Here is a 144,179-nt window from a genome sequence, read left to right on the forward strand (position 1 = left end):
ATCTTGGTCTCATCAGACCAGAGAATCTTATTTCTCACCATCTTGGAGTCCTTCAGGTGTATTTTAGCAAACTCCATGCGGGCTTTCATGTGTCTTGCACTGAGGAGAGGCTTCCGTCGGGCCACTCTGCAATAAAGCCCCGACTGGTGGAGGGCTGCAGTGATGGTTGAATTTCTACAACTTTCTCCCATCTCCCGACTGCATCTCTGGAGCTCAGCCACAGTGATCTTTGGGTTCTTCTTTACCTCTCTCACCAAGGCTCTTCTCCCCCGATAGCTCAGTTTGGCCACACGGCCAGCTCTAGGAAGGGTTCTGGTCATCCCAAACGTCTTCCATTTAAGGATTATGGAGGCCACTGTGCTCTTAGGAACCTTAAGTGCAGCAGAAATTTTTTTGTAACCTTGGCCAGATCTGTGCCTTGCCACAATTCTGTCTCTGAGCTCTTCAGGCAGTTCCTTTGACCTCATGATTCTCATTTGCTCTGACATGCACTGTGAGCTGTAAGGTCTTATATAGACAGGTGTGTGGCTTTCCTAATCAAGTACAATTAGTATAATCAAACACAGCGGGACTCAAATGAAGGTGTAGAACCATCTCAAGGATGATCAGAAGAAATGGACAGCACCTGAGTTAAATATATGAGTGTCACAGCAAAGGGTCTGAATACTTAGGACCATGTGATATTTCAGTTTTTCTTTTTTAATAAATCTGCAAAAATGTCAACAATTCTGTGTTTTTCTGTCAATATGGGGTGATGTGTGCACATTAATGAGGAAAAAAAATGAACTTAAATGATTTTAGCAAATGGCTGCAATATAACAAAGAGTACAAAATTTAAGGGGGTCTAAATACTTTCCGTACCCACTGTATACTATACTTAGACAATGATTGCTTGATTGATTAATTGATTTTTGTTCATTACTGCAGCTTATAAGCAAATAATAAGCAAAATAAATGTTCATAATCAGGGTACCAAATAGAGCTTAAAACTTAGTTTTCCTTAGGCTTAGAATAGGTTATGTGTCTAAGGTACATTCAACCCCTTTTGGGGCACAAGTTATAACTCTGTCTGCTCTTCTTGCCTTCCTTAGTAACTAACACAATATTCAGTCCCGTTATCTCAGGGAACCAGGGTTACACTAGTAACCAGTATAGTTTTCTTTTACTTGTTTTTTATTTATTTATTTATTTTTAGCAAATTAAAGGTTGTTTGAGAAACATTCATACTGATTGCAAACATCACAAGGTCTGAATAAATATTATCTGAGAAGTATCATTTTTATATTTGGATATATCTGGTTCACATTTTTTGCAACCTTATTTTTAAACTTAAAAAAAAGGATAGTTAATCTAGCATTTAATAATAATAAATTCTCACTACGAAACCTGTGTCTGTAATGTTTTTAAAACAGTAATTGCATCAGTATATTTATACTTTCTACTGTTATCTCAACTTTCACATGTGCTTTTCCTTTCACATTTTTTTTTTCTTTTAAGATTTTCTGAATACATTTTACTAAACTTTTTAACTTTTAATTTTAGACCTAATAGAAAAGAACAAGGAGATTAAGGAACTGATTGAAGAGGGGGAGAACAATCATGTCAAAACTGAAGAAACATCCTGGAGAAGAGACAAAATCTGGCCTCAGTGTGAAAAGAGTGTCTCATGCAAGCAAAATCTTGATATTCATAAAATGTCATCTTAAAGGGAAGCTGTACACATGTGATCACTGTGAAAAGACTTTCACAAGTAAAGGAAACCTTACAAAACACATGAATATCCACACTGGGGAGAAGCCATACACATGTAATCAGTGCGGGAAGAGCTTCAGACTAAAAGGAATCCTCAAAAGACACATGAATATCCACGGTGGGGAGAAGCCCTACACATGCAGTCAGTGTGGAAAGAGTTTCAGACAAAAAAATACCCTTAAGAAACACGCAAGGATCCACACTGGAGAGAAGCCGTACACATGTGATCAGTGTGGGAAGAGATTCAGTAGAAAAGAATACCGCGATGCACACTTAAAAACCCACACTGGAGAGAAGCTGTGCACATGTGATCAGTGTGGGAAGAGTTTCACACATAAAGGAGCCCTTAATAGACACATGAAGATCCACACTGGAGGGAAGCCGCACACATGTAATCAGTGTGGGAAGAGTTTCAGACTTCAGCAATATCTTAACGAACACATGATGATCCACACTGGAGATAAGCCATACACATGTAATCAGTGTGGGAAGATTTTCAGACATGAGCAATCTCTTATACAACACATGATGAGCCACACTGCAGAGAAGCCATACACATGCAATCAGTGTGGGAAGAGTTTCAGACTAAAAGTAGTACTTGAAAGACACATGAAAATCCATACCGGGGAGAAGCCGTACACTTGTGGTCAGTGCGGGAAGAGCTTCAGACTAAAAACAATACTTGAAAATCACATGAATATTCACACTGGGGAGAAGCTGTACGCATGTGGTCAATGTGGAAAGAGCTTCAGACAAAAATCTACCCTTAACAAACACACAACGATCCACACTGGAGAGAAGCCGTTCACATGTGATCAGTGTGGAAAGAGTTTCAGACGAAAAGAAAACCGTGATTCACACCTAAAAATCCACACTGGAGAGAAGCCATACATATGTGATCAGTGTGGGAAGAGTTTCACACAAAAAGGAGCCCTTAATGGACACATGAGGATCCACACTGGAGAAATGCCCTACACATGTGATCAGTGTGGGAAGAGTTTCAGACGAAAAGAAAACCTTAATGCACACCTAAAAATCCACACTGGAGAGAAGCCATTCACATGTGATCAGTGTGGGAAGAGTTTCACACAAAAAGGAGGCCTTAACAAACACATGAGGATCCACACTGGAGAGAAGCCGTACACATGTGATCAGTGTGGGAAGAGTTTCACACAAAAAGGAGCTCTTAACAAACACATGAGGACCCACACTGGAAAGAAGCCACACACATGTAATCAGTGTGGAATGAGTTTCAAAAAATATGGTGGTTTTAAAAAACATCTGCTTACTCATTCTAGAGAAAAACCTGAAAGCCAAAGCAGTAGAAAACCTGGAAAGAGTTTTAGTCGGATGGTTGCATTAAAGATGCACCAGAAAAGACACAGCGGTGTGAAGGATCATGCTTGCTCTAAATGTGGCAAGACTTTTTTACATATGGTGCACTGAAAGTGCACCAGACAGTTCACACTACAGAAACACCTTACAAGTGTTCACACTGTGACAAGAGATTCAAAATGTCAACACATCTACAATTACATGAGAGGATCCACACTGGAAAGCAGCCATATCACTGCCATTCATGTGGGAAGACATTCTCTCAATTATCTTCTTTAATCTCTCATAAATTACATGTGTGCATGTCTGAAATTACAGTAAGTAGTTCAGGTTCTGATCCTGTACTTCCATGTGTCATGGTTAATACTGATTAATCAGAGATTATTAGAATGATTATGAATGATTTGAATATTTTGCAGCTTATTCAGTTGCTTTCATTGATTATTGAGTTTTTGTGGTTTGTTGAAATGCTGAGTTTCACCCATTCTAACTGATAAATAAAACAAGGAAATCACTTCAGTTTTTGAAAATGCCTTTTTGATCAACTTTGAGTAAACTGAATTATTATCCTCTTCATGTATACTATCATCCTCAGAAGTTACCAATACACCAACATTACTTAGAAGTGAAACACAAAAAAACAAAAGTGTATTTCACAACACGCAGGAGGCTAAAATATTAATCTACAAACTATCATTATACCCCTTGTAAGTGCTGTGGCTGGCAGTCTTGAGAACACTGAGGTAATGTAAATGCTCTTTGCTCATTTTCTGTATCTGATTTTTGAATTACTGAGGAAATATAAGCATTATAATTAGTAACTTACAATGTTTCTATTAAAGTGATATCATGTTAAATACAAATTCAGTCATATTAAAAACATTAGGCTGCTTTTAGCCTTAGCACAATAATCTAAAAGCGATTTCACAGGCTGACGATAGAATGATATGTAAATTGAGCATATCTTATATCATATTTTGTTGAATACCAGAAGCTAATTAACAAAAAATGTTCTGACAAAGTAGATAATCCACTTGGAAAAATGAAGGAAAATTTTAATTTAAATAAACATTGACAAACAGTGGCAAAAAAAGTACAGGAAGTGATAGTTAGAACAGTTAGTCCTAATAGTAGAAATAGAAAGGAGGAAATCATATATACGATATATAAGACTATGGTTAGGGCATACAAGATTTAACAATTACTTCTTATGAATAAAGTAAATGGACAAATGTGAGGTTTGTAATTGCAAAGAAAATGTAGAGCACATATTAATTAAATGCAGGAAATTCAAAGAAGAAAGAGAAAAATTTGGAAGTCGGAAGGGAACATTAGAGGTGTCTTAGGAAATTTATCAGACTTAAGTTACCAGGGCAATAATAAACTTATTGCAAGAAAGTGGTTTAATTAATTTAAATCACAATTAAGTCATTGAGTTACACACTCCAGTATAGTAGGTGGCGGTATTCACCTTAACATTGGCCTGTAACCGCTAGAAAACTTAAAGAAGAAGAAGAAGAAGTTGTTACTAGTGGCGTCATAACACAACACAGTCTTCTGAGGTGAGATACTTTGTATATTTATACAGTTATAAAAATGCGGTTTGTTAAAACCACTTTTTACAGGGTTATTTTGTTTTAATGTGGTACAGCTCTATTTGTGCGTTTTTTTGTGGTGTCTGCTAACTGAAATAAACATTTAGCCTAGCAGTGGGGTTGCCAACCATTCCGAATTATCACGGAATTGTCCTGTATTTAAGACATATTTTTGTCCCGTATACGCAGGCATACGCCGTATGACCACCCAAACAATACGAATAAAAACTCTAAATTGAAAATAATTTATTTTTGGACAAATCATTGTTTGGTTTGCGAATGTTTGCTGAAGGCGTTAAGACCCAGCAGAATCATCAGCCGGCTGGTCGCTCCCGCGTCACAGCCAGAGGTTGATGAGATTTATTGTGAGATTTATTATTATTGGTGTCTATGTTGTGATAAATTCACAAACCCATCTCCCAAGTTGTTACTACACGACTGGTGAAGAATTAATTATTTTTGGAGTTAAAAAATTGTACCAAAGACTTTGATTGTGCATTAGGCTAAGCTGTACAGTAGAAGATATTGTTGTTGAATTCATTATAAGACCTGGGTGACCTTGTTGTTAGTTTGTTTGTATGATTGACAACATGGGTTTTCCTGGTTCCAAATGAGGTGGAGGCAGTAAAATCTTGCTCATGTGCACATATGCAAGGGGACCACATTTCAAATGGCTTAAGAAAACACATTTTACAAGCACGCATTTTAGGTATTTTAATAATGAGATAAGATAATAACAAGATAACTTTTTTTTTTTTGAGAACAATGTCATATACCGTTTTTGATTTTTTGTTTTTGTTTTTCCAAAGGAGTTATTGTGAGATTGTGATGGGTGGACCTCAGTACCTCTAGTTGGGGTCAAAGAAAACTTTTCCCAGTGGAAGAATTTTTTGTCAGCTAGTCAGCAAGTTAGTGCCTGATTAAAAAAAAAAAAAAAAAAAAAGATTAAGCTTTAGAAAAAAAAATCATTATGTTGGTAAACTGTTAGATAACTTTTTGTATATTTTGAGTTATTAAGCAATATCTCATGAAGGGTGAGTTCCTTTGTGTTTTATATAATGGCCACTAGGAGGTGCTCTAGATGCATGTTTTCCTGAAGGGTTGTCTGAAACATGAGAATGCTTTATATTCATAAGAACTTCAAATAAAAAAGCAGAAGCATTTACTCACGTCTTGCTCTGTTGTACTTTGATATAATTTGCATTTTGTGGTTATATACTAATGTCAAATGTTTCATCAGCATATAACTTGCATTTTTAGTTATGATACTTAAAAAAAAAAAAAAAAATTTTTAAAACAAATTAAATAACTTTACATTTCAATAGATAGATAAACATAAACAACATGATTAAGTGTGTGAATTAAAAAAGCAATTAATGTTTAACAACTGAACAAACTTAACTTAAGTTTAAACAATTGATTTTTTTTTTTCCAACAACAGCACAGGAATTCACCAACAGTTCAGCTCCTCCTACAACAGTTTATGAAAGAAAGCCAAAAACATGACTGATCCAGATCCCTGCAGAATAAAACAGGAAGATACTGAACAACAAATAGGTTAGTGTATATTCTTAATTCTTCACTAAGTTTATAAAACTACATTCATGAAAGCTCTGGAATAGCAGTTAAAGCTGCAGTACAGAAAAGACATGAAGTTACAAGTTACAGCGGTTCATTGTTTTGATGATTACATTGAGTTAAGGCTCAGCTATTCAGCATGGATGAATATGATGGATTGTGGTGTACTGGCACTTGTGGTTAAAGGCATTAACAGTGCATAAGTCACGAATGCTATCAAAACTTGTCCCTCCAAAGAGAAAAGACATACTGTAAAAAAATGAAAAGAATAATATGAGCCTGTATTTTCTTCAACTGTTGTTTTGAAAAGAGTTGTTTTAAAATAAATAACATCACGAAAGTTAGGCAATGCAATCCTCTACGCACACCGTGCTAATAGAATCACCATTGGCTAGTACATTCTTTTGTGTACTCACCATAAAACCACAAACATGTTGTGATGCTGTGACAGCACTGTCTAAGACTAAAATAGAATATTTTTGTCAGTGTTGCTTCAAAATGCTGCGCACAAGTGTGCCACATACTGGGCTTTCTTGGAAAATTAATGTACTCAATTCAAATGAATGCATTAAAATGTTTATACTTATTTTCTTTTCCTTTCACATTCATTTTTCTTTCAAGATTTTCTGAAAACCTGTTTTACTCTAATTTTAGGCCTGATAGAAGAAAACAAGGAGATTAAAAAACAATTGAAGAGGGGGAGAACCATCATGTAAAAATTGAAGAAACATCCTCGTTGAAACAAAAAGACAAAATATGGTCTCAGTGTGAAAAGAGTCTCTTATGCAAGCAAAATCTTGATGTTCACATAAAATGTCATCTTGAAGAGAAGCTGTACACATGTGATCAGTGTGAAAAGACTTTCACAACAAAAGGAAACCTCAGAAAACACATGAATATCCACACTGGGGAGAAGCCATTCACATGTGGTCAGTGTGGGAAGAGCTTCAGACTAAAAGTAATCCTTAAAAAACACATGAGTATCCACGCTGGGGAGAAGCCCTACACATGTGGTCAGTGTGGGAAGAGCTTCAGACTAAAAGCTACCCTTGACAAACACACAAGGATCCACACTGGAGAGAAGCCATACACATGTGATCGATGTGGAAAGAGATTCACACGAAAAGAATACTGTGATGCACACCTAAAAACTCACACTGGAGAGAAGCCCTACACATGTGATCAGTGTGGGAAGAGTTTCGCACAAAAAGGAGCCCTTAATGTACACATGAGGATCCACACTGGAGAGAAGCCCCACACATGTAATCAGTGTGGAAAGAGTTTCAGACTTAAGCAACCTCTTATTGAACACATGAGGATCCACACTGGAGAGAAGCCCTTCACATGTGATCAGTGTGGGAAGAGTTTCAGGAAATATGGTGGTTTTAAAAAACATCTGCTTACTCATTCTAGAGAAAGACAAGAAAACTGTCACCAAAGCAGTAGAAAAGTTTTTAGGGCAGATTTCCGGAGGGACCACCTGAAAGTTCATACGAAGGAGAAGCCTTACATATGTTATTTATGTGGAAAGAGTTTTAGTCAGATGATTGCATTAAAGATACACCAGAAAAGACACAGCGGTGTGAAGGATAATGCTTGCTCTCAGTGTGGGAAGACTTTTTTTACATATGGTGCAATGAAAGTACACCAAATAGTTCACACTACAGAAACACCTTACAAGTGTTCACACTGTGACAAGAGATTCAAACGGGCAATATATCTAAAAATACATGAGAGGATCCACACTGGAGAGAAGCCATATACATGTGATCAGTGTGGGAAAAGCTTCAGACTAAAAGAAATGCTTAATCAACACATGATTATCCACAATGGAGAGAAGCAACACACATGTGTTTACTGTGGGAAAAATTTTGGACAAAAAGGAAACCTTAACAAACACATGAAAATCCACACTGGAGAGAAGCTGCACACATGTGATCAGTGTGGGAAGGGTTTCATAGAAAAAGGAAACCTTAAAGAACACATGAACGTCCATACTGGAGAAAAGCCACACACATGTGATCAATGTGGAAAGAATTTCACACAAAAAGGAAGCCTCCTCAAACACATGAAAAGCCACACTGGGGAGAAGCCACACACATGTGATCAGTGTGGGAAGAGTTTTGCTTTAAAAGCAACCCTTAACGAACACATGGGAATCCACACTACAGAAACACCTTACAAGTGTTCACACTGTGACAAGAGATTCAAACGGTTAAAATATATGAAAAAACATGAGAGAATCCACAATGGAGAGAAGCCACATACATGTGATCAGTGTGGGAAGAGCTTTGCACAAAAAGGAAACCTTAACAAACACATTAAAAGGCACAGTGGTGAAAAGCCTCACACATGTGATCAGTGTGGGAAGAGTTTTACAAAATCAAGTGTTTTCAAAGTTCATCTGCGTACCCATTCTAACCATCACCAGAAAAGACATAGCAGCGTTAGGGATCATATTTGCTCTGAGTGTGGGAAGACTTTTTTGACTGATAGTGAAGTGAAACAGCATCAGACAGTTCACACTACAGAAACACCTTACAAGTGCTCGCACTGTGACAAGACATTCAAACGGTCAACACATCTACAAATGCATGAAAGGATACACATTAGAGAGAAGCCGTATCAATGCCATTCTTGTGGGAAGAAATTCACTCAATTATCTTCTCTTATCTCTCATAAATTACATGTGTGCATGTCTGAAATTATAGTAAGTAGTTGAAGTCCTGATCTGTATATCACTTAATTTTTTTTAAAATGTCTTTTTAATAAACTTTGAGTAAACTAAATTATCCTCTTCAGGTTCTCTGTCCTCCTCAGAAGTCATCAATGCACCAACTTTGCTTAGAACTAAAAGACAAAAACATAATCAATCAATCAATCACGATTATAGCGCTTTTTTAACAAAACAGGTTGTTTCAAAGCAACTTATTAAATAGGACAACAGTGTGTCAATAATGCAAAAGTTCCACGTTGCAGCAAAGTCAGATTGCAGAGGACTCATCTGGTTCCTGTGGTCTTGCGCCGACGGCCGCCTAGGTAATAAATTCCTCATTGATGGTCCGTCTTTGGGGCTCATCTAGTTGACATGGTCCCGCTGACATTCACGGATGTAAAAGTCGTCTCTAGGTGCTGATCCACCATCTGTACTGGGTACGGACTGGATCCGGGGGACTGCAGTGACCCTCTGATCTGGATACAGACTGGATCTGACAGAGTGTGTTTGACTCCCAAACAATTTTAAGTAGATTGTTCCAGAGTTTTTAGAATGCAGTGGACGTGAGGCACTATAATGTGATAAGAGCTTGCACAAGTACTGAGGAGCTAAACCATTTAGGGCTTTATAAGTAATTAGCAAGATTTTACAATCTATAAGATGTTTAATAGGGAGCCAGTGCAGTGTTGAATGAACTGGTCTAATGTGGTCATACTTTCTGGTTCTAGTAAGAACTCTAGCTGCTGCATTTTGGACCAGCTGTAGTTAGGGTTACACTTTATTTTGATAGTTCACTTTAGACATTCTGCTAACTATAAGTAACTTTGCAACTACATGTCAACTAAATCTCATTAATTTGCAACTACATGTCTACTAACTTTCAGAGCAGACTGTTAGGTTAGGTTTAGGGTTAGTAGAATAAGTTGACATGTTTAGAAAAGTGTTAGAAGATATTAAACAGACAGTCTGCTAATACTCTAATGACTAGTTGACATGCAGTTGCAAAGTTACTTACTGTTAGTAGAATGTCTAAAGTGGACTATCAAAATAAAGTGTTACCGTAGTTTGTTTATTAAGCGAGGAGAACAACCACCCAATAAAGCATTACAATAATCTAACCTTGAGGTCATAAACGCATTAATTAATGGCATTCCACAACACATAGGAGGCTAAAATATTAATCTACAAAATACAATACCATGTTTTTTCATCTCTTCCAGCGTTAGTTGCCATTTCTACTTGTAATTCTTTGAGGTTGATCATGGTTTTTAAAAAATGTTCCTTCTGGTGTTGTATTGTTAGGGATATACGTACAACATAGTTCTCCAAATAAGACACACATACCTCCTTTGTCTGCTAAAATCCAGTTAAGAGCTAGTCTATTTTGCCATGTCATTTTACTGGTTGCATCTAATTGTTCTCCTACACAAATTAAAGCTTTGTTGGTATAATTAATGAGTCTTTGTTGGTTGTAATATATATAATCTATCTGTATTTTTATTTTAAGAAATCCAAATGAATATTCATTCAAAACCTGATTTAACTTCATCTCTTGCTTTGGAGTGATGCAGTATACCTCTGCGTTGACCTACTGAATCTATACATGAAGAGTTCAGATGCAACACCAGCTAAAAGCCATCTCGGGCCAAAAATGAGATAATAATACTGAGTGAATGCTCCTGACACATAGTATACGTCCATCAAATACCTTTACTCGCTAAATTCCAGCCTCAGCCCAATCAGAAGTACCAGTACTTACATAGAAATCTATACAAAGTAACCAGAAAGAAATGCTAATTTTAAGAAATACATCAGAGGCTTAGAGGCTTTTGCATCTGAACTCTTCATATACTTTAGGATCTGGTATATAACTTCTCTTAACTTTGTGCTGTTTCCCATAAAACATCTAGTTTGGCGTCACCTTCATACATGCCGTAATTCTCCTCGACTTTCCTACGTTGTTTTCCATACAGTCCCGGTTCAATTGTATTTGAGATGAAAATGCAATTGTATAAATTGTTATTGGGTTTCATTGAGGCCTGAAAAGTTAATGCTAGGGAAGTGTGGCTGAGAATCTGAGTTATGGGGTCTACTTTCCTCTGCCACTGGAGTGCTGACAAATGCAGAAAAAGGATCAATTACCGTAAAGTATTTGTCATAAGAGAGTAAAATCTGTGATTCAGGGATCTGTGCTTCAGTGAATTTACCCCATTTATTAATTGTCTGTCTCACATCATTCTCTATCTGTCCTAACTGGTACATATTTGGTTTTGGCTCAGAGATCATCATTTGGGTTCCCTTCATGTCTACATACACTCCCTCTGTAGAACACAACTTTGTAAACCCAATTTATACAATGCATCTGTTCCTAACATATTAATAGGAGTCTGATTTGATATCAGGATAGGCATGGTAACACTTTTGTTTTTTTGTTTGCAGGCAGATTGGAGCAGTCATAGGAATCAGCTGTATCTGTCTCGAGAATCTTACAGTCTCTACAAACTTTCCAGACATGGGGAGGTATGAGGCATAATTTTACTTTTTACATGTGTAAACTGCTCCAAATTGTCTATCACCAATTTGTTAAAATTGGAAGCTGACTCACCCCTATAGGATTCTCCAGGCATCCCTAGTATTCTTGATTTGGGCCTCCCCAGGGGTTCACAGGACCATGAAAAGGTACCTGCCAACCCATCTCCCTTCCAGCCCCAAGTGCCTGTTGCCATGGATTGCTAGGGCAGTCTCCTTTGTTATGTCCTGGCTGTCCACATCCCCAGCACACTCCTGGAGGAAAATTAATAGCTCTGCCTCTTCCTCTCTGTTCCCGTGGTTGTGGTTTTCTTTTCCACTCCTGAGGCCTCTGCTGCTGAGCATAAACATTGACATTGGGGGCAGGGGTCTGGTTTGAATTTGGAGGGATTGCTGAAGGCAGTTGTTTGGACAGCTGGTTGTGAAGCATTTACAGAAGCCATCACAGTCATTTGGTTAGATTCTTCTTTCTTTACAACTGCTTGAATCACTTTCTTATGTTTGGCTGTTAGTTCTTAAAGTTGTAATTAAGTTAGCTTTCTCTGTAGTTCTTTTTCTTAATTTTTGAGTTTTTGTTATTTATTTTTTTCAGAACAGATTCACTGCATTAGACACATGGTCGCAAAACTCCTTATGTGTTTTGGGGTTTAGACCAACTACATCCTCTAGCTTGCTCTTAACAGCTTGTGGCATGGCTTTTATTACAGCATTCCTGAACAGTGTAGCTATTAAAGGGTCTCCTTGTAGATTCTCATCAGTGTCTTGCTTCCATCTTTTCAATTGTTTCTGAACATATGTGACTAGGTTTTCAGTTACCCCCAGCTGCTCACCCTTCAATGCTTTAGGCTCGACTCTGGTTGGATATTCAGCACACATGTAATGTGAGTCCACAGCTCTCTCTAAGCCAGATCCTAGAAGGATTTCTTCCGTCTTTGCTCCTCCTATAATTTTGCCAGGAGTGCTTTGATGTTTTTCTATAGGTAGAAGCCCCCTTGTGCATGTCAGGGAGATGAGTGACTTTCCCGTCTAGGTCCTGTGAAGCCCAAGAGAATGCACAGTGAGGAAAAACCTTTCAAGTGTTCAAAATGTGACAAGAGATTAAGTCAGTCACAATATCTGAAAGTGCATAAGAGAAATTCAAATCGTCCGATTATCTAAAAAGACATGAGAGGATGCAGAATGGATCCACACCGTATAACTGTATTCCATGTGGGAAGAGTTTCATTCAGTCATCTTCTTTACTCGCTCATACAAAAAAACATGTCCGAATTATGAAATCTTGCCATGTTGAAGGAGAAGTCCACTTTCAGAACAACAATTTACAAATAATGTACTCACCCCCTTAATTGTCATCCAAGATCTTCATGTCTTTGTTTCTTCAGTCGTAAAGAAATTATGTTTTTTGAGAAAAACATTTCAGGGTTCTTCTCCATATAATGGACTGATATGGTGTCCCAATTTTGAACTTCCAAAATGCAGTTTAATGTCAAACGCTCCTCTTGTCTTACTCTCCCTGAACTCTGTGTATTCTAGCTCAAGACAGTTAGGGTATGTTTAAAAACTCTGACCGTATTTTCTCCCTCAACTTCAAAATTGTCCTATATCACTGTTTTACCCTTTTTGTTAAGGGTGTTTGATCTTCTTTGCATTTTGCATGTTCACTTTGCAAAGACTGGGTCGGAACTTCTGCAGCGATTGCCCCTTTAATTAAAATAGGGAGTTGTTTTGCCAACTGTCTAAGCCGCCCTTTTTCTTTTTCCCATGACCACCTTCCTTCATCAGACGAGGGCTCCTTTTCACCTTGTTCCACTCTACTTTCTAATGATCCAGTGCTGCTTCTTCAATTTCCTTTTTTATCCTTCCTGTCTGTTCAGCTGGTTTCTGTTGGTTTCAACACTACCTAAATATATACGCAAAGACTGCTTACCTTTGGCCGATTTGTTGTGTTGTTCTTTTTCATCCTGTTCATGATGCCAGTTGTTGTGGTTCCCCTTTTTCCCGGTTGAAGAAACAATTGCTGATACAATCGAGTTTTCTATAGAGAACTGTTTCTACCTGGTCGGGGAAAGGCCTTCATAGGAGTCCTCTCATGCACACATGTCAACCTGAGTTATTGGGAGGTCTGTGGAGTTACCATTATAATTTGAAACAGATGTTCTTCCTCTCCATGGCCTCGCTAGTGGGCCCCTAACAATAACAAGGGACGTGCTTGCACAGTTAAATGTAGAATAGAACTATAATGGTAAAATAATTTGTACATGATTCCTTTATATTTTGGTTAGTAAAATCTTCCTCAAGGACTACCTGAAAGTTCATACAAAGGAGAAGCCTTACCTGAACTCTGTGTATTCTAGCTCAAGACAGTTAGGGTATGTTTAAAAACTCATCTTAAAAGACCCAACAGTGTCAAAATTGTCCTATATCACTGTTGTACCCTTTTTGTTAAGGGTGTTTGATCTTCTTTGCATTTTGCATGTTCACTTTGGAAAAACTGGGTTGTTCAAAATGTGACATGAGATGTAGGATGATTTTGAAATGATTTTTGAAGATGAGGGAGAAAAACTGTTTTTCGTGTTCCCACTGTCTTGACAAGAGATTCAAATCGTTCAGGAAGAGTAAGACAAGACGAGTGTTTGAGATTAAAACAGTATTTAAATTGTATTTTTTAAATGAAAATATCCAATCCAAGTTCAAACCAAGGGGCACCATATCAGTCATTATATGAAGAAAAATCCTGAAATATTTTCCTCAAAAAACACAATTTCTTTACGACTGAAGAAAGAAAGACATGAACATCTTGGATGACAAGGGGGTGAGTACATTATCTGTAAATTGTTGTTCTGGAAAGGGACTTCTCCTTTAAGTCAGATTCAGATAAACTCAAGTTGGAATTTCTCCCAAATCAACATTATCCACTAAGTTTTATTTTTGTATGAGTTTACTTCGATATTTGTTTGTAAAACATTAAATTATGACTGGCTTCTGATATAATCAATATAATTTAATTATATAATTATTTAATTATGTAATTTATTCGGCGCGACCTTCATTTTCTCTAACCATCTGGTGTTCATCGATTGTATATTACTTATTACGGTGAATTATTAGTTTGAATGGGTTCACTGGATAACATCCATTATGGTTTCAGGTACCACATATGGCTCTGCCCATCACATGCATTTGCCTCACAATGATGACGTCACAGCCTGCGCGTTCTCGCACTCAGTCCAGCAAGTCTTCTGAGGTGAGCTGTTCACATAGCTTTATATCTTTACATTATCATGGTAAAAAGCTATCATAAGCAACATTTATAGAGCTCATTTCTGTCTTTGTTTCACTGGACTTCTGTGCTATTTGTGCATCTTTTTTGGCGTCTGTCGACTCAGTAAGAAGCTTGGCGATTTTTTTTTTATGTTCGTTTGTTTTGACGTTTGAAAGTTATTCTTACATGGTCTTTAAGTCAGCTGTCACTGTGTAAATGTGAAGGAATTTACTAAAACGAAGCTTTAGTACTATAGTGCTTTCTTATAATCTTCGAAATATATTATGTCTGACTCTTACTAGCTGATATTGTTTTAAACGATATTCTTTATTTCATGTCAAGCTCCCATTTTCACTTTATAGTAGATATCTTGTAATAATGCTAATTTTATTGGTGTAAGCAAACTACATGATCAAAACGTTTGAGGTCTTAAAGATACAATTAACTTTCATTCATTTTGTGTAATGTTTTATGTGGAAAAACTTTTTCAGATGAATGAATAACAATGAACAAAAATACTTCTAAGTAAAAACTAAATGAAGTTGAATATAACTTTTCCATTTTGATTGTTGGACAGTTAAACGTAACATATAATGTGTTTATTTGTTCTTTTTTATTTTTTTGCAGATCTTCTCCTGTTCTACACAGGAATTCACCAATGCTGGATTATTTTCATCACCTTACAAGTAAAGATTAGAGAACAGTGACAACATGAATGATCCACAACCCTGTAGAATAAATCACAAAGATACTGAAAAGCCAAAAGGTTGGTGTTTATTCTTGATTCTTTATTAATAACTGCTGAATTGCTCTCGCGATTGTTGATGATTGGCTTTTGAACTTTTAGATTTACTTGGGCAATGTGCTTTTGGACTGTCCTGCTTTGATGCATGTAGAAAATATTTTAATGAAGTAAGCTCGCTTAAGGACTTGTGTGGAGAACGCTGCTGATAAAACTTCAACTTTCACTCCTGGTCTCCTAAAAACCAAGCTCCCCAAGAAAATTAAATACAGCAAAGATCGCTCACTGTGAGTGTGCATAATAATCTGTCCATAAGAACAGTGTACTAAAACCTAAGTAAATTCTGCAAAAAACAGGCAAGGCCTAAAATGTAAACAATCAACTTTAATGGCACCATTATTTTTGAAGCTATGAGAATACTTTTTGTGCGCAAAGAAAACAAAAATAATGACTTTGTTCAACATTTCTTCTGTTCCGCATCACCATCCTCCGCTATTATCGAAAGTACAATGACGCAAGCGCATGCTGCTGCTGACTTTTATTTTCTTTTAGACCTGATGGAAGACACTGAGGAGAGTGAAGAACTGAGTGAGGCAGAGGAGAAGCATCATCATGTCAAAACTAGTAAGAAATCTTTGAGTCGCTCACAGACTAAAAGTAATTTATTGAAAAGAAGAGTCAAAAAGCCTTTCACCTGCTCTCAGTGTGGGAAGAGTTACAAAGTAAAAGGAAGCCTGACAATACACATGAGAATCCACACTGGAGAGAATCTGCACACGTGTGATCAATGCGGAAAGAGTTTTCCGATAAAAGCAAACCTTAAGGATCACATGAGAATCCACACTGGAGAGAAGCCATACTCATGTGATCGGTGCGGGAAGAGTTTTATAATGAAAGGAAGCCTTAAGGAACACATGAGAGTTCACACTGGAGAGAAGCCGTTCTCATGTGATCAGTGCGGGAAGAGTTTCCCATACATTCAGAGTCTCAATATTCACATGAGAGTTCATAGTACGGAGAAGCCGCATACATGTGATCAATGTGGGAAGAGTTTCAAGCATAAAGGATCTCTTAATGAACACATGACAATCCACAGTGGAGTGAAGCCACACACATGTGATCAATGAGGGATGAGTTTCAGAAAAAAAGGAGTCCTTAGGGAACACATGACAATCCACACTGGAGTGAAACCGTTTGCATGCGATCAGTGTGGAAAGAGTTTCAGAAAGTCATGCACTTTTAAAACACACCTGCGTCGTCATTCTGGAGAAAGACCATTTACCTGTGATCAGTGCGGTAAAAAATTCTTTAGGTCAGATGCGCTGAAGGACCACCTGAAAGTTCATACAAAGGAAAAGCCTTACATGTGTTCTTTGTGTGGAAAGAGTTTCAGTCAGTCTGGTACTTTAAAATTACATCTGAAAAGACACAACAGTGTGAAGGAGCATATGTGCTTTGATTGTGGGAAGACTTTTGTTAGAGATGCTGAACTGAAACTGCACCAGAGAATGCACAGCGAGGAAAAACCTTTCAAGTGTTCAAAATGTGACATGAGATTCAGTCGGGCACATTATCTGAAATCGCATGAGAAGATCCACACTGGAGAAAAACCTTACAAGTGTTCACACTGTGACAAGAGTTTCAAATGGTCAACATATCTGAAAACACATGAGAGGATCCACACTGGAGAGAAGCCGTATTACTGCATTCCATGTGGGAAGAGTTTCACTCAGTCATCTTCTTTACTCAGTCATACAAATATCTGCCCTAAAAACTGACAACAACAAAATCCTGAAACTCTGAAGCTGTTACAGTCAGATTCAGATCAACTCAAAGATGGAGTTTCTCCCAAATCAACAATATCTACAAACTTTTATTCATGATGTAAATCAAATCATGATGCTTTATTATTTTTGTATTTTGTTCGTTTTGATCAATATGATATTTTATAGATGTTTTGCTGTTGTTAACAATATTTCATATTTGTTTTAAAAGTTCACTGTTGATTTCGCCTCCCAAGAGAGCAATTATCCATTTGTGTTGTGTTTTACTTTTTTTAACCACTTTTTTATGTTTTTTTTTTTTTTTTTTTTTTTTTTACTAATTTTAACCATTTATATACTCATTTTATTGATTCATTAATTAGTTTTTTATATATTATTATTGTTTTACAGTAATTTGACCGTTTTTATGGAAACTCAAGGTTTATAAGATGTTGTTTTGAATCAGTTTGGTAGAACGGTACTCTTTGGATTTGTGACAAAGTCTGAGCATTAAAACATTTGATTAAAACATTAAAGATTATTAAAAAAAAATTATCATTACTTCATCTCCTGCTTATGCTCTTCACAGTTTTTTATTTTATTTTTATTTTTTCCTTTTTTAGTCAACAACTTGGCTGATAGAAGACTGTTAAACAATAATTTAGGGTATTTTGAGTACCAGACAAGACTTGCTGTTAACAGGTTTTGAGTGCTAGACTGATACCAGGCAAAATGCATATTTTCTGATAGGATCTGGCATGGAGGCCGGATCTTACAGTGTGCTTTATATATATATATATATATATATAATTGCAATTAATAGGTCCTTTTTATTGCCATTAAAGTTAAATAACTGAATATAAACGTATAAACAGGAACCTGAAAAAAATGCTAATTTTAGACAGCACTTAGAGGCTTTGGGATAAATTTTATGTCATTATGTAGATATTAATGAAGATATTTTAATGAAATCTGTAAGATTTCTGTCTCCTCCATTGACAGTCTATACAACTACCACTTTGACACTTCAAATTCATAAAGTGATTGCAGAATTAATTCACATGAATTGAGTGGTTTAGGCACAATTTTCTGAATCACTTTGATTAAACTAAACTAAACATTCATCAGTGCACATATTAGTTATGTTAAACAGAATGACGTGTGAGAACCAGTGAGGTTCATTCTTGTGTTTCAGCTTTTGCAAGAAACAATGAGTTTTGTTCTGTGTCAATGTGTCAACTACAGTAACTATAATAATAGGAAGTTATGCCCACTAGGGACGTTTTACCCCACAGACTAGGTTTGGGGAAAAAAAAAAAAAAAAAAATTTCTGTCAAGAAGTCAATCTGAAGATATAATTATACTTTCCTTAACACATACATACATGTTTTGTGATATTCTACAAAACAAGCTTTAAAACACTTTTTATTCTTACTCCCATAATTTAGGTCACCTACTGTGAAATCTATGTATGAAGAGTTCAGATGTAAAAGCCTCTAAATCCATCTGATGGTTTTCTTTAAAATGAGCATTTCTTTCTGGCTACTTTGTATAGGTTTCTATGTAAGTACTGGTACTTCTGATTGGGCTGAGGCTGGAATTTAGCGAGTTTGAAGTAAAAGTATTTGATGGACGTATAATATGTGTCGAGAGCATTCGCTCAGTATCATTATCTCATTTTTGACCAAGATGGCTTTTAGCTGGTTTTGCAACTCTTCATATATGTATGTATATATTCATATAATAATCCGAGTGTTAGTTTGTAAAAAAGATTCAGTGGTGCATTATGAGATTGAATGGGTGCACTGGTAATGTCCATTATGGTTTCGGGTACCACATGGCTCTTCCTACCTCTTGCGTGTGCCTCGCAGTGATGACGTCACAGCCAGCACGTTCTCACACTCGGTCCAGTCTTCTGAGGTGAGCTGCTCACATAGCTTTATATGTTTACACAATCATGAAAAAATAAACGACATTTAAAGCATTCATTTCTGTCTTGTTTTCATATGATTCTGTGCTATTTGTGCGTCTTTTTTGGCGTCTGTCGGCTCAGTTGAAGGAGCTTGGCAATTTTTTTTGTTTATGTTTGTTTGTTTCAACGTTTGAAAGTTATTCTTACATGGTCTTAAAGTCAAGTCACTGTGTAAATGTGAAGGAAGTTACTAAAACGAATCTTAAAGGGTAGGATACATTTTTAATGTTTTTCTTCTCAGATTGAGAAATAATAGTTCTGTTATAGTGCAGTTTTATCATAATTTTCAGAATATCTCATGTCTGACTCATCTGATTATTGATCGGTCTTATTTAATGTCAACAGCTCTCCCTTTCACCTTTTCACCTGCTATTTTCATTGGTGAAAATTTCAGCTACATGATCAACACTTTTGAGGTCTTAAAGATACATCTTAACTTCATTAATTTGTTTTATGTGGAAAACAAATATAAGTATATGTAACATATAATGTATTACTCAATAATTGATTCATTTTTTTAATTTTTGCAGGTCTTCTGTTCTATACAGTAATTCACCAGTGCTGGATTATCATTTTACAAGTGAGGATTAGAGAACAGTGACAACATGAATCATCCAGAACCCTGCAGTATAAATCTGAAAAAACCCTGCAGAATAATACTGAAAAGCAAAAAGGTTGGTTGTTATTCTTGATTCTTTATTAATGTTGCTGAATTGCTTTCATGACTGTTGATGTCAAACACTGGCTGTTTTAATGCAGTGTGAGATTTACTTAGGCAGGTTGAGAAACATAGTTTATTGGACTGTCCTGCTTTTAGTGCAGGTAGAAAATATTTTAGCTCGCTTAAGAACTTGTGTGGAGAACTCTGTCTTTAGGAAACTCTCTGTCAGTGGATTAAACTTCAACTTTAACTTCTGGGGCTCCAGCATACACTCAAGTGGTTTTTGCTATTTTCAGCCTGACACAGTTATTGTCTTTACATCCAGCACCACACTGTTTAAACAGAGCATGCATTTACACCCATTTGTGCACCCATGGGCGTGCTGGTCTGAAAACCATTCCATGTGTGAAGAGTTTCGCTCATTTATCTTCTTTTTTCAGTCATACAGAAAACAAATGTCTGAAATCATGAACTCACGTCTGAATTTATTTTTGGATCCAGAACAATTAAATGTGACGCAGTGACCTCGCCAAACATGACCCAATAAAACAAACAATAGAATCTCTTTTATATAAATATGCCCTAACCAGCAGAAACAAAACATCACCTGAAGCTGTTACAGTGAGATTCAAATCAACTCAAAGTTGGAGTTTCTCACAAATCATCAATATCTAAAAATGTACCACCCTTCCCTTCGCTGCTTTTGAATCCATGTTTAATCACTGTTTGTTAATCAGCATTATCTTTTATGCAGTGATTAAAATAAAAGTAGAATAGTGTGTTAGCATCATTTAAAGAGTTTTTGATGCTCTTGTTCCTATGAGAAATGTTGTACACAGTATGCATCTTTCTTAATTCATTTACTGTCTTTCATGAAGTAAAGTAAAGCATATTTTTGTATGTTCATTTCGATTGTGTTCGCATCAGCACGATTCAACAGAAAAAGACCAGCTGGAATACAGACATAGCAGTTTGACTTGGCATAATACCCAAAACTACTTAACAGTAAGTCTTGTCTGGTACCCAAAATACGCTAAACTAGTGTTTAACAGTCTTCTATCAGCCAAAAAGTTGACTGAGTAAAACAAGTGAAGAGCAGAAGCAAGAGACTAAGTGATGATGCTAAAAAGAAGCAGAATTTATTTAAAAATCTTAGTTGTGTGTATTTCAATGCTCAGACTCCTGATGATTCAAAACAACATACCATAAACCTTGAGTTTCCATAAACATTCCATCGTATCTCTTATTCATGAAGACAAACAGCCCTTGAAACACACAGTCAGAAGACTAAACAACAATGGAAAAGGAGGCACTGGGTTTACATGGATTATTTTAATGATGTTTTTCCTATCTTTATGTACTTCGAACATGGGTCGTTCCTGGGATTCTGTAATATTTCAGTCCCCCGGAGTTTCTAAAGGGGTGGTCCACCAAAATAAATTGTTCAAAGCTTTTAAAAATACTTTGGTTTGCCTATTATAATGGATAAAAATAATTAATTAATTTCATTTTAATATTTTTTAGCATAAAATAATGTCTTATGTCTATCTTAAACCAAGCATTTTGTCATGTTTCTGAGGCACTTCACTGAGTTCGTACTTAGAAAATTCTTAACATATGTATAGTGTCTGTCATTTTTGGCAATAATGTAAGCTTTTATTTGTGTTCCTTTTTTGTGAAGAATAATTTTCTAAAAAAAAAACAAAAAAAAAAAGATATTTTCTAAAAAACAAACTTTAAAGTTATGTTCCTCAGTCTAAACTCAACCCCATCACACTAACCAATCTACGCCCATAATAATTTAGACCCTGCTCATGTGACATTATTTACCAGAAATGACATCATTCAGGTCTCTTTAATAGTGGTGCAGAAAATGTTTAGTAGAATCATATTTTTTATTCATATTTTTAAGGCATATAGTCAGGGAGGGACTGTCAAGCTTGACAACTCAACTCATAAAAATATAATTACTCATGTAAAATTATTATTTTGCAACATTTTTTATCCAAAAGTATATACAATGTATTTATTTTATTTGTGCCATATGTGGTCTACACCCTTAACTACATGTAGAGCAGTGGCCATTTGAAGTGAAAAACCTTAACCCTGTCACACTCAACCCTGACACAAATAAATGTATTTCTCATTGTTACAGGGTTGTAAACGTGTGGCAGGGTTGAGTTATTTACTTTGAATTATTAATAATGAAATGGAAAAAAAAGTAAAATAGACATGGTTTCAATATATACTTACCGAAGTCATGACAACTTATATTTTTGTTATAAATACAATTTTTGATGTAATATGTCCACTCAAACTTTGACAAGCATCCTCCATCAGAAATTGCAGCCACATTTTCAGCCGAAAGACAATATTGGGCATGCAGATATCCTGACCCCCCCCCACACACACACATATATATATATAATATAAAAAAAAAGACTTTTGTTTAAGCAGGTCACAACAGATGGATAGACAAAACCAAAACAAACACACTCAAAAACAACCCAAAAATGTAAATCAAATGTGTGGGAAAGCCTGGCGTCAACTGAAGAGTTAAAATAGACATGTATTTAATGTCTTTTTGGTAGATTTGAAAATATCGCCCCCTGGTGTCTCTATGTCTTGTCTTACTGAACTTACCCAGATGTGATGCTATAACTGTAACTACTGCAGCAAAAGCAGCCACGCCCACCAGAGCAGAAATGACCAATCAGATCACAGATTCAGACAACAGTCTGAGGGAAATAGAAGAACACAAAAACATGTGTGTGGAATTTAACTCTTGCTACTTTTTGTGCCTGAACATGTCTGACAGAGATAATTGATGTTTTTAAAAGGTTTAGCCCCTCATACAGTAAAATTTATAAATTATAGAAATCAATATAAAAGGAAAATAATTAAGGTGCTTTCAAATACTTTAGACCATGTCATGATGTTCTCTTTAAATATAAACATAGCTTAATGCAATTACTAATAAAATAAACTGTACTATTCAGGACCAAGCAAACAGACAAAGATGAGAGAAACTTCAGAAAATCACATTAGAACATCTGAACTGCATTCTGATTGTTCACACACTTATCACACAGAATTTCTCTTGTACGTTTACCCCAGAAAAATAAACCACATGCTTTGACCTCAGACCCCATAATTTAGGCTAATGACCTCAATAACATGTCAACATTTTCCACCAGGCATTTCACCTAGCACTTCTTAAAAAACAGACATAACAATTCATTAAATAACATCTTTAATTTTTTAATGAAATGTCGAACTGAAATAAGATCCATCCATACATGAAGAGATTTTTCAACCAGTTCATGTAAATAAAAATGTATGGGCTATATATTTATTCAAGTTAAGACTTTACTAATATTTATAATTTTGACAAAAATGTGTTGGATTGTCTCAGCTCTTGTCATTGCATCAACTGCTGATAGTTCACAGCTTTCAATATTTAATGTTCATGTCCTGCTGTCTTTTCATTGTGTCAAACAGATAGCTCAAAATAATTATATATATTAATAATACCACAAAAATTATCAAGCAAACAAAACCAGATTTAAATGAAATTCTCTTATTCTCTATCTAAAAATGGGGAAGTAGGTGAAAACAAAGTGTACAGTCATCATGAATGTGCACTAAAATCTCTCATATTGAATGAAGAGTGATGACCTGTGACAGATCTCTCATTTGAAGACGGTAGATGACCTGTGTGTATTCTGACATGCTTTTCTCATCTACAAACATAAAAACAAGTTGATTTAGTGTGGTTTGGCATTTTTGAATCATTGTGTTAGATGAGATGAAGGACAGACTGACCCTTTCGTCCTGATTTGTTTTTGTTGCACAAAAGAAAAATCACAGCACAAATCACCAGAATCACAGCTGATAGAGAAATCAGCACAAACAGAAGAAAAGATATTGACCGAGAGCCTGAAGTAATAAGAAAACATTATGATAAACTCAATACATCAGTCTAGAAATATTCAATGTTTTAAACTCACTTAATAATGTTTATGGTAATTAAAGCTCAAAAGACTGCACAATGTGAACTTTATGATAAAATGTTTGACATACCTGAACATATGTGACAGAGTTGACTGATGTTGAGATGTTTGGTCTGGTTGCTGATGGGATTGTTGATCACACAGCTGTAGGTGTTTTTATCCTGATATTCCACCTCCAGAGGTAGAGAGAGACTGATGCTGAGATCAGACACACTGATGCTGGACAATAAACTGTTTCCTTTGTACCAGGAGAGAGTCACATCACTCACATTCAACACTGAACACAGCAGTGAACATTTAGACACTGATCTTTCAGATGATGAAGAACAGATTAAAAAGTCACTGGTGATGACAGGAACAGGTAGAGGAGCTGGAAAAACATGAATAATAGATTTATTACATTTAGATTACTGATGAAATATCTGTGAAATTTTATTAACTGCAGATAAACAAATGGAAAAAATATGCACAGATATGTGCACAAATATTCAATTTTTCAGAAATATACTTGAACAAGATGGAATTATTTTATTGTGTTTGTAAAGTTTGATGAATGTTACTAACTACAGGAAAAATCAAAACATAACACGAAAAACAAGTTTCCTAGAGATTCTTTCTGTTTTAAAACAGTGTCAAAATAAATCAATTAAAATATTTTTTTATAAAAATATTTAAAATCATTAGATTTGCATGTGATGATGTGGTCATATTTTACTGCATTTGCCACACAATAAACACATACATCAAGGAGGGAAAATAAGCAGTTTCATTTAGTTAACTCACCATAAACAGTAACATTGAATCTCTTGTAGGAGGTGGTTTTGCTGATGATCTGTAGTTTGTAAACTCCAGAGTCTTCAGTTTTTATGTTTCTGATGGTCAGAGATCCAGTTTGAGTGTCCATCTTCAGTCTGTCTCCAAATGTCTCATTACTGTCATACATATCAATGTTCAGCTTATGGATTTCAGCTATACGAGTCTCTTGAGATCCAAACATCCACAGTATCTGATCAGTTTTCTGTAGTTCAGTAACATCAGTGTTTAGAGTGACAGAATCTCCCTCAGTCACTGACTTCATTATTACTGTCTCAGCACCAAACACACCTGAAATCAATTATTATTATTAATATGATTATTATCAGACAGAGACTTAATAGAATTTCCCTGGAGCGTAGTCACACACGTAAGGTAAACATTTGTTTATTTTTATTGTGGAAATGCATTTGTGTTTATATAAATCCTACATTTACTGATTAAAAGCATAGAGTTTCTCACCGCACAGAACAAACAGGATGAGAGCACACAGATGAGAGGACATCATGGTAAAAACGTCTAGCTGAGAGTCACTTCAGACAGAGCAGAGCGACTTCCTGAACAAAAAGTTCAGCTATTTCCTATTATTTTTTTTTAACTGCTAAATGAAAAGAGAACTGGTTTTAGTGGTCTTTGTTTCATGTTGCCTCATTCAAGTTATTCTTTATTCGTCCTCTTTAATTGCATTAACACATTTTCCATCGCAACATCATTCTGAATTGCTCTTCATCAGAAACTCTCATTTCAAGTTATTTCTATGTCTAGCAGGCTTTCAGAAGGTTAATTTGTGGTTGTAAGAATAAACCACACATCTCATACTCTCATGAACATGAAGACACACAAACACGCATTGTCTATTTGTTATGCATTACCCAACGATCCACACAGCACATTAAACCACGTTTTCAGGTCTGTGCTGCATTTACTGACCTCAATAACAAGATCTGACTCCAAAACATCTCATGAATATGTGCTGCTTCACACACACACACCATAACCACAAAGCTTTTTGTTTTCACTATATATCCTATATATAAGCCCTGTTCCACTCTGTGAGAGTTAAATAAGTGCATGCCCAGATCTCCGATTCATCTGACCAAGTTTCAACCTATATCCGACGTTATGATTTCAATCAAATGCGTCGGCTGTTTCGGTTGATAAGCCTACATGATTTCGGCGTTGAATCGATATTTTATTTTCGGCATAATAATGTTCTGATGTACCGACCAAATAATGAACATTGATTCAACATGGAAATTTGATTGACGACCGACACTGACCTTTACAACCAAAAATCAACGTTGAATCAACGTATGCTTGCTATCTGGGAAGCTATTACAGCACTTATTAATCTAGGTCAATAATGAGTTTTAAATGAACTAATACGTGTTTATTATGTTAACATCACTTAATAAATTGTTTTCAATTCACTTATCTTTTAAGGCTCGTTATTTGATACCTATAGATTTAGTATCGATACCGAGGTATCACATTCTGGTATCGTACCAAAGCCAAAATTATGGTACCAAGCCATCCCTAGTCCCAAAGCTTGCCTACTATTCTGCTACATACTCAAAAGTATGTACTATTTATTCACAAAAAGAGTACATACTTTTAGGGCATAGTATAAGTAGGCGAACTGGGATGAGGTCAAAAACTATTGAAAATGAAGGCATGACTCTCCACAGTGAATTCGCTCTGCCTATCCTTGATGACAGTGTAAACAATAACATCATGCTCATTATGCATGGTCATGTGACTTGCATTTTAGTTTGTGTAATGTGGACGGAGATAGTTTCTGAAACACAGTAAAAATGCCAGTGTAGACGAGGATCATTCTTAAATGCCATTTTAAAACAAAAACGAATTAGTGTAAACAGGGCCTGAGAGAGAACTCATTAAATTAATATTGTTAACCCTTTGAGCGGTAACATATGGGATTTAGAACGTTCTGTGACGTCACGCAACTGCCAAATTCAAACTGCGTTTTCGTGCATTGGCTGAAATGAAAAAGCAAGTCGTTGATTAGTAAAGTCAGCGCGTCACTGCAGCTGCCGTTAGAAGTCCCAATGGACTACTTGCACTGAGCCTCATGACGCACTTCCATTTTGAAATCATACGGCTCAGTTATTTCCGGTTATGTACATTTTCAATGCACTGTAATCATCTAGTTGACTTAAACGCCTAATAAAATGAGATTTTGCGGGATGATTTTAAATTTGCAAATTTTCGGAGACAGGAGAAGACATATTCTGATGATTACTGAGTAAAGAATTTTCCAAACTCAATGGAACATTTTAATCCTACATAAACTGATCTGAGAAATCGGTGGCTGGTAATCATATGTGATTGTTCACCACAGGGTGTCAGTGCTCTGTAGTGGCCTAATCGCGAAGCTGCAGTTTGTGATGTCTTTTGAATAAGATCATAATGAACCTTTATTTTTGTGTATTAAATATGTTAGTCACTATGCTGTGTCATATTCTGTCATCATTTCACTGTATGCCAAAATATGAGTATACAATAGTCAGCGTGTTACTGTTAAAAATTATTTAAATGTTCAGTAAAGTTAAGGCAGTTACCGCACATTCATTTAGCCATTTTAAACAATGGAAAAAGGCAGTATGGGCTCAGAATAAGAGCGCCAATGCAGACAAACAAATTAGCCATGGTTTTACTACAAGCAAAAATTGCAATTGAAGTTAAATCATATAACGACAAATTCATCAGGTATGAATTGGGTCATTCCAGCTGGAATCATCAAATTTTGGAAAAGTTCCCCACCTGACCTCCTCAGATTTGTCTGAAAAAAATCCATGTGATGGGTAATATGCCCAATAGATCATATACAAAATTTCAGATCTCAACTGTGTGTACATTTTTCACAAAAAATCTGTAAAAAAGTTTGTTTTTTACCCCGTTTTGGCATCACTGTCTGAGTGACCATGTTCAGACTGAAATATCTCCAGAACTATTTGTGCCAGGTCCATGAAATTTCTGGGCTAAGAGTCCTAGTCCAGAACTGCATGAATTACAACTCAGCATTGTTACTGAATTTACACCTGAATGCTGGCCCTCTACTTTTTTTGAAACTATTACTTTGAAACTATTACTATATCAAACTTGGTAAATGGTCTGATATGTACCATGTCTTTCACATCCTTTGATATCAGACAATAGAGTCTTATGGATGTTGAGATATTAAGGTCCAAAAATGGGAAAAAAAACTCATTTACACCAATGTCCAGAGCAATATTTCCCATGAATGACACCAGGTGTGAACATAAAACTTGTTTTTTTTTTGAAAGAGCATATTGTTATTGATAAAATATAAAAAAAAATTAGGATGGGGTTTTGCCTCATTTTTCTGTAATGATTTTTTTAAAACTCAGAGTTTCGTCACTGATCCTATTGTTCACTTTTGGTATTCAACTTGGTATGGGCATTTCAACAGAATTTATTAATGTTCCACTTATACAAAAAATACAAAATACAAAAAACGTACTTCCAGACATAAGTCATTTTAATAATGTATACCACCAACACAAATAAATGTGTGACATAACAGTTACTGAAAGTTGTTCATGAAAGTGTCTGAATCCACAGTTTCATTTTCTTTTATGACATAGCATCGTCCAGTGGAAGTAACTGGCACATCAATTTTCATTATGATGTGCTGGAGAGGCACCCAACAGACATCTTCCGGTAGTCGGTGAATCAGAGTTAGTTCTCCCAATGTCCGTCGTAAATGCGTTCCATTGTAACAGTTGGCAAAAATATGGATGCCTATGGATAATTCCAACCGACTCGGTCTGCACTGAACTGGCCCGAGTGTGTGTTTCGGACCCCCAACTTAGGTGGCCATTCCATTGCACTTTCCCGAGGTGGAGGTCGGATTTCCCCCGAGTCCAGAGCACAATGGAATGCTGCATTATAGCATTAATTTAGGCATATGAGTTCAAAATAGCTGGTACTACAGTAGTTGTGAATGTCACACAACAATGATTTTTTTTTTTTAATTATTACAGAACAATGAGGCAAAACCCCATCCCAATTTTTTTTTATATTTTATCAATAAGAACATGCTCTTTCAAAAAAAAAAAAAAAAAAAAAAAAAAGTTTCATGTTCACACCTGTAAACCGTCTGTATGTAGGTGCGCTGAACTAACAAGTAGAATGCGGAAGTAGTTGTGCAAGTAGTCCATTTCTATAGAAAGAGTCTGCATTCTGAGACGCGCGCTCAGTACTGCGCATGCACAATGGCTGATCTAGCCTGAAAAATAAGCTTTTTTTAACGCTATTGTAGCATAAGGAACAATATTTATGAGGCAGTTCTTGTCAGGTTTCATTGGTGATTTCAAATATGAAATATAATAGTAAATTTGGTGAACAAAGAATTTGATGTTTCCCCATTCAAAGAAATAAGAGCAGCACTTGCCTGCCCTAGAGGCCTTTTCAAAGATGGCAAAAATTGGTTACACTAATAAGTGAAGGTGGTGAAGTCATTTATTCATTCTTTACTGAGATCTTGAGAGATTAAGGCCTGGTCCACACGTACACAGGTATTTTTATAAACAGAGCTTTTCCCTAATCCTGTCTATGTGAAAATGCAAAAAAACACGCAGAGCTTGGTAGATAACTTACAAATTGTAATCTGTTACTAATTCCACACTGAATGACAAAAATAGTAGTCAGTAATGTTATCCATTACTTTACACATTTTAGGCAATATAATCAGATTACTTTTAGATTAGATATTTGATTTAACTCGTTTATCATAAAAAATATTATTATATAAACACTGAGCGGTGTTTATTTAACAAGTGGTTTTGCTGTGCAAATATAGCAAGTGAACAATTGAAGGCAGATTGAAGACAGAGAGCGGAGAGAAGAACAGAAGTGTAGAGACACTTCAGCTGTAAATGCGCTGCGGTTTTATGTGCTTCTGCTAAAATAAATGGTGATAAGCAGACCTACAGAAGCTAAAGCTTGCAGGAGCCAAATGTGTCAAAAAAATCTGCAGATACCTCTGCTATTTCTGCGTGCAAATGCGTGTGAGAAAGATAAAGTGTGAAAACTAGAGCAGAAACTGACCAGTGCATTGGAAAGTTTGCACAGCATTCGAAATTGCTTCTTTAAATCTTTTTGAAGGTTATAGAACTATGTTAGAAAAACTGAAGAGATGTTTGAATTCTCACTCTCTTATGCATTTTAACTGTTTTAAACATGACTTTATGTGCCTTTTATACCATTCCAAATTATTTATAGTTGTACACATTTTCCCACTGAGTTGAGCCTTTAACTCACCTTACATTAATACAACAGAATACATAAATCTTTAGACTTCACAGTGATTTCACCGTGGGTTTTAAAAGCATTGTAAAGCAGAATGATTTCTAATGTAAAAAGTGATATTCAAAAAGTAAAAAAAAAAAAAAAAACTACATTTGATTAAACATTTACTTTATCTGATTAATCAGCATTTGATGGTGATTTCTGCAATTGAAGACTTCTGGATCTGATGTCGTAAAGCAGCACAGCTATAGTAGCCACACCCACCAGAGCAGAGAGAATCCCATACCTGAACATGTGTTCAGAGCTTGCTGATGTCCAGATGTTTAGTCTGCTTGCTAATCGTTTTTTTGAGCACACAGCTGTAGGTGTTTTTATCCTGATATTCCACCTCCAGATGTAGAGAGAGACTGATGCTGAGATCAGACACACTGATGCTGGACAATAAACTGTTTCCTTTGTACCAGGAGAGACTCACATCACTCACATTCAACACTGAACACACCAATAAACAACCCTGATTAGAAGATGTTCCTGTAGATGGTAAAGAACAGTCTCTGCTGATGACAGGAACAGGCAGACAAGCTGGAAAATATTGGATTATGATTAATAATTATGATAGTGATTATTGTCAAAAGATGTATATAAAACAGGGTAATTCTCACCACAGACAGTAAACATCCAGTGGCAGTCAGTAAACAAATACACATCAAATGGGGTCAACAGGGTGAGTAATTCTCTACTCACCATAGACAGTAAGACTGAGTGTGTTGGGCGGCGTCTCTGTTCTTCTGCTGGTGACTTTATAAAAAATAGAGTCTGTGGTTCTGGTGTTTTTGAGGGTCAGAGATCCAGTGTGATCCAGCTTCAGTCTGTTTCTGAACCTCTCTTCGTGAAACTTTATCTTATTGTCACATCAGGGTTTAGAGTGACAGAATCTCCCTCCATCACTGACACTGACTTTTCTTCATCAACTCCAAACACACCTGGAGAACCAACAAATGAAGAATTCAGATGCAAAAGCCTCTAAATCCATCTGGCATATTTCTTTCAAATGTGCATTTTTTCCTGGCTACTTTGTGTAGGTTTCTATGTAAGTACTGGTACTTCTGATTGGGCTGAGGCTGGAATTTAGCAAGTTTGAAGTAAAGGTATTTGATGGATGTATACTCAGGAGCATTCAGTATCATTATCTCATTTTTGACCGAGAAGGCTTTTAGCTGGTTTGCATCTGAACTCTTCAAATATTTCCTCAGAATTTGAAGACTTACATGCACATTTGGAGCTTTTGTAATTTTACTGTGTCCCCAAGAGGATGTAAGAAAATTGACAATATTAAAATAGAGACATATTAAAATTAGTATTGCACTCTAAAAAAATGCTGGGTTAAAACAACCCAATTTTGGTAACCCAGCGCTGGATCAAATATGGACAAACCCAGTGTTGGGTTATGTTAACCCAGTTGCATTAAATCTTTGACCCGACATGCTGGGTTGCTTTAATTAACTCAAATAATGAATGAAAATTACTATTGCTGGTCTAAAATGAACCAAAAATAGGTTGGAAATTAAAAAGAAGAAACTGAATTGATAGAGGCAATGGTAATAAAACGTGAACATTTATTAAACTTTAATTAAAGTGAAAACACCCATGGACAAAAATATAAGACAAACTGAATTATAAAGCAGTTTTCAACATGACACATTTAAACTTGTTTACCCTGATGGTTGGCTGGTTTTAGCTGGTCATCCAGGCTGGTTTTAGAGGAGTTTTGGCCACTTCCTTGACTGGCCAGGCTGGTCTTAGCTGGTCATGCTGGGAGACCAGCTGGAACAACCAGCTAAAACCAGCTACTTCCAGCTTAAACCTCAGATCGCCGCCTCACATTCACTCGTAGCTGAAAGATGCCGTGACTGAATCCATAACCTGCCCATAAACAAACAGTACAGAGTTTTGAGAACATATTGTAACATCCAAATTGATTGAACATATTGAACATTGAATCAGTATTACAACAAATAAAATCAGTTATGTAAGACAAGGCGTTTCTGTCATGTGACAAGACCGTTACTGATCCATTTAGCTGACTGACATGACATCTCATCCCTGTATGTTGCGTTGCCCAAAATAAAATAATTTACAGCACAGTAAAGACTTTATAGATAAATAGAATTTATATAGTATAATGTATACGTTGTAAATAAAATGTATACAAACCTTAATTTCACTGAGGAAGTGCACGAAAATTAGTTATTTTGCAATAATACAACAAAATGGCTTTAATAACTCGTTGTAGTTGGTCTGTTGCTCCATGCCATCCTTTGCTCCTCATTCTGCCTCTTTTGTGCTTGGCTCCGCAATTGCTGCTCGCAATTATATATTTTCTTTTGGATCTGAATTGATGCACTTCAAGGTCTTAAATGAACATGGTTTAGGCCAAACATAAATCGTATCTTCACAAATTTATTATAGGACTTGCTTAAAAATCCTCTTTTTTTAATCGTAGGAGCCGCTTTAATTTCTCCCTGCATTTTTCTTACAAAATAAAATCTCAGTGGTATAATGTTAATACTAAAAGAATAAAAATAAAACGTAAGACAATAAATATTAGTATTGTAATCAGTAATATCAATAAAAACAACAATAACACTACTCTTTTATTCTCTTTCTCTTTCTGTAGATCATACATTCTGAGAAATCATATACAGTTTGTAAAAGGGAGGTGCTACTGGAAGAGATTATTCACAGTCAATGCAGAGTTTCCCTGAACCACTTCATTACCGACAGCTTCATTTGCTTTCACTTGTTTCATGAGGTCAGGAGGGCCGATTATTATAACAGTTCTGTTATTAAACTGTTTTGTAAACTGCAGAAGAAAATGTTTATTCTCATCTGTTTGTGCTCATGGAGTCTGGCTGGTGAGCATTTTTATGGCTTTTTTTGTCATTAATTTTGCTTATAATATTTTGCTTATAAATATTTCTAATAGTGTAAGTATTAGTGCAGGGTGAAGGATTGTTTTGCCATGATCATTTTGAACCACTTAAACATGACTAATATCTTTTTAAATTAGTAAATATTCCTGTTTGTTCATCAGGTGTGTTTAGTGAGTCAGTGTCGGTGATGGAGGGAGAATCTCTCACTTTAAACGCTGGTGTTACTGAAATGCAGCGCGATGATCTGATATTGTGGACATTTGGACCCCTTCTCATAGCTAAAATCAATGGAAAAGACAATAAGAGAGAGTTTTACGATGAAAGATTCAGAGACAGATTGAAGCTGAATCATCAAACTGGATCTCTGACCATCACAAACACCAGAACCACAGACTCTGGACTTTATACAGTCACCAGCAGCAAAATAGAGATGCCGCTCAACACATTCAATATCACTGTCTATGGTGAGTTAATAGTACTTTTCACACTCTCACTAATTTGCTTTCTCTACTTAAAATGTCAAGCAAAAAACATAAGATTATTGTCTTTGTACAAATAGTTGCATTTGTTTATTGCAAATAAAAAACACACAGCATGTAAATGCACATGTCAGTGCCAATAGCTTCGTCGCGCCGATACATAGCGCAACTTTGCTTGCGGCACACCCGAGTTCGAATCCCATCTCAAGGTCCGTCTATTAATTGCATTTATTCTCTTTTCTTCCAGCTCATCTGCCTGTACCTGTCATCAGCAGCATGTCTTCACAAAATCCATCATCATCAGGATCACCAGCATCCAAATGTTCACTGCTGTGTTCAGTGGTGAATGTGACTGATGTGACTCTCTCCTGGTACAAAGAAAACAGTTTATTGTCCAACATCAGTGTGTCTGATCTCAGCATCAGTCTCTCTCTACCTCTGGAGGTGGAATATCAGGATAAAAACATCTACAGCTGTGTGATCAATAATCCTATCAGCAACCAGACCAAACATCTCAACATCAGTGGACTCTGTCACACATATGCAGGTAGGTCAGTGTGATATATGTGTTTACCAAGCTGATCTATCAAGTTATATAGTACTGATATAGTCAGAACGAAATATGTATTCATTATTAATGTTTCACTTTGTCCATTATATAAATAAATCTATAATAATAAATATATGCATTATTATAGATAAAGGCCTGTCCTCACTGTACACTGGGCTGATCTCTGCTGCTGCTGTTGCTGGATCTCTGTTGATTGTAGTTGTAGTCTGGATCTTGTGCATCTGCAGGAAAGAGGGCAAGTATTACCTACTGCTGATAAATGTGTAAAAATTGACTTGATTTCCTGCTATGCATTTGGCTCCAATTTGATTCATATAGGCAACAGCCCTGTAGTAAAACAAAAATAATGAAAAATAGTGTTGCAGAAAAATGCAATAATAATTCTCAAATATCTTTTATTCAGAGTTTTAATGTTTTTACATGCCTGTCATTACTGTTGGAACAGTTCAGAGTGCTGAAGAAGTAACATATGCTGATCCGACATTCTGCAAAAGAAAAGCTCAGAAATCGGTAAGAAACTAACTTTCTTTCTTTTTCTTACTTTCTTTCTTTCTCTCTATTATTTGAGCAGTGAGTCAGATCAAGATGGGTTTCTGTGTTTGAATTCTGATAAACGCTTACAGTGCTCAGCATAAATGAGTACACCCCCTTTAAAAAGTACAAATTTAATCAGTAGCTCAATGAACAAAAGAACAATTTCCAAACTTTTCACAAGGCTTAGTTTTATTGAACACTTATTTAACTCCATAACATGAAATTAAGGTTAATAATCTAACTTAGATCACAAAATCTTGAATACACCCCGCAACAAAACCTACTACATCTAGTATTTTGTATGAGTACCGTGATTTTTAAGGACAGCACTAAGTCTTCTAGGCATGGAATGAACAAGTTGGCGACATATTGCAACATCTATCTTTTTCCATTCTTCAAGAATAAGCTCTTTTAAAGCCTGGATGCTGGATGGAGAGTGATGCTCAACTTGTCGCTGGGTTTTAAAAGCATTGTAAAGCAGAATGATTTCTAATGTAAAAAGAGATATTCAAAAAGTTAAATAAAATTTGATTAAACATTTACTTTATCTAATTAATCAGCATTTGATGGTGATTTCTGCAATTGAAGACTTCTGGATCTGATGTCGTAAACCAGCACAGCTACAGTAGCCACACCCACCAGAGCAGAGAGAATCCCATACCTGAACATGTGTTCAGAGCTTGCTGATGTCCAGATGTTTAGTCTGCTTGCTAATCGTTTTTTTTTTGAGCACACAGCTGTAGGTGTTTTTATCCTGATATTCCACCTCCAGAGGTAGAGAGAGACTGATGCTGAGATCAGACACACTGATGCTGGACAATAAACTGTTTCCTTTGTACCAGGAGAGAGTCACATCACTCACATTCAAGACTGAACACACCAATAAACAACTCTGATTAGAAGATGTTCCTGTAGATGGTAAAGAACAGTCTCTGCTGATGACATGAACTGGCAGACAAGCTGGAAAATATTGGATTATGATTAATAATTATGATAGTGATTATTGTCAAAAGATGTATATAAAACAGGGTAATTCTCACCATAGAAAGTAAACATCCAATGTCAGTCAGTAAACAAATACACATCAAATGGGATCAACAGGGTGAGTAATTCTCTACTCACCATAGACAGTAAGACTGAGTGTGTTGGGCGGCGTCTCTGTTCTTCTGCTGGTGACTTTATAAAACTTAGAGTCTGTGGTTCTGGTGTTTTTGAGGGTCAGAGATCCAGGGTGATTCAGCTTCAGTCTCTTTCTGAACCTCTCTTCGTGAAACTTTATCTTATTGTCACATCAGGGTTTAGAGTGACAGAATCTCCCTCCATCACTGACACTGACTTTGCTTCATCAACTCCAAACACACCTGGAGAACCAACAAATGAAGAGTTCAGATGCAAAAGCCTCTAAATCCATCTGGCATATTTCTTTCAAATGTGCATTTTTTCCTGGCTACTTTGTATAGGTTTCTATGTAACTACTGCTACTTCTGATTGGGCTGAGGCTGGAATTTAGCAAGTTTGAAGTAAAGGTATTTGATGGATGTATACTCAGGAGCATTCAGTATCATTATCTCATTTTTGACCGAGAAGGCTTTTAGCTGGTTTGCATCTGAACTCTTCAAATATTTCCTCAGAATTTGAAGACTTACATGCACATTTGGAGCTTTTGTAATTTTACTGTGTCCCCAAGAGGATGTAAGAAAATTGACAATATTAAAATAGAGACATATTAAAATTAGTATTGCACTCTAAAAAAATGCTGGGTTAAAACAACCCAATTTTGGTAACCCAGCGCTGGATCAAATATGGACAAACCCAGTGTTGGGTTATGTTAACCCAGTTGCATTAAATCTTTGACCCGACATGCTGGGTTGCTTTAATTAACTCAAATAATGAATGAAAATTACTATTGCTGGTCTAAAATGAACCAAAAATAGGTTGGAAATTAAAAAGAAGAAACTGAATTGATAGAGGCAATGGTAATAAAACGTGAACATTTATTAAACTTTAATTAAAGTGAAAACACCCATGGACAAAAATATAAGACAAACTGAATTATAAAGCAGTTTTCAACATGACACATTTAAACTTGTTTACCCTGATGGTTGGCTGGTTTTAGCTGGTCATCCAGGCTGGTTTTAGAGGAGTTTTGGCCACTTCCTTGACTGGCCAGGCTGGTCTTAGCTGGTCATGCTGGGAGACCAGCTGGAACAACCAGCTAAAACCAGCTACTTCCAGCTTAAACCTCAGATCGCCGCCTCACATTCACTCGTAGCTGAAAGATGCCGTGACTGAATCCATAACCTGCCCATAAACAAACAGTACAGAGTTTTGAGAACATATTGTAACATCCAAATTGATTGAACATATTGAACATTGAATCAGTATTACAACAAATAAAATCAGTTATGTAAGACAAGGCGTTTCTGTCATGTGACAAGACCGTTACTGATCCATTTAGCTGACTGACATGACATCTCATCCCTGTATGTTGCGTTGCCCAAAATAAAATAATTTACAGCACAGTAAAGACTTTATAGATAAATAGAATTTATATAGTATAATGTATACGTTGTAAATAAAATGTATACAAACCTTAATTTCACTGAGGAAGTGCACGAAAATTAGTTATTTTGCAATAATACAACAAAATGGCTTTAATAACTCGTTGTAGTTGGTCTGTTGCTCCATGCCATCCTTTGCTCCTCATTCTGCCTCTTTTGTGCTTGGCTCCGCAATTGCTGCTCGCAATTATATATTTTCTTTTGGATCTGAATTGATGCACTTCAAGGTCTTAAATGAACATGGTTTAGGCCAAACATAAATCGTATCTTCACAAATTTATTATAGGACTTGCTTAAAAATCCTCTTTTTTTAATCGTAGGAGCCGCTTTAATTTCTCCCTGCATTTTTCTTACAAAATAAAATCTCAGTGGTATAATGTTAATACTAAAAGAATAAAAATAAAACGTAAGACAATAAATATTAGTATTGTAATCAGTAATATCAATAAAAACAACAATAACACTACTCTTTTATTCTCTTTCTCTTTCTGTAGATCAAACATTCTGAGAAATCATATACATTCTGTGAAAGGGAGGTGCTACTGGAGGAGTTTATTCACAGTCAATGCAGAGTTTCACTGAAGCACTTTATTAGCGACAGCTTCATATGCTTTCACTTGTTTCATGAGTGTCAGGAGGGCCGATTATTATATCAGTTCTGTTATTAAACTGTTTCATAAACTGCAGAAGAAAATGTTTATTCTCATCTGTTTGTGCTCATGGAGTCTGGCTGGTGAGTATTTTTATGGCTTCATTTCTGTTCATATTATCATTCGTCCTCAAACATTTTTCTCTCTTTTTTTTTTATCATTAATTTTGCCTATAATATTTTGCTTATAAATATTTCTAATACTGTAAGTATTAGTGCAGGGCGAAGGATTGTTTTGCCATGATCATTTTGAACCACTTAAACATGACTAATATGTTTTTTAATTAGTAAATATTCCTGTTTGTTTATCAGGTGTGTTTAGTGAGTCAGTGTCGGTGATGGAGGGAGAATCTCTCACTTTAAACACTGGTGTTACTGAAATGCAGCACGATGATCTGATATTGTGGACATTTGGACCCCTTCTCATAGCGAAAATCAATGGAAAAGACAATAAGAAAGAGTTTTATGATGAAAGATTCAGAGACAGATTGAAGCTGAATCATCAAACTGGATCTCTAACCATCACAAACACCAGAACCACAGACTCTGGACTTTATACAGTTACCAGCAGCAAAATAGAGATGCCGCTCAACACATTCAATATCACTGTCTATGGTGAGTTAATAGTACTTTTCACACTCTCACTAATTTGCATTCTCTACTTATGATGTTAAGCAAAAACATAAGATTATTGTCTTTGTACAAATAGTTGCATTTGTTTATTGCAAATAAAAAACACACAACATGTAAACGCACATGTCAGTGCCAATAGCTTCGTCGCGCCGATACATAGCGCAACTTTGCTTGCGGCACACCCGAGTTCGAATCCCATCTCAAGGTCCGTCTATTAATTGCATTTATTTTATTTTCTTCCAGCTCATATGCCTGTACCTGTCATCAGCAGTATGTCTTCACAAAATCCATCATCATCAGGATCACCAACATCCAAATGTTTACTGCTGTGTTCAGTGGTGAATGTGAGTCATGTGACTCTTTCCTGGTTCAGAGAAAACCGTTTATTGTCCAGCATCAGTGTGTCTGATCTCAGCATCAGTCTCTCTCTACCTCTGGAGGTGGAATATCAGGATAAAAACACCTACAGCTGTGTGATCAACAATCCTATCAGCAACCAGACCAAACATCTCAACATCAGTGGACTCTGTCACACATATGCAGGTAGGTCAGTGTGATATATGTGTTTACCAAGCTGATCTATCAAGTTATATAGTACTGATATAGTCAGAATGAAATCTGTATTCATTATTAATGTTTCACTTTGTCCATTATATAAATAAATCTATAATAATAAATATATTTATTATTATAGATAAAGGCCTGTCCTCACTGTACACTGGGCTGATCTCTGCTGCTGCTGTTGCTGGATCTCTGTTGATTGTAGTTGTAGTCTGGATCTTGTGCATCTGCAGAAAAGAGGGCAAGTATTACCTACTGCTGATAAATGTGTAAAAATTGACTTGATTTCCTGCTATGCATTTGGCTCCACTTTGGCACATAAAGGCAACAGCCCTGTAGTAAAACAAAAATAATGAAAAATAGTGTTGCAGAAAAATGCAATAATAATTATAAAATATCTTTTATTCAGAGTTTTAATGTTTTTACATGCCTGTCATTACTGTTGGAACAGTTCAGAGTAGTGAAGAAGTAACATATGCTGATCCGACATTCTGCAAAAGAAAAGCTCAGAAATCGGTAAGAAACTAACTTTCTTTCTTTTTCTTACTTTCTTTCTTTCTCTCTATTATTTGAGCAGTGAGTCAGATCAAGATGGGTTTCTGTGTTTGAATTCTGATAAACGCTTACAGTGCTCAGCATAAATGAGTACACCCCCTTTAAAAAGTACAAATTTAATCAGTAGCTCAATGAACAAAAGAACAATTTCCAAACTTTTCACAAGGCTTAGTTTTATTGAACACTTATTTAACTCCATAACATGAAATTAAGGTTAATAATCTAACTTAGATCACAAAATCTTGAATACACCCCGCAACAAAACCTACTACATCTAGTATTTTGTATGAGTACCGTGATTTTTAAGGACAGCACTAAGTCTTCTAGGCATGGAATGAACAAGTTGGCGACATATTGCAACATCTATCTTTTTCCATTCTTCAAGAATAAGCTCTTTTAAAGCCTGGATGCTGGATGGAGAGTGATGCTCAACTTGTCGCTTCAGAATTCCCCACAGGTGTTCGATCTGATCAGGTTCAGATCAGGAAACATACTTGGCCATTCAATCACCTTCACCCTGTTCTTCTTCAGAAATGCAACAGTAGCTTTAGATGTGTGTTTTGGATCATTGTCATGTTGGAAAAGTGCATGACGACTAAGTGCACGGAGTGATGGCAGCATCTTCTCCTTCAGTATAGAGCAGTACATTGTTGAGTTCATGATACTATCAATGAAATGCAGCTCCCCAGCACCAGCAGCACTCATGCAGCCCCACATAAGGACACTGCCACCACCATGTTTCACTGTAGGCACCATGCATTTTTCTTTGAAATCCTCACCTTTACAACGCCATACAGTTTTAAAACCATTAGTTCCAAAAACAGTGATCTTTGTCTCATCACTCCAGAGTATAGAGTCCCAGTAGTCTTCATCTTTTTCAGCATGGGCCCTAGCAAATTCTAGGCGTGCTTTTTTGTGCATGGGCTTTAGGAGAGGCTTCCTTCGTGGACGATACCCATGCATGCCTTCCTCTGCAGTGTGCGCCATATGGTGTCATGGGAAACGGTCACTCCAGTGAACTTGCATGGTGATTTTCTTCAACTCTTCTCATCAGAAGACGCTCCTGTCGAGATGTTAACTTCCGTGGACGGCCTGGACGTCTCTGTAAGATGGTTGCACTTCCATCTTTCTTAAATTTTTGGATCACTTTTGCTACAGTATTTTGATTGAGATGTAAAGCTTTGCTGATCTTCTTGTAGCCCTCACCTTTTTTGTGTAAAGAAATGATTTCCTTTCTCAGATTTAGTGACATTTCTCTTCCATGGGGAGCCATTGCTGACAGCATGAAATGGGAAGGGCTTTTCTTTGTTAAGTAATGCCCTTTTATAGTCAGTCACCTGTCTGCTGGACACCTCTTAAATGAATCATTAGACTCACCTGTGGTTGAATGCCTGTTAATTAGAATTTTGTAGTCTTAAGTGTGGCTTTTCTCCTAAGACTATAATTGGGGTGTACTCATTTTTGCAACATGGGCTTGAATGAATTTGTTAGGAAAATCACTTTTTTGTGTGTGCAAATGAACAAATCTTGTTTGCAATCAATGGCCCACATTTTGTGGGAGTATTTTGTAGTATAGTATCTAATAGAAAATGTTGATTCTGAAAGGAAACTTAAGGTTTTCTGACAAATGTAGTGGGGTGTACTCATTTATGCTGAGCACTGTAAATGATTAACTGTATCTGTGATGTGAATGTGTGCCTGTTTTCTTTTAGAGAGTTCAAGTGGAGGAGGATGTGGTGTCGCCCTGAGACATTAATCAGTCTGTTAAAGGACTGCATACTTTTTAGCACCCAAATATCCAAAAATGGAAAAGGAGGTGGATTACAGTATTAGTGTGCTCATTGTGTTTGATGATATATTTATATTTTATGTCAAATTGTCACACACCAGTCAATATAGATGTCTTGTAATGGTGTTCATCCAGAAAATAATAAAAAAAGGCAAAAACAAAAACAAAAAAAAAATCTCAGTATTACACCCAACACTTTGTCAGCAAGCAAATTATGAATTCATTTTAAGTAACATTTATCCCATCCCAATCTACAGGTGTAGAGACCATTTTCTCAATAAGCAGGAATCTGCAGTCACCGTATAATAATAGAAAAGAAAACAAAATAACATTATATTGTCTGATTGACTACCAGTGTTGGGGAAAGTTACTTTTAAAAGTAATGCATTACAATTTTGCGTTACTCCCTAAAAAGTAACTAATTACATTAATTAGTTACTTTTTATGGAAAGTAATGTGATACGTTACTTTTGGGTTACTTTTTAAATCTGGGCATGGCTTTCTTGGTTGTTTTTAAGTTAAAACAATTCTAATGTAAAAGCCCTTTTACACCAAAAGTGAAATGAATTCACGTCAGGCTGAAAGAAAAGTAAATTTATGCAGGGGATTCACTCTTCAGCTAAAAATGAAGCACAAATATTAGTTTATCTAAAGTAATTTTTGCTTATTAGTATGGTTGAATTGCATCATCGGTCAGCAGCAAAGACACTGGTTAATAAAATGGGATTAAATGCATAAAGGATATTTGTTTTATTTAACATATTTCATAATGTGTTTTTTGTAAGTGAGATGAATTAATGCATGTTCACATTTAGTCTGGAATACAGTAACACCATGTTTACTCCCAATTTCCCAACAGGAGACTTCATCAATCAATAAATGGAAAAAAAAGTAACTGGCATTACTTATTTGCAAAATTAACAAAAGTAATGCGTTACTTCACTAGTTACTTGAAAAAAGTAATATTATTACATAACTTGCGTTACTTGTAATGCGTTACCCCCAACACCGTTGACTACAGTGGGTTTGCAAGTCATTATCTTTGTAAAGCAGATTATTTGCATTGTAAAAAGTGATATACAAAGAAAACATAAGTGAAAAATGGAAAACCAAAAGGTATACTGTATTTTAATTACAATGGAGCAGTTTAATTTGATAATATGATTTAATAATCACCTAAATCACATTTATTCGTAAATGATATTTACTCAAAGGATTGTGATTTCATATCTCCATTGGTTCAAATCATCTCTACATTTCTGAGAATCTGATTATTCATTGCTTGATTGTGACATCTGCTGTCTCTTCTGTTGAAGACTTCTGGATCTGATGTCATAAACCAGCACACCAACAGTAGCCACACCCACCAGACAGAGCCAATCGGATCACAGCTTCAGTAACGCCACAGCAGTGGATACAGTCTTATAAGAGAAGAAATGCACAACATAAAATATGAAACAGAAATTTCATTCATGTACTATGAAAAATATAATGCTGCTAACAAACCTAAATGTGTGTGACAGAGTTTGCTGATGTTGAGATGTCTGACCTGTTTGCTGATGGGATTGTTGATCACACAGCTGTAGGTGTTTTTATCCTGATATTCCACACTCACATTCACCACTGAACACAGCACTGAACAATTCTGGGGTGATGATGAAGATGAACAGATTCTAATGATGTCAGGAACAGGCAGATGAGCAGTCTGTAGTCTGTCAGTCTGTAGTGAAACTCTGCAGTGAGTGTAAATAAACTCCTCCAGTAGCACTTCCCATCACAGAGAGACCCATTTCATTAATTATTTAAGTTTGAGAATAATGACCTATGTCCTTCAGACTTTTAATAATTTTACATTGTTTTCTTTCTTAAAATTAAATGAATCTGTTTTTTTGTTTCTTGTGTAATCAGACACATTCCAATGTCCAAATGAATGGGGGGCTTGGGGGGAAAAAAAGAAAGAAATTCTCCAATAACGAGTTCTCGTTTTTTTTTGTTTTGTTTTGTTTTGTTTTGTTTTTTATTATTATTATTATTGGTGACATGTTAGTTAAGTCATTGTGGGAGTGCAGTTTTCTTCCTGAATTTCAGCACGATTGATGTGATGTGATGTTACAACAGTTTGATTAACAAATATTTAATAACTTACACTTTAGACATACACTGTCTGTTTTTGCTCCTTCATTGAAAACAGTTGCAAACAAACTTACAGCAGAATCACAGTAAATACTAATCTACAGTTTAAGGAAGAAGAAGACACATGATTTTGAGATATTGACGTGGAGTTAAGATATTTAGAGATAAGATAGTTTGAGAGGCTGTTTACATTTGCATGATCTCTCTGGGTTGATGTGCCCTTCTGTGACCCTACAAAGGAAACAGTTTATTGTCCAACATCAGTGTGTCCGATCTCAACAGAAGTGTGTCTTTACATCTGGAGTGTGTGGATGATTCCTACAGCTGTGTGCTGAACAATCCCATCAGCAACCAGACGCAACATCTCAACAACACTCAACTCTGTCAACCATGTTCAGGTATCTCTGTGATAATATTTTGTGCATTTATGTACACATTCACTCAAAATAATGATTGTCTCATCAACATTCTCCAGATGACTCTGTATCTCTGATAGTATTGATTTCTGCTGCTGGATCTCTTTTGGTTGTTGCTGCAGTCGGGATCTTCTGCATTTGCAGGAAACACAGGAAAACAGACCAAAGTATTACCTACTATTATCTACTGTGTATGTGTGGATGTGTATAATGTAAAACAATCCTCAAGCATCGAGTGTTTTGTTTCTATTATATTTTGTTACAGTTCAGAACCGTGACAGAGAGATCACTTGCGTTGATCAAATATTTTACAAAAAAAAAAAAAAAAAAATCGGTAAGAGATTGTATTTCTGTCTGTGGTGTTTCTGTATTATTTTAGCAGTGAGTTCAGTTTAGTTGTGTGTATAATAATTTACAAACATGAGCACCACAAAAGACATTTATAAAAGCTGTAGATGTATTTTAATGTGTTTTTGTCTTCTACTCTGATGTGTTCATATTGTAGGGTCACACAAGACCATCATTTTAGAGGCATTAAAATAACTTAATGAAAATATTTAATCAAACATAGAATGAGAGAAATACTGATATATTCCCTCCATATGTGGCAACAAAATCTCATGCCAATTCGTAATTAAATTATGTTACATTTTAAGATCAGACTGTCTGTTTACTGTAACTACTTGGAACCTGATTTGGAGAAAATTGATTTCGGATATGAGTGTGTACTGCTTCTTTTAGCCTATATTTAATACTATATTAAAAATAAACAAATAAATAAATAAACCCTAAAAGACCTAAAAAGGAATATATACATACATTTTACGAATATTCTTGTCATGAAGAGGAGAATAAGTCCGTAAACATGCATTTGCATTTTCTTTCAGAGTGCTACAGAGCTGGTTACCATGGTGTATGCAGGAGTCTCAGGACGTTGATCAACTCCTGATCAAAATTTGATTCTGTTTTTGGATTACCAACTTTCTACATCCCAAATACAGAGGCAGGAAACAGAATCACATGTTATTTGTGAATACAAATATACGCCTATTAAATGTCATTATGTCATAGTAACACATAGTAACACAAAATAAAATTAAATTAAATACAATTAAATTAAACAATCTGAAAAGGAGTTTTCACAGTGATGCTATAGAACATTTATTTATACACAATAAGTTATTGAAATAAAATAATCTTCTGAATGAGAAAATCCTCAGTGAACTTTAAATAATGTCTAATTATACAGTTAAATTATTAGTAATTTATACCTGATCTTCATTTTTATTAAAACACTCAGCTGGAGTTGTACAAGACATCAACAATTTCTTGGTCTCATGCATATCTACAGTACTTCCATTTTTAACACTGAGCGTTAAAAAAAACACAAACAAACAAACAAAAAAAACATTTTCATGCCAGATGTACAGAGGGTCATTAAGTAACTAAGGGAACATTTAGGCATATATTTTTACTCTGTAAGATCTGCTGTGCTATCAAAGTCTTGTAAAATGGTTATAATTAGTTGTTACTTTTAAACACTGATGTCTGTTTTATTTATTACAGTATCCACTGAGGATTTACATCATGCATGGATGAAGATTTTTGTTTTGCTTAGAAAATTAAAGATGTTAATAGAATCTATATTTTCAGTTGTCCTAATACCACTTGCAGTGATAGCTGTACTTCCCATTGCAGCTGCGGTTTTGGCTTACTAAATACCCAGAAACAGGGTGATGTCAGACAATGGATGGTGAAGTCTCAGAACATTTTTACTTGGAATGACTTTTTTTCCTCTTTTTTTTTTTTCCAATATGAAGTGAACTAGAACGTTTTGGTAATGTATTATTGCAATATTTTATAGTATTTTGCTGTATTGCTTAAAATATTTATATTCATCACTGTAAAAAAAAAAAAAAAAAAAAAACAAATTACGGTATATTCCAGGTTAATAATTGCTTTACTTTTGCCGCAATTTCACAGCAGCATTTTTCTAGTATTTAACTCCATTCTCAGAAATTCTATACTTTACTTGCAATTTTACAAACATTTTTACAAATGTAGTTTTTACTAGTGTACTGTAAAAAAAAAAGGGAAAAAAAAACACTTTATGTTGCTTGTGTTGTTGTTGTTGTTGTTGTTTTTTTTTTTTTTTTTTTTTGGTAAAGTTGGTTTGTCTTGCAAGATATCATATGTGACCCTGGACCACAAAACCAGCCATAAGGGTCAGTTTTTTTTTTTTTTTTTTTTTTATTGAGTTGTATACATCATCTGAAAGCTGAACAAATAAGCTTTCCACTGATGTATGGTTTGTTAGGATAGGACATTATTTTTGGCTGAGACAATATTTGGCTGAGATACAACTGCGGGAATCTGAGGGTTCAAAAAAATCTAAATATTGAGAAAATCACCTTTAAAGTTGTCCAAATGAAGCTCTTATTAATGCATATTACTAATCAAAAATTAAGTTTTTATATATTTGCTGTAGGAATTTTACAATTAATCTTCATGAAACATGATCTTTACTTAATTTCCTAATGATGTTTGCAATCAAAGAAAAATTTATAATTTTGACCCATACAATGTATTTTTGGTTATTGCTACAAATATTATTACAATGTTATTGCCCCACGAACTTCCTGAACTGTGACACACACACACACACACACACAAAACACTCATGCACTAACACTTACACACCCACCCACCGACCGGCACAAGTCACTTTGTGTAGTATTGGTGCTCTGCTAACTACCTCTTACTACCCACTTACTACCCTCAGACTACCTCTAAAGACTTTTGTCTGTTATTACTAAGTCACTTTATTACACTCATAAGCTTTTTTTGCACCATATATATATATATATATATATATATATATGTATGTATGTATATATGTATAATTGTATTTATTTGCATTTCTAATTCTACCTTGTATTTAATGTTACGTGTATGCACCTAGGGTCTGAGAGTAACGAAATTTCAATTCTCTGTATGTCCGGTACATATGGCAGATTTGACAATAAAGTTGACTTTGAAATATACCCCAGCGACTTAAGACTTAAGAGGTTTTGTGGTCCAGGGTCACATATATTTCAAAGATGTGTCTCAGCATCAAGATTCATCTACAAACAGTTATGAATTTGAAACAAGTTACTGGCAAATATTGATGCTTAATGTTAAAACAAAATCTCCATACAATTACAGTGGTACAATTCTAATTAAATCTCTTACAGTGACAAGATTAAAGACAACTTTATGTGAATTCACAGTGAAACAGTAAATTACTGTGATGTTACCATCACACTGCTGTTTATTTCACAGTAATTTGTAAGAATTGCATTTATTTCATACTACATTTCTGACTACAGTAGTTTATTGTATAACACTCTTTAATCCTGTAGATTCCTGCCAATGTTTTACAGTGATATAATTTATTTTCATAGAACATAATAGAACAAAGTCAATGTGCAAAGGCACTCAAATGCCCTTTACAAAAAAAGTAAAACAACACCTTTCCGTGACCTTTCCAACACGTGATTATGTAATGCGTAAAGATGTGCATGCGCAAGTACAGTTAGAGCAAGTTAAAAAGTATATAATGTTTTTTTATTTTTTTTTTTAAATTACTGTTTTGCTAGATGAGACCCCTATTCCTCAGCTGGGATCATGTTGATCCCTTTGAAGCTGGATTGAAACTGCAATTTTGACCTTAAATCCACTGAGCACCATTGAAGTCCACTATATGGAGAAAAATCCTGAAATGTTTTCCTAAAAAATCTTAATTTCTTTTCGACTGAAGACAGACAGATATGAACATCTTGGATAACACCTTGGTGAGTAAATTATAGGGTTTTTTTTTTTTTTTTTTTAAATTCTGGAAGTGAACTAAACTTTTACAGACAGATGTTTAATTTCTCCATCTAGTGGCCACATTGAAGAACACATGATGTGTCATAGCGAAACTGATTGTGATTCCTCATCTGACTGTTTCTTCATCTTTTGTTCAACTTTCATGGATATGAAGTGATCAACCAATACAGCAATAGTAGCCATGACCACCAGAGCAGAGACGACCAAACAGATCACAGCTTCAGTAAAACTACAACACTGAATAGAGTCTGAAAATAAAAAAACTGAATCACAAGTGCACTCAGTACCTCATAAAAGCCTCATGTATGCTCATAGACTTACCAAAATCAAAAAGAAATTAAAATATGATTATGTTAAAATTTATGATTAGCAGAATAAATTCATGCATCACTACCTGGAAATTATCCTTGTACATGCACTGACTTACCTGTGCATGGCTGACAGAGTTGACCGATGTCCAGATGTGTGGTCTGGTTGCTGATGGGATTGTTGATCACACAGCTGTAGGTGTTTTTATCCTGATATTCCACCTCCAGAGGTAGAGAGAGACTGATGCTGAGATCAGACACACTGATGCTGGACAATAAACTGTTTCCTTTGTACCAGGAGAGACTCACATCACTCACATTCAACACTGAACACAGCAATGAACATTTGAACACTGATGATGTTGATGAAGAGCAGCTACTGGTGATGACAGGAACAGGCAGAGGAGCTGGAAAACATGAAATAATAGATTTATTACATTTAGATTATTGATGAAATATCTGTGAAATTTTATTAACTGCAGATAAACAAATGGAAAAATATGCACAGAAATGGCACAATAAATTCAAAAATATACTTAAGATGGAATTATTTTATTGTGTTTGTAAAGTTTGATGAATGTTTATACTACAGGAATAATCAAAACATAACACAAGAGAAAGTTTCTTAGAGATTCTTACTTTTTTAAACAGTGTCAAAATAAATTAATTAACTAATTTTTTATAAAAATGTTTAAAATCATTAAATTTGCATGTGATGATGAGGTCATATTTTACTGTATTTGCCACACAATAAACACATCAAGGAGGGAAAATAAGCATTTTCATTTAGTTAACTCACCATAAACAGTAACATTGAATCTCTTGAAGGAGGTGGTCTTGCTGATGATCTGTAGTTTGTAAACTCCAGAGTGTTCAGTTCTGATGTTTCTGATGGTCAGAGATCCAGTTTGACTGTCCATCTTCAGTCTGTCTCCAAATGTCTCGTCACTGTCATACATATCAATGTTCAGCTTATGGATTTCAGCTATACGAGTCTCTTGAGATCCAAACATCCACAGTATCTGATCAGTTTTCTGTAGTTCAGTAACATCAGTGTTTAGAGTGACAGAATCTCCCTCAGTCACTGACTTCATTATTACTGTCTCAGCACCAAACACACCTGAAATCAATTATTATTATTATTAATATGATTATTATCAGACAGAGACTTAATAGAATTTCCCTGGAGCGTAGTCACACATGTAAGGTAAACATTTGTTTATTTTTATTGTGGAAATGCATTTGTGTTTATATAAATCCTACATTTACTGATTAAAAGCATAGAGTTTCTCACCGCACAGAACAAACAGGATGAGAGCACACAGATGAGAGGACATCATGGTAAAATTGTCTATCTGAGAGTCACTTCAGACACAGCAGAGCGACTTCCTGAACAAAAAGTTCAGCTATTTCCTATTATTTTTAACTGCTAAATGAAAAGAGAACTGGTTTTAGTGGTCTTTGTTTCATGTTGCCTCATTCAAGTTATTCTTTATTCGTCCTCTTTAATTGCATTAACACATTTTCCATCGCAACATCATTCTGAATTGCTCTTCATCAGAAAACTCTCATTTCAAGTTATTTCTATATCTAGCAGGCTTTCAGAAGGTTAATTTGTGGTTGTAAGAATAAACCGCACATCTCACACTCTCATGAACATGAAGACACACAAACACGCATTGTCTATTTGTTATGCATTACCCAACGATCCTCACAGCACATTAAACCACATTTTCAGGTCTGTGCTGCATTTACTGACCTCAATAACAAGATCTGACTCCAAAACATCTCATGAACGTGCTGCTTCACACACACACACACACACACACACATGTTGGGTTTACATGTTTTATGGGGATATTCCATAGGCGTAATGGTTTTTATACTGTACAAACCCTATTTTCTATCGACCTACACCTAAACCTAGCCCTCACAGGAGACTGTGCACACTTTTACTTTCTCAAAAAAACTAATTCTGCATGATTTATAAGCCTGTTTCCTCATGGGGACCTCACAAATGTCCCCACAAGGTCAAAATTTACTGGTATTACTATCCTTGTGGGGACATTTGGTCCCCATAACATGATAAATACCAAGTGTGCACACACACACACACACACACCATAACCACAAAGCTTTTTCAAAGTTTTCACACAATAAGTTATTGAAATAAAATAATCTTCTGAATGAGAAAATCCTGAATGAACTTTAAATAATGTCTAAATACACCATCATAAAACATTCAGAGAAACATTTATTTCAAACATTTCTTTTTTTTAAGCACAATTTCATGTTTCGTATGTATTAAATGAGCAGAATCATCTACAACTCTAAATTACATGTTGAACATTTTGTTTTGTTTGTTTTATTAACATTATATATATATATACATATATATATATATATATATATATATATATATATATATATATATAATAATTATTTAAATATTGTTTATATTTATATTAAACTTTAACCTTGTTAAATTGCTTGGTTACAGTTATTTTTGTCTTTTGGTCATTTATTACCAATATAAACATCTATTTAAACAAAGTGAATGGGTAGGTAAATGATAAAATATATTTATAATAATGTATGTTGCAGTCTAGTTAAATTTTATCTTTAAAAACAGATGTACATAAAGTAACATTCATCATGACTGTGAAATGAAATCAGACAGTACACATAAATCAGACCTGATGAGTTGTGTATTATGGGTGATGATCTGTGTCAGACCTGCAGACGGTAGATGACCTGTGTGTAGTCTGACAAATTTTTCTCATCTACAAACACAAACACATGCAGATTTTGAGTGTTTTTAACATCTGGTGCTTTCTGCAATTTTAGATATATTATATACAACAAATATTTTATCTGAAGTAAAACTATTCCAAATTTTTAAAAATCGAATCAAATTGACTCTTAGTATTGCACACACACACACAAACACAAAAAGAAGTCATGTCAGTTGTAATAACACTTGCCCTTTGGTTTTTCTTGTTTGCATTTTCTACAGCAACAGTAAAGCACACATGCAGAAATGAGCAGAGACAGCAGCACAAAAGTGATTAATATTATGACCTTCGGAGTGTTACTGATAAACAAAGAGAAAATGGTTAATTTTTCAGTCTGACCTTATCCAGACGCAATATGAATAGCACAATGATGACAATGTTGCAGCTGTCGTACCTGAACATGGTCGGCAAAGTTGACTGATGTCCAGATGTTGAGTCTGGTCTCTGATGGGATTGTTGATCACACAGCTGTAGGTGTTTTTATCCTCCACCTCCAGAGGTAGAGAGAGACTGATGCTGAGATCAGACACACTGATGCTGGACAATAAACTGTTTTCTCTGAACCAGGAAAGAGTCACACGACTCATTCAACACTGAACACAGCAGTGAACATTTGGACCCTGATGATCCTGATAGTGATGAAGAGCAGTTTGAAGAGGTACTGGTGATGACAAGAATGAGCAGATGTGCTGGAAAACATGAAAAATCAATTATTAATGATGAAGTCTTCAAAGTTTCTCTATCATTGCATATCTCTAGTTGAAGACTGCTGGCGAGTATTAGGGAGACCTCTGCTGAATAAAATGAGTTATTAGTCGTTTACGTGAGAAGTCAGGAGAGGCTCAGTCATTTGAGCACCGATTTACAATGCTGAGAGCGCATTTTTAAATGCAAACGCTATATTGTTTATTATGGCGTTTGTTTTAGTAGCACTGATGACCTGTCAATGCCACAACTTAAGATCAAGCGGATTAGCTGGTTATGCATTTCTATAACTGCTTTCACTTTCTGACTCATTTGTCATGGAAATTGACTTTGGTACAAATGTTGTGAAACTTGTTGCAATCAGTTATACGTGGTATATTTACCTGAATGTGTGGGCTAATGCAGAAAAGACCATTTGTTTGAGAAAGGAAAGAGCAGCTGACGGGCGCACGACAAGGCTTCATCTACTCAAGTACTAAAGAATATGAATCTTTCTTGCTTTGTTCTGTTTTAATCTATTGTGTATGGATGGTGAGTGATGTATGTTTTTCACATTCCACATAATCTTCTATATCCTTGTCACTTTAAGCACATCTTCGTAACTTTCATTTTCTCATAAATTAGAAAAGATATTTCCAGTGGTGCAGAACCACTTTATGAAAATGAAAACAATTTAGGGCATTTTCAAGCCCTCCACCTGAGCTAGTTCAGAGTTTTACTTACTAATTAGGGGTTCGAGCACGTAGTGCTGAAACTCTATTGTAATTGTCAGGATTTTTAGAGGTTCGAGCACAAAGTCAAGGCGCACAAAAGTGGAGTCACTCAGATTTTCTGTACGACGTACGTTTTTTCCGCAAAATGACGTTATATCCGAAACCTACTTTTGCAAACTAGTCTTAGGTTTTTCCAGCGATCGGAACCAAACCAGTGCTGAAATGTTCTCTGGACAGTGAATATCAATAATTATGAAAAAAAAGTTGAAATTTTGACTCATCGTTGCGAAAGGGCCCCAAAAAAGTTCGTAAGGTGGGCCCCCCATTTTTACTAAAATGGCTATAACTCATGAACCAAATGAGATATCTTCACCAAACTTGGTACACATGTGTACAAGCTCAATCCTCGGTCAAATAAAAAAAAATTGCACAGCTCTACCACTTGGTGGCGCTATAAAGTGGAAAAAACATAAAAATAACTATAACTATGCAATTGTAAGTCAGATCGACTTGAAAATTGGTATGCAGTGTCTCTGTGCAATGTGCCATAAGGGTCTATGAGGACATTGGCGTATCTCAAAAAACATGGCCGCCATTGGCCAATGAAGTTTGAGCACCTATTAGACAAGGTTAACGGAGGCCGATCGGAACGAAACTCACTGGGCATGTTCCACTCATGGCCCTAAAGGGGATTTTTAAACAAATCGGCCACTAGTTGGCGCGAACGAGTTTTTTGGCTCTGTAATCACGTGGTGTTTCACACATCCACACAATATGCACATCATTTGATAGATCTCCTCATGCTGAGCAACTTTGCCTCAAGAACCATTGCTGTCAATCAAATCGTTCATTAATTATTCACAATTATGTGAAAAACATACTTTTGCGAACTAGTCCTAGTTTTTTTGCTCAATCTTGATTAGACCACTGCAGCACAATTCTCTGGACTCTCTAGATCAATAATTCTCAAAAAAAAAATGTGGAATTTTGTCATTTGGTTAGCCATAATGGGGTCATTTACAAAAAACTGAGATCTCATTTTGAACAACTTAGCACCTTAAAGGCCTTAAATGCTCGAACCCCGGTAATTGCAAAGGTTGCAAGGGTTTCGCAGGATGGTGCTGTGACCACTGACATTTTGCAGGCATGTGTTAATAATTGCATTATTGCTTATGAAAGTGACTTGACTGTATGTTAATTCATGTTTCATGTCAACAGTTGCCAGATGCCATCCTGCAGAATATCCTGGTCTCCGTCGTCCTAGAGGATGGCTGCACTGCTATCTTAAGGCTGGCTCTGACATGTCCGAAATTTAAACAAATTGTCAACCAGGAGGATTTTCAAAAGGAGGCACACTTCAGGTGGCTTGATAGTAAGTTCAGTATGTGCAGCCCCCTCTTGTTTTTGTGGGTATAACAATTAGCCTAGGTAATTTAAAGACAGTTGTTCATTTAATGTGTGAACTGTGTGACTTAATATGCTCTCATAATTGTGTCTTGATACTTAACAGGTGTAGTTAATTGGAAAAGACACTCAGAAAGTCACATACAGGAATACAGAAAGCCCTACACCATCTCTAGGTGCAGTCGCCTGCAGTGTTGCCAGCTGTATAAAGACTGTGGGGCTGGTTATCAGGGGAATGGCCAACAGGGAGTGCTTTTGGGGTTTTACTCCTCAGATGACCACCCAGGCTACTGTAGCTGGGATTGCTACACCGATGATGGAGGATGGGAGGATTAAAGGCTGTGTGTGTGTGTGTGTGAAATAAGTTCATGTGTTTTGTAAAGGTGTTGTGTTATAGTTTAAAATAAAAAACTATTACATGGATGGAAAACATTGTGGAAAACATTATTTTACTGTGATATGTACATGTTGTTATTTTGTTTAAAATACAAATTGTGATTAAGATGTTCAATAAATTAACTTCTCATTTAATGTTCAGTGATATTATAGATCTACTGTTTACTTTCTAAAATATATAATTACATACCCTGATAGCACACGTACATCTCAGAGACGTCTATTTGACGTCTGCATTTACATCTGTAAGACATCTGCAAGACGTAGTTTGCTCATCTGCAATACGTCTATTGGACGTTTCCTATTAGATGTCAAATAGACATCTATTAGATGTCTTTAAGATGTTTATGATTTAGAATGTATGTAAAACTGACATCTTACAGATGTCTGCCAGACGTTTGTACACAGCGGATGCTTTCCAGATCAAGAGATCTTTAACAGACATCTTGCAGACGTACGTGTGCTATCTGGGTACATATATAATTTGCCACGGTAAACGTTTTAACGATAAAATGTACAGAACATGTAAATATTACGTACATGTATATGTAACTATAAATAATACAAAACGAAAGATTAAACAATAAGTTTTAAATATGCAATGTCTTAAAATTTTGCCCTGATCATCAAGGCGACCGAGTCATGCCCGGACCAATATGGCGTAATATGCGTCGGAAGTGGAGGTGACGTATTTCCACTCTTGAATGGAGCTCCACTCGCATCCACAGTCTGCAGCCAGACCCTTCTCGCTTTGAGTCTTCTGAGGTGAGACAATTATAAAAATACAGCGTGTTAATGCAACGTTTTACAGTGTCGTTTATGTGTTGTTTTACGTGTTACAGCTCTATTTGTGCGTCTTTTCTGGCGTCTGCTAACTGAAATAAACATTTAGCCTAGCAGTAGGGTTGCCAACCATTCCGAATTATCACGCAATTGTCCAGTATTTGAGAGAGAATTTTGTCCCGTATACGCAGGCATGCGCCACATGACCACTCAAACAATACGAATAAAAACTATAAGAAAATAAATGATTTTGCGGACAATCATTGTTTGGTTTGCGAGCGTTTGCTAAAGGCGTTAAGACCCAGCAGAATCATCAGCCGGTGTTACAATATATTCAGTTCCTGAAATATTTGGTTCCAATGGGCGGCGCAAGAGTGAATGTTAATGAGTTTGCACTTTTGTGGGCGTGTCGTTGAGACAACGCAAACTAATGGAACTGAAAATATTAGTGCACGCTCCTCTAATCGCTGTTTGTTTAATGGATTATTTTGAAAAGCATTAAAGCATTAACTGCAACAGTGTCAAAACAATGCATAGTTTGTGTGATATGATAAATCTATAAGCTGTTTTGCTTGGTTTGTCATTGGTGACTATTACTGCAGTACTCTATACAGAGTACACTTCATATTTGAAGTGGATCAAAAAAAGTTCATCAAAGTTGTCCTATAACAAGAACGGTATTGTTTTGGTTTTTAAGAAAAACTTTGAAAGTTTTTGATCCACTTCAAATTTTGACTAGACATGAAATAAACCTCTACAAATGTATCCGTGTTAAAATAAAATGTAAAACGTAAGTGTAATAAAAAAATGTAAGTGTAATAAAATGTTGTGTCATTCGTAACTTTTTTTTTTTTTTTTTTGCAGTTAAAATGTTAATATTGTAATCATGATAATTTGTAATCGATCAGACAGTGCATAAACCTTAAAGCATTTTTCTGATGGCACAGTCTTTTTGGACACTGGCCATCAGCTACTCCAAGAATATTATTTTTAAACTGGGATAAGAAATCATACATGTCTTCATTACCAGTGTCATGATGGCAATGGCTTTGATTTGTTTTTGTGATGTTTCCACATATATTTATCATCATGTAAAGTGACTGGCTGTTTCAGATTGGATGTGAAAGCTGAAGTCACTGGTATCTGGTAATTGTGTGAACTAGACATTGAAGTGGACATGCATAGAGGCTGTTTTCATTGAGTGGCAAGGCCTGACACCAGACAGTCAATTAATTTTGCATTGCTTTATTCTACATACATAAAATGTCCCTTGTCTTTTCAATTTGAGTTATATTCATAACAATTGATTTTGTTTACAATTACCTAATGTATTTGTCAGAGTGACAGTTAATGAATGTAACTAATAATTATAATACAATTTTCAAATTAAAACACTAAAAAGATAGTGTCTGTTAACCTGTATGACATCAGAGAAATGTCAACATAAAAGTACGTTGTTTGTAAATAACTGAAATATTAACTTTAATTAAAGATATTAATCTCAGGAGGAGACAGGAGAACAGAGTTTGGCTGACAAAGGCATTTGGGTTCCATTGTATGCATGCTTACAAAAAAATGTGATTTTTAAATGTTAAACATGATTAACAACACTATGAGTTATACATTTTTGGATGTTTTCACAGACCATTCTTAAACATGACATGAAAAAGGTTTTTTCAGTGCAAAAAAGAATGGACACAATGTATGCTTATGCCTATGTTATTTATTATATTTAGTACGTAGTTCTTTTTTCTGATTCCCTAAACTCTTAAGCAATGTTATATATTTGGCTGTTAATTAAATACAATAAAGAATAACATGACATGCTTTTGTGGGTCCATTTTAAAAGGACAGTTCATTCAAAAATAAAAATAAATAAAAAACCTTAAAACTGTTGTTTCATTCTTCTGTAGAAGATACTTTGAAATTTTTTTTTTTTCATACTGGTTTCAATTGGGTGACTAAATGATGACAGAGTTGTCATTTTTGGGTGGACTTGGAGATTGGTAATTCTCAAACAGGTGAATGGGGGATATATATATATATATATTTTTTTTTTTTTTCAAAAAAGTAAAATTAATAATAATAAGAGAAAATATGTGTCTGAATTTGAATATAGTTCAACATGATATCCAGTTTAATATGAAAAAAGAAGAAAATACTGGCTAATAAACAAAAAAAAAAAAAAAAAAAAAAAAAAAAAGAAAGAATGACACCGGATACTTGTTACAGTTCTGTCTGTTTGTTTTATTGGTTTCTCCCATTGTCTCCCCCCGTTGATCTGTCTGATTTGGTTTTGTCCTTGTTAGCATTATTTGGTTCACCTGTCTGTCATTATTAGTTACCCTTTATAAGTCTGTCTTTGTCATTAGCCCCTTGTCGGTCTTTAACGTTTGTTTGTTCTACGTGTGTGGATTATCGCTCTGTGTTCCTGCCTGTTCCAGCTTATGCTACCAGAAGTTTATATTAAATATATTGTTGCTTGTTATCTCGTCTCTCGTCTCGTTCCATCCAGCACGCAGCAACCTCATAACAGAAAGACCGACCAAAACAGTTTACCCGGCGTGATTCCCCTACGTTTATTTTTTCGTCCTTTTTCTCAGTGTTTTGTTTTTGATTTTTCTTCATGGATCCTGCCGTTCAGATCATCATCCTGGAGCAGGGGAATCGCTCTCTCGAGGACCACACCAGAGACTTTATGCACCTCGTGCCACACACACACTACCCGGACAGCTGCTTGTGCACGTTCTATCGGGTGGGATTGAACCCCACCATCAAGGCGCAGCTGTCCGGGGAGGGTCCTCGAGAGAGCATCGCCGATTACATCGAGTGGGTGCTGGCGTCCTGTAGATCGTCATGGACTGTCGGCATCGTCGAGAAGGACGTCAGCCCCACTCAAGACCCAGAGCCCAGCCAACCATCACCCCGACACGCGGAGTATGAGCCCGAGCCCACCGCGGATGACGAGCCAGAGCCACGAGCGACAGAGCAAAGGATCGCCACAGAGCCAGAGCCCCCAACACGTCCGACCAGGTGCGAGAGCCGGCTAAAACTACCGTAAAGGTGGAGTGCTGCGTGGAGCAAGAGAGGGCTATGGAGAGCCCTGCCCACTGCACCACCGCTGGGGGTGAGCTTGAACTGAACTCTGGGGACTTGATTGACTTCTTTACTGAAGTTCTGGAAACTAACTCTGGAGATTTAATAGACTTTTCTACGGATATACCTACCTGTCATGATCTACCTGTCGGTATGGAATTCCCACCCACCCCCCCTCTTCTGTCTGTCTGGTCACCGCTGTCCCCTGACAGCCCCTCTGCTCACCCTCAGCCCACTATCTGTGCAGTGGGCTCGCCGCGGGTCTGCCAGCTTCCATCGGCGTCAGGGCTGGAGGATCCCTCATCTCCGCCTCCAGCCTCAGAGTCCAGAACTCCGCCTCGGCCCTCCGACCCTGCGGCTCCACCACGGCTCTCAGCGCCCTCGTCTCCATCGTCGCCCATCGGTCCACCAGCTCCACCGGGCTCCCTCGTCTTTCCGGCTCCGCCCTGGTCGGTCGTCGGCCCTTCATCACCTCAGGACTCTGTTCCTACGGCTGCGCCTCGTCACTCCGTCCCACCGGCTCTGTGGACCTCCTCCCTCCCTCTGGCACAGCCTTCATCCTCTGTCGCTCCGGCTCCGCCGCGGACCTCTGGATCTCCGCCTACGCCTCGGTTGCCAGAGCCTCTGGTTCCGCCTTGGCCCTCCGGAACCTCGGTGTCGCCCTGGATCTTCGGCTCTCCGTCTCCGCCTCGGGCTCCTCCGCCAGCTGCTCCGCCTCTGTCGGTCGGCCCCCTGGAGTCGTCAGCCCTTCCTCCACCATGGCTCCTCCCTCCATCGGCTCCACCGTGGGTCATCATGGCTGCGGTCTGGGTCTCCCTCTGCTTCTCCTGCTCCGGGTCCCTCCTGTTTCCTCCCTGGCTCCTCCCACCTTCGTCGCCCCCTTGGACTCTGTTGACTCTGGTTTTTGTCCCCCTTCCGGGGTTCCGTCCTCCGCCGAAGCCTCCTCCCCCATGGACTCTGGTTTTTCTGTTTTTTCGCCTCCTAGTCTGTTTTGTTTTGTTTTGTTTTCTACGGCGCGAGGACGCGCCTATTCGGAGGGGGGCGTAATGTTACAGTTCTGTCTGTTTGTTTTATTGGTTTCTCCCATTGTCTCCCCCCGTTGATCTGTCTGATTTGGTTTTGTCCTTGTTAGCATTATTTGGTTCACCTGTCTGTCATTATTAGTTACCCTTTATAAGTCTGTCTTTGTCATTAGCCCCTTGTCGGTCTTTAACGTTTGTTTGTTCTACGTGTGTGGATTATCGCTCTGTGTTCCTGCCTGTTCCAGCTTATGCTACCAGAAGTTTATATTAAATATATTGTTGCTTGTTATCTCGTCTCTCGTCTCGTTCCATCCAGCACGCAGCAACCTCATAACAATACTCATACCAAGCTAGCTTTTATACAGTTTATTTGGTCACAAATACATTTGTAATGGTTTGTTTCATGTATATGTTAGCAAAGGTTATTAGTTTATTTTTGTTTTGCTGTGTGCCTGTATTCAATCAAGCAGCACAGCTTATAGACGATTTATCATAGCACACAAATGCATTGTTTGGACACTGTTGCAGTTAATGCTTAACACTGAAACGTTGTTAGCTTTTCCAAATAATCCATTAAACAAGCAGCGATTAGAGTAGAGTTAATTTTTTCAGTTCCATTCGTTTTCGCGTTGTCTCAAAGATACGCCCACAAAAGGGGAAACTCATGAATATTCACTCTTGCCACCCATTGGAACCAAATATTTCAGGAACCGAATATATCGTAACACCGGCGGGTCGCTCCCGCGTCACTCCGAGAGGTTGATTATTATACATTGGCGTAAAGTTAGCTATATTATACTGAAATCACAAACCAATCTCCCAAGTTATTATTACACGACTGAGACTGGTTTTTGAGATTGGCAAATTGACAGTTCATTAGAAGCAATTATCGGCCGATAGCGATCGGTAGCTGATCTTGCTGAAGTTATCAGAAACATGAGAATGCTTTATATTTACAAGCACTTGAAACAAAAAAACACATCTTGCTCTGCTGTACTTTGACAGATGTGTGTGCTGGTTAATGACTCTGACAGGTGTTTTCTTTAGCATATAACTTGCATTTTGTGTTTATATACTTATCTGTCAAATATTAGAAAGTACAGAAAGAAAAAATAATAAGAATATGAAAATTAATTTTAAAACAATTAAATAACTTGACATTTCAAACATAAACATAAACAACATGATTCAATTGTGTGAATTAATGAAAGCATCAATTTAATAACTGATTTATTTTTGATTTTGGCAGATCTCCTCCTCCAACCCCAGAGGAATTTACCAACAGTTCAGCTCCTCACACAACAGTTTATGAAAGAAAGCTGAAAACATGACTGATCCAGAGCTCTGCAGAATAAAACAGGAAGATACTGAACAACAGATAGGTTGGTGTATATTCTTATTTCTTCACTTACTTTATAAAACTTCAAGCTGTCCATCAGATTTGTGGTTGCAGTTAGAAAAAAATAATAAAAGCTGTGAAATAACAGTTAAAGCTGCAGTGCAGAAAAGATGTGAAGTTACAAATTACAGCGGTTTATTGTTTTGATGATTATATTGAGTTGAGGCTCAGCTTTTCAGTTATTGAATATAGCTTTTCAATATGATGGATTGTGGCATACTAGCACTTGTGATTAAAGGTATTAACAGTGCATAAGTCAACTAATGCTGTCAAAAATATATAAAATATATATTGTTATTCATTTTGCTTATAAACGCTTTGCGTTTCATATTTATTTGTTTCCATGGTGTTTACTGATTTTCAGTTTGGTATAGATATTTAAGCTTTGTGCAAGTTATTTTATTTTAGGCATATAACATGGTGTGTTTTTATTAGTTCTGGTAATAAAAGCTTGTTACGTAACATAGCTTGTTACATAATGTTGCTAAAACTATTATAAATTATTTAAAAGTGAAGAAATATGAGGAAAAGAGGGAAAAAAGAGGAAAAACTCAAACAAACTAAAAACAAACAACTGTTGATTTCGAACTGCAGCGAATTTGAAGAGAAAGCAACATGCGCACAATGCTTTTACAAGCTATTTAAAAGCAAAGGAAAATGTGGAAAAGAAGGAAAATTCAAACGAACTAAAAACCAAAAACTGCTGACATCGAATTGCAGCTAATTTGAAATGAAAGTAAAGCATTGTGCATTATAACCAATCAGACAAGATTCTGCTGAATTTATGCAAGCAGTAACCAATCAGAGGCGTAACTGTTGACATCAAATTGCAGCTAATTTGAAAGTGAAAGTAAAATACGCACGACACATTTACAAGCTATTTAAAAGCGAAGGAATATGATGAAAAGAGGAATAACTCTAACTAAAAACAAACAACTGCTTGACATGGAATTGCCACTAATTTGAAAGAAAAGTAAAATGCAAGTTTTTGCAATCTCCAGCAAAAACTTGCATCACGGAAGATAGCATTCCATTTTAACCCTCCTGCAGCACCACACTTTGGGGGAGTGTGGGAGCGGGAGATAAGATCCATTAAAACGGCACTATCTGCGACTATTGGGGCCCAAACAGTACCGGAAGAGGTACTCAGGACTGTTCTAATTGAAGTGGAGAACATCCTTAATTCCAAACCCCTTGGGTATGTGTCTTCTAATGTGGCTGATCCTGATCCAGTAACACCCAACCTTCTTCTCACGGGGCGGCTAGATAACTCCCTCCCTCCAGTCGTCTACCCTGAAGAAGAGGGCTTAAGTCGTCGCCGTTGGAGACACTCTCAAGTGATAGCTGACCACTTCTGGTCCTCCTTTATCCGCCATTACCTTCCAAACCTGCAACCAAGACAGAAATGGCACCATACGTTACCTAATATAACCACAGGCACGGTGGTCATGATAATGGATCCCCAACAGCCCAGAGCACATTGGCCTATTGGAACGGTAGTCCAGGTGCACCCCAGTCGAGACTCACAAGTGAGATCAGTGGATGTCCAAGTTCAAGGGAAGGTTTATACTAGACCTGTAGCTCGACTTGTGGCCCTACCCCCTATCCCTGAAGACGATACAGAGGAGCCAAATACACCCAATGCAGGATCAGTAACACACACGCAACCTTCTCAAGTGTCAAATTGAACATAATTTGGGGGCGGCTGTACAAACGGTTTGCGTGCGCAGCCCCTTTAAGATTTGTTGCCCTTTAAGACTTGTCACCATTTTAAGAGTGCGCAGCATAGTTTGAGAGGAGAGATACGAGCCGATCCAATCCAGGTGTAATAAGTGTGCGTGCATCCTGTAAAAGTGAGTTGTTCTTGCTTAAATATGCTTAACATTGAGATTAAGTTGTAAACTCGCTAGCGATCGCAGTTATGGTAATTATGTTTTATTGAGAGCGCATAACCAGTGCCTATTTACATACACGTCATGTATATTTGCAGTGAGATTTTAATAATGGCCACTAGAAGGTGCTCTAAATCTATGTTTTCCTTGATCAGTTTTCCCTGAAGAGATACAGCTACTCAACTCAAGCTCACTGAAGATGTGCAAACAGTCAGCTAAAGTAAGCGAGGTAATCAAATTTGTAAAAAAAAAAAACAGATTGAGACGGCACTGCTGCATGTCATGCCATACCCCTCACAGCAGGCGTGCATCTTCTACATGAGATTGATTTTTGAGATTGGCAAATTGACAGTTCATTAGAAGCAATTATCGGCCGATAGCGATCGGTAGCTGATCTTGCTGAAGTTGTCAGAAACATGAGAATGCTTTATATTTACAAGCACTTGAAACAAAAAACACATCTTGCTCTGTTGTACTTTGACAGATGTGTGTGCTGGTTAATGACTCTGACAGGTGTTTTCTTTAGCATATAACTTGCATTTTGTGGTTATATACTTATCTGTCAAATATTAGAAAGTACAGAAAGAAAAAATAATAAGAATATGTAAAATAATTTTAAAACAATTAAATAACTTGACATTTCAATAGATGGATAAACATAAACAACATGATTCAATTGTGTGAATTAATGAAAGCATCAATTTAATAACTGATTTATTTTTGATTTTGGCAGATCTCCTCCTCCAACCCCAGAGGAATTTACCAACAGTTCAGCTCCTCACACAACAGTTTATGAAAGAAAGCTGAAAACATGACTGATCCAGAGCTCTGCAGAATAAAACAGGAAGATACTGAACAACAGATAGGTTGGTGTATATTCTTATTTCTTCACTTACTTTATAAAACTTCAAGCTGTCCATCAGATTTGTGGTTGCAGTTAGAAAAAAATCATAAAAGCTGTGAAATAACAGTTAAAGCTGCAGTGCAGAAAAGATGTGAAGTTACAAATTACAGCGGTTTATTGTTTTGATGATTATATTGAGTTGAGGCTCAGCTTTTCAGTTATTGAATATAGCTTTTCAATATGATGGATTGTGGCATACTAGCACTTGTGATTAAAGGTATTAACAGTGCATAAGTCAACTAATGCTGTCAAAAATATATAAAATATATATTCTTATTCATTTTGCTAATAAACGCTTTGCGTTTCATATTTATTTGGTTCCATGGTGTTTACTGATTTTCAGTTTGGTATAGATATTTAAACTTTGTGCAAGTTATTTTATTTTAGGTATATAACATGGTGTGTTTTTATTAGTTCTGTTAATAAAAGCTTGTTACGTAACGTAGCTTGTTACGTAATGTTGCTAAAACTATTATAAACTATTTAAAAGTGAAGAAATATGAGGAAAAGAGGGAAAAAAAAGGAAAAACTCAAACAAACTAAAAACAAACAACTGTTGATTTCGAACTGCAGCTAATTTGAAGAGAAAGCAACATGCGCACAATGCTTTTACAAGCTATTTAAAAGCAAAGGAAAGTGTGGAAAAGAAGGAAAATTCAAACAAACTAAAAACAAAAAACTGTTGACATCGAATTGCAGCTAATTTGAAATGAAAGTAAAGCATTGTGCATTATAACCAATCAGACAAGATTCTGTTGAATTTATGCAAGCAGTAACCAATCAGAGGCGTAACTGTTGACATCAAATTGCAGCTAATTTGAAAGTGAAAGTAAAATACGCACGACACATTTACAAGCTATTTAAAAGCGAAGGAATATGATGAAAAGAGGAATAACTCTAACTAAAAACAAACAACTGCTTGACATGGAATTGCCACTAATTTGAAAGAAAAGTAAAATGCATATGCTTTTAAAAGCTATTTAAAACCAAAGGAAAGTGAGGAAAAGAGGGAAAACTCAAACTAAAAACAAACAACTGCTTGACGTGGGATTGCTGCTAATTTGAAATGAAAGTAAAGCATTGTGCCTTATAACAATCACACAAGATTCTGTTGAATTTATGCAAGCAGTAACCAATCAGAGGCATTTAAATGAGTCATCACTGAAACAATAGTTTTTTGTGCTTAAACTTGTGCTTAAACTTGCCTTAAAATAGGTTAGTGATAATGTTCTTAACCCGCCTTCTGTATTATTTTTTCGCTGTTTGAACAACAGCCCTTATATACACAAAACAAACCCAAATTACATGATTTCCTACATGACAAAGAATAAATAAATAAATAAACAAATAAATTTACCAGGGCAAACCATAAATCCTATGACAAAAAGGCAAATCACATAAAAGAAGAACAGCAATAAATTACAAATTTCAAATACATTTCAGTAAACACCTGACTGAAAAAAAGTTTTGAAAAATATAACAAATGGTCAAACTTAGCATATACATCATCATAATTAGAGGAAAGGGTGAATATCTGATTCTTCGTTAAGACCATTAGGAGACAATGTGTTTAAAGAATAAATCCAATATGCTTCACGTTTTAAAAAGTAGATTATTGACATCAACCCCCTCTTCAAGGTAATGTAACTGCTTCAATGACAATGTATTGTAGAGTTGAAATCGAGTGTTTAAACATGAAAAAATGTTGTGCTACTGGACTTCTAGAGTCACAATGCCTAATTGTACATCGATGTTCAGCAATATACTATAGGCTAATTCTCCAAGGGGATTGGTTTTACTGGTGGATCTGAAAGATGCATAATTTCATATTCAAATAGCTCCTCATCACAGATCATTCATGAGATTCACGTTCAAGAGGGTGGCTTACCAATATACAGTCTGTTCCATCCTTGAGTTTGTTTATGGTACTTAAGGCTGTATGAGGCCCTCCTTCTGAGCTGCTCAAAATGACCAATAAATATTATAAAATATACATTTTATATAAATGAACATTACCTGAACAGTTTCAGTGTTATATTTGTATAAATCTGGTTCACATTTTTGCAATTTTTAAAAACTCTGTAAAATGTACTGTAAAACTTTAATAAGAAGCATCTTAATTAGTAAGACTTCTCACTAGAAAACCTGTGCCTGTAATGTTTTAAAAATAGTACTTGGATAATAAATGCACCCAGTTCAAATAAATGCATCAAAATGTTTATACTTACTACTGTTTTCTCAAGTTTCACTCAGGTTTTTTCCTTTCACATTTTTGTTTTAAAGATTTTCTCTTTTTTTTTTACTAAACATTTTTACTTTACTTTTAGACTTGAAAGAAGAGAACAAGGAGATTGAAGAACTGATTAAAGACGGGGAGAGCCATCATGTAAAAACAGAAGAAACATCCTTATTGATAAGAAGAGAGAAACTATGGCCTGAGTGTGAAAAGGGTCTCTCATGCCAGCAAAATGTTGATATTCACATAAAATGTCATCTTGAAGGGACGCTGTACACATGTGATCAGTGTGGGAAGAGTTTCACTCAAAAAGGACACCTTGAGGCACACCTAAAAACCCACACTGGAAAGAAGCTAGAAAACTGTCATCAAAGCAATAAAAGATTTTTTGGGCCACATTTTCTGAAGGACCGCCTGAAAGTTCATACGAAGGACAAGCCTTTCGTATGTGATTTATGTGGAAAAAGTTTTAACCGGATGGCTGCATTAAAGATACACCAGAAAAGACACAGCGGTGTGAAGGATCATGCCTGCTCTGAGTGTGGGAAGACTTTTGTTACATATGATGCGATGAAAGAGCACCAGACAGTTCACACTACAGAAACACCTTACAAATGTTCACACTGTGACAAGAGATTCAAACGGCCAAAATATCTAAGAATACATGAGAGGATCCACACTGGAGAGAAGCCATATACATGTGATCAATGCGGGAAGAGCTTCAGACTAAAAGAAAAGCTTAATCAACACATGAATATCCACAATGGAGAGAAGCAACACACATGTGATCAATGTGGGAGGAGTTTCAGACAAAAAAGACACCTTAACCAACATATGAAATTCCACACTGGAGAGAAGCTACACACATGTGATCAGTGTGGGAAGGGTTTTTTAGATAAAGGAAACCTTAAAGACCACATGAATATCCACACTGGAGAGAAGCCGTACTCATGTGATCAGTGTGGCAGAAGTTTCGCAAATAAAGGACATCTTATCAGACACGTGAAAAGACACACTGGGAAGAAGCCACACACATGTGATCAATGTGGGAAGAGTTTCGCAGCAAGGGCAACCCTTTATGAACACATGAGGATCCACACTGGAGAGAAGCCGTACACATGTGATCAGTGTGGGAGGAGTTTCACACTAAGAGGAACCCTTTTTGCACACAAGATAACCCACAGTAGAGAGAAGCCGCACACATGCGATCAGTGTGGGAAGACTTTCAAACGAAAAGACAGCCTTCATGATCACATGAAAATCCACACTGGAGAGAAGCCATACAAATGTGATCAGTGTGGGAAGGGTTTTTTAGATAAAGGAAACCTTAAAGACCACATGAATGTTCACACTGGAGAGAAGCCGTACTCATGTGATCAGTGTGACAGAAGTTTCGCAAATAAAGGAAATCTTATCAAACACTTGAAAAGACACACTGGGAAGAAGCCACACACATGTGATCAATGTGGGAAGAGTTTCACAGAAAGGGCAACCCTTTATGAACACATGAGGATCCACACTGGAGAGAAGCCGTACACATGTGATCAGTGTGGGACGAGTTTCACACTAAGAGGAACCCTTTATGAACACAAGAAAACCCACAGTAAAGAAAAGCCGCATACATGTGATCAGTGTGGGAAGAATTTCAAACGAAAAGAAAGCCTTCATGATCACGTGAATATCCACACTGGAGAGAAGCCGTACACATGTGATCAGTGTGGGAGGAGTTTCATACGAAGAGTAACTTTTTACAAACACAAGAAAACCCACACTGGAGTGAAACAGCACCAGACAGTTCATACTACAGAAACACCTTACAAGTGCTCACACTGTGAAAAGAGATTCAAACGGTCAGAATATCTGAGAATACATGAGAGGATCCACACTGGAGAGAAGCCATACACATGTGATCAATGTGGGAAGTGTTTCAGACTAAAAGAAATGCTTAATCAACACATGCATATCCACAATGAAGAGAAGCCACACACATGTGTTCACTGTGGGAAGAATTTCAGACAAAAAGGAAACCTTAACAAACACATGAAAATCCACACTGGAGAGAAGCTACACACATGTGATCAATGTGGGAAGGGTTTTTTAGATAAAGGAAACCTTAAAGACCACATGAATATCCACACTGGAGAGAAGCCGTACTCATGTGATCAGTGTGGCAGAAGTTTCGCAAATAAAGGAAATCTTATCAAACACTTGAAAAGACACACTGGGAAGAAGCCACACACATGTGATCAATGTGGGAAGAGTTTCACAGCAAGGGCAAACCTTAATGAACACATGAAAACCCACAGTAGAGAGAAGCCATATTCCTGTGATCAATGTGGGAAGAATTTCAAACGAAAAGAAAGCCTTCATGATCACATGAAAATGCACACTGGAGAGAAGCCGTACATGTGTGACCAGTGTGGGATGAGTTTCATACGAAGAGTAACTTTTTACAAACACAAGAAAACCCACACTGGAGTGAAACAGCACCAGACAGTTCACACTACAGAAACACCTTACAAGTGCTCACACTGTGAAAAGAGATTCAAATGGTCAACACATCTACAGATGCATGAGAGGATCCACACTGGAGAGAAGACGTATCACTGCCATTCATGTGGGAAGACATTCTATCAAATATCTTCTTTAATCTCTCATAAATTACATGTCTGCATGTCTGAATTTATAGTTAGTTATTGAAGTTCTGTTCCTGTATGTCCAGGTGCTAGGTAGGGCTGCATCAAATAATTATTTTGATAATTAATCAGAATGATTAATCAACTTTTTGTTTCATTATTTCAGAGATTAATCAGTATCTTTATTGATTATCAGCTTGTGAAGCTTGTTAAAATGTTGAGTTATTCCCGTTCTTACTAATAAATAAAACAAAGAAATCACTTCAGTTTTTGAAAATTGTCTTTTTAATGTACTTGAGTAAACTGAATTATGATCCTCTTCAGGTTTTCTGTCCTCCTCAGAAGTCATCAATACACCACGTTGCTTAGAACTGAAACGCAAAAATAAAAGGGCATTTCATAACACATAGGAGGCTAAAATATTCATCTACAAACTATCATTAAAATGTAAGACAAAAATGTTTTCAGAGATGAAGGCATACATGTTATTTTGTGTGTGTGTTTGTGTGTAAATTAATTTCTTAACACCACTGGGAGACCACAGACAGTTGTGATTCATTGCAATGCATTAGGCCTAATAGAAAGCCAGTTAATGTAAAGATTTTTAATAGTACTATTAATAGCATTAATAGCATTTTCGTGCCATGACCATGGGGGCAGGAACATGTGCAACATGCGCACTTACACTTAATTTCATTTTGGGCACCAAATATGTGTTGTATAGTTGTTTAGTTGATGTTTCTCACTAAGCAACTGCATGCAGTGTAAGTAAGATGACTTGCAGGTTGGAGCCCGGTTTGAGCTCAGAATTTTTTTGCAGAATTAACCTCACCTATATATATACAGCATCACACCATCTTCTTTCAGTCTAAAGTAATGATATACATGTATGGTTAAGGCTGACTGGCCTTTTAGAAATATAATACCATTAATGTTACAATATTTGGTAAGTACTGTTTGCACAAGAGAATACAAGTATGATTTTTATGTAATCTAATTCCTGCCAAGAGGGCTGAAGGTGGACAGATGAGCTGAACATGCAGAGCTGAATGAAGCTCTTTGAAGACTCTAAACGGGTACAAGACTCAAGGGTGATTGAATGTGGGTTGTTAGGCAAATCAGGATTGTAGATAATGTCAATGGTCCATTTGAGAGATAGGTGGCGGTAATGTAATTATAAGTCTACGATCCGTCGTGGAATAAGAAGAAAAAGAAAACTAGAAAGGAAAAGTAGATACCGCTAGCCCAATAGTACAGCTTTGAGTCTTGAGTTTCACACAAAAAGGATACCTTAATGAACGGTCGCCGTGATTTTGCCAAGTAAGACATGTTCCTGGATCAACATGTTTTGTTTATTCCTTAAAATCAGAAGGATATGATAGCTAATTAAGAAAGGTGTAGAAGCATCAAACTGTTATTCTAAGTCTAAAACTGATATTTCCTGAAAAGTTATGCCTCAATTCTGATTGGCTGATTGAAATGTTGTTCCAGGACCAACAAGGATGTTGATCCAGGAACATGGTGTACTTGGCAAAATCACGTTCACCCTTAATGAATACCTCAAAACCCACACTGGAGAGAAGGGAAGTGTGGGAAGAGTTTCTCACAAAAAGGAGCCCTTAATATACACATGAGGATCCACACTGGAGAGAAGCCGTACACATGTGATCAGTGTGGGAAGATTTTCAGACTTAAGGATCCCCTCGATGATCACATGAAAATCCACACTGGAGTGAAGCCCTACACATGTGATCAGTGTGGGAAGAGTTTCACATGGAAAAGATACCTTGATGAACATCTAACAACCCACACTGGAGAGAAGCCACACATGTGTAATTATTGTGGGAAGAGTTTCAGCCAATCCGGTAGTTTTAAAAGACATCTGCTTATTCATTCTAGAGAAAGACTAGATAACTGTGACCAAAGTAGTGGAACATTTCTAAAGGACCACCTTAAAGTTCCTAAAAAGGAGAAGCCTCATGTATGTTATTTATGTGGACAGAGTTTTAGTAAAATGTCTTCATTAATGATACACCTGAAAAAACACAGCGGTGTGAAAGATCATGCTTGCTCTGAGTGTGGGAAGACTTTTTACATATAGTGCCCTGAAAGTGCACCAGACAGTTCACAGTACAGAAACACCTTACAAGTGTTCACACTGTGACAAGAGATTCAAACGGTCAACACGTCTACAAATGCATGAGAGCATCCACACTGAAGAGAAGCCATATACATGTGATCAATGTGGGAAGAGCTTCAGACTAAAAGAAAAGCTTAATCAACACATGAATATCCACAATGGAGAGAGGCTGCACACATGTGAACACTGTGGGAAGAGCCATGCACATGTAAACAATGCGGGAAGAGTTTCAAGAATTCAAGTTTTCTTAAAGTACATTTGTGTACTCATTCTAGAGCAAGACAACATAACTCTGACCAAGTCAGTAAAAGAAAATTCAGGGAACAATTAAAATATCACCAGAAAAGACACAGCGGTGTGAAGGATCATGCTTGCTGTGAGTGTGGGAAGACTTTTTTTACATATGGTGCGATGAAAGTGCACCAGACAGTTCACACTACAGAAACACCTTACAAGTGTTCACACTGTGACAAGAGATTCAAACGTTCAACACATCTACAAATACATGAGAGGATCCACACTGGAGAGAAGCCATATCACTGTCATTCATGTGGGATGAGATTCACTCAATTATCTTCTCTAGTCTCTCATAAATTACATGTCTGTATGTCTGAAATTACAGTAAGTAGTAGAAATACTAATGCTGTACTTTCAGGTGTGATAGGTCCTAGGTAGGGCTGGATCAGGTAATCAATTTGATAATCGATTAATCAGAGATTATTAGAATGATTAATCAATTGATTGTTGATTATTTTACAGATTAATCAGTATATTTTGATTATAGTTTGTTAAAATGTTATACCCATTCTAACTAAAAAATAAAGCAATGAAATCACTTCAGTTTTTGAAAATGGATTTTTATTAAACTTTGAGGAAACCAAATTATTATCCTCTTCAAGTTTTCGGTCCTCCTCAGAAGTCATCTATAGATGATTTCATTGGACGCAGATGCCTGGCCCAAAGTTAACTTCCGGTTTCTGTCTGTTTATCAGTCTGACTAGTGGTGTTGACTACAAACAACACAACGCATTTAAAGTTAAGGTGATGAGTAGACTCAGGTTGTTGTGGGATGCAATGCAGTGTTTCACATGCATTGATTTATTTGTGGCGGCCCTACAATATCAAAACTGACCACCACAAATGGATTTTTCAAAAGGCTTTGACTTTGTTAAATGTGAAATGTTCAAAATATACTTATTTTTTGCTACTCTAGAGGGACTTGGCTGTTGCTATTGATTCTTTGTTGAAGTCTAAACAGCTGTTAAATTTAAGTTGTCAAAAGAGCAATATCTAAAAAGTTTTATTCCTATATAAAATTTTGTTCTAGATCTAATCACTTAGAACTTAGAACTAGATCTTAGAACTTATTATGGTTTGATTTTTATATTGTTAAGTTTAATAATTAATAGTTGGTATAAGAAAGGTGAAGCTGAATCAACTTCTAGGTTTTTAGTTAGCCCAGCAAGATGAGAAAGTTGTGCTAACCTAAATGCAAGTTGAAACAACATAAAATTAATGAGACCAACATGACAAGAAAGTTGTGCTAACCTAAATCCAAGTTACATATATTAAACAAATAAATACAAATATTTACTTACTAAATTTGTTGATTGAGAACATTTTCCAACTCTGTGGAGAAGCTCACCATGGCTGACAAACATCTTCTTTCTGCAACAGTCTTTTTGTACTGACTAAACAATATTGTCTATCCCCTAACCCAACCCTAACCCTAAACCTACCCCTTACAGACAAAAATGTCTGCACTGTTAAATTTTCAGATAAACATCATTTACTGTTTTTAATCATTTTTTAACCTTGTGGGGACCGCAGACCAGAACAGTTTTGAAACAGGCGCTTTAAAAATAATAATTCATTAAAGCAACTACAAAATGAAAAAAAAAAAAAAAAGTAATAAACTGAAAAAAAAAGTGATTTTTAACTAATTATAGAAAATAACTCCCACAAGGTCCACCTGGAGCTTCCAATAGATATAATATCCAGATTTGGAAGAGAGATTATGGGTAAAATCATTTAATTTTTTTTTAAAAAAAAGGAAGTGTTCATCAACAGGAAATGTTACATTCTTATGAAATAGTATATGATCTTAGCTACCATAAACGTTTACTGCTTGCTATAAATGTTATTATAAATGTTATTTATTATAAGCAGAGTAACTAACAAAACTAAATCCTCATGAACAGAAAATTAGACAACAAGCTCCACTGGAACATTTTTGAAAAACTGGCTGGTAGGGTTATGGCTTCAGCGTATAACACAGAACAGATAAATCTGATAATCTTCAGTCTTCAATGGTCTCTGACTTATTTCCACAGATTGTTATCAGGCTGAAGGTTTAATCACACACTACAACTGAAACTGCAGTAACTAATCTTGTTTTTATCAACTTTTGAAAGCAACAATGATCTCATAAGAGAGAAAGATAAGTATCTAATTTATGTTCAAAAAGAATACAATTAAATGAGTCAAGTTTTAGAAAAAAAAAATTTTTCAGCTGTCAGTTGGTGCTGTTATAGTGTATGATGTAAAAAGTTAAACAAAAGCCTATCCCTTTTCTCTGATTTGCAGCCAGCAGTTAATTTACCCATAATAAACCTTCAACAGCGCTACAAAACTACTTTTACTGCATTTGTGAACATAAACTGCAAACAAGCCTATGTTGACAGACCGGTGTGGCTGCCAACTGAAATTTAAAACAGGATCTGGTTCCCCCACTTCTAAACTCATATTCCACTCACAGTGGTCACAAAAATCAAAGTTGTAGAAAGGATACTGAACAGAGGAGTGCTACAGCAATGCTTCAACAAACCAGGTATGTCACCGACTGCTGTTAATCAGGGACACAATGTACATTTAAAGAAAATACTTCTAGCTCAAATAATATATCTACAAACAACTACAACTACAAACATTACAAACCATCAACTTTTAACCATGAATACCATTAAAATGGTTTCCTGTAGTGTGTTTTTGGGACATATTGCATTGGGATTCATTTTTAACAAGCCACCAATAGAAGGTGATTACCAAATTACCATTACAGACCAACTGGGTCCCTTACAGTTTCCATTAAAAAAGACTACAATTACAATTTCAATTATTACCAGTAAAACCATTACAAATATTGTGATGGTGTCCATTGTTTTTCAGGAGGGGTAGCATGGGTTCCAGACTGCAACTAAATGATCTCATTTTGCGTATCTAGCTTGTGTGACTAATTTTGTTATAACTTTGCAATGGTGCTAAACAATTTGCCTGATAATCGCTACCATTTCTGTCGCGTACTAGAGAAAAATTTCCTTTGTCGCTATAGTGTAATGTTTTCATTATAAGCCAAGTTGAAATTTGTCTATGGAACAGCATATTTTAATCTTTAACCTTTCGCAGTCCATGCATTACGTGCTGCCAAACTCTTTTTTTTTCCGGCTGTTTTCCCGGAACCCCTGTAACAGAGCGTGTCTTCAACTGTATAGGCGCTCCCGTAACAATGCACAAATGAGAACAATTTTCACACTCACAGTGCACATACTGTTTATGGTACACATACTTAGATGTGAAACAAGGCTTCCTTGGTCCAATGTAAAGATGTTAAGCGCAGGGGCGTTTATAGGATTTTAAAACATCCGGGGCTGGTGCCAAAACATCAGGGGCTAGTGGTCGTGGGTGAACCTCATATCACGCTCACATAAGATTTTGTTAGACACAGGTGGTTGAACCTGGATCCTTCTAGGTGGGTCCGGGGGCATTAAACTGGGTGTTAAAGACCTTGTCAGACTATTAACAATAGTAAATAGTAATCACTGCAAATAGCAAATATATCAAAGTATTATAACAAAATTATAGCATTACAAAAATATGTTAGACAAATAAAATAATACATTTGAAAATGTATTTATAACTGTAACAAATATATAGTTGCATGCAAAAATAGGGCCCTATCCCCCCCCCAATTCCATTTTATTTTTTTATTTTTTTATTATTTTTTATTTTTTTTCAAATTCTGTTTTCTGTTTTCATTTTTCTGGTCTTCTTTTTAATGGTTACATTTAACTTTATTAATCAAAATGTATTTAATCATGTGTAATTAATTAAAACCATGAATCTTATACAATTTACTGTCAATTTATCAAAAGTTAAGAAAATTGCATGTTTAGGACCCTATGAAATGTTTAATTTTTTTCTCACTTTACGTTTTATTGTTACCAAATATGTTTTAGCATGTCTGTTTATTTGAATGCATAAAAACAAATATTATTTATTTTTTACAATAGCTTCATGGAATTCTGTGTTGTGCATTTTTCTGGTTATCAGATGAAGGTATAAAATATTGACTTAATTGATCTTTTAATGAAAATTATATTTTATTTTTGGCAAATGAAGGGGATTTACTATTAAAATGTAAAAACATGAAAGAAATATTGTGTGAAAAAAAAGTAAACATTTTTATTAATTAATAGTAGTAGTAGTAGTAGGCACGTACATTATACTGAAAGATTAATAAAGTTAAACCGAACTTTTATTTTGAGGGGTTGCCGTGAATACCTTTAAATTTCTGTGTATATATTTGACGCTTGTTTTACTCAAATGAAACAGTGAAATGCTCATGAAGTGACTCTCAGAGCAGTTCTGGAGATGTTGTTAACGTATTTATGCCCTCATTTAGTGAAACGGCAGACGCTGAAATCACTGCGCGTGTCAGTATTACATGTACAGAAAACGAAACCGCGCATGCGCGCCGTTCATTCATAAAAAGACACGCAGAACATGCAGGATTCATATTTTAATAGTCTTTTGCGGCATAATATTTACAGGTACTAGTCCATATCGCGACTTGATTTAAGTTTAATGACCAACTTTTGATTAAATCATTCAAACTTTGTCAATTTCCGTGCAAATCATAGGGTCACACATTCGGGGCTGGAGTAAAAACTTTCGGGGCTCGAGCCCCTAATGATTAGCCCTAGCGACGCCCCTGGTTAAGCGTTAGAATAAATACAAAATTTAGCCTATATATTTATTTCTGGTTAGACTTTGTTAGCTGTCGTGCCCATTTTTGGACGTAAGTGTCATTCATGAATGCTTTTTTGGCAGATTGCAGATTATCGAATGTGAAAGTTGAAAGTACTTAGGTTTAAGTTTATTTATTTATTTATTTATTTATTTAAAAAAACTGTCAATATTTCACATAGTAGATTATACTCTAAAGTTGTGCTATACTACCAGGTGACCACCAGGTGCCACCCGCAATCCATTATAGCAGCGTAGAGAAAACGTGTGGTTGTTCCTCCATTGCTGTTTTATATTACAGGAATTTCAAAATCAGGAAGCAGGAAGCAAGTATGGTAGAAAATTATTTTGAAATTTCTGTCCTGTGGCAATTATGTATTACATGCATACATTGAATGGCATTCGAGTGTAACCTGTAAGAAATCAATATTTAACTGAAAAGGGATTTTTTTGTTAATAGTTTATTATTTTTTAATATTAATTGTAATTTAATATTTTAAATGTGTTACTTATATCTTTTTTCATAACCCGTCCTCTACCCTTAGTGTAGAAAAATACAATTTTTTTTAAACAATACTAAAAACAGGACTAATATATATATATATATATATATATATATATATATATATAAAGGAATCCATCTTTCATTTAAAAATTGTGAAAAATTTAAATAACGTCACCTGAGTTAAATAAGTGTATTATATACGTGAAATTAAAATATATATATATATATATATATATATATATATAGCATTTCTTTCTTCCTGTGTAGGTTTCTATGTAAGTACTGGTACTTCTGATTGGACTGAGGCTGGAATTTAGTGAGTTTGGAGTAAAAGTATTTGATGGATGTATAATATGTGTCAGGAGCATTCACTCAGTATCATCTCATTTTTGACCGAGATGGCTTTTAGCTGGTTTTGCATCTGAACATCTTCATATATATATTGGAAGCAAATGGCACCCATTCGGTGGAATGACCCAGTGCATTCTCTGCTCACGAATGAATTAATGTATTTACATTTACAGTCCCCTCCAATAATATTGACACCCTTGGAAAATATGAGCAAAGACGGCTATGAAAATAAATCTGCTTTGTTTATCTTTATGATCTTACATTCAAAAAATTCATGAAATGCTAACCTTTCATTGAAGTAAAACAATTACAAGTGGGGGGAAACTTACGTTATAAAATAAATGTTTTTCTCATATGCATGTTGGGCACAATTATTGGCACCCTTAGAAATTATATTGAGTAAAATATCTCTGAAGTATATTCCCATTCATATTTGCATTTATTTAGCACACTAGAATGACTAGGAGTATGATATTGTCCAGCAATAACTTCCTGTTTCACAGGATTATAAATATGAGGAGCACAAAGGCCAATTTCCTTAATCATCCATCACAAGGAATAAAACCAAATAGTATAGTTCTGATGTGCAGAACAAGATTGTTGAGCTTCACAAAATAGAAAGCCGCTGTAAAAAAAGAGCTAAAGCATTGAAAATCATAATTTCCATCATTAGGACAATAATTAAGAATTCCAATCAACTAAAGATGTTACAAATCTCCCTGGAAAAGGATGTGTGTCTATATCGTCCTAATGCATGGAGAGGAGAAGAGTTTATGTGTCCAAAGACTCTCCAAGAATCACAGTAGGAGAATTGCAGAGATTAGTTGAGTCTTGGGGCCAAAAGACGAAAAAAAAAAAAAACAAATTCTAACAGCCCCTACGTCACCACATGTTGTTCTGGAGGGTTTTAAGAAAAATCCTCAATGCTCATCCAAAAACAAACTCCAGCATATTCAGTTGTCAGACACAACTTGAATTTCAAATGGGAATGGCTTCTGTGGTCAGATGAAACTAAAAAAAAAGAGCTTTCTGGCAGCAAACACTCAAGATAGGTTTGGTACAAAAAGTACCCCATGCCCACGGTTAAATATACTGCTGGATCTTTAATGTTGTGGGCTTATTTTCCTGCCAGAGGTCCTGGACATCTTGTTCAGATACATGGCATCGTGGATTCTAGCAAACACCAACGGATAAAAAATGTAAACCTGACTGCATCTGTTAGAAGTTTTATAATGAGCTGGTTGGATCCTCCATCAGGACAATGATCCAAATCAAACATCAAAATCAACACAAAATGTGTCACTGAGCATAAAATGAAGCTTCTGCCACTGGCGTCCCAGTTGCCTGACCTGAACCCTATAGAAAATGCGTGAGGTGAACTGAAGAGAAGAAACACCAGCATGGAGCTGGGAAACTGAAGGATCTGAAGAGTTTCTGTATGAAGGAATGGTCTCTGATCTTATGTCAGGTGTTCTCCAAACTCTTCAGGCATTAAAGAAGAAAACACAGAACTGTTATCTTGAATAAAGGACATTGCAATAATTGGGTGCCAATAATTGTGGTCAACATGAACTACAGAAAAACATTTATTTCATAAAGAGATTTTTCCCCTGCTTTCCATGGTTTTACTTAAATGATAGGTTAGAATATTGTGAATTTTTTGAGTGAAAGATTAAAAGGATAAATAATGCAGATTTATTCTTACAGCCACCTTTGCTCATATTTACCAAGGGTGCCAATATTAGTGGAGGGCACTGTATATATTCACATTTAGTATCACTTTTATTAGTGGTCAAACATGAAACTTTTACATGAATTTTTTTTACAATTATATATGCTTTGTCAAGGATTTATCATAGCATTTGATTAAAAAAAAGTGCAAAATGCAACAACTAACAGGATTCAAAGTACAGTTTTTATAGTAAGACAATATCTGATTGCAAAATTCAGATAATGAATATTAACATTTTTGGCTGTAAAATGATACCTAGATTTTTATGATTACTTAAATATATGATGAGTTCAGATGCAAATTCAGCTAAAAGCCATCTCGGTCAAAAATGAGATAATGATACTGAGTGAATGCTCCTGACACATAGCATACGTCCATTAAAAATATTTTTACTTCAAACTCGCTAAATTCCAGCCTCAGTCCAATCAGAAGTACCAGTACTTGCATAGAAACCTATACAAAGTAGCCAGAAAGAAATGCTCATTTCAAAGTAATATGTCAGATGGATTTAGTTGGTTTTGCATCTGAACTCTTCATATATTTATACCTGAATATATGAAAATGCATAAATAAATGCACAGACATGGTATAGTCAGCATGTTTGTGAAGCAGACTCTGAGTGCTATGGAACAGAAGACAGTGTAAAAAGTGAATAGCCTTTGTGAAAGGTTTCTGTTTCACAGACATAATTCAGAAAACAGCAATAAATAGTAACACAGGTCTCCTTGTGGATTTCTAGTTGATTTCCAGTTGATTTGTACCACATGTCCACCGATGTGTATGTGCTGTATGTAGCACAAATTCATTGACAGGCAAAATACATTCATCACATGCAAAATAAAAAAAGTGTCTTGGATTTTATACTCATTCTGAAAAAGAGAAAAAATAAACAAAACAAACAAACAAACAAACAAACAAAAAAAACAGTCATTTAAGGGAATGATGGAGATGTTTGTGCTCTAACATCATCACTGACAGATCTGAAGTGATCAACTAGTACAGCAACAGTAGCCATGCCCACCACAACAGAGATGACCAATCGGATCACAGCTTCAGCAGAACCACAACAATAAGTAGGGTCTGAGGAAAGAAAAAAATGAGACAGCTTTCCATTTTAACAAGCTTTTTTTCCCCTCAGGCTTTGGTAACTGCAGATTATTTTAGTAAATTAACAAAAACCTCACTGCTGATGTACCTGCACATATGTGGCTGTAGACTTTAACAGTTAATCACTGTTAATTAAAATTTAGGAATACCATATACTGTATATTAGCATCAAAGTTAATGGATTAGATGCCACAAAACACAACAACTCTGATTCAGTCATGACAGTTAAAGAACAGCAGATAATTTAATACCTGTGCATGGCTGACAGAGTTCACTGATGTCCAGATGTTTGGTCTGGTTTCTGATGGGATTGTTGATCACACAGCTGTAGGTGTTTTTATCCTGATATTCCACCTCCAGAGGTAGAGAGAGACTGATGCTGAGATCAGACACACTGATGCTGGACAATAAACTGTTTCCTTTGTACCAGGAGAGACTGACATCTCTCATATTCACCACTGAACACAGCACTGAACATTTAGACACTGATAATCCTGAGGATGAACATTGTGAAAAGTCTCTTGTAATGTTGGGAACAGGCAGATGAGCTGGAAAACATTACAGAATAAACTGAAATTTCACAAAAAATGTATTTATCCAAAAATACAGATGTAAACATGTTGAGTTAGTGTTCTCAAAGTTGCTGTTCTTCAGATAAGACTTCTTACATGTCTTTAACGTTTTTGTAGCACAATCAGAGAACTGATCCATCCTTCAAGATGTTGAACTGTGATGGCATACTAGGTTCCTGGCTGAAGGATGGCAATTTAAGGGATTTGACTGAATTGAAGAATTCTGACTCTGAAATTTGGGACTAAATCCAGTAGAACTGTTCACGATGCTTCAAGAAACCAACCTGCAAAGCTAAAGTACTGTTGGAAGTTTTAGGCACTTGTGTAAAAATGCTGTAAAATGTGGATGGTGTAAAAATAATGTCATAAATAGATTTTATTTAGCAGTTAACTTCTGTTTACTAAATTAAATCAACATTTGGTGTGACCATTCTTTGCGTTTAAAGCAGCTTTTGCCCTAGGTGCACTTGTGCATAGTTTTTCAGTAAGCTTTGCAGGTAGGTTTATTGAAGAATCTTGGAGATGTTGCCACAGTTCTTCTGGAATTAGTCTGTCTCAGTTTATTCTGTTTCTTCATGTCATTCCAGAGACAGACTGGATGATGATGAGATCAGACCCCATGTCCAAAAACCTCACTGGATTTTTACACATAATTGCAAAATGAATGTTTGGAAATGTTGTAAACTGATATGTCCTACTGACACACTCCAGCAAAAGATAGAAATAACTGACTTAAAACTTTTTTTTTTTTTTGGTAAAAAAAAATACTAGAGGCCTAAGACTTTTGCAGAGAGTGGACTAAGTGGACTATAGTGGACTAACACTTCTAGTTGTTCCAGGGAGTATGTGCACTGTAATGTTGCGCAATTTTCAGTGACTATTCTCTCTCTTTATGCTACACTGTTCTGCCATTGTAGATGGTGGCAAGTGAGTGAGTCATTTATTTAAAAGATCCACCCTTATCTTGAGTCTCACCTATCCCATACATTCTGCATGTCAAGTTTCTCAGAAATGACGCAGTTCCACAGCTTAAGTTTGTTAGATTTTTGTTGTTGTTGTTTTTTTTTTTTAATTAATGTACATTTATAACATACTGTGTGCAATATTAGGCTGCCCTGGCAGAAAGAAAGAAAGAAAGAAAGAAAGAAAGAAAGAAAGCAGGAAGAGGGTGAGGGTGTTTCTAATATAATGGCTGAGGGAACGACAGCAAATTTGACACCATTCTCTCTTTTGACTGCCCTAATCAGATTTAGGAGCATGACTAAGGAGCCCCTTTAACCTAAACAAAAATGTAACTAGGTCATTACTCAATACATAGACATTACATTTGTTTTCATGTATTAATAAATTTAATTTACATTGGAGAACATCCCTCTTAAATTCACTTTCTTTAATCAAGGATTAAAGAATGGCCATTGAGAATGTTTTGAGAATTTGTAAAACTGTAAAGTCTTATCACATTCGAAATGACAAAAGTTGAGGTGCAGGTGCATCTGACAAACTGACAACAGCTTTAGCATCTAAATTAAAGCAGAGCATACAAGACCACAAGACTTATGCTAACAGCTTCGGTGGAAGGCAGTATCGAAAAGCCCAATTAAACACAACTGAACCAGGTAAACAAGGTTTTACTAGGCATAGAATCCAGTGTTGGGCAAGCTACTTGGAAAATGTAGCATGGCAAAAGTAGTTTACTATATCTAAGCTACTGAACCAACATCATAGCAAATCAATGCTCTCTCAATGATCAATAAAATTGTCAGTCAAACTGATAGACAGGTATAATAGTTCAGTTTAATTGTTTATTGAACAACTGTTCCAAATCAATTTGGCAACAAAAATAAGTATCATGTACAGGGCTGGATTTAGCTAATATTGTGACATAAGCAAAATAAATGTTTGCTGTCGGCCAGAAACCTCCTATTTGGTAGTTGGTATTGTGGCTTTATTGTATACATCTATATAAATGGTAATACTTCACAATTAGGTTCATTAGTTAACATTAGTTAACTAGTGTAGTTAACGTGTGCTAAGAATGAACAATACTTCTGCAGCATTTATTAATTTCAACATTTACTAACGTGGTATTAACATTAAAAGTTGTGTTTATTAAAATTAATTAATGCACTGTGAACTAACATGAACTACCAATGAATGACTGTATTTTCTCTTTTTTTTTTTTTTTTTTTTTTTTTTTGGTGTTTTTCCTTTTTTGTCATGATAGGACAGTTGAGATATGACAGGAAACAAGTGGGAGAGAGAGGGGAATGGGATCGTGAAAGGTGCACAAGCTGGGATTGGAACTCGGGACACCCAAAGCGCAACTGCACCATATGTTGCACACTTCCCACAAGGCCAACAGTGCTGAATGACTGCATTTTCATTAAATACTGTCATAATTTAATTGTTCATTGTATGCTCATGTTAGTTAATACATTAGCTAACATTAACTAATGAAATATTATTGTATAGTGTCACCATTTAAATGTTTAGGCCTGCAATTACAGCAAATGTTTTTCCCCCGTCATCACGGCCACATCAGGGGCAGTACGTGCATCACATTTATGTTTGAACAAACTTGCAGGTTATGCAGTCTTCTGTTGCTGTGTAGGTTTCTGTTGCTATGTTTTTCTGTTATTTGGACAAAATATCATATTATAAAAGATTCAGTGCTTCGCGAAAGCTATTTGGCTGTGACTCGACAATTAATGCTAGACTAAGACACTTTTCTCCACTCCTCAGGCACGGCGCCAGAATTTTTCTCTACCAGGGCTAAGGGGCTAGACCAATATGTGGGGGTGCTAAAAAAAATATATATTTTTAATAAAAGCGGCATATAGTACACACCGCATTGAACAGAAGTATAGCTTTAAATTGTATTTGGCGAAATAATAGGTATATTCATCGAAATAGACAGTGAGCACAAGTGCCTTCAGTGCAGTTTGACGAGTTCCGCGATCAAGCACATGCAATAGGCTAAAGCTTGCAATAAGCACCGGCAAAAGTAACTAGCAGGAATGTGTCGAGATGATGTAGTAAAGAGATATTATAATTATGTATTAATAAACAAGTGTTTTCTGAGTCAGTGTTGCAAAGATAAAGTTGTCGATCAATGACACGCCAACTTGGATGCGCCTTTAGAGAGAAATGCATCTTCGTTTTCGATTGACATTATTTCGTTTTAAAGTAGTAATTCAAAGCATTCTATAAATATATTTATTTTGTCTGTAAGGCAAGTAGGCTGTTTGCTGAGTTTCAGTTCATCATTGTGAAGTGCTCCTTTTCAAGACGGAGACGGCAGAAAGCTCATTCCCTTTGTTTTATAAAAGCGCAATGTTTTGTTAATATTGTGAGTGCACATAAATTAAAGTAGACCCTTTACAGTTACAAATAATGTATTACTCATACCTTTATGAGCACAAAAGACAGCATATTTTAATATGTTTCTAATGCAAGTGATGCCTTTCTAATGCGTTGGTGCCTCCATGTCCTGAACAGCGCGCTTTAGCTTCCACTCTCCGCACAAACTATTGGATATGTGTCTAACAGTGCACATTTATATAGACCTTTTTCCTGAGTAAATGATTAGTGCCGCCATTACGAATTTTTAACTTCTGATTGGATGCTCTTCTGTTCCAGTCTTCATAGGAAACCATTCAAATAGCACGCATTTGTTTTTAATGTAGCTAACTTCGACAGCTTCGTGTCATCTACACACTCATTATACTTTCACAAATGAGGCACTGACAAATGGCAGTCATTGCGACATTGCAAAGTGATGCTATAGAGCCATGTGCTTTATAAAAACATTTTAATAGGTTTAACATTGGATTATCATAAATATAAGGAATATAAGCTAATTTGATTAGAAGTACTGAAAACCGGAAGTGCAAAGCATCCTTCAAGTTAAAAGTCAGGTGTGACTTCCGTGTTCAGAAAAAAACGTCTATAGGTTAAACGTTTAAACATAACATTGTGATATTCTTGACATGTTTAAAATCATGTTTAAAATTGTGAGTGACATTGTAATTTTGTTTATTTTTTTCTTGTCTTCACCACCTGGCTACTGTTGTAAAATGTTGAGAGATTCAATGAAAAAATAAATAAAATAAAGTAAAAATAAAATAGACTGCAAGTGACGTCACTTCCGGATGTGCAGTTGTCTGAGGGTTTTTTTGTGAACTAGTCCTAGGCTTTTCACTCAATCTGAAAAACAACAACAACAACAACAACAAGAAAAAAACACTGCAATACAATTGTCTAAACTCTTTAGAGAGTTGAAAAGTTGAAATGTACCTTTTGGGAAGCTATAACGGTGTTGTTTAGAAAATTGGCCTGTTTAAATTTATCCAAAATCCTATAAAGCCTAAAGTAAAACTCAAAACTCCTCAAAACCTGGTGAGCAAATGCAACAGGTAATTTTTAACAAGCATGCAAAGTTTTAAAAAGATCGGATCACAGGTGGGACTATAAAAGTCATAAAAGTTACAAAAAAAAAAAAAAAAAAAATCTATGTGAAATTACCTGGATTTGCCAAAAATACTTTTTTTCCTATTATTTAGGTGGTGTCTTTTTCCATATTTGCTTAAAGACTGATTTATACTTCTGTATTTAAAGTTTTTATGTTTTAGAGAATAAAGCACTGAAACTGTATGAGACTTCACCACCAAAGAAGGCTAATGTACTCACCATAGACAGTAACTCTGAAACACTTGTCTGAAGTTCCCCCATTGCTGATGATCGTTAGTTTATAAAGTCCAGAGTGTATTATTTTGATGTTTTTGATGGTAAGAGAACCAGTTTGATTATTCATCTCCAGTCTGTCTTTGAATCTCTCATTAATGTCATATGTTGGGATGTTCTGCTTGTAGATTTCAGCAATACGAGAGTTTTCAGGTCCAAACCTCCATAGTATCTGATCATCTCTCTTTATTGCAGAAACACCAATATGTAGGGTGACAGAATCTTCCTCCATCACCGATATTGTATCATCTGCCTCTGAACTAGCCCCAAACACACCTAAAACATTATGCAGCATTATAACACTTTCATACTCAAATTGAAAACTTAGACAAACAGCTCTGGAGCACTGTAAGCTTTTCTCTTGTGTTTAAAAAGACCGACAACGAATCCCACAGGAAATATTTTCACACTTACACCATCCAATGATCTTATGTGTTTATACCACAGGTTTATCAAAGTTCAACAAAGAGAGGAGCTCACACACACATAACAGTATAAGATTTCTCACAGAAATAAATAAATAAATAAAATACTGCGCCAAACACTAGGTAGCATGCAAAGTGTTTGGATTATCTGTTAATCAACTTTAATAAAAAACAAAATGCATGCATAAGTAATAGTGTAATGACAGTTAATATAGTAAAGTCTTACCCTGTACAGGGATCAAAAACAACATGAAACTCCACATGTACATTTTTGTAAGACTTGTAAGAGTTCCGTGACTTCAGCAGAGCACATTCAGCCAGTGGGTGGAAAAGCTTGTTACTGCTACAAGGTGGTTTCTGAAATCAGACTCAGACCACAGTGGGTGTTACTTTAACAACCTCTGACACACTAAAGCTGACTCCTTCAAGCATGTTTCAAAAGCAACAGATTCTGCTTCTGTCTGTTTTCATTAACATTTCTGTCATTTTCCAATAAGTAACAGTAGGTTATGTTAATTTCGTAAAAAAAAAAAAAAAAAAAAAAAAAAATTTAAATCAACAATATATAATGCTATTGATATTGTAATACTGTTTTTTTTTTTTCAGCACATTCTTTCAAAAGAAACCCACCACTGTGGTTAGAGGTTTTCATCTACCTTCTGTTTACAAGTAAGACAACAGGCACAGTTTCCATCAGACAGCCTACATTGTAGAGCTCTCTTTATATAGACAATTAAGTATGAAATAATTCATTTAGATTTAACACTTTCTATTCACGGCTGGCTTTGTTTAGCTTTTTATACCTGAATATGCACATTTATAGCTGTGATAATCCTCATAGAGCAGCCATTAGATTAGCTAGGCTGCCACTGTTATTTTCTTTTTTTCTATTTTTGCATGTTACTGAGAGAAAGACTCAGATTGCATCTCTGTTCAAAACAAAATTCAGGACATTCTAAGCACAACAGTTTTTTGTCACTGCTTCCGCCTACTTGCTAGTTCACTGGTGTGTGGGTGTGCTGAGCTCAGAAACATTGTGAGCATTATTGTAGATGTTTTGTTTTCTTTCACTTTTATAAACTTATCAACATGCAGTTGCAAACAGAGATTCGAAGTGTAGCTTTGGTCAACATGTTACGTCACATTGATAAATGCTGCTACTGCTACGCAGGTGTATCAGCCATTTTTACAGGATGGCACACTGTCTCTTTCATCTGACTTTGAAGAAAAGTCAGTAAAGTTTCTGAGAGACACTGGGTCAGTCCAGTCACTCATTTGCGAAGAACTGTTCCCTTCGCTGACTAATTATGCGGGTGTGGACACTTTAGTACGAGGTATCATTTGCAATGCCTCACCCTTCCTCTACACAACCTGTAGTTAAAGTCAGATTTGGTAACCAGCCCTGTAAGATTTGTGATTGCCTGTCGAAGGGGTAGATGATATTCTGCTTAACGCTCTCGCTGGTGGAGATATTTTCCCACGATTAAATTAATATGTGGAAATTAGTGAACCGAAAGCAAATAACTGTTCAAGATTTGTACCATGCTTTCCCGCTGCCTTTCGTGCATGCACAGTGACACATGCCCAGGCAGTTCAGAGATATAGTTGACCTCTCCAAAATCATTTTGGACAAATTCTGCTGCTCGTGTGCTGCTTGCCAATTACCTGGTAAACCAAACCAGAAACTTCCAGTTGTTCCTGTACTGCCCGTAACTGTTTCGCGAGTGTTTGTTGATCGACCCTGTAGGTCCACTACCTAATTCAAATAAGAAAATCATTGTAAAATAAAAGGATTCTTCTGACAACTTAAGTTCATGTACTTCTACCTAACCTTGCAGGTCCCTACCAGGTGAAGGAGAAACTCTGCAATACTGACTGTGTGTTCTTGTTCTGCATATTTAGTAAAGGGGTCATCGGATGCTCATTTTCCACAAGTTGATATGATTCTTTAGGGTCTTATTGAAAAGTCTACAATATACTTTGGGTAAAAATTCTCAATGGTAGTGTAAAACAACACCCTTTTTACCTTGCCAAAACCAGATCTGCAAAAATCATCTCATTCTGGTTGAGGCTGCTTTAAATGCAAATGAGCTCTGCTCACACCACCCCTCTCTTCTGTCTGTGATGTGACTTTAGCCACATTTAGCTGCGTTTAACCGCTAAACTTGCTAACTAGCACATTATTAGTAAAGACGATTGCAAAGATTCATAAAAAAAAAAACCCTTATACTCACTTCTGCTGTAGGTGAAGCTGGATCACGAATGATTTGTGAGAACATAGACAGATATGTAGATTGGGAGGCACATTCCCTTCACAAACAAACGTAATCCACTGTATCTTCAGCAGCTCAGATGTCGGGAGTAAATGACAACCACCATGTCATTATTACATCCAGCAACACAACACCTCAATCGCTCAATCAGAGATATTCTTGTATAACTTACATCCCTGCTCCGGCATTGAAACAAAGAGGTTGGACTGTTACAACTGATCTGAGGTAAGACGTTCATGTCAAATCAACTATCGTGTGAGCGGCCTCTGTCGGTGTGACGCCACAACAACAGGCATCTGAGAACGGCTCAATTTAAAAAAGGGAATATTACTTTTACAGATTAATTAAAAACCACTCCATGGATTTTTATCATTATAGGGTAGATTTGTACATACACTGACAACACACATTAATATTCAAACAACATGAAAAAGTGAACTTAGCATCTGATGACCCCTTTAAGCTAAAAATAATTACTTGATCTTATATTCTTTTTAATTCTGTTGTTTGTATATTGTTGTGGGTTAAAAGGGAAGCCATAGGGAGAAAGTGCCTTTTTCTTTGGACATTGCTTTCATCCCTGTTTTTGGTTCAGTCAGGGAGTGGAAGGTAGCTTTATGTTGTTTATTTCTCTTTCCCTTTCTTTGCCTAAGTCTGAGTAAAACACTTCTGGGAAAAAAATGTTGGACGGGACTTAATTTTGTATGAGTGAGTTTCCTGTTTTATGTTAGACTGAAAATCATAATGGAAATTACTAAGTAATATCTAATGGATAAGCTAGGATTTGTTAAAAAGGCCCTAGCTAATTAGAAATGAGGTGAAACAGTCCCTGTTTATGCTACATTCTTTCAGATGAACTACTCTCTTTCAAACGTTGCCTCCGTCTATTCTTTGCATACAGTCTCATATTCAGCTGAAATCCAAAATCTATGTTTATCTTTGGTGCATAATTTATCCAAGGCACCACAAATAGGTTGGAATATCACAAAGTCATACGGTACAGATATAATAAATAAAATAAATAAAAGGTAACACTTTATTTTGATAGTCCACTTTAGACATTCTACTAACAATAAGTAACTTTGCAACTGCATGTCAGCTAGTCATGAGAGTATTAGTAGACTCTCTGCTTAATATCTTCTAGCACTCTTCTAAACTTTGCAAGTATATGTCAGCTTATTCTACTAACCCTAAACCTAACCAAACAGACTGCTCTGAGAGTTAGTAGACATGTAGTTGCAAATTAATAAAAATTAAAGCTGCAAGCAGCGATGAACGGGCCCTCGCACCCGGGCTCACCGCCAACCGGTGGCTTTAGGGAAACAGCGAACGGTGGGCACTATGCTTTTAACATAGTAAATTTAGGAGGAATATATCAAAGTCATTTAGATGTGCCAAACTTCATGCTGCTAGCTGGTGGCGCTATGCCTATAACTGAATATTGGCATGTAGACGTCTTCAGGTCAGCGCTTTTATCAAACATATGAAGTTTGGTGCAGATTGAACATGGTATGCTTGAGTTAGTGTAAGACAAGTCATTTCCTGTTGCCAGCTGGTGGCGCTATAATTGTAATGGAATATTGGCCTTTAGATGTGTTCAGGCCAGGACTCTTATCGAACATATGAAGTTTGGGGCAGATCGGACATTGTATGGCTGAGTTACAACAACTTCCTGTTTCATGGCATTAATAGGATGCATTAGCACTTAGAAAGTGTGTCTAGCATATTTAGCACAATATGGCATATTTTGCTGTGCTTTTAATAGACCATCACAGTGTTAAACATGTCACTTCCGGTTGCCAGCAGGTGGCGCTATGACTTTAACTGAATATGAGCATGTAGATATCTTCAGGCCAGGACTCTTATCAAACATGTGAAGTTTGGGGAAGATTGGACATTGTTTGCAGGAATTGCAACAACTTCCTGTTTCATGGCTTTAACAAGATGCTTTAGCACTTAGTAAGTGTTGCTAGCATGTTTGAGTGTGTTTTTAGCAAGTTTAGCACTCACTGGCTTATTTTTGTGTGTTGCTAATAGTGTATCACAGTGTTAAACATCACTTCCTGTTGACAGTAGGTGGCGCTATGACTATAATTGAATATTGTTATGTAAATGTGTTCAGACCAGGACTCTTATCAAACCTGTTAAGTTTGGGGCAGATTGGACATTGTATGCCTGAGTTACTGTAGCTTCCCGTTTCATTGCATTAATAACATGCTTTAGCACTTAGCTAAGTGTTGCTAACATGTTATAGCATGTTTCTAGCATGTTGCTACCCTATTTAACACTTGTTGATATTTCTAAAATGTTGCGTTCATTACAGAGTGCAACATCTCACTTCCTGTTGCCAGCAGGTGGAGCTATGACTATAACTGAATATGGGCATGGGCATGTGTTCAGGCCAGGACTCTTATCAAACATGTTAAGCTTGGGGCATATTGGATATTGTATGCCTGAGTTACAGTAACTTCCTGTTTCATTGTATTATTAGCATGCTTTAGCATTTTAGCTAAGTGTTGCTAGCATGCTTTACTATGTTTGTAGCATGTTGAATATTAAGTTTGGGTCAGATTGGACATTGTATGCATGAGTTACAGCAATTTGTCTTTGTATTAATATCATGCTTTAGCTCTTAGCTAAGTGTTGCTAGCATGTTTTAACATGATTCTAGCATGATCCTAGCCTATTTAAAACTTGCTAACGCTTTTTAATATGTTGCTAGGAGTCCGTAACACCGTTAAACATGTCACTTCCTGTTGTCAGGAGGTGGCGCTATAACTATAACTGAATATGGGCATGTATATATCTTCAGACCAGGACTCTTATCAAACATGTGAAGTTTGGGGCAGATTGGACATTGTTTACATGAATTACAACAACTTCCTGTTTATGTCTTTAACAACATGCTTTAGCATTAAGTAAGTGTTGCTAGCATGTTTGAGTGTGTTTTTAACTACTTTAGCACTCAATGGCTTTTTAGTGTGTTGATAATAGTGTATCACAGTGTTAAACATGTCACTTCCTGTTGACAGTAGGTGGCGCTATGACTATAACTGAATATAGGCACGTAGTGTTCAGGCTAGAACTCTTATCAAACATATTAAGTTTGGGGCAGATTGGACATTGCATGCCTGAGTTACAGTAACTTCCTGTTTCATTGCATTAAGAGCATGCTTTAGCATTTAGCTAAGTGTCGCTAACATGTTTTAGCATGTTTCTAGCATGTTGCTACCCTATTTAACACGTGTTGATATTTTTAAAATGTTGCTAGGCATCCACAACAGTATTAAACATGTGACTTCCTGTTGCCAGCAGGTGGCGCTATGACTATAACTGAATACGGGCATGGGCATGTGTTCAGTCCAGGACTCTTATCAAACATGTCAAGTTTGGGGCAGATTGGACATTGTATGCCCGAGTTAAAGTAACTTCCTGTTTTATAGTATTATTAGCATGCTTTAGCATATTAGCTATTAGCTAAGTTTGTTAGCATGCTTTACTATGTTTGTAGCATGTTGAATATTAAATTTGGGTCAGATTGGACATTGTGTGCATGAGTTACAGCAATTTTCTTTTTCTTTGTATTAATAGCATGCATTAGCTCTTAGCTAAGTGTTGCTAGCATGTTGTAGCATGACTGTAGCATGTTGCTAGCCTATTTAAAACTTGCTAATGCTTTTTAATATGTTGCTAGGAGTCCGTAACAGTGTTAAACATGTCACTTCCTGTTGTCATCAGGTGGCGCTATGACTATAACTGAATATGGGCACTGACATGTGTTCAGGACCAGACTCTTATCACACCTGTGAAGTTTGAGGCAGATCGGACATTGTTTGCCTGAGTTACAGCCACTTCCTTTTTCATGGCGACACGTCAAATTTTGTCAGGCCGCCACGGACACGCCCCTCGACGAAAACTCAAAAGCTTCGCAATTTAACATCGCAAGGGCCTTATGATAACACTCAGCAAATTTGAAGATGATCGGATAAAAACTGTAGGAGGAGTTCGTTAAAGTACGAGGCCTGAAAATGGCAAAAACTGCACAAAAATCGTACAGGAAATTCGATATAACGGACTTCCTGTTGGGTTTAGGATGTTGTACCAGGAGACTTTTTTGTAGGTATTGGTGTGCTACACCTGTGTACCGAGTTTCGTACATGTACGTGAAACGCAGCTCGAGGCGCACTCCGTTGAAATTTTATAGGTGGCGCTATCGAGCCATTTTGCCACACCCACTTCTGAAAACCATATCAGATGTAAATTTTCACCAGGACTGATGCGTGTGCAAAGTTTCATGAGTTTTCGAGCATGTTTAGGCCCTCAAAAAGACTTTTTACTTTGGAGAAGAAGAAGAAGAAGAAGAAGAAGAAGAAGAAGAAACAGGAAACAGAGCAATTCCAATAGGGTCCTCGCACTGCAGTGCTCGGGCCCTAATTAGTTAACATGTAGTTGTAAAGTATAATTAGTAGAGTGTCTAAAGTGGACTATCAAAATAAAGTGTAACCAAATAAAACAAAACAAAACAAAAAAAAAAAAAAAAAAAAAAAACGCTCTGTTATAGGCTTATACAATTGTTTGTATATAGTTACGTGCATTTGTGTGTGTGTTAAGTAGGCTACTAGTAGGCCTACCTACACTAGTAGTCTATCTAACAGGCCTACTAGTAATTAATATTTAAAATGTTGTAGATTCAAATAGCAAATAAGAATCATTAAACTAGATAGCATATATTTTGAGACAAATGTCTTCTTAATGATTTTGTTTAAGACAATTTTAAAGCAACAGATTATTATAATGAAAGAATATGTAAAAGTATGGTATTTGGGATAGAAAGCGCCCCTGCTGTCAGGGCTAAAAGGCACATTAATTAACATGATAATTAATTAATGGAAATTTTTTCTATTTGTTGACATGACATGGTTAGATTCAGATGCTAAATATCATATATTATGTTAGGTCCATCTGAGCGATTTATATATTAACATTTTAATGTCAATATATTTATTGAATAAAAAAATATTATTTTTCAAAATAGGCAGAAAAGTACAAAGCTTGCTAAAGTTATTCTATTGAACAAGTACTAACTTAGACATGAAAAAAAAAAATACATTACGCGCAACCGCGCACTGCTCACGCGGACTCGCTTGTACTAACATGTAGGGACAGGTGTGGGAAAGAAGTGGTGACTTCACTAGTTGTGAGATGTAGCAGGTTGCTAAACGTCAACAGGGAGTCTTCAAAAAGGTAGCGCTAGTTAAGGAATATGATGCGAAAAGCTTTCCTTTGTCTCTGTCTATCGCTCATGAAAGGTAAACTATACTTTTTATACTGTGTTCTTGTTTCTCGATGTTTTAACGATTAAAAGAAAACATGGTGCTGATCACTTGTATTAAAATGTATGACCGTACTACAGCTTAGCGTTTAGTTAGCTTGAGTGTGTACGAATAATAAAACGGACAATATTTTTCCTCATAACTTAAGTTCAGTGCATATATAAACTTGTAAAACTGAAAATTGCTTATTGTTTTTGGGACTACATGAATTGACGCACATGACAATTAAGATGCGTTTTCGTGATTTAATACGGGATCGTTCTGTGGTCAGTGAAACCTCATCTGGACACACAACATTTGTAGTGGAAACCCGAACCACCACGAAATGCTTTGGCCGTTTTGCTGAACTCACTGTTGCGCTGCTTTGAAAGAACCTTCAGCATCCCTGGTCTGAAATCAACATGTGTCATTTTAAGTACAGGGAAAGACTCAAGTTTTTTTAAACACAGATAGACAGGGTCGGAAATTAACAAAGGCTTGTGGCAAAAATGCCCATAAATACAAGACACAATTAAACAACGTATTACGGCTCACGCGATTAAAATGAAATGTGAAATCAATTCCGGGGGTAAATATTGCCTCTTAGTGGAAAAAATCATTTCTGACACTGATTGGAGTGTTATATCTAAGAACGCTTTTGTAATGTTTGCCTAAAATCTTGTGCTCATCACATTAATTACATACAGAAAATACATTTTCTTTTTTAAAAGATATAGCCTACTTATTAGATGTCTGTACACAGTGGTTAGAATGTGATGCTTTTTAAATGCTATTTAATGGATTTTGGAGATGTATGCCTGTGTGTGCAGATTCTAGCTTTCACAGAATAATAAAGGAAAGTTTGTTGGACCAATTATGAAAGAGTAGATGTCATTGTCATAAGGAAAACGTTAAGAAACGTGTTCATTCATATTTTCTACTCCTGATCAGATTTTTTAAAAATCAGATTAAATTACAAACTGCAGCCAATAATTGATGAGCAAATGTATGAGCAGAATATCTTGCAAATATGTATACATTTCTTTCAGTCATACAAGTCCTAAAAATGTTTTCCAAATCTGTTTCAGGTGTGTCTGGTGTTCACAATGAAGTGAAGCCAGTGTCAGTCACTGAGGGAGATTCTGTCACTCTACACACTGATGTTGAAATACAGAGAGATGATCAGATACTGTGGGTGTTTGGACCTAAAGAGACTCGAATAGCTGAAATTTACAGACAAAACATGCATCCATCAACTTATGATGGTATTGGGGTGTTTAGAGACAGACTACAGATGGACAGTAAAACTGGATCTCTGGTCATCAGAAACATCAGAACTGAACACTCTGGACTTTATAAACTACAGATTATCAGCAACATAGGAACTTCATACAAGAGATTCAATGTTACAGTCTATGGTGAGTAAACTGATTATGATTTAAATATATTTAAGGCATATACTTAAGGTATTATGATTGAGGAAATACAAAAAAAAAAAAGCATAAAAGAAATCATGAGCACAAAGACAAAAGAGAAGAATTTCAAGGTTTATATTTATGGTGAGTTTAATGTTTCAATACATATTGTACACACTCATCATTTTGTTAGGTCTTGGCATTTCAGTTTATCAGCCTCTATTTTGTTGCTGTTCACTTTATGATTGCGAGTCGTGAGTTTACACTAAGTAAAAAGTGTAAAAAATAGTAGATAGTTTTTGCACTGAGTATATACATTTAGCACCTTCATAACATTTAATGTAAATAGTATTGCTATGCTATAAGGGGTAAGGGGTGGAGCTTATTCACATCTTTTTTCTTTTATTTGATTTCAGCTATTTTTACATGGATTTTGATTGGACCACTATCTACAATATTTAACAGAAATACTTTAAATTAAAATCACTTTATACCATAAGCATTATTTTAAAACATAGCCTATAAAGGTAATGGGCACAAACACAATATTTAATTGTTAGTTGAACGAAATTGAACTATTTTTTTTTTTTTTTTTATATTAAATTTTTTGTTTCCCATTTTACTGTATTATGTAATATTATTTCCTTTATGTTCACGTCTTTACAAGTAATACACAGAGTATGTGATTCATTGTCAAATATTCTGTGTATTTAATTATATGAAACTCAAAATTGCATTAAAAATAATAATAAAACACCTGAACAAGTGAAGCATACGTTTCTTACATATATATATATATATATATATATAAATATATATAAAACTAACTATATATTTTCAAAAATATAGTATAATAATAAAATAGCATAAACCGCTCATAATTTTAATAAACACACAGTAACTTCATCACAAAGCCCAATTTCCAGCACCCAATGTGAAATGTAATTGAACTGGAAAATAATCTATAAAATAAAGTATGACAACAAATTCATACTTTAATAATAAAATAAAAAAGACATGCACCAATTCAAAATTTGTAAACGCTTAGTATTTAAATTAGTTCACCACATCATGACATAAATATTCCAGACAAGACAACTCAATTCACTCAATTCATGTTTTAGGTTTAGCATCAAAGATTTTAATCTGATTAAATATAGAACATTTAATATTAAATGGCCAAATCTGTCTCTCTTTAAGTGCTATTTGTAAAATGAACATGAAAGAAATAGTCAAATGGAAAACACTTTACAAAAAGTTAATCATTTTTAATATTTTCAAACTGAAAAAAAATGTTATTAGGTTTATGCAGTATAAACTAACAACAAAACATTGTGTTTGTACATCATGATATCTTATGCATGTATGAAAAGTGACTTTATTTAAAAGTATTGCTGTTAAATATTATGAAAAAAAAAAAAAAAAAAAGAACGAAAAAAAATATCACATGTATCAGCAACATAACTCTATTAAGACTGATTAAGTTCTACTCCCTCACTTCCATCCTATGGCTGCTGGTCTGAAACCGCTAGTGCTGTGGCTATAGCTGGATTGGCAAAAATCTGGCGATATGTATTATGATACAGTGGTATGTAAGATATATTGTGATACTGTTAGCAATATTTGCTAATGTTAACATTAACAGTGCAGCTTTGCACTTCTCCCTGTCAGTTTATGTTCAGAAATAACACTTTTGTCTAGCCACTGATATAAATCGATAAATATTCATAGTGTTTTAAAGAATCAGTGTGTCATCACCAAACGTAACATTGTGATATTCAGATGCATCTACATTATTACACCCCTAGCCGACGCTGCTTTTAAAATTAATGGCAGCATTTATTGTTTTTTATATTTCTTTCCAGCTCCACTGCCTGTTCCTGTCATGAGCAGTAACTCTTCACAATGCTCTTCATCATCATCATCACACCAGAACTGTTCACTGTTGTGTTCAGTGGTGAATGTGAGTGATGTGAGTCTCTCCTGGTACAAAGGAAACAGTTTATTGTCCAGCATCAGTGTGTCTGATCTCAGCATCAGTCTCTCTCTACCTCTGGAGGTGGAATATCAGGATAAAAACACCTACAGCTGTGTGATCAACAATCCCATCAGCAACCAGACCAAACATCTGGACACCAGTGAACTCTGTCAGCCATGCGCAGGTATTAAATCGGTTTGTTATCCTGTTATTGTTACAAATAAATGAGAGTTGTTGTGTTTTGTGGCATTTAGTCTCTGTCTATTAACTTTGATGCTAATCTATAGTATATGCTACTTTTTTTAGGAAAAATGACTTTTAGCAGATATACCTATTTAAAGTTTACAGACCATTCTGCAAAATGAATGATTTTTCATCATACGCTAATGTTTAGCAAATAAAATGCTTTTACATTGTCAGCTCCCCCACTATTTAAATAAATACCATCTGCTTCTGGCTAGCAAACACAAAAAAAACAAAACAAACAAACAAACAAACCTCCTTTAAAATGTAAACAGTTGTTAATGTCTCTCGAAAAAATCGAAAATTAACATGTTAGGTGACACCTTCCATCATTATTTTTTAATTTAAGCTGTATAATGATAATAACTGTTTTCTCTGTGCATTACAGCACTGGATGAGCATTCACATCTCATCATGTTAATAGTTGGTTTTTTAGTACCACTGGTGTTCGTCGTTGGAGTTGGAGGTTTAATTTACCACAGAAACTGTAAACAGAAGAAGGCAAGTAAATACATGCAAAAATATATAGACATGAACATATTTTAATTTAAACTGGTGATTAAAATGTATTTTTTTAAATCAATGCCTAATTATCTAATTATAAAAACAGGCTGAGAATCAAGAGATTTACACTGAAACACCATGCTGTGCACATCAATTTTACACTATGGTAAGATAACGGTGACATTTCTGTTTGTATAAACCCTCACCCCTCACTTTATTTTTCATCGTGTTTCTGTTTTCTTGCAGGACATTGTTGCAACAGATCACATGGTGTACTCCAGTTAAGAATGGAATGGAACAGTGAGCTCCTGCAACTCCAACATCCAACTTTATCATTCTTGTATAATTTTTTTTACTCATGTTCCTTTCTTTATTTTTCTTTAAAACAATATAAATGAGTCAACACAAATTTTTTATAAATGTATGTAATGTAAAAAGTGTTGTACATATGATGTACAATATGTATGTATGTGTGTATGTATGCATATATATATATAAATTTGTGTAATATGTAAATAAATTTTGCTTTCACTTCATCCCAGCTTGTCTTACTTTGATATTATACTTCAGTTAGTGTTACTTGATTATTCACTAATGCCTATAGGCATGTGCTAGCCATAAAAATGGATCTTTAGGTAAAAAACTGGTCTTGATCAGTAGAAAGATAGTGGCCATTTTGAATAACACCTAACATGAATGTGAAACATTTGATGAAGAACACCAGCTTCCTTATCCATTCACTCCTAAGGGGGTGGAGACTGATTTTTTTGTCTGTCTCCTACAAAGCTGTTCTTCCACCCTTACAGTGTGTACTCTGTATTTTAACTCAATTGTATCACTGAGCAGTAATAACAAACATTTTTCAATATTGCAACCCAAGTGTTCTTATATTGTTCAAATTAGACAAAACCTTTTTTACTTGTGTGTTGCTGCTATTTGATATATATATATATATATATATAATAAAATATAATAAAATTGATGTAATATATTTGAGTATTCAATGACAACAATCTCACCCTAAATGGCATTAAAATAAATATTTTTTTTTATGAATGAATGAGTTTCTAGATGAAAGCAGTTTCTACAAAACATGGCAGAGAGGTCATAGTGAGTTTCCATCAGTCCATGAGATTTATATGGAAAACTGTCACAATCCACCATGATCACAGCATGTCCTTTTCTGTGAAGTGATGTTAAATGCTGCCCTCTATAGCACACAGAGTGTTAGTACCACAGTGCATCCTAGATAAACACAATTTCAGTTGTTTCAAGTTATATAATATTTAATGAACTTAACTGATATTGTTTACTCTGTCATTTAGAAGGCTCAGTATAGTGTTGGATTATAAATTCAATATCTCTTTTGCTTAGTGGAGAAGAAGACAGAAGTACCCTCAGCTGAACAGAGTTGCTCACACTTACATACAAACAAAATACTAAAAAGACAAAACAACACGTTTGTTTTGAAACCAGTAAAAGATTTAAAGTTAAATATGCATTTCAACTTAAGAATGAAATCATTTACCTGTTGAGTGTTTGTTGACAGTTGGATGATTGGTTTTGACAGTTACAGATTTGAAAAACAAAAAGGCAGGAATAAAGAACCCTAAACACAAGGGTTCTTCAGTATGATATGCTTCTAAATACAACTGTTAATGTGTGTAAAGACCCTTTAAAGAACCTCTTATATCTATCTATCTATCTATCTATCTATCTATCTATCTATCTATCTATCTATCTATCTAAATAAATAAATAACTAAGAGTAGTAGAGTGATGTTGCACAGACTTCACACAGGTAATTGCTCCCTCACTAATAAATTTAAATAATTCTAACATTACTGTGCTACTTTATCTGATTTAGAATGAGCAGAAATTAAACAACCCATAGACCATAGACAAAACAGCTGTATTACCATTTTCAGATGCGTCCAAAAGTACTTTTACTATTTCTGCCATTAAAAATAAATAAATAAAAATCTTTAAATTTTGTAAATGGAACTTTAAAGTTTGTAAACAAAAACAGAAACTGAACATATATAGCAAATTAGAAACGTAGGAAACAGCTTAGAAAAAAGAACATTAAAAATACACTATTTTTGATAGATTACATAGATTAGATTACATAGATAGATAGAGTAAAATTAAAATGAATCCACACCTAGTATTTAAGTCCTGTTTTCTCCCTTGTTCCGGGATCTGCTGTTATTTGTGCTTACGTGGTCATGGATTTTCCTTTTTGTATTACTTTGTACTCTACTCCTTCATCGAGTGCTTACTTCTACAGCCATTGTGTGACAGATATGCTTTAATAAAGAAATTTGCAACAAGAATGCCTTCAACATACATTTTGCTCATTTCTCTTTCTTTAATGTAAGTGTTTGAAATGTAATTAACATGCAAATTTATATTGATATATACCATATAGAAAGTTATAACTCCTAGTTCATAATGTCTAAGGACTTGAAGGACAGTTGTTAAACTTTGCCATCTAGTGACCGCATCAGTATACAATTTATGATGGTGATTGACTGTTTCCTGACTGTTGATTCATTTTCTGTTCCACTTTCATGGATTTGAAGTGATCAACCAATACAGCAACAGTAGTCAAGACCACCAGAGCAGAGACGACCAATCGGATCACAGCTTCCGTAAAACTACAACACTGGGTGTAGTCTAAGAGAAGGAAAGTAAAAACACTAAATCATTAGTGTGCTCAATACCTTATAAAATGCTTATAAACTCACAAAAAAAACTAGGATATGCATCGATATACCTGAATATGGTGGACAGAGTTGTGTGATGTTGAGATGTTTAGTCTGGTTGCTGATGGGATTGTTGATCACACAGCTGTAGGTGTTTTTATCCTGATATTCCACCTCCAGAGGTAGAGAGAGACTGATGCTGAGATCAGACACACTGATGCTGGACAATAAACTGTTTCCTTTGTACCAGGAGAGAGTCGCATCACTCACATTCAAAACTGAACACAGTAGTGAACATGTGGACACTGATGATCCTGACGATGATGAACATTGTGAAGAGTTCCTGATAATTTCAGGTACGGGTAGCAGAGCTGGAAAAGATGAGGAAGATCTGGAAAGCATGATGAGATGGGACTCACCCTGATCACTTGGAGATTGACTCTCTTCAATTTCTGTGACTGTTGTGATGAAAGTTGTCAAAACAGGTGCTTTGAAAACAAAAACAAACTAATTAAAGAGACTACAAAATTTATGTAAGAGAAAAAGACAATGTGACTCTTGTATTTAACTCACCACAGACAATAACTCTAAATATCTCTTGCGAAGTCCTTCTGGATCTGCCAATAGACACCGTATAATATCCAGAGTCAGTTAATCTGACGTTTTTGATTGTCAGAGATCCAGTCGGATGCATTGTAAGTCTATCTCTGAATCTCCCATCAGCACCAGCATATGTAGAGATGCTTTGTTTATAGACTTTAGCAATACGTGATTTACCAAACTCCCATGTTATGTCATCATTTCTCTGAATGTTAGTAAAACCAGCGTGTAGAGTGACAGAGTCTCCCTCCATAACTGATATTATCATTATTCCATTTGCTTCAACATCTGCAACATATTTATATACAAATATTTAAATACAATTATGGCTTGAGAGCCAACAGAGCTGATGGGTAAAAACATTTAATAAGTTTTAAAAAAAGGAAGTGTTGGATAAGAAATGTTTTATTCTCATTTCTAATAATAATATGATTGTAGGCATAATTTTTCACTGCATATTCATAAATCTTGCAGGTATCGCTATGCAACACAAATTCTCGATAGCATGATGACAGCCAAGAGAGATACCAGACAGCCAAGAAACTCATCAATATACACATTTATTAGAAGCATATTAAAAATATTTTTTAATACACTTACCACAAACGCATATAACACAAAACAACAAGCACCACAGGAACATATCTGAGTGACTGGTAGAGTTTAGTGGCTTTAGCAGAGCACAAAAAAACCAAAAAAAAAAAAAAAAACATGTTGCTGTTGCTGTATGAGAAGGTTTCCACTAAATATGACCACACGATCAGAATCACTGGCCCCTCAACAAACGCTTAATTGCACAGAATATTATCAGACTGAAGGTTTAGTCTCAGATTGCTATCATTATACACACACACACACACACTGCAACTACTGAAACTAAAGTAACCACTTCTTGTTTTGAGCAACTTTCAAAAACAACAATGAAAGGTTGTGTGTTAATATTACTAGTGTTTGGGGCAACAGATGTGTTATATATATGGGGTCGGGACTTTTGGAATTTGAAGATCAGGGTAAATTTAACTTAGTTTATCTTCTGGGAACAAAATACAATATTTAGGCAAATATGCACACATCTTCATTCTATTCAGAAGTTTACACCGCTGGCTCTTAATGCATCGTTTTTCCTTCCGAAGCATCAGTGAGCATCAACACAGTATTAAGAATCAAGTGTATGTAAACTTCTGAACGGGGTCATTTTTATAAATTCAACTCTAATTTTCTCTCGTTGACTATATGGAAATGTCTTTCATGTGAAACACCTTATTCAGGTCAGTACTAATTAAAAAAAAAATAACATGCATTTTGTATGATCCCTCTTATTTTGGTAAACTAATTAACATTTTGCAGATTCTGCAAGGTGTATGTAAACTTTTGACCTCAACTGTTAAATGTGAATGTAAATTAAAACACACTTCAAAATGGCAGTGGGGATTACCCTGAGGGGAAATTCTTAGGGAAGTTCACAAAATGTGTGTCTAAAAGTGAAGTGGAACGTAGACCAAGACCAATCTAGATCAGAGGTGTGGTCAAGACCAAACCAAGACCATTCAAGAGCCATACAGCAAAATTAGTAGTAAACGTTCTGCTCAAAGCATTAGCGATGAACACCCGCTGTTACAAGCAGAATCACAGAAGGAAAGAAAAACAACAGTAAAAAAGAAGAGATGAGTACAAAAACAACTACAACTGACTTCCAGCCACAGCAAGATGAAAACAACTGCAAACAAAACAACACATGGGTCAATATCACCATAGAGTGCCTTTTAACCCTCACAATATTCAAAACTTGGTCTTAATTTCCCATTCGCTTTATGTCATGTCATAAATAGTAGACACTCAAGTACTATAGAAACATATTAGCTGTGCTCCCACACATTTTTTTTTTTAATATATAATTATGGGTCATTATTCTAAGCATAAACCATAAGATATGTCAACCCTGTCATAGACATATACAAACGAATCGTTGTAACTGAAACTAAAACGATGTTTTAACTGAAAGACCTTTGCACTGGCATGTCTTAAAATGTGTCACTGCCATTGTTTTGTATCAAGGGGGCAACCAGGAATTTTTGTAGTCATCAATCTCGTGAGAAGCTGTCTTTGACACCATCCGTCACCCACCGAGCGAAGCCTCACTATTGATCTGTCACTGTCAGTGCAAGAATTTAGAGCAGCGTCTCGCTATGGTAAGAGTGCTTCAGGTGAACGATGGGCAAGTGAGACAGTCACACCACTTGACGCCGTGGCTCATTCCCATAGATATGGTGTGATGGGACAACACCGCACCACCCAACGCTATCCACCGCCATCCAAGACAGCAATATCACAAGAAACTGACTACAGAGACCAATCCATCACCCACAGAGCTCTGTGATAAGAGGAGCTGCGATGTGAAGACTAACAAATCTCTGAGTTGTTGGCCAGTAGGCAGTTTTTTTTTTTTTTTTTTACTACTAGCGTTTATTTTTAATGCCATTAATTTTTTTCCTTCCATATCTATATATATTCTATTGTGGTTATTTATTATGTTGTGTTAATTCATATTGTATTTATTGTATAATATTATAATCACTGTCATTTTCATGTTATTATTATATATTATATTATTTTATTGGTAATATTTAATGGATCATCTTAACTAATTATTTTGTGTATTTACTTTATTATACATTTAATATTAATCAACTGTATTACTAACATAATTTTAAATTCATATGGTAAATATCTGTTTTATTATTGTTACTGTGTTATTTTAAATTCATTTTTATCATAAATATTCTATTATTTGCTACTCTATACCTCGGATTCACAGACAAGGCATAAAAAATAAAAAATGCATGTCTAGGCTGTTTTAACTGAAAGAAACTTGCATTAGCATATCTTAAAACATCTCAGTGCCATTGTTGTGTATGAAGACGCCCACCAGTAATGTTGTAAAAGATACTCAAATGTCCTAACTGAGGTATGACCAAATCCTGGCTTAACCTGAAGGCCTAAATTGCTCCCATCACTACTACTACTTCTTTTGCTGCTGCTGCTGCTGCTGTTGTTGTTGTGTAACAGTTTCTCACTCACCACAAGCCAGGAGCGGTGGCTCTTCTTCCATTAAACCGGCGAAACCGAATCCGTGAGTTGCTGGTCTCTAGTAGACCAGCAACGCACATCGCTTTGTGTACTCATGGTAGCAGCCACATCGTTTAGTCGAGCGTCTTTCCTCTCTTCTTCACAATCATCGTGTAGTCTGCAGTGGAGAGAAGATTCCCCCAGTCGGTAACACCGCACTTTCCGTTCCATTTAACTTCCATTCAGAAAGCAAGCGCGAGCAAAAAGTTTGGCGTTTGGCTGAGCTCCGAAGTTCAAGGTCGGTGAACTCTGACCTGCGAATTCTCATCACGTGAAACTGTCTGACCAACAGCAGATCGATATGTCAGCGTGACCTCGTAGCTAGTGATGAGAAAAACGAACCGAATTCTCTTTTAATGCTTAATAGTGTTTAATATGCATTAATAAAAAAAAAAAAAAAAAAGAGTTGAAGTAGATTACTTTTTATGATGGGTGTCAAACTGCAATAAAGTTAAGAAATAATACTAAATGATTCTGAAGTTTATATAAACATATAAAAAGGGGAGAAGCGAACCTTTTCGAAGCTTCGCATCAGTTGAACCAAGTGCTACGCAAAATGATTCGATTGATTCAGTGATTAGAAGCGCTCGAAACACCACAAGTTTGTGAAGCCTGCTGGTCAAAAGTGCGAGTAATAGCACCACTCAACGAACATTTCAAGTCAGAACTGGATTGACACGTAGAAAATCAACGTCACATAAACGTACCACATGTACGTTCATTTGTTTCAGGGAAATAAATGTCACGAAACGAACATGGCGATACGTATTTCGCATCTTGCCAAAACGTTCACACTGGTGCGTTTTCGTCATGACATCAGAGATGTGCCACAAACACTTAGAAGATCTGCTCCTGTAAGGCTTGTTTCATATTAACAGCTGCTGAAAAGCCTCTTGGTTTTATGAATATACACTTGCCAAACATTTTCACCTCTTTTGTTATGCTGATGTATTTAAATGACCTGAAACTGCCACTCAGCACAATTCGTTGGAACAAATAACAGCATTATTCTTATTCTTACATTTTATATTTTACATATTTTGTTTGTATTAATGCATTAATATATTGTTGGGTAATATAATAAGTTGTATGTATTTTTCTATATTTCTTTGTCGACTTGATATTTTCATCAGTCTGCAAGTGAAGAGGTCAGAGTTTGTGAAAGAACACTGAGAACATGAGTGCTCCAGATTCCTGCAGATTGGAACATGAAGATCCTGAAGAACAAAGAGGTTGTCGTTTATTCTTTTTTTCTTATTCAGGTGACAGATAACCTGTTATTGGAGGTAACTGACTACAAGTAATCTGGACTAATCAGATTCTAGAAATTAAGTACTTGTAATTATATTACACTCTTAAAAATAAAGGGGCTTCACAATGCCATAGAAGAACATTTTTTTGTCTAAAAGGGTTCATAAAGAACCTTCAACATCTGAAGAACCTTTCTGTTTCACAAAAGGTTCTTTGTGGTGAACTTTCACCACAAAGAACCTTTTGTGAAAGGTTCTTCAGATGATAAAAAGATAAGAAAGAGATGGTTCTTTAAAAAACCTCTGACTGAATGGTTCTTTGTGGAACCAAAATGGTTCTTCTATAGAATCGCTGTGAGGAACCTTTTAAAGCACCTTTATGTTTTAGAGTGTACATTTTAAAATGGTCATAATCTGATCACAATCATTTTTTTATAGATTACATATTCACACAATAGCAGTGAATTATTCATAATTTATTGATTCTGAATTAATTCTTTTTCTCCCATAAATTTTCCTTTCTAAATATTTTACACGAGTTATTTTGATTGGTTTTATTTTAAAAAGAGTTAATTAGCTGAATCTGATATTTTTATTATTTAGTGAATTGCTTTTCATCCAGTAAAAATGTTAAATTACATCTAGAAAGTGTCAAAATCATGTCACTTCCAATGCTAATGCTAATTTAAATAATTTTTTCATTTAATTTTTCATTTTTGGTTAATTTTATGGTAAATGTAGTCATGTGGTTGATCAAAAAAATATCTTAGTAGTTTTTACCTAAAAAAACATGAAATTTGTGGATTGGAGAATGGTGGGATGGATAAAAATGAATCTTTGTTATTTTCTTATTAGACCTAATGGAAGAAAACCAGCAGAGTGAAGAACTGAGTGAGGCTGAGGAGGAACATCATCATGACAAAGCTGGAGGAAAATGCTTAAGGTCCTCACAAAGTAGTATTTTACAGAGAAGAAAAACATCTTTCACCTGCCCTCAGTGTAGAAAGAGTTTCTCAAACAAACAAAGGCTTACACTTCACAGTCCATAGTGGAGAAAAGTCAAACACATGTGATCAGTGTGGGAAGAGCTTCACGCGAAAAGTATACCTTAAAGAACACATGAACATCCACACTGGAAGGAAGCCATACACATGTGATCAATGTGGGATGAGTTTCGCCATAAAAATATACCTTTGGAAACGTGAAAATCCACACTGGAGAGAAACCACATACATGTGATCAATGTGGGGAGAGTTCAGCACGAAAAGAAAGGTACACAAGAAAGTCCACACTGGAGAGAAACCATTCTAATGCGATCAGTGCGGGAAGAGATTTGCACATTCAAACACTTTTAAATCACATCTACGCTATCATTCTGAAGAGAGACAATTTTACTGTGATCTGTGCGATAAAGTTTTTTTTACGGCATATACACTGAAGGCACACTTGAAAGTTCATACACAGGAGAAGCCTCAGATGTGTTCTTTGTGTGGAAAGAGTTTTAGTTATCTGGGTAATCTAAAATTGCACCAGAAAATACACCGCGGTATGAAGGATCATATGTGCTTTGATTGTGGAAAGACAGCTTCCAACCTGAAGCAGCACCGGAGAATTCGCACTAGAGAAAAACATTTGAAGTGTTCATACTGCGACAGGAGATTCATTTGGTCAGGAGATCTGAAAAAACATGAGAGGATCCACAATGGACAGAAACCTTTCACATGTGATCAGTGTGGGAAGAGTTTCACACATAGAGGAGGCCTTAGGGTTCACATGAAAATCCACACTCCAGAAACCACACATGTGATCAGTGTGGGAAGAGTTTCACATGAAAAAGAGCATTTCACTGCATCCACAAATGTATAAAATCAGCACAAAGAGATGAGATAGAGTAAAAACATACCGACTCAGCGCACAATCTGTAATTTTCTTTGTGTTTGTAATCTTGTATTGCTGATTTACTGCACTGACGCCGTAAACGTCATTTGGCGCGCTTTTGAAAATACCGCCTCGCGATGACGTCACAGACGCCGGCACGCTCACGAGTCTTCTGATGCGAGTCTCTTTTCTATATTTTCATCAATTATAGCGCTATTTGCGCGTTCTTTCTGGTGGTTGTTAAAATCATTCATGGCTATGGAAGTTGTTTGTCATACAATAACTTTGATGACACTACAATTAGTGTAAAAATAGATAGATAATATTTTCCTATCCTCCCAACATACTGAATAAATGGTCAAAATCATATTAAATTAATTATCTGAGAGCTTTGTCAAATTATCGAATTGTATCATTTTTTAGTATTGATACTATAATAGAAAATTGTGTAGTTGAATTAAAATATCTGATAATTTTAACTACAAAACATGGGATTTGTCCTTAACCTACATAGGACAGTTGGCTTGCAGAATGGATGGATGAAAATTAAACTTTTGTTATGCTGGTTTATTGATGTTTTTGTTGAAGTGAATGATATTTTTAACTGGAATACATTTAGCGCAGCAGGCAATAATGTGAGGAACATTAACCTTTGTAAAAAAAAATGTTTTGTAGTTTTGGTCTGACCACATGAATCATTAACCTGGAAAGTTCTAATAACCCTATTTCTGGTGATTTTACATAATTTTTACATTAAAAATAAATGACAAGAACAAACAGCATCAATAAAGAAGATGATTGTATTGCATTTAGTACTTACATATAAAGCCATACAATGAAAAACACATCAAAACACTCCAGGATAATTACAGTCTTTCACAATAACATCAGGTTTAATATTCAGTTGCATATAATTAATATTCAAAAGCAGCAGAAATGATAAAATAAACATAAAAATGACCTCTTAGCACCTCTGACTAACAAAGTTCCCTTTCTAAGAGTCAAAATCGCAGGTTTACTACAGACGCGCCATTATATTACACAAACAGACACGTAGGAAATGGTCCCTGTTGCTGGACTCTAGTAAGCGTAGTGTTGTTGACAGAGTTTTACTCTGGTAAAGGTTATTTTCACAACCGCTGTAGTGAAGAGGCGCCGAAACACATGACAGGCGTTCACTGCAGGAGTTCTTCCCAGGAAATGGGTTTGGAAAAGACCTCACGCTCCAGCCAGAGGTCGTAGTTCATTTGGAAGTCTTCCGGAAGGTCGATCCGCTGTCCCAGCACGCTTTGCAGGCAGTTGTCCACTGGGAGGAATTCGGGGTTGCTCTGGTTCTTATCGTAGCGGCGGCTGTTGAACCGTTCGATGTTGGCACGTAGGGCACATTCTTCTGCTTGGAAATCCCATGGGCGAGCGTCCAAGTCTGCTGTCAGAGACATGATTTGTTTAATTCTGACACTGGCAATCATTTATTGAAGACCGCTTACATTCAACACCAGATTATTCTCCTACTCACCGTTTCCGTAAGCCCAGTCATCGTTGAGGCGATGGCGCACTTTCTGGTATATTGCTGACATGGTTTTCATGTTGCTTTTCCTCCACTGACGTCCCAGATACTTTGTCTGGACTTTGAGCAGTTTGAGCACATAAAGCTGCATCATGGCCTGCTTGACCTTCAGTGCTCTCTTCAGGATTGGAGCTGATTTGAACACCACCAACATCTAAAAAAACAGCAAAATTTGGACACTCTCTCCAAGTGCAATATGTTCTTGAAAGCTCTACAATGGATTTGTGTGTGAGGGGTCTCACCATGGTCCTGGAGTGCTTCCATTTGGTAAGTTTATTAAGGATGCGCAACAGATTAATACAGGAGAACAAGTTCCTCCAGCAGAACTGATTATTATCACCAGCTTCCTGTAATCAAAACACATCAAACAGCTCAAAGACTAGCTCAGATGAGCATTAGACACATTTGGGTGTGTATTCTTCTCACCAGACTCTCAGCGGTGAGCTCTGGAAGCTCATGAATGACGCAGTGTGGGAAATCCAGAGCTGAGATACTGCCAAAGAGATATGACAGATGTTACCCATAAAGCAATAAAAAGTGCATGGAACTTGATGTTTCAGGTCATTTTGAAAATGTTTTGAGAGTCTGAAATGACTAGAGATTGACAAAGGTTCACCTGTTTTTAGCAGTGATGTAGGACATGATGTTCTGGTTGAAGAACTTCAGGATCAGCGGGATACAGTTGGCAAACACCAGATGCTGTGCCATGTACTCAAACTGCAGCAGAAAACCTGCATTTTACTATTGCACTTACGGTGCAAGCCAGACCTCACTAATTAAAATACTTTTAAATGTCTCAAATCACATTTTGTATAATATAACGATAATATAACTGGTTTGTGTGAGAGTTAGATGTAAGGTATGCTTAGGCTACAAAAAATATCTGGACAAGTTCCTCACAATCAGCTTTGAATATGTGTGTTTATATACCTGATAGACATGGTTGAGTTTGAAGTGTTTCAGCAGCAGAAGCAATATGGCTGAAATGGCTTTGACAATGATTTCTTTATGGCGATTCACATCTACGCCCAACTTCATACTCTGAAGAACCGTAGTGCTAGAGAGAGATAACAGACAGATGTTCAAACTATGCATTCTTAATGTGCAAAATTTGCAGCAAATTTTCTGTGAGCAAATAAACTCCATTGTCTACTGTCAATAGCTTAAGGATGTATGAAGAATTGCTCACACAAAAGTCACTTTGAAACCAAGCAGTTTTCTGTTGTTTAACGTGGCAAATTCACTTGACCAACTTAAAATGAGGACAATTTGTTTGGGGAACTTTTCCAATTGCATGGATTCCTACTGTACTGAGTGGATTTCACCTGTGAAATTTTGCCAAGCAATGTCTGGTGTGACCACCTGTTTTAAAAAGATACATCTATAGTACAAGATAAAAGTTTTTGAACAGTAAGATTTTTAATGATTTTAAAGAAGTCTCTTCTGCTCACCAGGCCTGCATTTATTTGATCCAAAGTATTTTTACATTACACATTATTACAAAAATTTACTATTCAGAATAACTGCTTTCTATATGAATATTTTAAAATGTAATTTATTTCTGTGATCAAAGCTAAACTTCCAGCATCATTGCTCCAGTCTTCAGTGTCACATGATCATTCAGAAATCATTCTAATGAAATAAATTCTAGAAATTAATACTTTTATTTAGCAAGGATGGTTGAAACTGATCAAAAGTGATGGTAAAGATATTTATAATGTCACAAAAGATTTCTATTTCAGATAAATGCTGTTCTTCTGAACTTTCTATTCGTCAAAGAAACCTGAAAAAAATCTGGTTTAAACATAATAATAATGTTTTTTGAGCAGTGAATCAGAATATTATGATTTCTGAAGGATCATGTGCCTGGAGTAATGATGCAAAAAATTCAGCTTTAAAATTACATTTTAAAATATATTAAACTAGAAAACAGTTATTTTAAATAGTAAAAATATTAAAAAAAAAAAAAAAAAAAAAAAAAAGTACAAATTTTGCTGTACTTTGTATCAAATAAATGCAGGCCTGGTGAGCAGAAGAGACTTCTTACTGTTCAAATACTTTTGACTGGTAGTGTATGAAAAGTGATAATATTCTATTCAAACATTTAGTGACATTTTAGTTTCCACTCTGACATAAAACTTGCATGGATCTATTAAAATTACTGTCCATGAAATTTTGTTGAGCAACGCTAAATGTGACTGCACCTTTAGTAAAAATACATATTTTTTTTAAAAAAAGGTAGAAAAAACAAAATTACAGGTAGTTAATTAATAACTAGTTATATAAACATAACAGCAACTAACAGAAATAAAAAACAAAACTATATAGACATAAAAAAAACTAGTAAAATGACAAAACCACAAAAAAATACCAAAAAAAAAAAAATTAAGAATATCTGATTTTAGGTACACAAATATGACAAATTTGTTACCCTGGACCACAAAACCAGTCATAAGGGTCAATTCTTTGAAATTGAGATTTATACATTATCTGTAATCTGAATAAATATGCATTCCATTGATGTATGGTTTGTTAGGATAGGACAATATTAGCTGAGATACAATTTAAAAATCTGGAATCTGAGGGTGCAAAAAAAAAAAAAAAAAAAAAAAAAAAAAAAAAAAAAATTGAGAAAATTTTCATGTTTACACACTCTGAAACTTTCGCCATTTTTGCATTTAAAACAAACAAACAAACAAACAAAAAAAAAAAAACACATACAAAAACTGTGCAATGCCCTTAAGACTGGTTTTGTTGTCCATTTGTCAAATCTGACCAATCACAATCATGTACTGTAGAGAGAATCCATTAATATTTATAACCCAGGAGATATTTTTACAGCATCTGATGACAGGAGCTCACTGTTGCCATGGTAACCCTGTTGACTGGTGAGGGGAGTTTGTGTTTGGATACGATTCACCAATTCAGCTTCAAACACAGACTCACGTTGTTAAAAGTCAGTTGACTCAATCAGATCATTAGCTTGCAAGTTCCATTCAATAATCAATCAGTCTGACTGACAGAAAGCATGACTACATCTGCAACTGCTCTGTTTTAACAGTGTCTTACGGCATTTCCTCGGGCAGCACGTCCGCCAGGATGTTGATGGAGTCGGTCTTGGCTTTAGATGTGGGAGCAGCAGCCAAGAGAATCTTCAACAGAGCAATCTGAATACACACACAAAGCCTATCAGTATGAGAACAGCTCAAATGCAGTGGGGCTAGTGTGCAAGTGACAGTTTCTCACCATATATTGTGGTAAACTGGGTAAAATACCCTGGTATAAGAGCTCTGTGGCACACAATTCCAGCTCCTCCTCACCCTAAACACAAACACAGAGTGTGTTAAGCTCATCTTCAGACATCATATTGCAGCTCTATCAGTATAGAATAACTCACGCCAGACAGCGGGGTCTTCTGATACTCCTCTTCTTTAGAGATCTGGACCTCAGCGATGGACACATATTTGTGCTGAAATGAACACAAACTAAATGTTACAGATATATATGGATCATGTGGTAAATGTGCATAATATGCATGAGCGGGTGGAGTTATGTTAATGAGCCACAGCTTATGCAGTGCTAATTACCTGTTTGAGAGTTTTGATGCTTTCATGTATAGGTCTGGGCAAACCAACCACTGTATCCGTGTCACTGCAACACAAACGCAAACATGCATCACTGCGGCTCAAAGGAAACAAACCAAATCGAGCTTTATAAAAACACACTCACTTTCCCAGCGTGTAGCCAATGAATTTACTCCTGCTGGATTCCAGGAAGTTTTCAATATCCTTTTCCCTTTTAAGACAAAACAGAATTTGTATTTGAGAAAACCATCAAATAAACTATATCAAACGGATGAAATAGAGTTCCTACCTGACTTTCGGAGCCCACGGCAGACCCTTGGGAAAACAGACCCTCTCAGAGGGAGGATGCGGAATGGGCGGCGGCATGACCTCATCGCGCTCCAGCGGGAAAGGCTCCGCCTCCAGAGAGTTGTCATTGTCGTCGTTTTCCTCTTCGTCCTCGCGAGCGTCATCAGCTTTATATGGGTCCTTCTCGTTAAACGCGTCCAGATTGTCCTGCTTTATAAGAGCCTGAAGAAAGAAGAATTGTTTTATTTTTCCCTAAAATCCACTTATAATGTTTACACAGTGTGATCCTGGACCAAAAAAAGAGTCATAAGTAGCACGGGTGTGTTTGTAGCAATAGCCAAAAATACATTTATATGGGTCAAAATTATCGATTTTTGTTTTATGCCCAAATCATTAGGATATTAAGTAAAGATCATGTACCATGAAGATATTTTGTAAATGTCCTACCGTAAATATATTAAAACTTAATTTTTGATTAGTAATTAGTAAGAACTTCATTTGGACAAAGGCAATTTTTTCAATATTTAGATTTTTTGGCACCCTTACATTACAGATTTTCAAATAGTTGTATCTTGACTGTCCTAAATACTGTCTTATTCTAACAAACATACATCAATGGAAAGCTTATTTTAAAAAAAAATTGACACTGAGGACTGGTTTTGAGGTCCAGGGTCACAATTATAATGTTTCTGTTACTTTGTGTTCTCTCCGGGCACGTCTCTGTTGCTGCTCGATGAGGTCTGAGGCGGACGCCGGTGGGGACGCGGCTCTCATGCTCCGCACCACACGAATGCTGTCCTCCGGCAGCGGTGGGAGACCCAGTGTTGCCCGTTTACTGACTTTACTGCACTGCAGCTGCTCGAACCCTCCAAGAGTAAACTGGAATGTGACAGGAAAAACATAGAAGGAAACTATTAACACATCAATCACTTGATGAGACTCGGTCAAAAAAATGAATGTTAACTCACCAGGATGGTCTTCCATAGCAGTAGCAGGACTTTCTTCATGGGGAAATGGGGCGCGTGGCCGCTGCAGAACTTGGTGACCATCCCGAACAGCATGACGGATACGGGCTCGTGGTTATAGAGAGGAGAACCTGACAGGAAACATTTGAAACAATTCTACTCATTCATACTCAACACGTATCTTTAGATAAACTATCACATTTTAGATCAGATAGGACACATGCAGACCGAGTTCAGATTTGAAGGTTTCTCTAATGGTTCTCCACTCTGGAGTATCTGTGGGTTCTTCACGCTGGATGGTCTCCACCATCAGATACATGATGTTCAGCAACACCCTGAAAACACACACATACACAGGGTTATGGAGGAGTGGGAGTGCTTCTTAAAAATAAAACCAATTAATCAACAAACAATTTCTACATGTAAAAAAAACAAACAAACAAAAAAACAATAATAATAATAAATAATAAAAATAATATTTTTTTGATTAAAATGTATCAAATGTAACAAAATGATACATTAATTGTAGCAAAATAATAAATTAAGATCTTTTTAAACTGACAAGTAAATAGACATTTTAATCTTTTTTTGTTTAAAAACGCAGTTAAATGCAACAATAAAATGAATCACTTTACAAATTGAGTTAAACGTAACAGTAAAATAATAAATAAATTACAATTTGACAAATAGTGATATTGAAACATTTTATTTAATTCTGGTTTAGAAACATAGATTAGTATAACAAATTTCAAATTGACAAATACACGTATTTAAAAGGTTTTTAATTTAAAAATGTTATTAAATGTATTTAAATTTTACGTTTTCAAATAAACAAATACAGTAGGTACTGTAGTTAAATATAACAGTAAAACTAAAATTATTTATTAAAGTCTATAAATAAATTATAAATAGTCATTTAAAATGTTTTATGTAATTCTTGTTCAAAAATGTAGTTAAATGTAACAAAAAAAAAAAAAATTAAATGAATAACTAAAATAATACATAATTAAATCTTTCAAATGAACAAGTACTGTAGCTACATTTAATACAATTATTTATTTTTAAAATTAACATGTGACCCTGGACCACTTTTTTAAATTGAGATTTATACATCACCGATGAAATAAGCTTTCCATTGATGTATGGTTTGTTATGATGTTATGTTGTAACAATATTTGGCCATGATACATCTATTTCAAAATCGAAAAAAAAAAAAAATATATATATTGAGAAAATCACCTTTAAAGTTGTCCAAATTAAGTTATTAGCAATGCATATTATTAATCAACAATTAAGTCTTGATATATTTGTGGTAGGAAATTTACAAAATAGCTTCATGGAACATGATCTTTACCTAATATCGTAATGATTTTTGACATAAAATAAAAATCAATAATTTTCCCCCATGCAATGTATTTTTGGCTAATGCTACAAATAAACCCCAGTTAATTATATGGTTATTAACAATAAAATAAATTAATATAATAAGGCTTACTTTTTTGAATTAAATGTTTAAAACATTAGCTAACTAGTGAAATGATGCATATTACCTTATTTTATAAAGCTGCATTAGCATTATCAGCTTTGAAACTTAACATTCTCTGCCCTATTACTCAACAAATAGTGTAAAGTGTGGCGTTGTACCTGAGGTCAGTGCTGTCAGCCAATGAAATGGCAGGTTTCCTGACCGCACTGCTGCATGCAGCACTGTTACTGCAAGACATTTAACACCCAGTTGAGTTACTTCAGTTTACAGATGTGAAATATGAATATTTGTGCGTGCAGTTCATCTCACTCGATCTCCATGTTAAGCAACTCCACTAGTGCAGTGAACGCTCCCACATCCAGCAGCAGGAACACATTATACCTCATCCAGTGCTGCACCTCCAGTTCTGAAGAACACTCACCGAATGTACCTGAAAATAGACAAATCAGAGCTTATTAACACTGTTTTTCCAATCTAACTGATGCATGAATAAAGATCGAAGACTGCGGTTTACCTTGAGCCATGTACAGGATGGCTCTGGCGACTTTTAAGCGGCGTTCTCTGCCGATCACATCCAGTCCGTCCAGCAGACGCATGGCATGAGCTCTGTGCTGAACCGAATCCAGTTCGGTCCATTTTTGATCAGGCACTGCAGAAACACATGAACATGATCTTTTGTAACATACTGATTTTATGTAACTATAGAACAGTCAAGGGAAAAATAAAGATCTCAACACTTACTATGAGTGTGGAAATCTTCTTCGAAGCATTTTCTGTTGAGTAGAAACTCTGGTCCCTCTGTGTAACTGTACAACTCTACAAACATACAGGATAACAAAATATCATTCTCTGCACTTTGTTAATGAAATGTGAAAGTGTTGTGATATTATTACAAAAAAAACAGCAGTAAAAGAACCAAACTGCTCTCACCTGACAGTTCAACTGTCCATTTATCGGCATCTGAATACTCAAACTCTAGGTCAGGAGCTTCTGATAAACCCTGAGCCACAAAAGCAACACATTAGTGTGTTTATCATTCATCTGTATGTTAAATACAGTCTAAGTCCACAATTTTTTAAACACTTAAGTAGTTTTAAAATGTACACTTTGTAATAATGTCAAATTAAATACATTAAAGTACACTTTAAATAATTGTATTAATACATATAGTTATGCATTAGAAATGTGTTATTATTAATATACTTAAATACATGACATACAGGTTTTGACAGAAATGACAAAAGTATATTTTTAGTTTAGCATAAAGATTTGGCAGTAGATTTTAACAATATTTCAAACACAATAGAATAATACAGATACATATAGATTTTTTAAAGTATATTAAATCCATAATTCGTATTTAAAAGTATGCTAAGGTGTACTTTTAAGACAGATAAAAGACAGGCAGACAGATATGTTAATATTACGACATCCTGCCGTTATGTAGGGTTAAACAACCAATCAGAATAAACACAACAGAAGAAATAAATCACAGCGAATCATTAAAGGCCAATGTTAATTACATTAATCAATCATCCACTGTGCTATTTATTAATGTATCTGTTCACTAATGATCATAAGATTGGTTTAATGAATATTCAAAAGCAACTGTTGTTTAATGAGTTTTGAGATTTAGTAATTAAACGTTGTTCATGGACCATTAAAATAAAATCTTTAAAAAACGAAACTCTTTTCATATTTTGAACTATCGTTTATTTAATTAGCGCTGTGTAGTACATTTATTGATTTTATTCTTTGAATGTTGCTGATGTTTATGCTAACACTGCTGTCAAAACACACTGCAAAACTGCAAATGCACAATCAAACGGGTCTAAACAGCTTCGTTTGACTCTTACCTCCGAGTCCTTCCTCTGGTTTCTGGTGAATTCGCCTCGCATTTTATTCGGCAACATTTGGTTCTGTTTCTGTTTGTTGTTAGCACTTAGACCGACACTCTCCATCTTCACTCCACTTCCGGCTCCCGCTCCAAACTCTCGCGTTACTTACACACATCTCGCGATTCTACAGCCTGAGGCGTCAACGGCTCTTCTCCTGACGTGATGTTCCAGACGGAGTTACAGATTTAATAACGATTTATTTCTTGACCTTGATTTCATATAATTAGTTATTTTCATTCACACAGCTACTTTTCATAATATTTCAGGGTACATGACGGTATTCAAGGTTAAATAGCTAATAATAAAACAGGGCAACTAACAAAAACTACATTAGTGATCAATATTACATTAGTGAACTTTATATGATGAGAGATGAGTGTTTAAAGGCTGGGTTCAAATGTTTAGCTACACAAGCTAGTACTTTAATACAAAATATAGCCTATTTTTGTAAGTTTGTACCGCATTATAGTGATGAATATGTCATTACATTTTATTTCGCTTAACATCTAAATACCACCCTGGTGAAAAAACCAGCATATGCTGGTAGGTATGTTTTGATGCTGGTTTAAGCTGGTCCTTAGCTGGTTCATGCTGGTCCTTTGCTGGTTCATGCTGGTCCTTGACCAGCAACATGACCAGCAAAAACCAGCAAAGGACCAGCTTAAACCAGCATCAAAACCTACCAGCATTCCAGCATCAAAACATAACTACCAGCTTACTACTTTTTTTTTCACCAGGGCATGCCTAAGTGAGAAGTTTTACCTCACCCAATACAATTTTGTTGATTTGTTGTGCACCTAAGCATAAAAGAATATTCTTACAGATCGTAAGAACTAGTCTTTCCTAATAACTCAAGTTACTTCAGATGCTTTTTTTTTGTAATACTTTATCAAAATGTGTTTTACCATATTATCATTTCACTCTCCAACGAGAATCTGGTGCAGGAAAGACTGTGGACACCAAGTCATCCAGTACTTTGCGACAATCTGGACAGTAGAAAGCAGAACCTGTCCAGGCAAAATGCTACACTAAAGAAACAGCATAAATACAGTATGAAGAACTATTCTTAATATAAATTAACTTATATGCCCTCCAGGGGTCGCTAGAGGATCAAATCACCGTTGCCAACCCTCTGCTGGAGGCTTATGGTAATGCCAAGACTGTGAGGAATGACAACTCATCTCGTTTTGTAAGTCAGTGAGGTCAGAGGATATACATTTTTGCATTTTGTTATACATCTGCAAAAAGTTCTGAATCATTTCTATCTCCTCAGGGTAAATTCATCAGGATTCACTTCAGATCCACTGGAAAACTGGCTACAGCTGATAGTGAAACGTGTGAGTCATGGTGTTTTGAGAGAAGTATGATTTTCAAATGGGGTGACACGAACTGCATATTCAAAGTCAATGTTTTATATCAAAGATATGCTGGAAAAGTCAAGAGTAATATTCCAGTTGTCTGCTGAGAGGAGCTATTAAATCTTCTACCAGTGACACAAGCCAGAGCTGCTTCAGTTATTTTGGTGTTAAAACCCATTGAAATGTCTTATTGCCAATAACATTTAGCTTTTGCTATAAATTTAACTTACAGTCTTGGATAAAAATAGATTTAAAAGCAACAAGACACTTTAAAAATTAATAAACTCCAGGGCACTTCAAAACCAACTGATGGTCAAGTAAAGAAATAATGTATAAGCTTTAAAGTGACCAAAAACACAGTTTGCTACTTGGTGGCTTCAAAGTGGTGTCGCGATTTAGCACAAAGGGAAATGTATATAAATAATTACAATTAATTATGATTAATTACAATTACTTTTATCAGCTGCCAGTAGTAACTGTAGCAGAATCAATTTTCCATCAACTAATCTGTTCGCTCAGCGAACATTCAGTATAATCTTTATATCAACTCTAAGAAATGATATTTTCTTGGCCACAGAAAATAACTTTCTTAAAGTACCACTGCATTAGAGCATGCAGCTCGAATCGGAATCGTAAAGGGACATTAATTTGCAAGGCAGAATCAGAATCAAAACTCATGTAATTTGTGCACAATAGTTTATTAACGAAGGACTAACACAAAATGAAAATACAATGCAGTAATACTGTACACAATGACCTGGGCTATGCGTGATAGGAAGGTCAAGGAAAGGTTTGTCTGTGAATGAATGGGAAAGTAGTCATTTCCTATAGCAGTATGTTTCTGTTTTAGAGAGATTTAAGTAGGGGGAGATTCTCTCTACATACTTGCAGGTTGTAAAGTTCATCTGATCTGGCCGAGGTATTCTGGTTGCCATGGTAACCAGTGGCCTGGTGGGCCATTGGGGACATCCCGGCAGCCAGTGTTGTGGATTGGGCGAAGGGGGTCTGTGATTATTTGTTAATTTAATGAATCATTGATTCAGCGAATCAAATGAACCATTGTGTGTCTGATTGGCCCAAACGCTACAGTGGATACAGACATAAGCTTCAAAACCAAGCTCCACAATGAGCATCTTGGCCAAACCCCAACATCCCAAAGGGTCAAAATGATTAATTTACTGACATTCCAAACAGAGAATCAGTTTATATCATCCAATACAATCTTCGCTCATTCACGAACGTGAAACACTGGCCATGGATAAAGCTATATTTGAAGATCAGGCCTCTTCTGAAAAGTGCAGAGACTGAGAAAGAACTGGCCTAGATGATGAACTATGGAAAAATGAAGGAGGATGTGGAAAAAGCACTGGCCAGAAGAAGGAGATTGAAGAGAAAATGGTATCACTCCTGCAAGAGAAAAATGACCTTGACTTCAAGTAGCAGCTGTGAGTATTACAGAGTTTATTCGTCTCACAGAGTTATTTGATATAACAAATTTCATGCCATTAAATACATACATCTCAATGAATAGGAAGCTAAGAACCTCTGATGCTGAAAGCGATGTGAAGGTCTTACCAAAAACAAGTTCCAGCTCGAGGCCAAACTCAAAGAGACAACTGAGAGAATGGAGGATGAGAAGGAAATCAATGCTGAACTGACTGCCAAGGAAAGGAAACTGAAAGATGAATACTCTGAAAAGATATTGATGAACTGGAGCTCACCTTGGCAAAAATGGAGAAGGAGAAACATCCAACAGAAAATAAGGTCACTACTTTGCCATCAATGCACAGCATAACATAGCAAAGAGTAAAACGTTTGCTTCATTTAGGTGAAAAACCTGACTGAAAAGATGGCCTCCCAAAAGGAAGCAATCGCCAAACTGACAAAAGAGGAAAAAAACTCCTCTAAGATGCACACCAGCAGATTCATGTTGACCTGCAAGCAGAGGAAGACAAAGTCAAAACTTTTTTAAAAATGTTTAAAAACAGAAAGGAATATTGAGATAAGTCAGCTACTCAGCAAGATTGAAGATGAGCAGTTTTTGGGATCACAGCTTCAGAAGAAGATTAAAGAACTTCAGGTAATTTTTTTTTTCTATTTGAAATCATGTATTAGATTTTATGTTTTCCAATAAACAGTATTATTTGCAATTATTCTTGCCCGTATCGAGGAGCTGGAAGAGGAAATTGAGGCCTGAGTGAGCTGCTCGTGCTAAATTGGAGAAGCAGAGACCTGATCCCTCCAGGGAGCTTGAGGAGATCAGCGAGAGGCTTGAGAAAACTGGTGGTGCCACTGCTGCCCAAATTGAGATGAATAAAAAGCGTGAAGCGGAATTTTAGAAGTTGCGGTTTTAAAGACAAGAAGAACGTGACCAGATTGCAGGATTTGGTCGACAAGCTCCAGCTGGAAGTGAAGGCCTGCAAGTGTCAGGCTGAGGAGGCTGTGAATGATGATTCTGTCAAAGCATAACCTTTCATGCTGATTAGATCGTCCTTTCAAACTTGATAGTGACAAACTCTTATAGCCAATGAGAAATTCTTTCAGCTTGTGAAATCATTTTGACCAATCTGGTTTGCTGAGGGCAGGGTTTTGGAGAAGGGGGCATGTTAACAAAATGACTTAAGTTAGCAAATACTTACTTTTGAGTCTTGATCGTACAAAATTTTATGAGTCGCTTGGTCGCAGAAAAAAAACATTCCACAGGAAGTGGCGAAGTCACTAAGATCATTAAGATCGTTGCTCTTAAAATAATACATCTTTCGAATCTGTAAAAACTCTGTTTATTTGTGTGCACTCAACGAATAACAACAAAACAATGTGCTTTTGTAAAATAATGAAAGCAAATGGTGCGCTATCTGCCATCTCGGTCTCAGTGAACGGAGTGAGCACAAAACTTCATAACTCTGGGTATTCTTGCCTTACAGACATGAAAAATATATCTATAGAGATATACAAATTCAATGAACCAACTAAGAGGGAAAAAAATATATTCTCAATCCATATAAAACATGCATACAGACGCATCATTACTGTGTTGCCGACTTCATCTCTTTAGTCAAAAACAAAGAACGTGCTAACTTATCAATAAATTATTAAAACATTAACACAGTCTCCTTGCTGTTTTCCCTGACACATTCATAATTATCTGCCGATGTGTGGTTGGCAAGCTTTTTTTGCGTGCACTTGAGCGCTTATTAGGCTATGTAGGCAATTAAAAGCTCATTTTTATGATTTATATGGTTTATTAATTAACTTGCGACTAAAGTCGACTAATTCTTAATGTAAAGGACTACTAGTCAACCAGAAAAATCTTTAGTCGAGGGCAGCCGTAGTGGATAAAGCCACTTAATGGTGCCTCTAATTCAAAGACCACAACCACAACTGTCAAAGAACTGGAAAATGTACTTTTCCCTAAAATTTAAACATAAAATCTGATATAAGTTTGCTGACATGTTATATGTCAACTATCAAATACAGAAATAGTGAAAACTACTACATAGCTAATCATGCAATCACATATTAACTAGTTTTTGGAGGGAAAAGTTAGCATTTTTGTTGTCAAAAACTTAGCAAACACAGTTAGGAAGAGAGTTAGCACATTTTCTAATACCAAATGAACTTAGCAATGAGTTATTCATGTAAACACAAGATGTGATAAGATCCTAGGATGCTAGTAGACCAATATTTGTTTTTACCCATTCAGGAGAAGCAGCGCACCACTCACCTGTCCAGGTACAGGAAGGTGCACAATGAGTTAGAGGAAGCTGAGAGCCAAGAGACTTGATGCTGTGAAGGTGAGCATCACCTGCTCTGTTTAACCTGAAACAAATACTCTGATGAGTAGATTAATAAAAGTATAAATATCGAAATATCTAAATGAAAATACACTAAATATCTTTAAAAAAAAAAGTTAAGCAAACAAAATATTTTAATTAGTGCTGGGCAACAATTAATCAAGATTAATCACATCCAAAATAAAAGTTTTTGTGTACATAATATGTGTGTAGTGTGTATATTTATTATGTATATGTATAATACACACATATGCATGTATATATTTAGAAAAATATATTGTTTATATATTATATTTCTATGTAATATAAATTAGGTATTTTGCACTCCAAACTCATACAGAATAACATTTGCAAGTGTTTGTATAAATATAAAATACATGAAATGCATGTATAAATACATTTAAATACATGTATATATTTGTATTTTAAATACATTTAAATACATGTATATATATTCAAAATATGTACTGTATGTGTGTGTGTGTGTGTGGTACAATACACACACACACACACACATGTTTGTTTTTGTGAATTGTGGGGACTTTCCATAGACTTCTATAGATTTTATACTGACCAAACGATATTGTCTATCCCCTAACCCAACCCTAACCCTAAACCTAGCCCTCACAGAAAACATGTTTACATCGTTACACTTTCAGACAAACATCATTTACTATTTTTAATAATTTTTTAACATTGTGGGGACCGCAGGCCGGTCCCCACAATGTCAAAAATTTCAGGTTTTACTATCCTTGTGGGGACATTTGGTCCCCACAATGTAGCAAAAACAAGTACACACACACACACACACACACATATATATATATATATATATATATATATATATATATATATATATAAAAAAAAAAAATCTGTTTTGCAATTTTAATTGCAATTAATCTTTGCCTCAAACTAATTTTAATAAATAAAAATCTAATTATACAAAATGAAAATAAAAAAATAAATAAAAACAATTCAAAAAATTTAAAATATAAATCAATTAAAAAACATACTTTTATGAACAATAAAACATATATGAGAAAAACTGGATACAAAACGATTAATCACAATTAATCACATTCAAAATAAAAGTTTTTGTTTACATACTATATGTGTGTGTACTGTGTATATTTATTATGTATATATACAGTAAATACACATACATGTATATATTAAGGAAAATATGTTAGATTTATATATAAAATATCTATATTTATATATAAATTATATACAAGTATAAATACATATACATACAAATATCTTTTAAAATATACACGTGTGTGTTTTCATATATACATAATAAATATACACAGTACACATATAGTATGTAAACATAAACTTTCATTTTGCAGCCCTATAAAAAAAAAAATAAAAAAAATAAAAAGTTTATTTTTCTTTACAGGGCAAGGAAGCAGCCAAGTAAAAGCTCAAGCTTAGATCACCACAGGAAGTAATCATAAAATATCATTACTTGCAGTTGATTTACTGCTGTAATAAAAACCCACTGTTCTCATTTATCATCAAACACATACTGGAGTAAAAAATAAAAATCCATACCAAGTTGACGTGAAAAATATGAATGTCTTTATCTCACCAATTCTCTTATAAACATCTCCCAGAAGTGAATGACACAATATGATACAAAGTTAGCCTTTCTTGATAGATTTGTGCCATCTGTACAAAATGAAGTGATATGGAAGACCGCAGAAAGGGAGGAAAAACCCTTTCACATAGTTAACAAACATCTGCAGAACAAAATTAAAAAAACAAAAAACAAACAAAAAAAAGAATTAAAACATTCCTATTCACATCATTAAATTCATTGTAACACAGAGAAATTTTTACATAAAGACAATAGTATAAATACTCTTATTGGCATGAAATAATACTGTTAGAACGCTCATAAGCTCACATACGAACATTAAGCCGATATTCAAAGACAAGCCTGAATCAAAGTCATCCAAAGAAAGCGGCTCAATACTGATTTCATGCTCTCTTTACACTAATTCAGTAGCGCTCACTTGCATTTCAGCGTAGTTGACATAATTCAAAGTATTGCTCAAGCCATTACGATACAAAATACGTCAAGCGAAACCCTTTCAGTTCAATCCAGAAGAATCTCCACCCATTCATTTGGAAGTACAGTTGTTTTGGAAGTGTGGCCACATTAAAAGATGAAATACCACCAACTAATTTTTTTTTGTCTAAGTGGACCTTTAAAATGTTATATATAATCACTGAAAAGCAACAAAACATCTGCGATAAAATCCAAAACATTTCAATAAAAGCATGAAAGCGTTCACACTTGATACATTTCGCAAGCAATATACACACCGTATCTTTTAAATTAAATCAAAATAAATACACACCGACCCTTGGATAACATCCACGGACTCGTTAAGAAGATAAAGTCGGTCCGGCTCTAAGGGTCGACAGTCCTTCCACTAAATGTCCTAAAATCATGAAGTTTAATAGCAGTTATCATTTTTTTCCCAGCATGCAGCGGGACATCGAGACATCAGCTTGCATTCCATTTCATTAAAACACACTGGATTCGATCAAGCCAGTGTGGAATAACCATATTTACATCAGAAAAAAGTTAAAACCATTTGAGTGACTTTCTAAAGACAGAATCAGTAGAATATGTATAATAAACCCATACGGAACGCTAAAAGACGAGCACGGGCGAGTCTCACAAGAAACACCCCAAAATCAACAGAAAAACACCCCAAAACTCATGAAAAGGGTATTTGTAGGAATATTTTTTGCATTGTGACATTATTTGAATGTTTTTTAGTGCCGTCAAATCGATTAATCACAATTAATCGCAATTAATCGTGATTAATCACATCTAAAATAAGAGTTTGTGTTTACATAATATACGTGTGTGCTGTGTATACTTATATACACATATATTTATGTAAATATACACAGCGCACACACACGTTATGTAAACACAAACTTTATTTTGGATGCGATTAATCGTGATTAATCGATTTGACAGCACTAGTTTTTTTTACTACTTGAATAATCATAAATTAAGGCAGTATAACAAATGCTACTGTAAAAATATGTTTATCCCCACATTACGGCAATAGGAAAAAGTGTTGTTTTTTTCACATTACGGTAATGAAATTTTGGAGGGAAAAATGTGCTTTTAAAATCCTAATGATCCTAAAAATGTGCTTGATTTTCTTCATGTGCCATTTCCTATTCATATCTTTTGATTTTGGGGTGAAATATGAAGTTTTGCCAGGTTTCATGACATTCACCCTTATACTGTAAACATTCAATACCGTGTCTTTCTCCAGCATTCATTCAGGGTCAGTCGAATCCACGTCCAGTGCTATTGTTGGTCCTTTCGGACAAGTGCGCCAAGGCACTGTTGGGTAACAAACCAGGCAGCAGTTTGTAGACACAATATATGTCCTTAAAACATTCGACAAAAGCTCCAAATGAACACGAAACGAAATCTAAATCATCTTCTTTTTTTTCTTAACGAAGCAGTTTGCGATAATACAGCATTCTCTCTTGACAAGGAAGCTTCAAAAACCAATATTTCAACGAAAGCTGCGCGTCCCCAGCGTTTGAGCATCCACGGACGTCAGGGTTTGGCACTAAATCGAGAACGAAGCAAGACTCAAATAAACACACAATGCGAGATTGTGATAATAACCGTCAAAACTCGTGTCATGTTTCATTGTTTTGAAACAAACCAGGTCCATTCCTGTATTTGGCAAGCAAAAATACTTCACGGCAGCAGAAAGATTGTTTTTTTTTTGTACGTTTTCCAAATATAAAGGTGAAATGATTTTAAACAGTTGTTTTTTTGGATCTGCACAATGTCGGGGGTACTAAGACACGTTTTCCCATCATGCTCTGCTGTAACGGCACACAGCTGGAATGCACCTGACGATGAGACAGAGAGCTGGAAAACCAGGAGAATGTTGGGAGGGGACCGGAGCGGCGTACGGATGAGGGACAGGAACACCGAAGGCAGTGGGACTCAGATTACAATCGTAGAATGAGGTAAAGCCACAATAACTGAATCCAGACCAGAACTTGCATCGGACAGTGTAAAGAGTGAGCGCTGCCACACTCCGATGTGTTCTCCTGCCAGAAACACAGACAAACAGAGAATGTTTAGGTTAACATTCACAGCAGACTCTCCATCAACAAAGCCAAGTTGTTTTTCCTGGTTGCTAGGGTGTTGCTATGCAGTTTTAAGGTGTTCCAATTGCTATGTGGTCCCTAGGGTGTTGTGAGTGGTTGCCAAGATGTTGCCATGTGATTGCTAGAATGTTCTGGTGGTTGCAAGGACATTGCTATGCAGTTGCTAGGGTGTTTTGGGTCGTTACTTCCATTAGAGTTGGTCGTATTGCTTAGGATGTCACTATGTGGTTGCTAGGGTGATTTAGGTGGTCGCAAAGGTGTTGCTTTGTGCTTGCTTGAGTGTTCTTGGTAGTTGCTAGGATGTCTTGTGAGGCTGTAAAGGTGTTTTGGGTGGTTACCCAGATGTGGTTCCTTAAGAGCTCTTTGTAGTTGCTTAGGGTGGTCACTATGTGGTTGCTAGGGTGTTTTAGGTGGTTGCCAGGATGTTGCTATGAGATTGTTTGAGTGTTCTTAGTAGTTGCTAGGATTTCTGCATGGAATTGCTAGGGGTGTTTTGGGTGGTTACCCAGATGTGGTTCCTTGAGAGTATTCTTTGTAGTTGCTTAGGGCATCACTATGTGGTTGCTAGGGTGTTCTAGGTGGTTGCCAGGATGTTGCTATGTGCTTGTTTGAGTGTTCTTGGTAGTTGCTAAGGTGTTCACATAAAGTTGTCAAGGTGTTTTAGCTGGTTAGACAGATGTGGTTCCTTGTCAGTTCTTCGTAGTTGCTTAGGGCATCACTATGCGGTTGCTAGGGTGTTCTAGGTGGTTGTGAGGATGTTGCTATGTGCTTGTTCAAGTGTTTTTGTAGTTGTCAGAGTGCTTCGGGTTGTTACACAGATGTAGTTGCTTGAAAATTCTTTGGAATTGCTTAGGGCGTCACTATGCGGTTGCTGGGGTGTTATAGGTGGTTGCCAGGATGTTGCTATGTGCTTATGTGAGTCTTCTTGGTAGTTGCTAGGATGTATCCATGAGGTTTCTATGGTGTTTTGGGTGGTTAACCAAATGTGACTACTTGAGAGTTATGTGGCTGCTTAGGGAGTCAATATGCAGTTGCTTGGGTGTTTTAGGTGGTTGCTAGGATGTTGCTACATGGTTGTTCAAGTGTTTTTGGTATTGCTAGGATGGCTGTATGCAGTTGTTAGGGTGTTTTGGGTGGTTACCCAGATGTGGTTCTGTGGGAGTTCTTGGTTGTTGCTTAGAGCATTACTATTCAGTTGCTATGGGTGTTCTAGGTGGTTGCCAGGATGTTGCTGTGTTGTAGTTGCTTAGGATGTCACTATGTGGTTGTTCGAGTGTTCTTGGTAGTTTCCAGGATGTCTGCATGCAGTTGCTAGGGTGTTTTGGATGGTTACCCAGATATGACTGCTTGAGAGTTTTTGGTAGTTGCTTAGGGCATCACTGCAGTTGGTAGGGTGTTCTAGGTAGTTGGCAGAATGTTTCTATGTAGTTGCTTAAGTGTTCTGTGTGCTTGCTGGGTGGTTGCTATGTGGTTTGTTCTGGGTCACTGGTAGCATGTTACTATGCCGTTGCTGAAGTGTTCTTTGCATTTTCAGGAAAACATGCATTTTTTAGGATGTTCTGGGTGGTTTCCAGGACTTTGCTGTGTGGTTGCTAGGGTGTTCTGGGTGGTTGTCAGGATGTTGCTATGTGGCTTCTAAGTTATTCTAGATAGTTGACAGCACATTCCTATGCAATCACTTGAATGCTCTGTTTGGTTGCCAGGATGTCATGTGGTTGTTGGTAGTTACTTAGAATGTCACTAAGTGGTCGCTAAAGCATTCTAGGTGGTTGCCAGGATGTTGCTATGTGGTTGTTTGAGTTTTCTTGGTAGTTTCTGGGATGTCTACATGCAGTTGCTAAGATGCTTTGGGTGGTTACCAAGATGTGGTTGCTTAAGAGTTTTAGGTAGTTGCTTGGGACATCACTATGCAGTTGCTAGGGTGTTCTAGTGTGGTTGCCGGGGTGTTACTATGTGATTGCTTGAGTGTTCTTGGCAGTTGTTAAAACGATGTTATGCATTTTATAGAGACACTTCTGTGCGATATGGATGGTTTGCACGATGCTGCTATGCAGTTGCTTGAGTGTTCTGAGTGGCTGCCAAGAAGCTGCTCTGCAGTTGTTAGGGTGTTCTGAATGGTCGACAGGACATATTTATATGATTCCTCAAGTGTTCTGGGTGATTGCCAGGATGTTGCTATGTGGTTAATAGGTGCTCTGGGTGGTTGCCAGGAATTTGCTATTCGGTTGCTAGGGTGTTCTGGGTAGTTGGCAGGACATTAGTATGTGATTACATGAGTTTTCTAAGTAATCACCAGGATGTTGCTGTGCGTCTGAGTGCGACTTTACTATGTGATTGCTTTGAGAGCTTTGGCTGTTTGACCATGTGGCTGCTGGGGTGTTGTGGGCAGTTGCCAGTAGGTTACAATGTTGCTGCTAGGCTCTTCTGGGTGGTTGCCAGGATGTTGCTATGTGATTGCACAAGTCTTCTGGATGAATGTTGTCTACAAAATATCAATTATAGAACCAAACAAACTGATCAGAGCAACAGACAGCACGTCACCTCTGAGTTATAGTCAAAGCATTTGTCAGGTCCTTTCCGATAGCGTGCAGAGTTTAACACCTCACACGGGTTTTCTTCTTGAGCTGGAGAAGACAAATTAAGGAAACGCCACAAGCTCCATCTGTCATCCATCCATCAATCAAGCACAGATGACAGCTGAGAACACAGTATTTCAAGGATAAAAGCAGATCTGTGAATGTTGCGGGATTATGAGAAGGAAGGATACACTTTGTTCTGACAGGTAGGAGTTTCTCGATCTCACAAGAGCTGCAGGGCAGCGTCTCCGCCACCACAAACAACAGATTCGTGTTTTCTATACGCTTGGCGTGGAACAACCTGACAGAAAGAGAGATTGTGTTAAGAAAAGTGAGTGTTAAAATGCACAAAAAACTATTTAGACACACACACAAACAAACCTGGAGCAGTTCCCACAATCCTGCAGCACGTTGAAGGAATTGGTGGTGTTGGTGAAGTAGAACTGACTGTGAACCGTCACACAGCTGCTGCTCCCTTTAGTGTCTGAACTCTCAGCCCAGACGTCTTCTAAAAGACACAATTGTGCATAATGCAATCCCAGAAAGCTCATTTATAAATATATTTTATGAAGCATCACTAGAGAATGTCTAATTAAAATTTATGAGCAGTGTATTTATTGAGCTTTGGAGAATTGGCTCAATAGTTTAGCGGCGCGTTAATGTTGTTTGTGTGATTGTGCACTGTTGCATTATGGTTAGTATGCTATTCTGGAAGGTCCTGATGAAAAAAGTCACCATGAAATCAAAAACTGCAATGGTATTGTATTACAATTTTTACACAGTGTTAAAATATTCATTATACGTTTTTTCACATGATTTTTTTTCCACGGTTGCGACAACATACAATCTGAGGTTCATTCATGTGTATTTCATGCTATAACTTGCAAAGATTGATTAACATTTGAGCTCCTAGAACTACAGGTTCTACAGTGATCTGTCACATTAAAGAGCCTCAAAAATGATATTTATTGTTTGAATTTCTTTAAAAAATGACAAAATTTGAAAGCTGAGACTTTAATAAAAGTAACCTGCTCTGTCTTGTTTGTCTGCGTGTCATCAGTGTCCTCTTTGCTCTGCAATGTATTTTTCACACAGCACATGAACAGATCATCTCTTCTTCTTTACTACTAGTTGTAGCATGAAATAAACACAAGTGAACATTAGTGTTATGCTGTCTCAACTGCGAAAACACAACAATACAACATAGTCAATTGACGTTAATCTGTTTGAGTTTTTGTTTGTCAGACAAAATGGTTGATTTGGTCTTATGATTAGTCAGATCGCCAATCAATCAAACTCCAGGCGAAGGTTAAAAACCCGCCAGAAGCTGTTTCACTCAAATAAACGTCACAATAGGGAAAAAACAACTATTGCAACTTCCGTTTCATGCTGATTTTAAACTAGCCTAGGCTGGTCTTAGCTGGTTTAAGCTGGTTTCTCAGTCTGAACAGCTGAAGAGTGGTCTATAAAACCAGAAAAAGAAGGCAGGAAGATGCATCAAACCTGTTGTGAACCAGCTGCTGTAGATAAGTCCATAAAGGAACTGTTGCAGAATAGACCTGAAAGAAAACAGCGACATTAATATACAAGTATCTGAATAATATAACTGATTTATGAAACCAGAGATGTCTGATGTTAGAAATTTCATACAGGGAATGTTTTAGCAACATAGTGCAGATGTACTCACCACGCCGCTGCTGACGTCCACCAGGCCAGGCTGAGAAAATCAGCAATGGATGGCTAAAGAGAATAAAAATACTTTCAATTTAAAAATACTTCTGTATTTTGTAATTTAAAGGACTGTAGTATCATGTGATGGTTCTCCATGAACTAATCGGTTTCTCACCACGTAGAATCCTCTGTGTCCGGCTCCCGTGTGGCTGCTGGCTGTCGGCTCACAGGCTGACTGATACTGGAAAGTCTGATGACGGGCGTAGATCGAGTTGTTGTAGAGTGCGAACATCAGGTAGGGGTCAACCTCGCCGAAGAACAAACCCACCTGAGACAGACGTGGACATAAAGACAAACTCAGAATGGCAGATTGATATGATTTTAATTGGTTAATCTCAACATTTTTTTGTGTGTCTGACAAAAATAGGAAAAAATCTGATCATCCAACCTTTTTCCAGTGATCTCTCTGATTGGACATCACCAGAAAACCTCCGTCATCGATCAGGTAACAGAGCAAATCCTGAAATGTATAATAATATCTACATTCAAGACCAGAACTACTAACACGATGGTCAGTAATCATGCAGAATTATTGTGTGCAGGTTCTCTCACATCGCTGTTCACTTCACAGTCCATCTCACAGGATCTGGAAGGGCCGCACTGCACAACACAAACAGGAAGTTACGATATCTCACCACACTCGTGCCAGTACAAATGAACATAATGTTAGAAGACAATGTTTTTTTTCCACAATTCTTTTTTCCAAACAGTTGTACCTTATGTGCAGCCTGTCTGCTGTCTGATACGTTGCTAGCGAGGATCTTGAACTTGTCAACCCAGGCCTCCAAATCCAGCTTAACGCCGACCACTAAAAACAGGAACACAAGATTAAAAACCGTCCGAGACAGACCACATAATTGCTTCTAAAGAAATGCTTGCTGGTTTATCAGAGAGGAAAGAAAATAAACAAGCTGTTTGCAGAGAAACACACCTGCAGGCCTCATTGTTTTGCCACTGATCACAACCTCCACGGCGGTGGTGACCAAAATTCCCACAGTGCCGTTCTCTGTGATTAACAGATCATCCATAGCTAGACACAAACATGAGAGACATTAAAACAGTGGGAAACTTTCATACAGGGCTAAACATCACACATATTAATGTGTAAAGCCAACATGAGCTCAAAATTGGAGTGCACGGTTTTGGTCTGAAGTACCACAAGTGCAAGGACATTTGTGTATCTCAAAAAACATGGCCGCCACTGGCAGACGAATTTTGAGCACCTGTTAGACAAGGTTAATGGAGGCCGATTGGAATGAAACTCAGTGGGACTGTTCATCTCATGGCCCCAAAGGTCTAAGAGAAATTTGAAAGAAATCAGCCACCTGGGGGCGATATCACATCTTTGTCCTCATTCCGGACAACTTTGCATCTGGAACCACTGCTGTCAATCGAATTGTTTGTTCAATGATAGAGAGGATGTAAAAACCTACTTTTGTCTTTAGACTCCCTAGGCCAATAATTAAAAACTATGAAAAAAAAGCTGAAATTCACCCTTTGGGAAGCTATAATGGGGTTGTTTAGAAAAGGGGCCTATCTACATTTCCCCAAAACCCTATAAAGCCTAAAGGAAAACTCAAAACTTCACGAAAGCTAAGCATATGCGACAGGTGATTCTAAACAAGCATGCAAAGTTTTAATGGGATTGGACCACAGCTGGTGCTATACTGGTCATATATATTAAAAACATCATATTTCTATGGTAAATTACCTGGATTTGCCAATAATGCTTTCTTGATCATTGAATTAAGGTGGTTTAACCCCCGTAATCACTACTTGCAGCTATCTTTATTATAGTAACTGAAAAAGAGATGTATTTATAATGAATGCTTAAATATATCTTAATCAATATTGTAATATTTAATTAGAGCTGTAATATTTAATAATCATTGCTCTAATTTTTAGTAATTTATATTTTATTATTGAATTAGAGCTTAATAAATAGTAATGAATGCTGTAATATTTAGCAATCAATGCTGTTATATTTAGTTAAATGATGATGGTGATGATGCAATGATGCAAATTAAAAATATTTTTAAAAAATGCATAAATAGATGATCAAAGAAAATATAATTCGTAACATCATTCGATATAGCTCTTGTTAAATTTTCCAGTGGACTTCATCAGTGCTCATCAGTGACTAATTCGATTATTGATTTGGATGAGGACTCACAGGTTCGTGTTGGTGCTCGAAAGATGTAGCCTTTGTTGTCCAGAGTGCGACGGTAGAAGTTTGAGTTTAGAGGTTCAGGGTCTTCATCCCATGATTCAGCAGCTCTGAAACACACACATATATGACGATATATGATGAATTGTAATTATAAATGAGTGTACGTTAGCCCAGTCAGAAGCTCCGTCACTCACATGTTGGGGTAAACGCGCGTGACGCCTCCATTGGTGGACGCGAACAGGGCCAGGAAGCCGTACCTGCAGAGAACAGACTGTCCAATCAACAGTTGAATCCACTTAATACAGTAAATCAACAGACTCTGTTGGAAGGGGTCTTACGTGTTAAGATCTTTGTTCTGCCAAACGCGCGAGGCAAGCTGCCAGAGGATCCCAGAATCCAAAATCAGGTTATGAATGAGACCCTGATCACCTGTAACCACGATTGGAGACAAAAGCTAAATTCATCCTTGTGAGGCATCTTCACATTTCAGATGGCGAAAATATAAAATGATTAAATTATTAAAATTTAATTTTAAGCTCATGATGATTCATTAATTCATTATGACTGCTGTGATTAGTTTTTGCCAATATAATACTGTTATTTAATCATGGGTGATAAAAAAATAATATAAAATCAGCTCTGTAATACATAATTATAAAAGATAAAAAATTTCGCAATCAATACTGCATAAAAATAATTCCATTTAATTGCGAAAATCAATGGTTTAATATGTATTAATGCCTAAAGCTGTAATATCAATTCTGTAATATTGCTAAACATTTAATTATAGCTGTAATATGCTGTAATGAAAGTTAAAATATTTTTCAATCAATGTTGGAATATTTTGTTAGAAATAAATGTTTAGTAATATTTATTAATCAATACTGTAATATTTACCTAGAGCTCTATATTCCATCAGAGCCCCCCAAACATGCTGCTATATTATTTTATTATATATTATGTTATGTTTAATATCAAGCACTTAATACTCAATTATTATTCCTGTAACACGTACAGTGCTGGTGTCGTCCTCTGAGCTGGAGGTGAATGTTACTTACAGTCTTCAGATTCAGGTGAGATCTCCACCATCAGAGACAGGAAGTCCGCCAGGAACTGTGTGTTATTCTCAGCCATCTGCAGACGCTTGCAGTATTCTCTATATATAGGGAGAGAAAGAATGAGAGAGAAAGTGGATGACTATCTACACAAAACACAATATCTCAAATATTTAACAGAGAAAATAGCATAACGGATGCATATATGTATGTACCTGGGAGCTAGAAACACATGACCAGCCGACTCAAATGAGTTCGGCAAAAGAGACTGTAAATCTGAAAGAAACGCAGGAGAGATGATTTATTATATGAAACATCAAGATCACTAATCTGACATTAAACACCATCCATATTAAATAAAAAGACTCACACTGCAGCTGTAGCATAACATCGCTCAGATCAGCCTGGATGTAATATTCACTGTACGGAGGAAGTACCAGTCCCAGACTGCAGGGGGCGGCGCATGAAAATTAAATAGTTAACATGTTCAACGTCACACTGGATGATCTGAACAGTTGAATCACCTCGTACCTGTAATCAGTGTCGTTAATGGGCGTCCAGGTGTACATACGTGTGACGTCGTCAATGTAGCGCTGCAGGACAACATTTCATTATCAGACCTTGTCGTGCAAAAATTATAACCTTTTTAGACATTTACTCACCCTCAGACCTTCCAAGATGTTGATGAGTTTGCTTCTGTTTTAGAACAGATTTGGGGAAATGTAGCATTGCATCACTTGCTCACCAATGAATCTTCTGCAGTGAATGGGTGCCGTCAGAATGAGAGTCCAAACAGCTGATTAACACATCACAATAATCCACAAGTAATCCACACCACTCCAGTCCATCAGTTATCATCTTGTGAAGCAAAATGTACCATGTTTGTAAGAAACAAATCTGTCATTAAAGCATTTTAAATTTAAACTTCTGGCCAAAATACCAGCCCGTAATCCATAATAACACTTTCTGTAGTGAAAAAGTCCATCTCTTGTTGCCCTCTAACATCAAAATCCATCTTATTTTATGACTGTTTTTAACAGTTTTTCGAGTTTCGAGCTTGATTTGTGCATATTTCTCTCCTGATTTAGATTAAACAACTTTTTCCACTGGAGAAAGTAATATTATGAATATAGTACTCATATTTCAGCCAGAAGTAACCCAGCTAACAGGGAATGTTCCCGACTTTCATTAACATTTTTTCAAAGGTATTTAAAGGTTAAGGACAGAACATTCTTAAAATAATGTTTATAGGATGTTCTAATAATACCGTTAATAATTGTTGATTTACATTCTCGTAACATTAAGAGAAAATGTTCTTATAACAACCTCTGTTTTTTAATTTTTATTTTTTGTTATTTGTACACAATTTAGGTCCTTGTAGAAAATGTTCTTAGAACAACATTCTCTAAACATTCTTTTGATGTTATTTGTATACGAGCAAGGTTCTCGTAATGGTAAGAGTAAACATTCTTAGAACAACAATCTCTAAATGGTCTTTTGATGTTATTTGTACATGACTAAGGTTCTCATAATGGTAGGAGAAAACGTTCTTAGAACAACATTCTCTAAATGTTCTTTTTTTTAAGTTATATTATGGGGCTTTTTTGTGCCTTTAATGGACAGGACAGTAGAGGGAGCAGGAGCAGCAAAGGACCTTGAGACAGGATTCGAACTCGGGTCACTGTAAGCACAAATGTGTTATATGTTAGTGCACTAACCACAAGGCTATTGGTGCAGACTCTCTAAACATTCTTTTGATGTTATTTGTATACAACTAAGGTTCTCATAATGGTAAGAGAAAATGTTTTTAGAACAACATTTCTGGAACGTTCTTTTTGATGTTATTTGTACACGGCTGAGGTTCCTGTAGAACAACATTCTTGGAACTTTTGATGTTATTTGTACACAATTGAGGTTCTTGTAATGGTAAGAGAAAACTGTCATAGAACAACACACTCTGAATGTTCTTTTGATGTTATTTGTATATGATTGAGGTTCTCTTAATGTTAAGAAATAATGTTTTTACAACAACATTCTCAGAATGTTTTTTTATGTTATTTGATCATGATAAAGGTTCTTGTAATGGTAAGAGAACTTAATTGATTACATTTGTATCTCTGAATTTTGTTTATTTCTTCTTAACCGCATTAACACACATTGGGGGAAGGCCAATTTCACATCTTCAATTAACCTCACCTGCATCTTTTTCTTGGACTGTGGGAAGACACCAGATTAAACCCACACTGACACATGGAGAATATGCAAACTTCACACAGAAAGACCTCTTGACCCAGCCTTGAACCAGGTACCTTCTTAATGTGAGTTTTCATAACTTAGTTTCATAACGTTTTTATAACTTAGTGGGAGTTTTAGCAAAACATTCTTGTAACACATTTTTGTTAGCTGGGAATGCTTTGAAGTGGATTTGTTTCTTACAAACAAGTAGCTTCACAAGATGTTAACTAATGGACTGGAGTGGTGTGAATTACTTGTGTATTATTGTGATACACTCTATGGGCTCTCATTTTGACGGCACCCATTCACATAGATGAGCAAGTGATGTAATGTTAAATTTCTTCAAATCTGCTCTGATGAAGAAACAAGCTCATCTACATCTTGTATGGCCTGAGGGTGAGTACATTTTCAACTAATTAAAATTTTTGTGTGAACTATTTCTTAAAGTATTTCAAATGAGTTTTAACAATGAAATTTATGTAGATGCCACACTTTTTATGCAAACACTTGAATAAATTTGTGTTTGTTTTAACATCAACATTAAACTATATACATGTTACATATTCAGTCTGTAATGAAATTATGCAAATTGGGATACATATCAGTCATACACATGTAGATCAGAAGTTTGAATCTGTGATTTTGAGCCATTTATAGAAAGTCATGTCCCAGATATCACACATGTCCTAGTTTCATCTACCACATTAACTGCACACACACTTGCCTCGTCCATCGATTTAATTAGTGTTTTGATCGTCATCTCTCCCGATCGGCCGTCAATCATTTGCCGGCGAATCTAGAAAAGACAGAAAGCAGATGTTACAACTTATCCATGAGCTCCTGCTGATTTAACAGAAATGATCAGACAACTGATTCAGCTGACCGTCATATTTAACACATGAAGTGAGTGTGCCGGTGCCGCCCACACACTGAAAACAATGATTCATTTGTTATGAACAACAGAGAAAGAGTTCAACAAGGACAATCAGGACTTTAGGGGAGTGAAGACTGTACCTCCTGTTTGCTGCTGTCTTCTACTTCTGCATCCAGGAAGTCCAGCGTCACAGGCTCTGGCAAATCCTCCTCCTAAAACCAGACAAACATCAGGATAAATCAGGGTTATTACCATTAAGTAAAACTGGAAAAAAAAAAAATATATAAAAAAAAAAAAAAAATATATAAATATAAAAATACAAAAATACATTTAATTAACACAAATTACATTATATCAATTTATAAAACACAAATAAGTGTGATTGTGGTGTAATTTCTGATAGAGCCAACTGAGAATCAGAGTCTTACTCGAGGCTGAAGGTTCGGATGCATCAGCACGTATCCATTAGGGTCAATGGCAAAGATGTATCCGTTTGCTCCCAGCTACACATAAAGAGAAAGAAGAAGAGAGTCTGTGATAATGTTTTCTGTGTTTTTTTTTTTTTTGTTTTTTTTTTTTTGTGGAGGGATAAAAGACTAGCATTAAAAAGAGTTTTTCAGTAGCCAGTGACTTATATTATTATAATATACAGTATAAATCAAAGATAACAAATGAAACATTAAACATTTTTTCTTTATATTTACTTTTTATTAGCCACAAAATCCCCAAAAACTAAAATGTTAAAATAGCTAGTGTGATAGACTTCACCTTGTATTGTGGTGTGAGTCTCTTCAGCTCATCCAGATGAACGTCAACCCCCATCACTCCTAAAATCAGCTGATTCTAAACACACAAACACGTCCGTCAACGATATGAACACAAGAGCTCATTGTCAGTGCTGATCTGTCATTGACTGAGCGTCACCTGAGAGTTTCCGTCCACAGTGAGGTTGAACACCGGCATCGTCCCTGTCACCACCAGCCCCAAACCCTGTAAAATGAACCACACCACATAAACTCAATAAACTCACAATGTTTTCTGAGGCATCAGAGTATGATGAAACCAGAGCGAGCCGTATGTTTCACACACAGCGGGCGGGTCGAAGCAACTCTCACCAGTGCGTCCTGATAGACGTTGGTCCATTGCACCTGCTTGGCACTTCTTCCTGCCAGAACCATGGGGCGGCCCAACACGTCCAGATATTCCTGCCACACACATTCATTTAAGCATTTTACCTTTCATTAATACGCCATTTGTGTTTGGCAAAAATCTTATAGACACATTGATAATTAAAAAAAAAAAAAAAAAAAATGTTGTATTATTAGTAATGTTAGTAAAACACTTAAAACTGCAAGACAAAAAAAAAACTGTAAATTTAGTTGAAATAATAAAGGCATGTTTTCCACACTTTTTTAAAAATGAAATAACACAAGGAATAATGATATTGATTTTAATGGGGGGAAAAAAGAGTTATTGTATGTACTAATATAACAATACATACTAATAATCATTCATATTAACCCATATGTCTTTTTATATAAGACAAGTGTCAACCAAAGACTTCAACCATGAACATTTTTGATGCGCACAAATTTTCTGAACCAAATCAGTAACAAATCGATTCCTTAAAATGAACAATTTGGACAGATTCACTGAAATTAACATATAGTAAATGTATCAGTTCTCTGAATTCTGAATAATACTTGTGAACTGAGAGATGAGTGAAGTGCATAAATCGTAAAAAACAAATCAGTTACAAATCAATTCACTGAAATAAAAAGATTGACAAAAAACCCTTTTCAAATTAAATGTTTTTGCAAAATATTGAATTTTTTGTTTGAATCACACTATTAAAGCATTGGTTGCTCATAAGCTTCAGTCACAAAATGTTAATTCAAGCAAATGTCATATAAAACAACTTTTTTCACTGAAATGGATCAAATGTCTCAAATGACTCAATGCAATTTGAATCAGTATGAATCACCACTATTAAAGTGTTTTGTTACTCTCAAACTTGTGAGTTGTGAGAATGAACATTTTGTGAGTGAAGCACATATTGCAAAAAAAAAAAAAAACAGTTATGAATCGATTCATTAAAACTTTTTTTTTTCACTAAAATGAATCAAATGTACCAACCCAATAACGTTGAATCAGTTTAAATCACACGATTAAAGTGTTTTGTTGCTCTTATACTTGTGAGTTGTGTGAATGAACATTTTGTGAGTGACGCACATGTCGTATTAAACAAATCAGCTATAAATCAATTCACTGAAACAAACATTTTCTCACAGAAATGAATCAAATGTACCAACTCAATGAAAATTGAATCAGTCTGAATCACACCATTAAAGAGTTTTGTTACTCTCAAACTTGAGCAGCATGAATGAACATTTTGAGAGTAAAGCACATATTCTGTATAAAACAAATCAGTTATGAATTGATTCACTGAAACTTTTTTCAGTGATATGAATCAAATAAACTCAACTCAAGGAAATCTGAACCAGTTTGAATCGCACTATTAAAGTGTTTTCTTACTCTCAAGCTTGAGTTGTGAACTAACATTTTTGAGTCATATAAAACAAATAAATTCCGAATCAATTCATTGAAACACTTTCCACCGAAATGAATCAAATGTACCAAATCATCTCAATAGTGTGTATCAGTTTGAATCATACTACATATAAAGTGCTTTATTCTTTTCAGCTATTTTTGATTGAAGCACATATGCAAAATAAAACAAGTCATTTACAAATTAAATCACTGAACACTCTGACTCACTCACAAAAAATAAATCAAGACATATCAGCTCAAATGTTTTTTTGCTCCTGAATTTTAAATCATTTTGAATCATACTACTCTTGCACCACATATTTGTGATTTGCAAGACATTAAAACGATCAAGGAAAAAATAGCTACATTAAAACTCAAAATCAAATGAATATTCACTGAATGAATATGTTGCTTCATTTTATATTGCCATCATTAATGTGTGTGTGTGTGTGCGTGTGTAACTCACCTGGGTGTTAATCCTTATAGCACAGATGGAGCGGATCTCAAAATAGTATCCTGCCGAGACATAGAGACGCTCGATGAGATGTCACATGTAATTTCTGTACAGTTCAACATGCATCACCATATAAGTCAACTTATATGATCACAGCATGGGCAGATATTTTTGCATTTTAATACATCCCCTCCAAATGAGCAAGTGTTTTACCCTTATTAGCACATGCGATCCACTGCAGTGGAGTGACATCATAATTGTGCTGCCCCACCGAGAACGTGAACACGCGGACCTGCAGAGACCATCACATATCCCACAATTACCCCGGCAAATTAGACAGGAAACGAGCGGTTTCACTGGAGGAAAGGGCTAATTATGAGGAACAAACACTTCCAGAGGACAACGGCACACTAGAAATACACAACGCTCAACAGAGAATGAAGATAGAAATCATAATGTGTCATGTGAAATGGTATCGAACCGTCTTATTGGGCCAGTTGTACTGCTCAAAGATGTCCTGAGCTCTGTCCTCCCCTCCGTCAGTAAATAACATGATGATTTTATTACAGTTGGCTCGAGGAACATTTGTCTTCTGCGGGAGAGAATGAGAAACAGAATGAGAGGACATTAGAATAATGGGTCCAAAGCAAAAGAGCAAAGAAATAAATCATGACTTTTCTTTAATCAAATGAGCTGTCATTTTTGTTGTGGCCTGGTTTATATTTTTGCATCAAGCTAACTCCGCCCACAGTGAAATATCATTGGAGGATTTAAAAAGCAGAAATTTGATGATTATAATTTAAAGGGATAGTTCACCCAAAAATGAAAATTCAATCATTAAAGGAGAAGTCCACTTCCAAAACAAAGATTCACATATAATGTACTCACCCCCTTGTCATCCAAGATGTTCATGTTTTCTTTCTTTAGTTGTAAAGAAATTATGTTGGTTGTAATGCGGTTGTAATTACCAGCCGAAAACATTTATCTAGTGTAACATTTTTTTAATAAATGTAATGGAATTTATATACTTTTTGAACACCAAACTGCCTGGACTGTTTTTGTTCGGCTTCAAATGAGTTAGGGGAATGCAGTTGTAAACTCCCATTTCAGTTCTCCCTCAACTTCGAAATAGCCCTTATCACTGTTTTACATTTTTTTTAATAAAATTTGAATAAAATTTAATTTTAAAAAACTGCTAACACCAAACTGCCTGGGATGATTTTTAAATGATTTTTGACAGTTGAGGGAGAAAATCCCATCTCATGTTCTCCCTCAAGACAAGATTTAAATTGTGTTTTCTTTTTGAAAATAATCTTCAATCATGTTCACTTTGATAAGACCCTTCTGCAGCGATGTAGGATGATTTTGAAATGATTTTTGAAGTTGAGGGAGCAAATACATTTGGGATCATTTTGAAGCCACATTTAAACTGGCATTTATTTTGGAAGTTCAAAACTGGGGCACCATAGCAGTCCATTATATGGAGAAAAATGCAGAAATGTTTTCCTCAAAAAACATAATTTCTTTGCGACTGAAGAAAGAAAGACATGAACATCTTGGATCACAAGGGGCTGAGTACATTATATGTGAATCTTTGTTTTGGAAGTGGACTTCTCCTTTAATTACACACCCTCATGTCGTTTCAAACCTGTAAGACCATTTTGTCTTCGGAATACAGATTAAGATATTTTTAATGAAATCCGAGATCTTTCTGACCCTGCATAGACAGCAACGCAACTGACACGTTCAAGGCCCAAAAGGTAGGAAAGACATTGTTAAAATAGTCCATGTGACAAAGTGGTTCAACCGTAATATTATGAAGCTATGAGAATACTATTTGTGTGCAAAGAAAAAAAAAATAAGACTTTATTCAACACTTCCATTTATTCTGTGACAGACTCTCCTGTGTGTTCAGGAGAGTACCAAGAAGTTGTTATTTTTGTTTTCTTTGTGCAAATTATTCTTGTAGCTTCATAAAATTCAGGTGAACCACTTATGTCACATGGACTATTTTAATGATGTCCGTACTACCATTCTGGGCCTTGAACATTTCAATTTTCGTTTTTGGGTGAACTATCCGTTTCAGAAAGCTTTTGGATTTTAATTCTTCTATCTTAACTTAATATCTAACACTCCAAAGATGAACAAAGGTTTTATGGGTTTTAAACACGATGAGGGTGAGCAATTAATGACAGAATTTTAATTTTTGGGTGAACGATCCCTTTAAGGAAGCTTTTATGTTAATTCTTCTGTTCCCACATTATTCGTATCAACTGAGGCATAAATATGATGCATATTTTGCATGTTACGAATCAGGTACTATATGGGTTTAGTATAGAATTATTAAGTTATGGTTTAAATTACACCATGTCAAGACTGACTCAAGAAGTCAAAATGTATATGTAAATTTTAAAGGCATTAAATTAGTATTTTTACAGTTGTTTTAGAGTTTATGGTGTTCCTTTATGGCAATGAAGTTGTAAAAATGTATAAATACACAGAAAAAGATTAGTAAGTGTTTTTTTTTCAGCACTAAAATTATGTTAACACTTATATTATAGCTGTATTATTGTATCTGAACAGTATTTTAATGTTTACAAATTGGCCCCATTCATTTGCATTGCACGTTCCTCACTGTTTTGGAACTTTGGCGTTGCCAGCTTTACAAAAAAATGTTCCTCACTGTAACCTGCATATTATGCAACAAATTTTGTTGATCGGCTTGTGTAAATTGTGTTCAGACTCACATTAAGCAGCTGGTTGAAGGCAAAGTGAAAGCCGGATTTGTAATCGGTGGTTCCTTTGGCTTGCATCTGCTGCACAGCTTCTTTAAAGATCTTCTTATTACGGACATTCGCTTGAACCAGGTGCTTAAAACAGGGCACCACTGCCTCGGCCTTCTCATTGAACTATGACAAGAGAGAGAGGGAAAATGTAAATGTACAGGCTCAGGAATTTAAATAAATAACCAAAGTGACTATTTAACACATAACTAGCATATTTACCTTAATTATAGGTTACTTTATCCATTATATCTGCAAATATTTTGGAGTATTTTATCAGTTTTGTCAATGGCCAATTCACTTTTTTCTGTTAACCAAAATTTTTGGTGAGTTTTAGTAAAAAATACAGCATTTATTTTTATATGTTTGTGCCCAGCAGGTACACAATGTCATAAGACACTGATATTTGGTTAAATTTGGTTGCAAAATGTTATGTCAGTTCAATATCTAATGTCACAGTTAATTTGATGTCCAATACCGACGTCAGTGGATGTTGATATTTTGTTATTTTTATAGTTTGTCATATACTGACGTCAACTCGATTTTCATTCTCAACCAAAATTCAGCATTTGTCTGACATCAACCTGTCATTTTATTAGCATCCAGTGCCTGCTGGGTGTCTTTTTCTACATGTTTATATACTCCTGTGGACAACTTGGCTAGGTATCGTCCATGAAAATCCAAATTGAGCTTTCAAATGAAAACGCTACTTTCAAAATCCAACAATCAAGAGTAGCTGACTGACCCTGGCCACGTTGACGTAATCATCGTCGGAGAGCGTGTCGAGCATCTCCGTTACTGAAGCTTTGATCAGTTTGAGAGTGAGTCCACTGACACTTCCGCTCCTGTAAACAGAAAAAATGTTGATGTTAAAGGAATACTTCACCCAAAAATGAAAATTCTGTCATTAATTACTCACCTTCATGTCATTCCAAACCCGTAAGTCCTTCGTTCATCTTCAGAACACAAATTAAGATATTTTTGATGAAATCTGATCCTGCGTAGACAGCAAGGGTCTTACCACGTTCAAGGCCCAGAAAGGTAGTACGGACATTGTTAAAATAGTCCATGTGTCATCAGTGGTTTAACCATAGTTATGAAGCTACGAGAACATTTTTGTGTGCAAATACAACAAAAATAATGACTTCATTCAACAATTCTTGAATGTCATGAACGCGTCAAAGACTGATACAGAAGAGAAGAAATTGCTAGACAAGATGTCATTATTTTTGTCTTTTTTGTGTAAAAAAAAGTATTCTCGTACCTTTATAAAATTAAGGTTGAACCATTGATATCACATGGACTCTTTTAACAATATTCTTACTACCTTTCTGGGCCTTCAACGTGGCAGTTATATTGCTGTCTGTGCAGGGTCAGAAAGCTTTCGGATTTTAAAAATATCTTAATTCGTGTTCTGAAGATGAGCTTACGGGTTTGGAACAACATGACGGTGAGTAATTAATGACAGAATTTTAATTTTTTGGTGAACCAAGCAAACATGCAGCTCACAACAGGACACGCAAATACTCACACGTCAACAAGGATGACCATATCTTTGGGCGATGATGCTCCTTGAATGTACCTTTTGAAAACACCAACATGATTTTGAGTATTAAAATCTGCTAAGCCCCACCCTCAAATTTAAATCAACCAATCAAAGCCTATCAATGGTTTCTACAGATGTAAACTATGTACAAAAAAGCAGATTTAGTGCAGTTTTATTGGACTGTTTAACATCTAATCAGAAGCCTCCATATGCAGTAACTGGTTCACTGGAAAAACAAGAATCAAACATTACTATATATATATATACCAGGGTCTCCGTCGTACATCATAAAGGTCAATCTTATCCGGTGCTCTCCAGGGAGCAGCTACAAGAGAAAATACTCATTTGAAACATATGTGGTCTCAGGCTGCAATCCGATTGGTTGGTTTCACAAATCAGAACTTCATGCACAGAGTTACCTGGGTAGTATCTCGTGACACCGGTGGCGCTACCAAACGCTTGCCAGAGCAACGACGGATCGTCTCTACTGTTCTCTATAAAGACTCGCTCTAACGCTTGCGTCCAGTTCAGCTCATTCAGAATCACCGGAGCTACAGACAGACAGACACGTCATGAACGCTCATTGACTCATTCAGAGATCTAATAGCATCAGTCTGGTTCCTCACCGCCTTTGTAGATGTCTGTGGGGATCTGGACGGCGGTGTGTGAGTAATTCACATGGTTTTTGAAGTTCGGATCGTACACAAACTCCAGTTTCAATGACATCTGGGAATCAATGTCCTCACCGTCCTGATGGGAATCATGATATAATCAGAGTCCATTGTTTCAGCTTCAGTCTGATCTTCAAAATCAGTGTCATATGGTGATAAATGAACATGCAAAATAGTAGTTTTGGAGTTAGAAGTTTGAGCAACCACCTTCTAAAATGAAATAAAATGAGTATGAATGCATGAATATTTCCTGTAAAATATACCAAGCATCATTTTCCTTTACATTACATATGCTTTTCTCCACTTTCAAACCATGAAAATCCACAAATACAAGATTTTTACATGTTTTCCACATGGGCAATAGATAGACATGTACTCACATAGTCCATCTCTGCTTTAGAGTTATAATATTCAATATTTTCCTCCTGAAATAAACACACAGAACAGAAATACAAAAACCTGCTGTTTAAGATCAGTTTGAGAACCTGAAGATTCAAATACAGATGTCCTCCACATGACAAACTCTTAGTTCA

At 36.0% G+C, this 144,179-nt stretch overlaps 11 protein-coding genes and 2 pseudogenes across 16 annotated transcripts in view; 8 read left to right on the forward strand and 5 right to left on the reverse strand.

The window, feature by feature from the left end:
- The window catches only part of LOC127153578 (gastrula zinc finger protein XlCGF26.1), a 5,767-nt gene extending 2,429 nt beyond the window's left edge, over positions 1 to 3,338 (forward strand). Inside the window, exon 2 of the mRNA XM_051094755.1 lies at positions 1,543 to 3,338. Coding sequence (XP_050950712.1) covers positions 1,600 to 3,198 — 1,599 coding nt within the window. The 5' untranslated portion in view covers positions 1,543 to 1,599 and the 3' untranslated portion in view covers positions 3,199 to 3,338. The remainder of the gene's footprint in view (positions 1 to 1,542) is intronic.
- Positions 3,339 to 6,945: 3,607 nt separating this feature from the next.
- LOC127153408 (zinc finger protein 850-like) lies at positions 6,946 to 9,048 on the forward strand (the record flags this gene model as incomplete). The annotated part of the gene is made up of 1 exon (XM_051094463.1): positions 6,946 to 9,048. A coding segment is annotated over one exon (2,037 nt), but the record flags the coding sequence as incomplete, so codon positions are not given.
- A 5,657-nt stretch (positions 9,049 to 14,705) lies between these two features.
- Positions 14,706 to 17,585, forward strand: LOC127153579 (gastrula zinc finger protein XlCGF57.1-like; annotated as a pseudogene).
- A 6,413-nt stretch (positions 17,586 to 23,998) lies between these two features.
- Positions 23,999 to 50,795, reverse strand: LOC127153587 (SLAM family member 5-like; the record flags this gene model as incomplete). Its single annotated transcript, XM_051094765.1, has 3 exons — positions 50,718 to 50,795; positions 24,702 to 25,022; positions 23,999 to 24,288 (listed from the first exon to the last, which is right to left on the reverse strand). Coding segments are annotated over exons 2-3 (585 nt in total), but the record flags the coding sequence as incomplete, so codon positions are not given.
- Positions 32,789 to 34,276, forward strand: LOC127153409 (SLAM family member 8-like). Its single transcript, XM_051094464.1, has 4 exons — positions 32,789 to 32,941; positions 33,121 to 33,423; positions 33,686 to 33,985; positions 34,137 to 34,276. Exons 1-4 carry the CDS (start codon positions 32,902 to 32,904, stop codon positions 34,274 to 34,276), a joined length of 783 nt encoding a protein of 260 aa, XP_050950421.1. The 5' UTR covers positions 32,789 to 32,901.
- On the forward strand, positions 37,706 to 41,250 carry LOC127153410 (uncharacterized). Its single transcript, XM_051094465.1, has 5 exons — positions 37,706 to 37,837; positions 38,066 to 38,368; positions 38,630 to 38,730; positions 40,433 to 40,606; positions 41,215 to 41,250. Exons 1-5 carry the CDS (start codon positions 37,729 to 37,731, stop codon positions 41,248 to 41,250), a joined length of 723 nt encoding a protein of 240 aa, XP_050950422.1. The 5' UTR covers positions 37,706 to 37,728.
- On the reverse strand, positions 42,522 to 49,130 carry LOC127153586 (SLAM family member 5-like). Its single transcript, XM_051094763.1, has 3 exons — positions 48,821 to 49,130; positions 48,141 to 48,428; positions 42,522 to 42,712 (listed from the first exon to the last, which is right to left on the reverse strand). The coding sequence occupies exons 1-3, from the start codon at positions 49,113 to 49,115 to the stop codon at positions 42,624 to 42,626; spliced, it is 672 nt and encodes a 223-aa protein (XP_050950720.1). The 5' UTR covers positions 49,116 to 49,130; the 3' UTR covers positions 42,522 to 42,623.
- A 3,886-nt stretch (positions 50,796 to 54,681) lies between the features above and the next one.
- On the forward strand, positions 54,682 to 68,256 carry LOC127153575 (gastrula zinc finger protein XlCGF58.1-like). 6 transcript variants are annotated; one of them, XM_051094752.1, is made up of 4 exons: positions 62,093 to 62,187; positions 62,960 to 63,092; positions 65,458 to 66,641; positions 66,978 to 68,256. In XM_051094752.1, the coding sequence occupies exons 2-4, from the start codon at positions 63,038 to 63,040 to the stop codon at positions 68,064 to 68,066; spliced, it is 2,328 nt and encodes a 775-aa protein (XP_050950709.1). In that variant the 5' UTR covers positions 62,093 to 62,187; positions 62,960 to 63,037; the 3' UTR covers positions 68,067 to 68,256. The 6 variants fall into 6 exon arrangements, with proteins under 6 accessions (XP_050950705.1, XP_050950706.1, XP_050950707.1 ...); XM_051094751.1 differs by having other exon boundaries at positions 65,458 to 66,104; positions 66,189 to 68,256; XM_051094748.1 differs by lacking the exons at positions 62,093 to 62,187; positions 62,960 to 63,092 and adding exons at positions 54,682 to 54,799; positions 60,185 to 60,317 and having other exon boundaries at positions 65,458 to 68,256.
- Positions 68,257 to 78,686: 10,430 nt separating this feature from the next.
- LOC127153411 (SLAM family member 5) lies at positions 78,687 to 84,919 on the reverse strand. The gene is made up of 4 exons (XM_051094466.1): positions 84,829 to 84,919; positions 84,124 to 84,453; positions 79,104 to 79,410; positions 78,687 to 78,828 (listed from the first exon to the last, which is right to left on the reverse strand). Exons 1-4 carry the CDS (start codon positions 84,869 to 84,871, stop codon positions 78,687 to 78,689), a joined length of 822 nt encoding a protein of 273 aa, XP_050950423.1. The 5' UTR covers positions 84,872 to 84,919.
- Positions 84,920 to 93,253: 8,334 nt separating this feature from the next.
- Positions 93,254 to 96,612, forward strand: LOC127153413 (SLAM family member 5-like). Its single transcript, XM_051094467.1, has 4 exons — positions 93,254 to 93,605; positions 95,468 to 95,764; positions 96,212 to 96,324; positions 96,574 to 96,612. Exons 1-4 carry the CDS (start codon positions 93,254 to 93,256, stop codon positions 96,610 to 96,612), a joined length of 801 nt encoding a protein of 266 aa, XP_050950424.1.
- Positions 96,613 to 106,670: 10,058 nt separating this feature from the next.
- On the reverse strand, positions 106,671 to 115,795 carry strip1 (striatin interacting protein 1). Its single transcript, XM_051095267.1, has 21 exons — positions 115,635 to 115,795; positions 114,709 to 114,778; positions 114,520 to 114,594; positions 114,293 to 114,427; positions 114,088 to 114,208; positions 113,937 to 114,005; positions 112,521 to 112,627; positions 112,296 to 112,423; positions 112,024 to 112,206; positions 111,329 to 111,549; positions 111,185 to 111,250; positions 111,043 to 111,106; positions 110,853 to 110,924; positions 110,702 to 110,776; positions 110,525 to 110,622; positions 108,386 to 108,512; positions 108,072 to 108,172; positions 107,882 to 107,948; positions 107,698 to 107,802; positions 107,405 to 107,609; positions 106,671 to 107,311 (listed from the first exon to the last, which is right to left on the reverse strand). Exons 1-21 carry the CDS (start codon positions 115,737 to 115,739, stop codon positions 107,064 to 107,066), a joined length of 2,442 nt encoding a protein of 813 aa, XP_050951224.1. The 5' UTR covers positions 115,740 to 115,795; the 3' UTR covers positions 106,671 to 107,063.
- A 2,413-nt stretch (positions 115,796 to 118,208) lies between these two features.
- LOC127153414 (myosin heavy chain, fast skeletal muscle-like) lies at positions 118,209 to 120,818 on the forward strand (annotated as a pseudogene).
- Positions 120,819 to 122,389: 1,571 nt separating this feature from the next.
- cacna2d2b (calcium channel, voltage-dependent, alpha 2/delta subunit 2b) overlaps positions 122,390 to 144,179 on the reverse strand; it is a 22,991-nt gene continuing 1,201 nt past the window's right edge. The window contains exons 4-37 of the mRNA XM_051094468.1: positions 144,027 to 144,071; positions 143,602 to 143,725; positions 143,395 to 143,526; positions 143,243 to 143,300; positions 142,961 to 143,011; positions 142,175 to 142,274; positions 141,394 to 141,555; positions 139,128 to 139,238; positions 138,860 to 138,938; positions 138,659 to 138,708; positions 136,758 to 136,847; positions 136,567 to 136,632; positions 136,411 to 136,485; positions 136,071 to 136,145; positions 135,783 to 135,854; positions 135,493 to 135,564; positions 133,065 to 133,126; positions 132,904 to 132,980; positions 132,749 to 132,809; positions 132,537 to 132,634; positions 131,817 to 131,907; positions 131,673 to 131,735; positions 131,482 to 131,585; positions 130,240 to 130,338; positions 130,025 to 130,116; positions 129,861 to 129,908; positions 129,697 to 129,768; positions 129,424 to 129,576; positions 129,265 to 129,317; positions 129,081 to 129,136; positions 127,959 to 128,085; positions 127,769 to 127,878; positions 127,543 to 127,625; positions 122,390 to 124,941 (exon numbers count right to left, since the gene is read on the reverse strand). Of these exons, the coding sequence (XP_050950425.1) occupies positions 124,840 to 124,941; positions 127,543 to 127,625; positions 127,769 to 127,878; positions 127,959 to 128,085; positions 129,081 to 129,136; positions 129,265 to 129,317; positions 129,424 to 129,576; positions 129,697 to 129,768; positions 129,861 to 129,908; positions 130,025 to 130,116; positions 130,240 to 130,338; positions 131,482 to 131,585; positions 131,673 to 131,735; positions 131,817 to 131,907; positions 132,537 to 132,634; positions 132,749 to 132,809; positions 132,904 to 132,980; positions 133,065 to 133,126; positions 135,493 to 135,564; positions 135,783 to 135,854; positions 136,071 to 136,145; positions 136,411 to 136,485; positions 136,567 to 136,632; positions 136,758 to 136,847; positions 138,659 to 138,708; positions 138,860 to 138,938; positions 139,128 to 139,238; positions 141,394 to 141,555; positions 142,175 to 142,274; positions 142,961 to 143,011; positions 143,243 to 143,300; positions 143,395 to 143,526; positions 143,602 to 143,725; positions 144,027 to 144,071 (2,913 nt within the window). The 3' untranslated portion in view covers positions 122,390 to 124,839. The remainder of the gene's footprint in view (positions 124,942 to 127,542; positions 127,626 to 127,768; positions 127,879 to 127,958; positions 128,086 to 129,080; positions 129,137 to 129,264; positions 129,318 to 129,423; positions 129,577 to 129,696; positions 129,769 to 129,860; positions 129,909 to 130,024; positions 130,117 to 130,239; positions 130,339 to 131,481; positions 131,586 to 131,672; positions 131,736 to 131,816; positions 131,908 to 132,536; positions 132,635 to 132,748; positions 132,810 to 132,903; positions 132,981 to 133,064; positions 133,127 to 135,492; positions 135,565 to 135,782; positions 135,855 to 136,070; positions 136,146 to 136,410; positions 136,486 to 136,566; positions 136,633 to 136,757; positions 136,848 to 138,658; positions 138,709 to 138,859; positions 138,939 to 139,127; positions 139,239 to 141,393; positions 141,556 to 142,174; positions 142,275 to 142,960; positions 143,012 to 143,242; positions 143,301 to 143,394; positions 143,527 to 143,601; positions 143,726 to 144,026; positions 144,072 to 144,179) is intronic.

This window comes from Labeo rohita, chromosome 22 (genome assembly GCF_022985175.1).
Source record: "Labeo rohita strain BAU-BD-2019 chromosome 22, IGBB_LRoh.1.0, whole genome shotgun sequence".
In the NCBI taxonomy this organism is placed as follows: domain Eukaryota; kingdom Metazoa; phylum Chordata; class Actinopteri; order Cypriniformes; family Cyprinidae; genus Labeo; species Labeo rohita.

Bases quoted from the DNA above. Each gene is read 5' to 3' on its own strand.
- LOC127153409 (XM_051094464.1), top strand. From the start codon at position 32,902: ATGTTTATTCTCATCTGTTTGTGCTCATGGAGTCTGGCTG. The intron at 32,942-33,120 runs GTGAGCATTTTT...TTTGTTCATCAG, and splicing joins GTGCTCATGGAGTCTGGCTG to GTGTGTTTAGTGAGTCAGTG. The intron at 33,424-33,685 runs GTGAGTTAATAG...CTTTTCTTCCAG, and splicing joins ATTCAATATCACTGTCTATG to CTCATCTGCCTGTACCTGTC.
- LOC127153410 (XM_051094465.1), top strand. From the start codon at position 37,729: ATGAGTGTCAGGAGGGCCGATTATTATATCAGTTCTGTTATTAAACTG. The intron at 37,838-38,065 runs GTGAGTATTTTT...TTTGTTTATCAG, and splicing joins GTGCTCATGGAGTCTGGCTG to GTGTGTTTAGTGAGTCAGTG. The intron at 38,369-38,629 runs GTGAGTTAATAG...ATTTTCTTCCAG, and splicing joins ATTCAATATCACTGTCTATG to CTCATATGCCTGTACCTGTC.
- LOC127153586 (XM_051094763.1), bottom strand. From the start codon at position 49,115: ATGAAGTCAGTGACTGAGGGAGATTCTGTCACTCTAAACACTGATGTT. The intron at 48,429-48,820 runs GTGAGTTAACTA...CATGTTTTCCAG, and splicing joins ATTCAATGTTACTGTTTATG to CTCCTCTGCCTGTTCCTGTC. The intron at 42,713-48,140 runs GTAAGTCAGTGC...TTCTCTTATAAG, and splicing joins ACTCTGTCAGCCATGCACAG to ACTGTATCCACTGCTGTGGC.
- LOC127153575 (XM_051094748.1), top strand. From the start codon at position 60,263: ATGACTGATCCAGAGCTCTGCAGAATAAAACAGGAAGATACTGAACAA. The intron at 60,318-65,457 runs GTTGGTGTATAT...CTTTACTTTTAG, and splicing joins AGATACTGAACAACAGATAG to ACTTGAAAGAAGAGAACAAG.
- LOC127153411 (XM_051094466.1), bottom strand. From the start codon at position 84,871: ATGTACATGTGGAGTTTCATGTTGTTTTTGATCCCTGTACAGG. The intron at 84,454-84,828 runs GTAAGACTTTAC...ATAATGTTTTAG, and splicing joins GTTTTTGATCCCTGTACAGG to GTGTGTTTGGGGCTAGTTCA. The intron at 78,829-79,103 runs ATCTGCTGTTCT...CTCAGACCCTAC, and splicing joins CCATGCACAGGTATTAAATT to TTATTGTTGTGGTTCTGCTG.
- LOC127153413 (XM_051094467.1), top strand. From the start codon at position 93,254: ATGTTTTCCAAATCTGTTTCAGGTGTGTCTGGTGTTCACAATGAAGTG. The intron at 95,765-96,211 runs GTATTAAATCGG...TGTGCATTACAG, and splicing joins ACTCTGTCAGCCATGCGCAG to CACTGGATGAGCATTCACAT. The intron at 96,325-96,573 runs GCAAGTAAATAC...GTTTTCTTGCAG, and splicing joins GAAACTGTAAACAGAAGAAG to GACATTGTTGCAACAGATCA.
- strip1 (XM_051095267.1), bottom strand. From the start codon at position 115,739: ATGGAGAGTGTCGGTCTAAGTGCTAACAACAAACAGAAACAGAACCAA. The intron at 110,925-111,042 runs GTAATTAGCACT...TGTTCATTTCAG, and splicing joins GCATCAAAACTCTCAAACAG to CACAAATATGTGTCCATCGC. The intron at 107,312-107,404 runs GTGAGTAGGAGA...CTCTGACAGCAG, and splicing joins TGACTGGGCTTACGGAAACG to ACTTGGACGCTCGCCCATGG.